The 121896-nt window shown below is 41.7% G+C and overlaps 9 protein-coding genes across 13 annotated transcripts; 5 read left to right on the forward strand and 4 right to left on the reverse strand.

The window, feature by feature from the left end:
- Positions 1-7668: 7668 nt before the first annotated feature.
- On the reverse strand, positions 7669-25259 carry vps39 (VPS39 subunit of HOPS complex). Of its 2 annotated transcripts, none has more exons than XM_075447488.1 (24): positions 24700-25259; positions 24448-24513; positions 24266-24330; positions 24119-24161; positions 23789-23883; positions 23190-23288; positions 22964-23056; positions 22590-22773; positions 19732-19852; positions 19294-19414; positions 18854-18980; positions 18395-18537; positions 18115-18255; positions 16447-16588; positions 14885-14971; positions 14130-14203; positions 13626-13842; positions 13251-13379; positions 12416-12518; positions 12063-12108; positions 11733-11882; positions 9685-9819; positions 9224-9315; positions 7669-9055 (listed from the first exon to the last, which is right to left on the reverse strand). In XM_075447488.1, exons 1-24 carry the CDS (start codon positions 24770-24772, stop codon positions 8974-8976), a joined length of 2628 nt encoding a protein of 875 aa, XP_075303603.1. In that variant the 5' UTR covers positions 24773-25259; the 3' UTR covers positions 7669-8973. The 2 variants fall into 2 exon arrangements, with proteins under 2 accessions (XP_075303603.1, XP_075303602.1); XM_075447487.1 differs by having other exon boundaries at positions 18854-18983.
- A 367-nt stretch (positions 25260-25626) lies between these two features.
- On the reverse strand, positions 25627-38242 carry LOC142365871 (transmembrane protein 87A-like). 2 transcript variants are annotated; one of them, XM_075447617.1, is made up of 20 exons: positions 38095-38242; positions 37341-37398; positions 36165-36262; positions 35091-35207; positions 34885-34932; positions 34723-34764; positions 34303-34429; positions 34123-34184; positions 33801-33984; positions 33611-33710; positions 33402-33495; positions 31652-31725; positions 31451-31557; positions 31240-31298; positions 31025-31128; positions 30013-30089; positions 29506-29570; positions 29355-29407; positions 27692-27722; positions 25627-27540 (listed from the first exon to the last, which is right to left on the reverse strand). In XM_075447617.1, exons 1-20 carry the CDS (start codon positions 38203-38205, stop codon positions 27499-27501), a joined length of 1653 nt encoding a protein of 550 aa, XP_075303732.1. In that variant the 5' UTR covers positions 38206-38242; the 3' UTR covers positions 25627-27498. The 2 variants fall into 2 exon arrangements, with proteins under 2 accessions (XP_075303732.1, XP_075303733.1); XM_075447618.1 differs by lacking the exon at positions 38095-38242 and adding an exon at positions 37571-37925.
- A 597-nt stretch (positions 38243-38839) lies between these two features.
- Positions 38840-49350, forward strand: ganc (glucosidase, alpha; neutral C). The gene is made up of 25 exons (XM_075448153.1): positions 38840-39020; positions 39376-39438; positions 40367-40469; positions 40855-40982; positions 41326-41502; positions 41607-41610; positions 41707-41776; positions 42536-42632; positions 42750-42933; positions 43188-43332; positions 43432-43667; positions 43749-43875; positions 44080-44159; positions 44330-44473; positions 44666-44762; positions 44850-44951; positions 45147-45321; positions 45568-45636; positions 45836-45900; positions 46005-46081; positions 46178-46252; positions 46387-46500; positions 47239-47351; positions 47519-47622; positions 48642-49350. Exons 1-25 carry the CDS (start codon positions 38992-38994, stop codon positions 48749-48751), a joined length of 2688 nt encoding a protein of 895 aa, XP_075304268.1. The 5' UTR covers positions 38840-38991; the 3' UTR covers positions 48752-49350.
- Positions 49351-50121: 771 nt separating this feature from the next.
- capn3a (calpain 3a, (p94)) lies at positions 50122-64212 on the forward strand. 2 transcript variants are annotated; one of them, XM_075448198.1, is made up of 21 exons: positions 50122-50373; positions 50840-50909; positions 51702-51820; positions 53241-53374; positions 53667-53835; positions 54104-54187; positions 54412-54506; positions 54616-54693; positions 55064-55224; positions 55416-55585; positions 55862-55873; positions 56046-56254; positions 57465-57501; positions 57972-58079; positions 58187-58241; positions 58564-58628; positions 60388-60456; positions 60660-60738; positions 61090-61206; positions 62883-62941; positions 63197-64212. In XM_075448198.1, the coding sequence occupies exons 1-21, from the start codon at positions 50122-50124 to the stop codon at positions 63221-63223; spliced, it is 2169 nt and encodes a 722-aa protein (XP_075304313.1). In that variant the 3' UTR covers positions 63224-64212. The 2 variants fall into 2 exon arrangements, with proteins under 2 accessions (XP_075304313.1, XP_075304314.1); XM_075448199.1 differs by having other exon boundaries at positions 57972-58049; positions 58184-58241.
- Positions 64213-64305: 93 nt separating this feature from the next.
- znf106a (zinc finger protein 106a) lies at positions 64306-80715 on the reverse strand. The gene is made up of 21 exons (XM_075448197.1): positions 80555-80715; positions 77552-77634; positions 77168-77229; positions 75453-75647; positions 72069-73931; positions 71535-71979; positions 71361-71430; positions 71117-71271; positions 70766-70826; positions 69669-70644; positions 69424-69464; positions 69193-69338; positions 68973-69107; positions 68148-68264; positions 67708-67899; positions 67500-67562; positions 67273-67392; positions 67060-67131; positions 66820-66891; positions 66501-66645; positions 64306-65846 (listed from the first exon to the last, which is right to left on the reverse strand). Exons 2-21 carry the CDS (start codon positions 77603-77605, stop codon positions 65815-65817), a joined length of 5016 nt encoding a protein of 1671 aa, XP_075304312.1. The 5' UTR covers positions 77606-77634; positions 80555-80715; the 3' UTR covers positions 64306-65814.
- A 530-nt stretch (positions 80716-81245) lies between these two features.
- On the reverse strand, positions 81246-88316 carry pacc1 (proton activated chloride channel 1). 2 transcript variants are annotated; one of them, XM_075448275.1, is made up of 8 exons: positions 88008-88316; positions 87058-87176; positions 86573-86782; positions 84976-85130; positions 84733-84875; positions 83709-83850; positions 83518-83625; positions 81246-83419 (listed from the first exon to the last, which is right to left on the reverse strand). In XM_075448275.1, exons 1-8 carry the CDS (start codon positions 88028-88030, stop codon positions 83258-83260), a joined length of 1062 nt encoding a protein of 353 aa, XP_075304390.1. In that variant the 5' UTR covers positions 88031-88316; the 3' UTR covers positions 81246-83257. The 2 variants fall into 2 exon arrangements, with proteins under 2 accessions (XP_075304390.1, XP_075304389.1); XM_075448274.1 differs by having other exon boundaries at positions 87065-87176; positions 88008-88313.
- A 2472-nt stretch (positions 88317-90788) lies between these two features.
- Positions 90789-94830, forward strand: nenf (neudesin neurotrophic factor). Its single transcript, XM_075447790.1, has 4 exons — positions 90789-90998; positions 91103-91163; positions 92099-92202; positions 94414-94830. The coding sequence occupies exons 1-4, from the start codon at positions 90813-90815 to the stop codon at positions 94588-94590; spliced, it is 528 nt and encodes a 175-aa protein (XP_075303905.1). The 5' UTR covers positions 90789-90812; the 3' UTR covers positions 94591-94830.
- A 4629-nt stretch (positions 94831-99459) lies between these two features.
- On the forward strand, positions 99460-113562 carry ezra (ezrin a). Its single transcript, XM_075447482.1, has 13 exons — positions 99460-99471; positions 101183-101266; positions 102832-102927; positions 103431-103705; positions 105285-105368; positions 105902-106048; positions 106482-106578; positions 108111-108274; positions 108374-108504; positions 110142-110302; positions 110750-110842; positions 111764-112024; positions 112842-113562. Exons 1-13 carry the CDS (start codon positions 99460-99462, stop codon positions 113004-113006), a joined length of 1770 nt encoding a protein of 589 aa, XP_075303597.1. The 3' UTR covers positions 113007-113562.
- A 945-nt stretch (positions 113563-114507) lies between these two features.
- On the forward strand, positions 114508-121547 carry kcnk3b (potassium channel, subfamily K, member 3b). Its single transcript, XM_075448464.1, has 2 exons — positions 114508-115053; positions 117141-121547. Exons 1-2 carry the CDS (start codon positions 114771-114773, stop codon positions 118025-118027), a joined length of 1170 nt encoding a protein of 389 aa, XP_075304579.1. The 5' UTR covers positions 114508-114770; the 3' UTR covers positions 118028-121547.
- Positions 121548-121896: the final 349 nt, after the last annotated feature.

Here is a 121896-nt window from a genome sequence, read left to right on the forward strand (position 1 = left end):
ATGGATGGGGTGGTCTGTGGCGTAGTGGGTACAGCAGACGCCCCATTTACAGAGGCTATAGTCCTCGCTGCAGCTGGCCCCGGTGCAAATCCCCCATCGGACGGCCCATTGCTGCATGTTATTCCCCCTCTCTCTGCCCCCTGCTTCCTGTCTCTCTCCACTGTCCTATACAATACAGACATAAAAAGCCCCCCCAAAAAAATGGATGATAAAGTTGCGATATATTTTGTACTTTAGAGACATATGACAATAGGTGTTCCCCTTAACACTCAACAGTCTGCCAAATAGCCAGAGTTCATCCACACAGTTAGACCACAGGGTGGTTACAAGAGAAAAAGTCTGATAAAAGTTACCAGGATATAAGCCAGGGTCCCCCCACCCCCGCCAGCTGTGCAGACCAGAGCAGAAAGCAGAGGTGGGCAGGCTTAAAGCGGGCAGACTCCTGCTTGCCAGCCAGCTTCCAACTGGAACATCTTTTCCATTTCCACATTGGTGCAGCACTCCGAGACATTACAGCACTCCAGTACAGTGAAAACACAGACAGCCAGAGAGAAAGACACAATAACTTGCAACATTATGAATAATTCAGTGTTTCTCCGCTGTTTCAAGGTCGTTTGGGACGTTCTTACAGCCATGTTGGAGCTCACCATGTGCTGCAGTGATATGTTTAACAGCTAAACAGGCTCTGTTCTGAGGCTCGATTCTGTGCTCCTGCCCAGAAAGGGCAATCATTAGAATCCATCGGAGAGCCTGTTGTAGAAAGCAGTTGGCGTGCTTCACTGTGAGGGCGTGAGATTGGCTGCGTTGCTGAGCAGTCAGGCTGTTGTGATTCTGTTACTCCAGCTGGCTCGGCTAAGAGTAGAAAGTCCATTTGTAGGACCAGTCACAGTTTAGATATTCTCTGGTGACTCAGCAAGATTATGGGCTGATGTGGGAAAGGAAAGATGAGATTGGAATGATGGACTATTCAGTTAATAAAGGAGCTGCTTTTCTCTAATATGTGGAAACAGAAGGGAGTGCAAAAAGTTGCATAATAAGTGTACAACCTTTAAAATGACCAGCATTTCAGATGACTTTTTATTTAACTGGCATGTGACCCGATTACAGAAGGCCTATGATGCAATTAAGGTAAAAAAAAAACAAAAGCAAATAAAAAAAAATGAATAAATACATCTGAAAAATCTTTTGCATAAAATGTGTGCAAACCTTTGGGAGCTGAGAAAAACAGAAGAGAGGAAGACGAGGGGGCATTCAGAGAAGCATGAGCACTGAGTGTCGTAGAACTTCCTTCACGGTAAAACAGAAGTCATGTGTTGCAAAAAAGATTTCAACCTCATTACAATCGTGTGGAGGTCAGTGGAGAGAAAGACGGAAAAAGTGGGGATCACCGTCCGTTCTGCCGTAGCACAGTGTGGCCTCTCCATGTTCCTCAGCAACAAATACAAAACGCTGAGTGCTGAGGTACCAGCACCCACAGGGGCCTGAACAGCCGGACCCCTGTTGTTGATATAGTCACTTTCACGTTGAAACAGATGATCATAGTGAGATGATAATCAAATGCTAAAAAAACACTTTATTTATCCCAATGAAAATGTTGCTTTTCTTCCTCATAAGCTCTCATTGTATGTGGTTATTCTTGCTGGCGGGAATGACCTCCTGTACTGTTCAGTGTTGTGTGGAGCCAGAGAGGCCTCTGGCTGATAATTCATCCTCATCTGATTGAGTCATGCAGTGCTGTCCCCACAATCACGCATTTGTGTCCAAGAGGCCTTTATCAACTGTCATTTTTACTATTTTTGGTAACAGATACATTCAAACGATTGTAAAATAATCACACACTTCTACAGGGATACGATGAAATTCTGTTGCTATGATACCTTCTCACAGAATAGATTTTAAAAGCCTGCTGATGCTTTACAAATCCCAGAACGGTTTAGGCCCAAAATACATCTGTGATATGTTCAGAGAATATAAACCCAGCAGAGCTCTTAGATCCAAGGACTCAGGTCAGCTGGTCCAGTCCAGAGTCCAGACTAAACATGGAGAAGCAGCATTTAGCTGTTATGCTGCAAACAAGTGGAACAAACTGCCAGTGGAGATTAAACTTTCACCAAATGTAAACATTTTTAAATCCAGGTTAAAAACATTTCTGTTCTCATGTGTCTATGCATGAAATCTGCACGGTATCTTTTAATTTATCTGGACTGTTGCTTGTTTTTAAATTCATTTAAATTATTTTATTTGTTTCTCTTCATATTATTTTATGTATTTTAATGCTTCTTCCACTCCCTGCTGCAATGCTTTTATTTTATGTAAAGCACTTTGAATTGTTTTGTACATGAAATGTGCTATACAAATAAATTTGATTTGATTTGATTATTTTCAGTTAAACTTTAGTAGGCTAAAATCTTGCAAATTTACAAGTGAAAGCACATTAATCATCAAACCTGGTGGTACAAAACAATGTACGATTTTGGTTAAGACAGAGCTGCCAACATACAGTGATGTTTCTCCAATCAATCTTTCAAACTGTACACAGGTAGGAAGCAGCAAATTCAGTCTTTAATCACCACAACAGAATAGGTTCCCAGGCGTCATTAAAATTCATGCTGAAACATTAATAACACCTCAGTGGTTCACAGTGAACACAGCTCTGATCACACACACACAGTTTAGTTCACGATTCTCAAGAGAAGCACAGCAGGGCTGCAGATTCCTCCTGTACGAGCTGCGGAAGGGAAATGCAGGTACGAACATGAGAAAAACGAAAATAGTTGAGGGGTTAGGTCTGTTCTTGTGCCCAGTTTAAAGTACGCTCTCTCTCTTTACCTGTAGCATTTCAATATACGTTGCACCCGCACTGCTTGGGGCAAACTAAAAGTGTTGCTTTCAACTGGCGTCATAACATACACCACCATCAGCGTTATTTCTTTCCCTACATTCATGAAAACAGCTCTGCACAGCAGCAGCAGAGAGTAAAGAGGGACAGGGACCAGAGAGATGCAGTGCAGTGCAATGTGTCATGAGAAGGCTGTTCTGTGTTAGTACAAGCATTTTTTATGATGTTCCACTCAATTCTTTTCATTCTCTGTGGAAGTAGTTGTGCAGGGGAATAATCCACCCCGCCCCCCCCCCATGGGTTGACGGGTCTGCGAAATGTGTTGGAAGTGTGAAAGGATCATCCATGCCAGTGCCAGGATACAGGTATTTCCTAACAGAACATTGTACTGTCACAAAATGAGCACTTTACCTGTTGGTGGTGGAATACTAAGCATGTAATGTTCTGTGGATGGGAGGAACGCATCAGCGGGACGAAAGGGGCCTCGTATTGACTATTAGTGAATGCAACAAAGGGCTTAGGAACAGGATGTGAGGCATGCAGACAGAGAGAAACTGTGCCCTGGTAAGAACAAGTTCATAGTCAGTTTTTAATGTTTTCTTAAACACTTTGATTGTGGTTGAGATGAGGTGGTCATGGCTAGGGAAACATCATGGCCTGCATTAAAACTGACAAAGCAATCACTCTGGATAAGTAGATGCTGAGTCCTGCACTCTGAGGTTAACACAAAAAGTGCTGGAAACCTGGGCCAGACGTCCTGCCCAAAAGACTACTTGGAAGTCGTGCTTGATGGCTAGAAGAAAAAAAAAAAAAAAAGATTTTGTCTTTCTCTACCAGCACAAATGCACCGTTTTCTGTTTCCGTTTTCCGTTTTATTTTTCTTCCATGAGACTGGTATCAGCACTGCGTCGACACCAGAGCTGTCTCATTAGCCAGGCTGCTTCCTATTACATTTTATATCCAACTGAACAGCATTTAATTGGTCTTACTAGAAATGGAAGCGTATCAAACCCATAACGGCATCCTGTGCAGTACCACTCCCATTAGCGTACAAATAGAAATACAAGTCATATTGACATATCAGAGAACACGGAATTCCCAAAAATTTAGTGTAGAAATGACCAAAATCCTCATAAAAAGGAAGGAGGTGGGGTGGATGTTTTTTAAAGCTCAAGACCGCCGTATGGAAAGACCTTTTTTCACCTCTGAGTTGCGTTCAGTTACCGAACAGTTACACAGTTCCCTTCCTGGTCAGATTTAGACAATAACACTATGTGGTTAGGGTTAGGAAAACAATCACGGTTGGGGCTAAAATACTCTCTTTTTTACAATACAACTGTCACGTTCATGGATGCCATTTTTACACTTCACATGCAGTTGATCTCACAACCACAAGAGAGCCCATATTCCTCTGGTAAAATGGCAATAAACGACAATAAATAAATGGACATTCAACCCACGGGCACCTTATCAAACTGCAACCATGGTAAAGCCATATACTTTAAGCCTTCACATGAACAGCCTCCAAATTTCCACACTTTGCTCCACTTTGCAAGGGAACGTGTGGCATATTGTTTTACTTATTTGTGATGAAAAAGGTTCCACTACTTTCAAACTATATTATTTGCCCGGAGATAGTTTGCATGCTGATGTGTTTAATCTGAGGTTTCAGATTTAAAAAGATCTTTTAAAATACTATTTTAGCGTGTCAAATAAGTTAGAATGCAGTGTTTGTTGTAGTCTGGAAGTGTAATCATTTGAAATTTTGTTACCATGGAAACTTCTGTGGCTCTGTAATTTGTGGGGACACCATTAACCTACAGAACATAATTTACACATAAAAGGTAAGAAAATGTCTTAAAATGTATTTTCTACTTTTACAAAACATAATATTGATTCGGATATTTGGGTGGTGTCTGTTGTTCCAGGTTTTTGAGGTTTTTCTCCATTTTATTGTCTTTATTCATGTCAGAACCAATCCGGGGACCGAGGAATTTCTAATTCAGGATAAAGAAGAAGACCAGCAGCAAAATGGCGTCCTTGGCAGAGGTAAGTCATCATGTAGCTACTGTGAAAATCCCACAGCAAAAATGATGGAATTTTCCACTCTTGGAGAATGTTCCCTTCAGCTGTTTTATTTGGTAGAAAGAAAGAAAAAAATCCCAGATACGACACAAGGCTATTTGATCTAGTTTTAGACATTGACTGGTGGCTGCCTGCTGCAGTAGCTCTGGACACATTGTGTCTTTCTTTACATCTTCTTCAGGATTTCTAAAGAGATTTTTTTCTGTGAACAGACTTTGAAACATTTTTCTATTTTGGTTTTAAGGCTGTGCAGCTGGAATGGTTTCTGGTTACTCTGACCCCTGTTTTTTTTTTTTTTTTGAACACCTGTTAAAATGCATAACCATGGCAACAGGAAAGTGGCTGGCATGTTGGAGGAGTTGATTTAGCTTTCCAATGCCCAAACAATGCCAGGAATAAGATCCCAATTACAGATAAGCTGAAAAAGAGATGTCAAGGATTTGGAGCAGATACAAAATAGAAACAAAGGAGGAAGAAGTTTGAACCATTTCTTCCCCTGATCATCACAATGGAAGGGGGGGATCATTAGAAGATAAAATGAACGAGCTTGGAGGGTAGCAGGAATATCAGGAAAGCAATATTATTTTTTCACCAACACCTGGCTGCAGAAACAAATGTAACACCTCTTCCTTCAGCATTCAAACTGTGTGGTCAGACAGACACTGCAGAGAGAGGGAAACAGTGAAGGAGGTGGAATTATTAACAACAGCTGGTGTAATCCTGGGCTTGTCACTGTAAAAGGAGGGTCTGAAGATTTCTACCACACCTTCCTTTCTGCTACACTTCAACTTTCTAAACGTTTGTCAGCTGATTCTTTATTTTATCCATCTATAGAAATAGCATTTCTTTAACAATTTATACGGCAGCAATATAATTTCCTTTTGAGGATTAATAAAGTATTATTGAATCTAATTGAATTAATAGCTTACTTTGTAAAATTGAATTCAATTAAATAATACTTTAACAATCCCGAAGGGAAATCATATCGCTTCAGTATTCATGATTATTAAAGAAATGCTTTTGTTATAGATAGGCAACAAAATAAGATGCAAATCAACTGACAGACACGTGATCTGGCAGGGAATGGTTTAACCCTCTTTTACCTTTTACTCCCTTTTGTGCCTGCTCTGCATCCTCCTCAACTCATCTTGATCTGGGGTCTTATCCCAGGCATTACTTGGGCTTTGGAAAGCTCAGTTAGCTGCTCCAACACGTTCACAACTTTCATGTCGCTATGGTTACGCATCATAACAGATGTGAAAGATAGCAGCAGAAGTCATTCGAGTTATTTTTGTCTTCATTAGCATGTTTGTGGGCATGAATCAATAGAAAAAAAAACTCATGCAAGTATTTCATATTCTTATTTATTTCTCTTGTTGTAGATTAAGAAGTTTTAGAACTTCTTGAGCTTCAAGATGTTGGTTAAAAACAAAAAGCAAGTTCAGTTCTATAACAGTTTAAGCAAGCTCATACCTTTAATTGCATAAGAAATTCTAAACTTGACCAAATCTCACTCCGTTTTTTAAATGAGTAGTGATGAAGCAGTTTTCCATTTGAAAAAATCCTCTCCCACTGTTGTCTTTCTTTTCTTTTTGCTTCTTAGAGCCGGACCAGCGAACCGCCACACAGACCTCATCACGAGGGAGAAGTTTGCCTCGGAGAGAAACTTCTGGATCAGCTGACCAACGCCGTCAAAAAGCCTCCCCACTGCTGCCCCCAGTGTGGGAAGAGTTTCACTCATTCGGGGAATTTTCAATATCATCTACGTATCCACAGCGGAGAAAAGCCTCACACCTGTAACCAGTGTCAGAGGCGTTTCAGGAACGTGGGGAATCTGAGACGTCATCAGAGCATCCACACTGGGGAAAGGCCTTACACCTGCGACGTGTGCAAGAACAGTTTCAGGCTGTCGGAACACCTGAAACGTCATCAGCATATTCACACCAGAGGAGCACTTTACCACAAAGTGAAGAAGGACCCGGGGATTATGACTCGTTTTAAGGAGCCGTTGGCCCACTGGAGAAAAGCCACAAATCTGTGACCAGGGTGGGAAGCGTTTGATTCAGTGTAGAAGACGAGCAACTGCTTTTCTAATTAAACAATATCATCATTATGCATTCAACTTCAAGCGTGACTTGCCTTTCCGTCCACAAACACAAACGCTTGCAAATGTCTCTAAAAGAGTGAGGAGCCAAACAGCAGCTTTGCACAGCGGTGTGTTGCCGTGCCAATCTTAAAGCGACGTGCACGGTTCAGTGAGTGGCTGTGGGCTGATCTGCTGCTCTGCTCTGAGCTGCAATGCTAATATGCAGATGCTCTGCAAACATGGCATTCGCCATTTCATGCTGACGGTTTAACATTAGAAAATGAAAAAATTAACATGTTTGTCAGACTATTCAGGTATGTGCTTACTGGTTAAAGGAGAGATGGAAGGAAAGCAGCCATCCATTGTCCCTCTAAAAACATACATTCATTTTTTAAATAAAGTGCAGAGATCCGCCTCCTGAATAACCCTCTGGAGTGTCAGCAAACAGACACACCTCTTGGCATCATTTCCGTTCAAAATGTCCAGAAATCAGGGTTTTATGTGATGCAGTTGTGGGATTTGTACAGCCAACCTCTTCTTAAGTGCTGCACTCCTGTGATCCACCTCAGAAAGGTTGCTTTTGCAAAGAAAGAAACAGAAAGTTCTTGTTTTCAATATGTTCAACTGACTTGTGCTACCATAAAAAGGTCAGGGTCAGTTGCATGTTGCTGCATTTTATTTTCACAGATTAATCATTTAAAAAAAGAAAATTTATTTTCAGCCACAGCGACCTCTATATTACTTATTATGTGCAATCATGAGCCAAAATCTAAAGATATTCGGTTTAATGTCATGTATAGCAAACAAAGCGAAACCCTTCAACTTTTGAGCAACTGTTGAATTTCAGCTTTCTTGAAAAAAACAAAACAAAAACAAACCCAGACAGAGGTGATTATCACTTGTCAAAACAGCTGCTGAATAACTTTGTGCCCATCAGCCAAATAATTCAACAGCAAGCAGCTCCAGAAAGACAGGAAAAAGAGCCGGAAACTGGATTATTATGCTTTTTTAAGTTCCACTGAAAAGATCACGGCGGCTCCCTGTAAAAATGCACTCTGCCTCATGAAGAAGACGCTTCAAGATGCGTTTAAATAGCGGATTAACTCTGGTAACAGTAAAATGGCCGTGGTTGTCCTCGTGTTCAATCTCCAGCCCTTCCGTGTGTCGAAGTATCCTCGGGCAACACCGAGCCTCCACGCTGCCCCAATATGTACATCAGTACACGTAAAAAAACACAAGCTGCACATACGGAGTGCAAATACACAGTATGACAAACATTAAGTGTTGGTGTGAATCGGTGAAGGGCAAAGACACTGTACAGCGAGTTGTAGAAGCTACAGAAGCGTGGAGCGTTTTCCATTTGAAGGACAAGAACACAGCCGTGAATGATGTTAGCTGCAGGAGTTGCATCAGCTGCTCACATAAAACATGCTTTAGGACCAAACAGCGCTGTGCCCTCCCATCACGTTTGGAGGAAAAGTCATGAGACACATCTGACTTCACAGTAAGTACAATCTTCAGAGTCACAGAAGGCATTTAATAAGCCTCCTGCACAGGGAGGGTGGCATATGAAGCAGTGTTTAAAGGCCTACACAGTGTTTAAGGACGAGGGGGAGACGAAAACTGCTTCTAATCACATCCTGGTGAGACTGAGCGTTAAATACTGCTGTTACGATGCTCCTTTTCTTCTGATGTGTCCTGCAAGGCAGCGGGTCCTCTCCAGTGTTACATGCTTCTCTCGCCTTTCCTCCAGAGAGAGAAATCATCAGTCCGGTTCTTCTCCGTGCGCCACCAAAACAATGTCAGTCTCAGATTTAGAAATGTCAGCTGCAAGGCGCTTTGGATATAAACGCTCGATTCCTGGCCAACCTTTTACCGCGCGTTCCTACTAGAAACAAGTCCAGTTCGCCGAAGTCCACGGGGGAGGGGAAGCAACTTATTAGTTGACGTGACGAGAAGATTTTTACTGCTCAGTGGGACAGACGCTGCGATCTTTGCAGCAGAAATAATGCACCACCACGCCGTTGGGATACCTGGCAAACGCACTGCAAGAGAAAACAATGGAATGTTTACTGGTACAAAAAAACAAAAAAAAAATAAAATAAGAAATAAGAAATTAACAGCAGCTCAAACACAAAAACAACCTAAAAGTTTCATACTTACAAAAATCTTAAAAAAAAAAAAAAAAAAGAGAGAGAGAGAGATGGCGTTACCTGTTTCCGATCTTCTTCTTACACACTCTGCAGGTCTTCTCCTCTGTAATGACGCATTTAACCTGCTGGTGGAAGATCCGTTCCTCCTGCACCTGAAAAGGGAAAAAAAATCCGCTTTAACATCATTTCTGTGTGTGCCAGATTATTAGGAAGAAAAAGTTGAAAAATCTTTCAAACTTTGGTTTAAGATGTAAAAACAGTAATTGATTTTAATTCAGTTACATCGATTTCTACCAAATGCTTCATTCATGAAAAGAATATACTGGATTTTTTTACTCTTTGTTCTGCAGCTGCCCTGCTCAAGAGTCCTTGAACATTTACTGAAACTGTCGGTAAAGAAAAAAAAAAAATCTTCCACGGTAGAGAATTGAATTTGTAGTTTTCTACATTTTAAGGCACTGAGGTGCTTCACCTGCACTTTGCACTTGAAATTTAGTGTGAACAAATTCCAAAGAACTCACTCTGAGGAACTCGGCCTGCAGCAGACTCTTCAGCACCTGGTTGCAGCGTTTCATCTGAGCCTTCTCCTCCAGAACGCTCTCCAGGAACACCCGGATCTCTCGGATTTGAGTGTTTGCTGGGAGCAGATTGATAGCCTGGAAAAACAGTGGCTTTTTAAAACGCTGCTGACTTGACAACAGTTGACTTATCTAAAGTACGTTTTGCTGCTGCAGTGCAACGGTGTTGTTTGTTCCACATCCAGGACTCTTATTTTTACTCAGTCATAATATTAAAGAAAACTATCCTCTCATGATAAATCAAATGGAACGTCCTGCTTGTTAAACTGCTGCTACATGAAACTCATGACCACATCTATATGGAAACAAGTTGCTAAGTTACATGCATGATCGGACACTTTTTGGTGGCTCCGGATAAAAATTCAAATTTTTTCTCTTAAGAATTTGAAAACTGAACAAAACAAAAGCAGATACTTGCTTGGAAAAATGTTGCATATTTAGACAAAAGAAGTTCTGAGACCTTCGTCGTACTGAATTGGGGAGTTTGGAATGTTGAAGATTCTCATTGGGACAGGCCTGGAATCAGGGATCCATGACATAAAGCATCCTTGATTTAAGGTGGACACATATCGAACCTGGTCCTAACAGCATAGTGTTAGAAATAAGCCTACTACAATGTGCTAGCCTCAAACTAGCAAACCAGGCCAATCGGCCGTGGACTTGACAACTAGCTCGCTTGGTCTTGCGTTCTCGTCATGGAAATGCATCTGCCTTGAATGCCAGAGTTTTCAGAACTTTGGCTGCTTACTTAAAGTTAAAGTGAAGAGGAATAATGAGATGAAGAAGAACTGGATTCATTTTGTGAAGAGCGAAGCAGAGTGTGCCACTGCAGACGTTGGACTAGCTCCAGGAGAATCAGATTCAAGCTACAAATGAACATTCTCATAGAGTGGCTGTTAGGGGATTACATGTGCACGCACTAACTGGAGTTACACCCTGTGGATTCATTTTGCGAAGGGCCAGCTGAACCATGGTGATGGAGTTGTGGATCACCGCCGACACATTTCGCCTGGCAGCTTTTACAATCTTTATATAAAGGAGAACTATAAGGAGAGTTTATTTTTTCCTTAGATACAAAAAAACAGTCTGATATGATGCCTTTTACAACAACTCTATAACACAAACTGAGACATTTGCTTGTTTTAAGAATGAAACTATTCACAGTGAGAGTGGTGTTGTTGCAAGGCAGCTTCTGTGCTTTGCAAACAGCACGGAAAAGGACACGTTACGATCCATTTATGAGTCGAGTTCATTTTCCTTCACTTATTACATGGGTTTTTCTGGAAAATAGATTGATGAAGCATTCCTCAAGAAACAGCTGTGACTTGAGCGCCTCGACTAGTTGTGATCGTTTTTAGGTGGCAGGTGCGGGTAGCTGAATCAGATGTGGAAGGAATGTCATCGGAGATATTCACCCTGCCATGTGAGAGTGTCTCTAGGGAGCTCAGCATCCTAATGATAATTCCTTCTCCCAGAGTGGCAGCTTGATAAGCCCACACAGTGAAATCTTTCCTCATCTCGCTTGAAAACAAACAAATCCTTAAACAAGCTTTGCTCCGTTCACTTGCACTACTATTCTCTAGGATGTCGAGTCTGTGTGTCTGTGTCTTTTATCGTGTTATTTAATCTGGCATCAATCCAGCCTAAAGAAACTGGGACTGCCCTGAGTTGTGTTCATTTTTGTTAATTTATCCATCTATATAGTGATAAGTAGGAAGGTTTAAGAGAATCTGTAAACGGCTGATTGACCTAAAGCTACAGTGCACAACTGTTGTCTTATTGTGGTAGAATAAAGTTAGTAGCAACATAACCAACTCCACATATTCTATAAGGTCTATAAGGTGTATAAGGTCTTAATTGTTTATATGTACTCTTCCGACAAGGGCTGAAATCTATGGAAAAGTTCTGCAGTCAACACTTTCCACCAGAAAAGGATTTCTCTGTGAGTCACTTTGGTGAAAGAGAGCCGGCCGCCAATAATCAACGTTCACCTTGGTGGTGTTGAGCTTGCTGTGGTGCAGCTCAAGGACATGCAGGGCAGCCTGGAGGTTGGCCTGAGGCTCAGAAAGCTCCATCTTGATGGGCCCCAGGCAGTGGGCGTCAGGAGGTGACAGGTACATTCGCAGCAGAGACAGATAAACCTAACAGGGCACAAGTACACCTGTTAATTCAGCCCCAGGTTCAAATCTGCATCTCAGAAACTTTTTAAATCGACTGACAGGACCGGAGACACTGAGAGTGAAAAAAACGGAACTATGATGAACTACAATTTAACCAAAAAGTAAGTGAAAAGTTAAAAAAAATGAATAGAAGATGCTCACATCTTTGTTTCCTTCAACTGCGCTGCTGTAATGTCCGTGACAGTATCTGCAGACAGAGGACACAGAAAACCATCAGCTTCATTTACCGATGACTAATATGAGCAACATGCTCACGACACTGTGGACAATCACCTCGGGTAAATCAAGTCCTCCATTTCTATTACGAGGCAGAAAAAGTATGCAATTCAATATGATTTCAGGTGACAAAGAAAAAAAGAAACACTCATTTACCATTTTAGACACTTTGAGGATCATAAAACATTTCTTTGAATCTCAAGTCAAGTAAGTTTGCTGGTGACTGGTGTTAAATACGGTTCGGCGGGGGGTTTGGAGCCGTTGGCAGGGGTACTCACTCTTCAGCCATGCGGGTGTCTTTCAGAATGTGCACATAGATGAAGAGCGCCTGCTCGTGTTTACCCATCCGACCCAAAAGCAGAGCCCGTTCCTCCAGCAAACCTTGAAAATGGACACCAGAGTCAGAGATCCTGTAGGCTGAAGGTGTGTGTAGAACGTGTGTGTATTATTCCAATTTATATACAAGTTGTTTCAAAAAGAAACACCATCATAATAACAGTTGTTTATCTGCAACTTGAATTATTTCTGTCAGATGAGCATTTAATCTTTGACAAAGTTGAAATTTACCTTGAATTCAATATAAAGTGCAGGATTAATGCACCATGCCCCTTACAATTGTCAACGGTGCCAGAAAACCCTTCCACAAAGATTACACGAATGTGTCACCACTTATAGCTCCGCTGTGGAGCATCCTTTCTCCTCGATCCTCCCTCTATTCCTGATGCATTTTAGGATGTGAGAAATCCTTCTAAATATTTAGCGGTGAAGGATTTCTGGGTCACAAGCAGGACGACAGAGGAGATGAGGAGGCGGAAATGAAGAGAAGTGAGATGAGGCTTTAAAGTGAGTGAATGTGCTGGTAAAAGTTGCTGTTATTGCAGCAACGTTTTCACACACAGGAGCTTCCTCTTCTATTCTTGACGACTTTTTGATTTGCGTTCTGCTACCTCTGCACACTACGCAGACACCCCTTCCTGCTGTGAATCTCCTGCTATGAGGTGCGCGTGTGAACAGCAGCTGAGGAGAAAATCTCGACCGAACTGTGAGCACCAACTCTGGAAAATCTCCAAAATCCGTGTGTGGAAATGGCTGAAGAGAAGAGTTATTTCCTACCATCGAAAGGAAAGTCACTGATGAGTCTTGAAGGTTCGTAGCAGCTCGAAATATCCAGAAAAGACAGCAGCTTGTTCCTGAACTCTCCGAGTTCACCTTTCTCCTGCCCTGCGGGAACAGCTGGAACCCCTGCAGCAACAAGGAGTTTTAGATCATCCACGAGCAGAATTAGAAGCAAAACTGAAAACATGATAGTCTCTTTTCTTGAAAGTGAATATTAGCAGTTCTTATTCTCCTTTAATGGAAGTAAATTGAAACTTTAGAGGTTGTAGATAAAAAAGGTCAGGCATTCCAACACAAACTGTTTTTATATATTTTCTTAATAAATAAATTCAGAAAATAACTTTTAATAATCATTTTTTCTCTTGCTCATACCTGCTGGCAATGAGTTGAGGTACTGTTTCATGAGGCCTTGGACCCTGCTCAGGTAGAGCTGGATTAAGACGTTGTGAAACTCGGGTCCATTCTCGTCCCACACATGAATGATGTGCTCCAAATACGGGATGGCGAGCTCCTCAAAGCCCTCCTTCAGGAACTGCAGCACTTTGTCTCTGGGCAAAGTCTCCACCTCAGTCAGGTCTTCGGTAAATATCTGGAAAGGACGGGGAGTATTTACACCTACAAGGAGGATTTTCTCCTGGCCTGTGGACTCAGAACGCTTTATTCTGATCTTAGTGCTTGTTGTCATCGTGGTATTTGGGTTCTTATGAGATTTAAGCAAAAATCAGTATGGGCATCTATTTATAAAATATAATAGATAAGACATGCATGGGAAAAAATATTTTAAGTAATTTTCTACAGTCAAAGGCATAGTACAGGCATGGGGAATAAGTGGAGTAAACCTCTTGAATAATAATTTGTCTAAATATGTGTGCCCACCTTCAGGCCATCCTCAGGACAGATCTTCAGCACCCAGGGAGAAAACTCGAAGATTATGCCCAGGTTCTCCATTCCTGTGTGTATTAGGAAGTAGGATAGGTAAGAAAGTTGAACTTTTCACAGAAAGAACTAAGGAGAACTCGTCCAATTGAAAAAGTACAAATCCAAGATAGTCCATGTTTCTTCTTGATTACTTCATTCTGTTTAATACACATTGTCTCTTGCATAGGAGGCCTGGAAAACATTCCAAAAAAAGCTTTGATGGAGGCAATTTAGAGCTAGTAATGAGCATGTTTTTTATGAGAGTAAAGATCTAATGTTTGTCAACTGATGTGAGAAAAAAAAAAAAATCCCTCAACTGCTAAACAAAAAAGGCGCTTCAATGAAAAATGGAGGGGTTTCTCATATAGCTCCCATAAGTCATCAACAGCTAGTATAACAACATGGGCACGGGATTATTCTTGGACCAATGCTAAGCACTGCAATACATTGAGTTCTCTGGGCTCTGAGGCATGGGGAAACATTTCTAACTGCTGCGCTCCCAGTGAGTCCAGGATATGTTGGCACCAGCGATGTAAAGGCAGAAGATTCACAGAGATACACGGAAACATGCTGAAGATAATAGAATGATAACTCAATGAGTGCAAAGGTTTCCTCGGAGCCCTTCCCTCAATTATCCCGACAAACTGAACATGTGCGAAGATACCTTTAACACGCCTGGGTAAAACAGGTCATTGTTGACCGGTGACCCTTACCCAGTCTCTGGAGGTACTGCACTGTTCGCTCATGGCCCTTCAGTGGAGAGTTGGCTTTGGTGGATTGGTCCAACAGCACTTGCAGAGCTGCAAGAGCAAAAACATGGCAAGAAGAAGGTGAGGGAGATGAACAAATGATGAGATCGGTCTGACAACGGAAAGCAGCAGAATGTCCCGTTCTCCGGTGGGCACTGCACTGCATAATTTCTCCATCAACAGAAACAGAATGAACCAAACATACGCACTGTGTCAATTGGTGGCCGGGAACAGCTGGTTTGAGTTGGCAGATGGAGGCAGACATCAACAGCGTGACATCACGAGCACAAATCGCAGCAGGTCAATTAAACACAGCTGCGCTCACAGCGAGCGCGGCCCAAAATGTGCCGAAACCACAAACATCATGACAGCTCTAATTTACAAGGCTGACAAATTGACTCGTGCAGGAAACCTCCTAAGACAAACTGTGGTGCCTCATAAGGCTGAGGCACGAGTCCAAGAATATGGCTTTGATACGAGCACATAATTACTGCCCACTGAAGTTACAACAAACCTGAAAAATTTAGCATAGAATGGCTGTTGTATTTGATTTTAGAGGTAACGGGGAGACGGCTAACAACGGCACAGCAAATCTGACATCAAGTGATCTGGAATCTAAATACTAAACCCCACACTTAGCATCCAAGAGAAACTGGAACCAGATGTTTTTACTGATGTTTTTACAGCAGTGTTCGACTGTCATGCTGCATCAGACACACCACTCTCTGACAAATGACTTGATCTGTGACATCAGTCATAATTCAGCTGACTGACATATCTGATGATTAAAAAATTCTTCTTCCAAACGAGATATTGATTCTTTTTATGCAGCATTGATTGCACTGGCCAAACAAGTACTCAAACATAGTCCTTTGAGCATTGAAGCTTTTAATCAGAAATGAAAAAAACTAAACAAAAACACTCACTCCTTCCAAGTCAAGCAACACAAAATGGGGATCAATAAACCCCTGTGGATTCTTCTCTCCTTATCTTGAGGCCAAGGTTAAGCCATTGAGGATTCATTAGGTTGGAAAGGTCGCTTCTGTGGTCAACTGAGTGCACATGTCTTGAGAATAATCAGTTAAGTCATCCACAAGAAACAGAGGGAGATAAATAAAAACTCCCCATCTCACAGTGCACGTACGTCTCTGTCCGAATGTGTCCTGTTAACTCATATTAGAAAATAGAAATACCCCGTGAACATGCGCTATGCATGACGGTATATTTTCCATTTGATTATGTTTCGTAATTAATTAATTAATTGTGTATCGCATGTTTAAACAAGCAACTGAACTCAAGAGAAGGAGAGCTCCTGCAAATGATCAGGAAGCAGCAACAACCAATCCCCACAGTTTCAAACTAAACCATTCGACCCCAACTAACAGACTGTAACTTTAAGCTTTAATGATGCTCATAGAACAGGTGCAACTATCAAAAATCTCTATTACACTTGCATTCAATTTAAGGCGAAAAATCCAGCTACAGTGATCGGGCTCAAGCACACTCACCAGTAATCTGACTCTTACCTTTCTGGTGCAGGCCCTTCTTTTCATAAAGAATGATGAGCTCGCTGTACTTGTGGGCTTTCTTTAGGACATACTCGCTTTCCTCGATGTGGCAGTGGTTGTTCTCCAGACGAAGCAGAGGGGAGACCAGGGCCACATTGGTCTGAAGGAGGGGAAAACCAAAGTGGGTTATACAAAAGGAACGTTTAAAAAACATTCATCTATCCAGTTCATTAGTCCCTCCTCTCAGCTTCACGATGCGTTTGTGGTGCAGTCTTGACAATCGAACCACACGCACCACCTTTCTAACAGTCTCTTAATTAGACAGCATCCACCATGTTACCTTTCTAAGAGAGCGGTGGCATTTTCCTGGATGTGCACGCCGGCAGGAAACAATTTGTCTTAAAGGGGGAGGAGTGGCAGAAAACATTAAAGGTGCACCAAGAGTCCAAGCAGTCTGCAGAGACACTAACACTGGCAGCCTAAATGTGTGGTCTCACCCCTCAGTCCTAAACGGTTACCATTTGTCCATAGACAGATGTTTTAAGGTAAACACAAGAAACTTGTGCTAAAGAAAAATTTAAAAAAAAAATGGACCAGACTCAGTGAATACTATACTATACTCCCTATATAGATCAGTGAGCAGTCCTGACCAACATGTCATTGGGGTCATCATGTAGGAACCTCCTTTCATCAGTGTTTCGTCTAGTTGGGCCCACGACACCTCCAGGAAGCTAGACAATGATCATTGGCGCCCCAGAGTCACCCCCTAATGCCAGCCAACACTGCTCCTCACACCACAACAACCATCTTTTTTTTTTTTTTTTCCCCAGCCACAAGCAACCTCGGCCTCTCACCAACTGCACACCAGTCTCAGTGGGGTGGGTATGCAAACCCTGGTTCGGGTAGGGGGTAGAAATAGAAGAGGTAAAGATAAGTAGGAATGGAATGCAAACCCTGGTTCGGGTAGGGGGTAATGAAAATATAGTGATATAGGGAGGGCAAGATCATTCCATGTTGTTTACTTGTAGGTCTAAACTCAGCATTGCCTCACCTAATGCTACCACATTTGTCGCTGTGTAAATGCACACACTAGCTGTTGTGTCTGGCTTTCAGATAAAATGGCATTGAATTATTACTTGACAAAAATAAATGAATGAACTTGTAGCCATAGGCTGCTCTTTGATTTATCAAAATGAATTGATAAATGGGACAAAAAATGATTTTTTTTTTTTTTTTTTTTAACAAGTGACTCAAGTGGTCAGTATAACTCGAATCCCCTCCTCAAAATGATCCAATCAGCCTGGATTGCCCAAAAGATTCGAGTTAAGCATCTCTACTTCTCCAACTCTCTGCCAGTGTCTTGAAAAATAAACCGTAAATTGCCTCTGGTGGGTTTACGACAGTCTGGCTAGACTGTCGTAAATAGGTAAGTTGCTATAGACAGTTGTAATAGAAAATAGAAACTTGCTTCGTCTGTCAGGTATCTAAAAAGTCTGGAATGAGACACGAGTGGCCCAGCCTGATGCCACACCTGTTGCTTGATCTTAACTTCATGAGCATCCGCCTCAATATATATAGAGCTATCTGTGAATATCTATGAACTTCATTTAAAAAACGCTTCTGGTGTCATTCTTGTGTACATTTAAATTAGCTGAAGTATGGTAAAGGAGATGACTGTTGCCTTACGTGCAGGTAACATTTCAGCAGGGTGGTATCGATGATCTGCAGGAGTTTTTTGCGGCTTTTGATAGTGGGTGTGCCCTCCATTAGTGGAGATGTTGTAGAGGGGTCAGAGTCATTCAGCTGCTTAACAAGGTGGCTTCGTTTCTGTGAAGATGTGAGAGAAAAGATGGAATCAATCGTATCTTTCTTTTGATTTCCATCAATTTTCTAATTCCTTAGAGAGTTTTTAAGCTTTCAATTTTCCCGCTCGACTGCGTTGCAAAGATACTATAAACAAACACACATGGGTGAGGTAATCGATGAGAGCCAGATGAGCCCTCTCCAGTTCAGCTCCAGACAGAGTAGGCAGAGGATTGGGGTAATGCAGCTGTTTGCGGTAGTCTGCTGGGAGTAGGTCTGGGTAGAGTCCAATCACATGTGTGGGATCTGCCAAGCAAAGAGGAGCTCATTTGTAAAAAATGCAAACATTTCCAAAAGTAAACTGGAGCTAAAAGAGTTTAAAGGAAGCCAATATCACAGATGAATCAACTTTCATATCAAAACAAGATTTGACATCATTACACGTGCAACTCGTATGTGAATTAGATGTTCCCATTGAATGTTTCCATGTCCCAAAAATAAATAAAGAAGGGAAAATAGTGATGAATTATAATAATTAACCTTATAGAAATAGTTTATCACAGTGGGATAGAAGAGGTACAGATTATGAAACATTCTTAAACCACAGGAACTTATTTCCTACCCGTGCCAAGTTTGGCAAACACCTGCATGGAGTCATCAAATCTCTTCTGGCAAAACAGATTGAAGGCGTAGAGATTCTGGATGTGATGTATCTGCTGCTTCTTATCGCCATCTGAATCATCCTTCATCTTCTGACGGGAAAAAAAGACCCCCGTAAATAAACGAATGGATGAACAGATCAAACAAAAATCAAACCGCAGCAAAACATCTGTGGTTTGCTCATCAGAAAGCCGAAAGAGACCCAGTGAATGTCTCAAATCATTCTTCAAAATCCCCACGGAGAGCTAGAAGGAGTAAAATACGAAGCTAAAAGCATTTTATTGTTTCCTGATCAAGATAAGTGATGTTTCTGTAATGGTCCGTGCTCTCTGCTAAAACGTTGAATCCTCAGGGATTCAAGGACAAGCTTTATTAGTAACAGGAGGTGTTTCTGCTGCTCACCGCCAGCTGAAGAGCCAGCTCAAACTGCTTATCTTGAAGAAGTTGCCGGATCTGGCTGGCTATTGAAACAGGTACCAGGCGCCACACAAAGTGGTTGCTGGCGACGTACACAATATTTGGCCTGCGAAGGTTGAAAGGAAAGAAACAGGATCAGAAAACAGAAGTATTTTTCTGTCTCAGGATGGGCCGATATGATCAGCAGTCTTATCATCAGAAATAGAAAACAGATACATGTTTTTAAAGATATTAAAGTGGCCCAGAATTCAACACGAGAGATTTATCTTTTAAGAATGATCCTTTTCGCATTAAAAAAAAGACATGTTTGATGTTTAAATGACATACTTTGTTCTTATTACGGGATTACAGTACAAAAATATTTGTTGTTCGAAACATTCGTTAAGTTGACAACCAAAGATGGCAGAGGACTGCCTGCCTCACCCTGCTGAGGTGATGAAGCGTGGTCTCTGCAGCTCCACACTCTGCACCAGCAGCCTCGGCTCAAAGGTCCGTATCTCCACGTACCGAGGGAGAACCGCGATGATGTAGGGAGGCTGGTGCTCTGAGAACAAGTGCAACGAGTGTTAGAGAGAAGTGTTGATATGTGCATCACATGACATGGATACCAAATAAAACATTCAAAAATCATTCCTGAGGAACACGTACAGCATTTTAGACAGAAATGTCCCCCAATCCCAGCTCCCCTGTTCTGATTAACATTTACAATGCTACAGGCTAATGGAGCAGAAAATCCAGCCATCCCTTCATGTTTATTTAGATATGGGACAGATAATGCCCGCTGGAATAAGCCCCAACCATCTCATTCGGCTGAGCAGTAGAAAAGTCACATATATTATAAACAGTCCAGGAGCACGAACCTCGAAGTAGGATAAGTGGTTAAGCGAGGTAACTTCAGCTCCAGGTTATGTCTGTCAGATCCAACAGCTGGTGTTGCATCGGACAGAATAAGACGGAAACTTTCACACATGCTGAGAATACACCACGCACGTTCATGAAATAAAATACACAATTGTACATGTTCAGATCTGCTAGTGCTTTAATGATGTGGCAGTGATACCCATCAGCTTATCCATCAGCACATTCTTACAGTCGGTACTCTTTTTTTTAGCTTTCCTCCCCGTTTTGACTTACAAAGATTATAACCAGCATTGTAGTTCCGCTTAGCCAGATCTCTGATGTTAGGGAAAGTCAAGCCAGATCATCAGTAGATACCCTGGGTATGTTGAACCTTTTTTACAGTACAGGCCTCAGCTGCCATCCTCTGCAGCTGCAAAGCGTCTCGATTGGCTATATCAAGATGAGGAAATTGCACATTGTTTGAAACCATTGCTTTAAGGCTTCATTTCCTCCTCGTATCGTCCCCTTCTGCATTTCAATGAACACGGAGACAGAGAGCATCTAAAACAACAGGAATAAGCGGCACCACTTTCGCCACAAAGTTTCTAAGTAAAGCAGACCTACAAGAACCTTAGTCACAAGTTTAAAAAAAAAAAAAAAGATCTAAACTAAGACTCATCCTCTGAGATTTGGGAAACAGCTCAGCATCTGGACATCAGAGCTCAGAGAAAAGACAGGGGGAAAAAAGGGCTAGGAAAGGAAAGGCAGACAGCAGCTGAATGGAAACTGACAGAACAAGGACAGTATTTAGGCCAAATGTTTCATCAAGTGTTTGGCTTATGCGTAGTTTCTGTAGTGTGAACATATGTGCCCAGCCGGTGTAACACTGACAGAGCAGACTGTACTGTTACTGACAAAAGCATCGTCCACATATACAAGCTGTCTCCAACAGTCTTATCTCATTTGAGGAAAGCCACAGACAATCTAAAGCCGCATTCGGACAGAGCAGTTCTAAGAACGCAGTTCTAAGAACGCAGTTCTAAGAACGGTTCTCCTCGAATTCCGTTCTATGAACTGTTACTTTAGCGCCACACTCAACAACAAAACAGAACAAAACAAAACCCGCGAAAAGTAAGGTCCATTTATCAGTGTCTATGTTGTTGTCTTCGTAGCTGCAACAGTAGTTTTAAAAAATGGCGGGGCCACAAGAAGCGGAAATCTGACAAGGGGCGTAGCTACCAACCACCAAACACCTACGTCAGATGTGTTCCTATAAAAACCCAGAAAAGACCCAGCCTCAGAGAGAAGGAGCTAAAATGGTTACAGGAACTGAGGGCCATGGTCCCTAGTTCCTGTATGTCCGAAAGCGGGAAAAAACGGCCCTATTCCTGAAAAGGTTATAGGAACTGCAAAAGGTTCCTACAGTGGGAATGTGCCTAATGGTGAACACTTGGACAGCAAACAGTGTATTCACATCAAGCTCAGAGCTGAAAGCGTTCTCGAACAGTGTTCCCAGTGAGGAAAGAGATTTTTCTTCGATTGTGTGGCCACGGGGCCAAGAAAAGCTTCCGGTTTAGGTTAACTGTCACAACTGTGGTCTTCACAGCTGCTTTTGTAGCTGATATGTCAAAGGGCTGAAAACCTATAGACTCGTTCTGTGTTTGTGTGTAGGTGCAGCGGTTTACTGAAAGGAGCAAATATTCTTTAAGTATTCGTCATGAATTGTGCTCCAGGCTTCTCAGAGGACATTCCAAAGCTCGTCTTTAGATGTTGGCTGCCTTTTGTTCCGTTCTCTCTCAAGAGGCAGGAGCTTTGGGGAGGATTCATCAATCCGTGAGACCTTTTGCCACTGATTTTCTGTCCAGCTCTTGTGTCATTTGGCATACCTCAGCCTTTTATCCATATTTATTTTTTTGTCTTTATCCCCTAAGAATTATTCTGTACTCCACTTGTCCAGATTCCTCACAATAATAAGGACACACAGCAGACCATGGTGAGATGTGCCAAGTTTTCAGCCAGGAAAACTTTAGGAATCACTTTGTTCATGGAAAAAAATCTATTTTACATATGTCAAAACGTGTTATCTTTGGCGTTTTCGCAGATGCATTTATGCTTCAACTTGAAAGACAATTATAACAAAGAAAAGATTTAAATTTCAATGCTTATCAAGCGTGATAAACAAAGCCCGACAAGATGAGACACATTTAGTTTTATCCAAACTGAAACAAATTGCCTCAGCGTGAAACAATTTAGCAAAAAAAAAAAAAAAAAATTCTGTTATCATTAAGACTGATAAAGCAGAGGGAGGAATTTTGGCTCTTGGCATCTGTGCAAAGTCATCAATAAATATAACGTTTTCCTGTTTCGGTTTGTTTTCTGTTCGCAAACTGCGAACCAGAGACAGGTCTTTGTGGCATTAGTTGGTGGGCATTCCTTCTTACCCATGGCGATAGGGATATCGGTCCAGTTCAGGGCACACTTCTGAGTGCAAACTCCCTCCTCATTAAGTACCACAGTTAGATCATCCTGTCCAACAGCCACCTTCCCATCAGCCAATGGGGCAACCAGAGGTTCTAACTGTTTCCCAGTGGGGAAGAGCTCCTTAATGGAGCCACGGCCATCCATCTAGTTGATAGGAGACAAAGACAGCCAGGTAAGACGGCTTATAAAGACAATAAAAAACTAAGGAAACAAACAAACAAAGGAAAAGCAAGTATTTGCTGATAATGCAGTACAAATACGAATGCTTCAAATGATTTTCAAGTCTTTGAAAATGTAAAGAAAGACATGTGAAGTCCTCTCATGAAACACACACCCGGATGAGGTAATAGTCTCGTTTGAAACCAACACATATGGAATTTTCACACCAAGCCATGGACTTTGGAATATCTGGCGCACCAAAGTCCCCCTGTCAGACAAACAGAGAGAAAAAAAAAAGGATGAGCTGGCTAAATTCATCATTGGGATTGGAAAAACAAAAAACACTTTTAAACTTGAATCATACAGCAATGAGTCATATTTCCATCATAATTCAGCTTTACCTGCAGCTCGTGGAACTCTCGATCCTTCCAGTAATACAGCTGGAGCTTCTTTTTCACCGCCACACACATTCTGAGCCTTTCCTCCCCCGAGCTGGTTTGCTGAGGACAAAGGAGATCCGATATGCAATTTATGACATTAGAATGAGGGAAAATATGAATGCAGCACAGCACGGTGAAAAAACAAGGAAAATCGTTACTGTTATGACCTCTTGCATTGGACACAGTCATCGAATCGTAGAAGAGTTCTACATGTTTAGTCCACTTTATTCATACATATTTACAGGACTCAAAGACGGTGCCAGCGGTTCATTTGACAGAAAATCTCTCGCTTTACACATGAGCAGCCGCTAAATTTCCAGCTTCTAGGGTTGCTTCCAGAATTTTTGGTTCTGATTAAACCCAAAGACTTCACATTACAAAGACCATGTGAAAGTAAAGCTCTCATTTTTAAATGTGCTGGAAAAATATGAAACCGCAATACTGCAAGGGAACACTAGGAAAAATTGTAGAGTGGATGAGCCAAAACTAGCCATTCTCAACATTCCCAGGTGGGCATGGTGGGCATGGTGGGCTGCAGCCACAGGAAGACTGCAACTGACCTGCAGGTCGCATGCAAACAGCGTGGCTCCTTTGGCTTTGGAGACCACGGTGATCTGCTGGAAAGTCAGAAGGTCGTGGACGTGGATGTTGTTCTCTACAGGAAAGAAACAAGGATTTCTGAATAACCGTCTTTAACAACGAAGATAAATACTATAGAACGATTATTGTTCCAAGCCGAGAGAGGTGTTTAGAATGTGAGCCAGTCACTTCACAAGATCCCCAAAGGGACGTGGACAAATACGCCCACAGTTAAGAACTGGCTTTTTACACTCGTATCACATTTCACATGCATAAAAATTTGTTTATGCCAAAAAAAAAAAAAAACTTACCAAGAAGGCTGACGAGAATTTTGTACTGCGAGACAACATAAAGCTGGAGAAAGAGTAATAAACACATGAAACAGGTTGAGTCCAATGCTTCTGCCCAAAGAGGACGAAATGTAGCTGGTTATTACATCATTCTACAAAGCTGACTACCTGCTGTATCTTCTTTGAAAAGTTCTTATTGGATTTTTCCAAAGTCACTTCAAACCGATTGGTGCCTAAGGACAAAAAAAACACCAAAAATTAAAGAAAATATTCAAGACCTTCATCTGCATCTTGCAACAGTAAGTCGAGAAGGTGTGACACACAACACACAATCCAGGAGCGTTTCCTACCTGCATCCTTCTTTATTCGGTAGAGCAGGAGATGCCCTGGCTTTGTTCCAACAAGCAGCCAGTCCTCTGTGAGAACATAGGTCAAACAATGTCGTGAGACACCTTAAGGTACCAAACACACACTTTCTTTCACCATCTAGGTCTGCAGTGGCAACACTCATTACACCTGGACAAGCATGACAAGCTAATAGCCCAGAGAAACCACTTTTGTGACTAAATATAAACACCAAGCTGTACGTGTTCACGACTCACCCCAGGCCGCAAGGCAGTCAATCTGAAGAGGAAGCTTCTCTAAGATAGGCACCGACTCATACGCGTCATGCATCTTGAAGAAATCTGCTGAATCAAATCCCACACGGAGCTGACGCCTGTCGGACAGCTGACTGACCGCTGAGGAGTCTGTCAGAGCGGGACACCTTTAAATGTTGCCATTCACCCACATAAGAGTGTGTCGACAGGGAATGTTAAAAAAAAAAAAAAAAGTGTTCTGGTAAACCCTGGTGTTACCGAATGCCTTAATGTCATGCAGTCGGGCTTGTTTGGCAGCTACGTTTCCAACCAAAACAACAGCTGGTCGTTAGCGTGCTAGCTGAAAAGTTAGCAACCAACAGCAACTGCTCTGAAATATTGTTCCCTCTCACCCGACGTCTGCTGAAAACCGAGCAAATGCAGGCAGTTATGTTGACGCCAAAGTCTAAAGAAACTGTAGTTAAGTCTACATGGCTGACAGCAAACACCACATCAACATTAGCGCTAGGTTTCTTTCAGACAAGATAGCTTCTCCTTACTTCCTCAGTTCTGTTGACGAGGGCTGTGCGACGGCAGTAGGCTTCGACAGGCACGTGACTGAAGCCTGGACACTCACGAGGAACGCATTAAAGGTGTAGTGACTCCTGTTGTCACCATGGTTAAACAGTGCTGTGTCGTTATAGCGAGACTTTATGCACGAGGTTATGTTTAATAAAAACTCTTTTACCATCGTTTTATTATCTGATCTATTACTGTGTTGTAATGGATAAGCTATTGTATTGTTCTGCAGAGCTGTAGCTACGTACTGTGAAGGGTTTTTATCACAGCTAAGCATCCAACAGAAACAACTCGTCACAATTCACTTGAAGGTATTTTACAAAGTGGAAATGTACACCAAAACACAAATCCATGCAAAAACTTGAATCTTAATAATTGTTCAATAAAAACTTTATTTGCAGAACATATGCAAAAAGCCATACATTATCATTAGCTTCACAACACAGTGCAGAATAAAATTCAGGAGTGGAGCCATAAGTGTTGCTCTGAAATCAAATACCCTTAAACAAGATTCTGACATCTATAAAAACAGAAATTAAGGATTTTTAGAATATCCATACATACTGCAGTAGATTTCACAAGGATGGAGATCATTTTGCCAGACAATGCAAAACAAGGAGTGTGACAGAGAAGTTATGGTAATTATTAACTTATTATTTACAGCACTTTGTAATGCTAAATTTGTGTTAGGATCTTTATAAAACTTTGGCCCAACTGGTGGAGGGAAAGTGAGAAAATGTTACACACATGCAGTAAATCTGAGGTACATTTAAATTTAGGCCCACCCCACATTCATGAGGAATGCATTCTGTTATTTAGTGACTATGAAGTTTTCTCTATGGTGACTACAACATTGAGCACACCTGAATCATTGCCATCACGTGAATAATGAAAAATTCCATCAAATTGCTTGTAAAGGGGTCTGAATATTTTCTAAGTGGGTCAGTATTTTCTCTGCTTGCGCAGGACTGTAAAAGCGTCAATATTTCTGTAACAGCTTGTAAAACAACAATTTAGGAGAAAACATTTTCATCTGCTTGAACTGCGCTGTGTAAAGATGATATTCAAGAAAACCGGTTAAAAAAGCTCAGTCTTGGCTTTTAGGGAGCTCCATGTGGTAGATGTCGTTACATGCTGCCAGTGCAGACAACAGTTTCCCAGAATCTAAGCTGCTTCTTTTTCAAGTATCAATATTCACAGATGACACGAAGTAACTCATTTATTTCTATAGTTGGGATTAGTCAGTTAGCCAGACAACACACGGGTAGTTGAGTAGGATGTACATCTTTTGCTGGTTCACCAACCGGGAACAAGTTCAGACAATGTATAGAGAAAAAGAATGACAACACAATGTCTTTTAGTCATCTGGCTAAACGGTTAATCGTACGGCGCGGTTTCCTTCTCATTTAAATCAGAAATCATCATGTGACAACACAAAAAAAACACATACTGAAAACTACTGAGAACATCTTTCTCGTAGTATGGCACGGCATTGTTCCAAGTTTTAAGACACTGAGTTGCTTCCGTTCTTATCAGTGATACCTTAGTGTTTTCAGTATGTGTTTTTATGCCCTTTATTTCCAACATCTGATGTCTTTGCCGAGACAACTGCCAAGAGTTGTAAGTCGAACCTCGACGAGCTGCAAATCAGACCCACCGGGTTTCACTTCTGCAGCTTGAAGTGGGTGGAGAGAATGATCTGAAACGTTTTCATTGTTTACTCTGTGCTCAAGGAAACACACACACGCACACACACACACGCACACACACCTTCACATTCTGTATGAATCTAAAAACCATCAGGCAGCGTTTTGAGATGTATATATATATTCCATTTTCCACAAGGGTGTTGTGCAACATGTCCAGTGTCTGCTTGGTTTTGGATTACTCAGAAGAAACAGTTGTGAAATAAATGAAATATTCAGATAAATGCTCTGCTGTATAACTGCTTGAGTTTCACAACAGTCCCAGAATGCTGAGCAACAATCAACAACCAGTGAATCCCACTCAGGGCACCACAATAGTGCCCTTTTTAATCATACGCAGCTCATGCTTCTGAGCTTATTACGAAGTTACATGACTTCTGTAAAACAAATAAAATAAAATAAAATAAAATAAAGTGTCTGGAAAGAAGAGTTGGCTTTTCCCACATATTTTTTGGTAATTCAAAATCACTCAGAATCCATTCGTTGCTGCGTCAGTGACGTTACTTTTCATTTTTAAATCACCTTCTTGCATTTTTTTTCACTCCATTTTGGACCTCTCCATCTTGGTTTTCAAGATTTCCTAGAAGACAGACACAGCAGAGATGAATACACATGCAGCAGTGTGACTGTGGAATGATGGCAGATTGAAGGTCATTACTGGAACCTCTTTAAATAGACTAAAATGTGACCAGAATCATGGGATTAGCACGGGAAGAGTGAAAAGACTTTACCTCCTCCTCGTCTAGCATTACAGGAAGAGCTCTGTACAGAAGAAAAAAAATAATAAATTAGAGAAGGAAGCATTTTACAGTCCAGACCTGAGTGAAATAACATTCCCAGATACTCGCTTTCAATTCTAAGGTTTTATGAATAAGGACGTAATAAAAACATCATCTGGTCCTAACCAGGTCTTGATATTGAGGTCATTACAACTTAAAATGAAGAGCAGCACATGACATATTAAATCGTGTCATTTATTTATTTAACAGAAACTAACTGCCGAAACAGTGTGTGAAAAACAAAGCCCATCCTTACTGATTTTGTTGGAATTAACAGGGTAAGTAGCAGCCAGATGCTGCTGATCAAACTGTGAACTCCTTTGCTGGTCTGGAGCATTCATGTGTGTGTTAACACAATGCTAATGTGGAAAGACATCAGCAACGATCTCAGAGAAGCAATAGATACTGCACATCAATTCGGGAAGGGTTATAAAGATGATTTACAAGTAGAAAACATTCAAGACTGCTGTCAATCTTCCCAGGAGCAGATGTCCCAGTAAGTTCTCCCCAAGGTCAAAAACCCAAGAGCTACATCTCAGGCTCTACGGGCCTCAGTTAGCATGTTAAATGTTCTGTCTTTCTCTAATTCTACCGTCAATAACTTTAACAAGTATTCAGTATGTTTGGAAGGGTTGCAGGAGAAAGCCTCTTCTCTCTAAAAAGAACATGGCAGCACAGCTTAGGTTTGTAAAGTTACATCTGAACAAACCACAAGACTTCTGTAACAATGGATAGAACAGACCAAAGTGGAGATGTTTGCTCATAATGCACAGCAGCAGCACGTTTGGAGGAAACCAAACACAGCATATCAGCACAAACACCTCATATCAGCTGTCAAGCACGGTGGTGGAGGGCTGATGATCTGGGCTCGTTCTGCAGCCACAGGACCTGGACACCTTGCAGTCATTGAGTCCACCATCAACTCCTCTGGATACCAAAGTATTCTGGAGTCAGATGTGAGGCCATCTGTGTGACAGCTAAAGCTTGGCTGAAACTGGCTCATCAACAGGACAATGTTCCCAAACACAGCAGTGTGTAACTTGTACAAAGTTACCCAGACCTTAACCCAATTAAAACTATGTGGCTTTACCTGAGAGAACTGTGTATAAAATAATGCTCACAAACCTCAATGAGCTGAAGCAAGATTGCAAATAAGAGTGGGTCAAAATTCCTCCAAAACTACACGAGAGACTCTAAACATCATACAGAAAATGTATAGTTCAAATTACTGATACTAAAGGTGGTTCTACAAGCTACTGAACCACAGGGGATGGATTGATTTCCACACACTGCTTCTGTATTTTGTCTTAATAATAATAATGACCTGGTGTAATATATCATGTGTATGTCAAAAGATTCCTTTTATGTTCTGATATATAAACCCTTGATGCTAAGGAATGCTTTCTTTGTTGCATTACCATACCTCTGAAGTCTGAGTTGTCCTTTATCAGGTACTTTAAGCGACAAGTCCATATTGGATTCTCATTTATTCATGGTAGTGTAATACTGTCCGGTTTCACCCAACAATTACAATGCAAGACTTTATTAGGACCCATTTTCAAGGCAACCCTGTGAGAATAAAGGGTGTGCCTGTAAGATCATCTACTTTACTTACACATCAGCGACAGATGTAGGAATGTTCTCCTCAACCCATTTTAGGTCCTCGTCCTGAAAAAAGCACAGTTTTGAAACACAAACTTGAGTATGAAAAAACAATGGTTAAAAAGTGGACAAAAGTAGAACATGGCAGAGGATGATCAACCTACCTCTTTACTCAACAGTTTCTGGGAACCGTTGGTGTCAGGCTTTGAGCCTCTCATCTTCATTCCCTCTGGAAATAAAAGATAACATCATACCTTTGTTACTGAATTTATACTGTAATATGATTACAAGGAAAGCATTTTGGATTAACCAGGTCATAGGCCCAGTGGCACTGGGCTATACAACATGACACCTTAGATGAAAAGTTAGTGATGAATGGAAGCTTTGGAGTCGCAACACAAATCTACAGGATGATCACAGAGAATCACAGACATTCGCAGTTATTGCTGAATAATGAAAAGGCTGGTGGAGCGTTTACTAACGGGCCCACTTTACCACCAAAGCACGATGACTGATAGTGATGGAACTGTATATGAAAGTCATTTCAAACAAAAGCTGTACCTCTTTAAGAGTACTATTACAAGCCTCTCAGTTTGCCTTTTTTGTTTGTTTGATTTCAAGGACAGGTTAACAAGGCGTTTCCAAAGAAAAACAACACCGGTGATTTTTACCAAAAGCCTCGTTCAGCATGGGTTCTTTGGCCTCATCTTCTTCATCATCCTCATCAATCAGAGGGGAATGCGAGAACCTGAGCGGAAGCAAAACACAACGGAAGTAGACTATAAACCAGGTATTCAAACAGTGGAATTTAATACAAACTTAAACCTTTGGAAGGCTCCAACATTCCTGTGGGGGGATGTTTCTGTGTAGGGACCAGAAGGGGATTTCTACACCAAGGAAGAGACCGAGATCGTCTCATTTACAACAACCATTGCCCTATGAAAGTATTTTGGGGAGGTTTCTCTTTCCACAGACCTGCCCCATAAACTTATGGGGATGCATTAACGACTTAGTGCTAACAAACAAACGACCCTCTTTGGAGAACATTGGATAATAACCGGACTAAACCACTCCCTACCTTATCTGGACAAAATTAAACCAAAGGTGACATCTGCTCTGACCCAGCCAGACGGGAGACGGACGTAGATTCACTTTCAGTCGAATGTTAAAACTGTATTAAATGTATATCTTATATCTTTGTACAGGTTCTTTCGGGTTGTCAGAAATCACGAGCTGCATTTTAAGACCTTTTTCCTGATCGTACTTGGAAGAATAACGAAGGAATCTTTCTTTTGGAAAATAACTAACCTGCCTATGGAGCCATATTGCCCCCTAGTAGTATAGTTCATGTATATATATATATATATATATATATATATATATATATATATATATATAAATAATTAACAGGCTGTGTTGTATGTTTTCTTTACGCAATGTCGGTCAAACCAAACGAGAATTCACAAATGTAGCCATTTGAGACTGGTTAATCATTTTTAACATTCATTTTAACGTACCAGAATCTTAAGATTCTGTATTTTTCCTTCTTTGAAGGTGGTGCCCATATATACGAGGTTAAATAAGGTTTTTAGATTGTAAGAACGTCTTGTAAATCCTTTTATTTGATCAAGTTACGCTACAACAGCCACTGTTTCAGCTCCCAAGTTCCCCACCGACTCTGACCTCTGGCTGTTAGCAGAGGGCCGCAGCAGCACCATGATGACCAGCAGAATAGTGGAAAACAGGAGACGCCAGAAGGCGTCGTCTACCCACAAGTCCCGCCAACCCTGGAGCACACGCACAAAGGATAAACATAATCAGAAACAAATTTTACTTTTCATATGTGCGCAACAGGAAACTTCAATAAAAGAAAATGAAACGCAATGCAGCCCACTAACCCTCTGACAGTCGACCAGCTTGAACACTTTGGTAGTCCAGATGATGAATATGATGGAAGCTGTGGATACAAAAAAAGAAATATACACTATTCTCATTTTTATGTATGTAACAACATAAAAAGGCCTCCCATCAGGGTGGAGTGGCATGCCTCATCAGCACCAAGGTAATATTTTCTCTCATTTTGGTCACATGAGAGCAGCTGAAACTCACCCACAACAGAGAAGATGAGTGTGTTGGTGAAGTGCTGATACAAAGAGAGCTTCACCACATTTCTGCGCAGCTTCAGGAGACGTGTGGTTTGAGACAGGCTGATGAAAATGTAAAAATTAAGGAAAACTTTCGTAACATTTCAACAAATAGTCAAAACTTCTGAGAATTCCAGATTAGATCGTTTCGACTTGTTCAAAGGATATCCACCACATGACACAAGAGTCAATGAGGGAGAGGCTGAGATTAGCCACAAGGGCGACCGTCCCATAGAAACCCTGCAGAAAGAAGACAAGAGTCTGACTTTATAAACAATAAACAAGAACAATTTTAAACATCAGATAAAATCGTCAATCTTCCAACTTTCTCTAATCTTCTGTATGTACAGCCTTTGTTGAACTCGCTGCAGTGTCTTTGGATGCTTTGGAGAATCAACCATCACTTTTCTGTCAACAGATTCTGCACTGGCCGGAGTGCAGGGGGTTTATTGTGTTTGCAGGGGGAAATTCATCTGTGGCCCCAGCAACTTGTATATCAGGCTTAGAAGTGAAGCTTAAAGAGAGTGCACCCTCAGGCGATCCCAAAGATGAGAATGTATTTGCTTTTTAAAATCGCTGTCTTGGATATTCTGTGCCTTTTTGGAGCATCGGTTAGAGATTAACGCTGAGTGTGCACAGGATGGTTGTCCAGGTGATGCAGCAGAGACGCAAGTGTTGAAAGTGTTTTGGAGGGAAAAGCAACGGAAAAGTTTCCAAATAACTTACAAACACAAGCCGCCACCGTCACCGCAAACAACCATGAATATGGCCATGAAACAAGGACACTTACATCAGCAAGTAACGTTTGTAGTTTTAAAGACAAATGGCAGAACAAACTGTAATAAACAGAATTCTGCAAACAGTATGAACCCAAAAATAGCCCGTAATGCCACACCAATTTACAGCAAAATGGAACTAATTAACATATCATAATGCACACGGATGCAATGCATCGACAACACGAGACAGTGGGTGGGCCTGGTGTTTGGAACTGCAGCAACAGTCAGTCATGAGATACCAGCAGACCCAAGATTCAAAGAGAATGTAAAGCGAGCCTGTTAATGACAGGTGAATGCTGTCTAGCTGACTGAATAAAGCATGCTTGACTGGATGTTATGATAGCCTCTGCCTCTCGCAGTGCTTGATGTTTTGGCTTCTTCTCTGCCACTTTCTTGTTGCCTTTCAGGAGGTGTTTGGCAGAGTTAATTAGTGCCACAGGGAGCATCAGGCCAGTTCCCTCACAAGCCTTTAACTCAGCTCTTGCGGTCTGCCTGGCCCCCTCGGTGTCATGTTTTGTTTAGCTGATATAAGGCGGTGGCTTTTACGCTGTACCTGTAACTAACCCCATTTAACACTCATCCATCAGCTGAAACCCTGATAATAGTGACTGACATGCCCCTTTACTCTTTATATGTTGTTTTGCACTGTTTTCTCTTTTTTTTGGTGAGTAAATCTGTAATTAGTTTTTTGTCAAAACCTGACTATTTCCTGATTTTGTCATGGCTTAAGAGCCAAGCCATGCTAATATCTAAAGGCTTGATAATTAGGTGGGGTCTCTTTTGCTCAAGCTCATGAGTTGTATGGCCCGTTCCAATTTAGGGTCCCAAAGCATTATTCATCATTCATAAACTCCTTCTCTTTCTGTCAGGATTTCAACAATCAAATAATGACTTCGTTAATCGTCTCCATGTTCCTTGTTTTCATCAACAAATCGGTCTAAGTTTGCTGTTGCAGGTGGAATCCTCCTCTAACAGGCATTGTACAAAGACAAAATGTGAACAACTTCCCCTTAAATGGAGTTGGTGTGAACGCAAGGTTGAAAACCAAGTCTATTGTCAGCGAAGTGATCTAAATTTAGATTTTCCAAGGCTTTTTTTTTCACGGTTTCTGCCCAAATGAGATAAATGTTCACTTACACCCGTCACTCTCAGCACACCTTCCACTGAGCAGAAGAGAAGGTAGAGAAGTCCAACAGCTACCAAGCGATGCACTGTGGTACCCAGCCTGGGTCTGCAGGAGGGAGGAGGGTCGAGGAGTATTAACAGCAAGCCCCTACCCACTGATTTTTACTTTGGGAACAACAAAGACTCCCCAATTCAACAGAAAATAAAAGGAGTCAACATACTTGACAATGCCATAGCCAAGACTGACAATGAGCACCAGGATTCGAGCCAGAGATCTTTTCAGTGCAGAGAGCAGCTCAGCAAAAATCACAGCACCTAGAACTGCACAGAGAGATGAACACAAACCATGTGATCGTTACAAATGGCTACCTAAAAAAAAAAAAACAAAGAAGAAAGAAAGAAAACACCGACCATAATCCCCTTTGTAACGGATGCTTTGGTATTCAGAGTAGAACACTGCTTTCTCCAGCATGCCCAGGATGATGACGGCGCCGATCCAAAACTGGATCCGCAGCAGATCCCTCCAATAACAAGCACACCAGAAGAGCCAGAGCGCCCCGAACAGCACATACACAATGCACATGACCATGAAGAACTGCGATGGGTAGAAGAGCAAGAGAGAGGGAGAGGGAGAGAAACAGGCTCGGCTTCACCTTGGTACAAATAATCCGATCCAAATAATCTACAGAGAACCAGCAAGAATCCCCCACAGGTCATTTATCCTCACACATACCATCATCAGGGGCCAGTCTGCTGGGGATGAGTAGTCATGTGGTCCTTTCATCTCCACTTTCACTGAGAAATAAAGAAGAGAGGAAATCTGTCCTTTGTGCTGAGATCTTGGAAGCCGGTTTCTGTTCGGAGCAAATATGCAAGCTTTTAAAACTCTTTCAGCAAAACGGTTGTTTCTCACTTGTAAAGGCAAAGCTGAGCTGCTCTGCTCCGATGCCTTTATCCTCAACTCCACGAGGCACAGGCTGCACCTTCACGATGAACAAATACGGACTGTCCTCCCAAGCTTTGGCCACTGCACTGATGTCCTGAAAGAGATGAGCAAGAGCCTTGAATCTGACGGACTGAGCGACTTGAATGAGACAACTGGCAACTCCAGACATACAGATTAACAATCTTTCCAGCGAACTCTACATTTATATATATATATATATATATATATATATATATATATATATATATATATATATATATATATATATATATATATATATATATATATATATATATATATATATATATATATATATGGAAAAACACATTTCAAATAAAAATAAAAATAAACTTTATTCTGATCAAATACACTTCAAACACGTCTCACCGGCTTGTCGGGCCAAAAATAACTCTGATTTGATGGGTCACTCTGAAAAGAAAAACAAAAAATGCCAGAAATGTTTGGTGATTACAGTGAAAAAATTACAGTTAGACAGTCAAAATGAATGTTTAAGCTACAGCAACATGGTCAATATGATCAATCACCGACCTTTGGGCTTGATAGTGGCTGATAAGGGTTAAAGTCTGGAAAATAAACCTAAGAAAAAGCAAAAAAAGTCTCAGACTCCCAAGCTTAGAACATGGCCTGAAATGCTAACACATTACTTCAATTCACTTTCATATGACATGTATGAAGCAAGTGCTCCAATGCTATTTGTTGTACTGTAACTAAATGTATTAGTCTCAGTCACAGACCTTTGGCGAGAAGAGGGAGGAGCACTTTTCAAAGTACATGTAGCCCTGACTGTAGAAGCCGTTCCAGCCGTCTTTCAACATGTGGTCCATTCCGAACATTTTCATCGTTTTGTTGTCCTTCAGACAAACACGGGGAAAGGCATCACTTTAGAACATCTCCAGTTATGAATACACTATATCTGACCGGGGGGGGGTTTTAACTTAAACTATCCACTCCGATCACTGTACAATGTGGGGAAACGGACACAGCTTTAAATTAAAAGGGAAAACCAGAGGAAGTTGATTCTTTTAAATACAAAACCTCATTTCCAGAAATGTTGGGAAATATTCCGACGCGCAATAAAAAATTTCAATCTGATGTCAAACATGTTAGTTTAATCAAACCGTATATACATTTATTCATATGCCAGCAATACCCAAAAAAAAAGTTTGGATAGAAGCATGTCAGCCTTCCTTTTAATTTCACTTGTTACTATTTGGGAGCTAAGGAGGCTAATTGTTGCAGAGGAACCTGGGTCCATTCTTGATGAATTCAGCTGCTCAACAGCCTGGGGTTCCTGTTGACTGGTTCTTCTCTTGATCCCGCTTGATGAATTTTCCATAAAGGACGGATCTGAACTGCGGGCAGGTCGAACTCACACTCACTAAAATGAAACGACGCGGTTGGAATTTGTGCAGAATGTTTGACATCGTTCTGCTGTGCGTTAACATGGGAGCCGTAATGACGTTGACTCAGAGCTTTCAGTAACACATCTGAGCAGAAACATCCTCACTGAGTCGCAGCCTGTCCAAACACACACTTGATTTCTGAGCCCAGGCCTCACTTTAAGATTCAGGCTGAGTTTGAGAAGCTTCTGGACAAAGAGCCAGTGCTGGCATGAAGATGAAAGCGGAGCCTGAGGCCAAGAAAACTCCTCATGATGGAATCACCAGTTGCTGAATGAGAAACGAAAACTGCCCAAAACTAGTGAACAAAGACATAAGTGCCGGTAGATAATCGGTCTGTAACAACTAAATAATGAGGAAAACAACTGCTCCAAGAGTGAAACATAAGCACACAGAAGATATCCTTACCGGTGTGTTAAAGACTTCGTTGTAGCAAACAGACGAGCGCAGGTACCAGCTGATGTTGAAGGCCAGATTTCTGTCACATGATCCTGTATCATTCTGGACTGTGGAGAGGAGATGGGCAGATTGGATGATCAGTAAAAACTCTTACAGAGTATCACATGTCCACCTGAAGTGTTCAGAACCTTCCAGTTGTTCCTCTCAGAGCAAGTGTGTCCAGCTTAGCTTAAAAAAGCCCACTCCCAGCATTTCTCACCATCATTCTAGATTATATCCCGTTTCTCGAGTTGTGAGTGTTAAATGCACACTGAAGTTAAAAAAAAAAAAAAAAAGAAAAGAAAAAAAAGAGGTAGTTCTTGATTTGGTTCGGACAATATTCTGCACTCTGTGCTGAGGAACCAAATCTGTGTGTCAGCTAAAATGAATATTGCCATTATACCGAAACCCCCCCCCCCCCTCCCAAAAACAACATATTGCTCAAAGGAAGTGTGTCTGTAGAGTTCAAACTAACTAGAATATTCACTATGAATTACTTCTTCAGTACCCCGATTAACTGCTTAGTCTGTAAACTGTCAAAAAGGAGTCTAAAAAGCACCACTACTTCTCAGCGAAGGAAGTGACATCTCTTAATTCGTGTTTCGTCTGATCAAGGGTCCCAAACCAAAGCAAAGAAATAAAAGCTACAGCAAAATGGCTGGAAAAAAAAAAAAAAAAAAAAAAGTCCAGACCTCAACCTGACTGAAACGCCGTGGTGGGACCTAAAGAGACACGTGCACAAACAAATGGAAGAGCGGACCGAAACTTTAAGACACGTTAACTACAAGATTTTTGTCTCAGTGCTTCGACAGCGATTCTAGAGAAAAAGAAAGTAGATTTGGGTCTTTGTGGCAGAATGGCGCCTGTCGTCGTTGTCATTGATATTCTTTGAAAGCTACGTCACCCGTAGCTACGTCGCCTTTCTGCACCTTTGTGCCTCGACTTGACCTTCCAACAAAAAATTTGACAATTTTGCCTTAGCTTTTTAATTTGGGTGCCTGGTAAATAGAGTTAAACAGAAAGAACAAAACAGAGCCAGTTGAGTTGTGTTCTTATGCTTTACGGCTCTTCTCACAGTTCCCGTCTACATGTCCATTCAGTCTCTGCATGCCCTCACATGTGCACTGCGTGAGTTGGACTACTTACACCTCATGAAGATGGTGGTGTTGGCATACAGCGTCTTTCGGAACACCACATCTTGTGTCTGCAAACACAACAGAGATTAAATCAGCCAGCTGCAGTTTGACCTCACAGCTCTTGTTGGTTCTACTTCAAAGCCCAGCAAGTTTTTCCTGAGTGATCAGGACATATTTCCTGTCTCAGAGATCAAAGAAAAGCAAAGAATGCACCCTTATGTTGGACACAACATAACATACCTCTGTCTAAATGATGCATTTACATATAAAATTGCCTATTCTGGAAGACGTTTCCCATTATGGAGCAGTAACCACTCTTTGGACAGTTGCAAGGTAATAACCGGTAGAACAGCTCTTACCTGAAGCACAGCACACACCTCTCTGACAGCTTTCTCTTTACTTACAGAATAGCTTGTCCTCCTTTGAATTACAAATGTGAATTTTCCGGTGAAACATATCAAAATATGCTCAAACCCTGACAAATATTCTCACATTTTTACTCTTTTGACTATTTACAGTGATATAATACCACAATGAAAAGGCAGACTTATTAGTCTACATTAGGGTAATAGAGGAAAAAGTGACACATTTCGTCAGACAGCCGAAACCAGAGCTGTCATCGGCTGCCTCTGACAGGTGGAACGTACAGTGGAGAGGACTGCTAATTGCTACGTAGCTACCACAGCTAACAGCTGCTGGAGATTCAGCACAGCAGACTACAAAATAACCGCCGAAACTGCTTATACAGAAGGTGTGACACGGACCGAGTTGATGCTCACGCTCCATACAGAGACCTCCGCCGCCCTCCCGAGATGGAAAAATAATGCTAAAAGCAGCAAACATGACCGATGCACCTGAGCATCTGGCATTTTCATTTGTGCGTCCACCACAGGTCACACTCGTATCCGCCTCCAGTTCCGGCTGCTTTTCTCGGTAGTTTTTACTCTTTCACCACGAGAGGGCGACACAGAACACTGGACGACAGCAGCTCAATGTCTTCCTATGTGTATCTTCATATTTTTTTTAAAGTTTTTTCCCCTCCGTCAAAGTGTGTATACAGTATTAAACTTTCAACAAAATAATTCCTATTTAAAACGACCACCTGTTTTGTGAAAGCAGAATTTTCCTAAATGTGTAATTTAACGCTATTTTTAGCTATCCAATACGAGCATGTTTGATGGGAAGTTTTGATATCACCGCTGGAAAACATCTTCTTTTTAACCTTCAAATGTGTGCTGTTTGTTTTTATGGTTGAAAGCTCACCAAGTGTAGGCGCAGGCTAAACAATGGAGTACCTTTTTTTAGTTTGATAGATTGGCTTTAGTTTGTCGTTTTCTGCTTTTTGGCAAAGCATTTAGAACCTAAAACAATATATTATTATTTTACCAGTACCTAGAGATTAATTTATGAGCACATTTATGAAGCATGACAATTTATGTGCAGGACAGCTAACACAGGAGAATATTGAGTGTGCAATTTAAAGTGAAAATCCTAACCGGAAGTAGGGTTTGTTGTGGGTGATTTGATGCAGTCACTTCCTTTTAGCCACAGTTGCTCAGTCAATGATCGCACTTATGTTATGCCGGAAAAATATAATGTAATTACTGCTCACTGAAGAAGACCAACCGACTGTGAACGGCAGCTGATTTTGTCTGCTTGAAATGGCGGAAAAGAGTCAGCCGGTTGTTAGGTACAAATACGTTTCCTTACGCCGCTGCAGCAGCGACAAGTTGACTTTGTTGACCTTTGACATTTCCCTTTGAGACTGTGCAAAGAAAGCCCGAAGCGATGAGAAAAGCAGGGATCTGACACTGTGCCACCTGGATGAGAAGCTGTTTGGGTAGTACATGTGTGCTGTTGCATGTCTGGCGGCTCACATTAAAGGAGTTTTCTGCCCTTAGATTTTAAATTTATCTGCCAAAGCAGGGACAGATTGGACCACAGTTTGAGGAATTGCATGCTTTTATTCAACCTACTTTCTAAAGAGACTTATTGAGGTGGCTTGGGAATTTTAGGATTGTGGTTTTTTTTCTCTTGGTTTTCAGTGTCATACCTGATGACGAAGGGAAAGAAAAGTTCAAGAAAAGTGACGATGTTGCTTTTTACAGGTATGTTGGATGATCCACAATCATTTAGACCGAGTCCTTTGCAGTTTTAATAATCCACACAGTTAAATGGATCTTTCCATTATTTCTTTAGTGTGTGTTCTGTATGAGGGAGTCGCATATATAAGGCATCATTGCCTCGCTGTACAGAATTCTCCTGATCAGGGCCGTCCCAAGCCTTTATGGGGCCTTAAGCAGAATTTCATTTGGGGCCCCCCTACCATCACCTCAGCTCCAGATGCCTCATTATTCCATAGGCTACACTGTTATGTGTGTAATGGACCCACAATCATTAGCATTATTTGTAATCATCTTACATTATACAGGTGTCATTCTTGTTTTAAACCTTAAAGGGATAGCAAACTCATAAATATGGTTTAATTAACTTCTACATAAAGAGTGATGTATAAGTATGGCTCATTAATTTAACTATTTGAAAGTAACATCAGCAGGCTGGAGACTGCATTTATAGTAAACACGTTAAATAGTTTAATTTCTTTCAGATGTGCAATGGTGTGAAAAATGTTCAAAATACAAATACAAAATAGAATCAAATGACATTCACATTATCTTACAGAAAAATAAAGTTTTAATCAAAATTAAATACTTAAATAATAAATACAATACTTAAATAATTTTGCCCAACGGTGGCAGCAGCCAACAGGAGGCATAAATTAACCTAGTATTAGTATTTTGTCAAAAAAAAAAAAAAAAAAATTCTGGTGTAATACAATTTCGTTTAAATTATTCAATGTTATTTTAATTTCATGTATATATTTACTTTTTTATCACAACGTCTCGGTGCTCTCTGGGGCCCCCTGGTGGCGTGGGGTCCCTAAGCGACCACGTAGTTGGCATATGCCTTGGGCCGGCTCTGCTCCTGAGGCATGTATGTTGAATCCCGGTGTTGATGTTTGTTGTCACTTTTCAGGCGACAGATCCAGGCTCCAAACTTGAAACACAGAGCCCATCTGAACACCCTGGTGCTCACGGAGAAGGGGGCACATTTTGAACTGCTGGAACCCGACACCCAGGTCAGTGGAGCTGAAATTGAAATAAGGGATGATCTGTTTTCTTTGATCACATTTGATATCATTTTGATGGACAGTTATAAAAATGCATCACCTGTTTTTCAATTTTATTTATTTTTTCAATTTGAGATGCAGAAATGTCACAATTCAGTTGGTATTTCATTTGAATGACATCACTTTCATAGTCACAGAATACTGGGAATAAGCCTAAATTTAAACGTCAATCAGTAAAACCTACAAGCAGTCTAAGAAAGTTCTCTCAAGGAAATTTTTTCTCAGTTTCTTTTGAGCGGCAGTAAAAATGCACATTGGATCTTCGGGCAGGAATATGAGAGATGAATACATCATATGTCTTCTGTCTCTCTTGGACATTAACCTGTTCTTACAGGCCAGACTCCTTCTTTCATTGTCACCCTGCAAAAACGACACAGTGCGGATATTGATAGACGAAGCCCAGCCAATTAAAGCACGTTATCGAGTGCAGGATGTGCTGACTGGAGAAGCTCGCTGTGAACGGTAGGAGCTGCATCAGCATCGTCTCGCCGTTATGATGTATAGTTAAACAGACAGTGCACCTCTTTCTAATGCCTTCCTGCCTGCCGAGATATTCCCATGCCTCCGTTGTGATGCGAAAGAAATGAATTAATGTCCTGGAGCAACTCAAGGAGGGGGGCTTCTTCCTCATCTGTTGTGTTGTGTTTATGTGATAAACTACCATGTACAGGGCATTCATTTTAAACATATACTAAGGTTTAAGGGGGCAGCTCTTAACCCTGAATACTGTATTTTAGTGGTATAGTTTTCCAATGCATTTTCATGCGTTTGACAGCGGTTGATCTTTTGCCCAATCATCTCCCAGGCTGAGGGTGGAGAGACAAACGAAGGACTTTGTCACCCTTTCTTGGTCTTCGGGACGTCACAGCGCCCGCGTCTGGCATTTCCCTTTCCGACTGGAGATCCTGTGTGAACAAGAAGTGGTGGTTACATTCAACTCCAAAGGCAAACTGAGCTTTGACAGGTTGCAGGATCCACCGAGGTGAGGACCCAAAAATCCGATAATCATCACCTTGAATAATCATTTTTTAAATTGCTATGCTTTTTGTTTTGTTTTTTTTTCCTCTGGGGCACATCACATGCTAGTGAGGTAAGGAAATAAAAGGGTTCAAAAGTAGATATTTTCCTGAATTGAGCTTTAATCTGGTCTGTTAATACCTTTGTTCCTTCCATGCTTGTGTGTCAGCTTCAAGAGGACCAGACGAGTTCATTGTGGAAGGAGACGTTCAGGAAGTTTGTGGATATCAAGGCTAATGGTTTGTTCCTGCTCTTGAATGTTTTAACAGACAGACATATCAGTAGTTCTTTCACGATCTTGGATAGTTTAGGACTCGTCTCCTGAGATTGTTCAAACACAAATACCCTCAACAACAATTCCATTTTCACATGAATCTCTTTGAATGTGCTGGATATTAGGTCACATTTCCTGACTGGTAGACACATGCTGGTCAAAGCCTACGTGAAGCTACTTTAAGTAAATTAATGTAATCAATGACAATATATAAGTTATCTTTCAGTTAAAGATGTAATAATATGAGCATGCAACAAAGAGAATGTTTAAAAAGATTATAGAACATTCTATACCAATAACTATATGTTAATAACAGTGATTAAATCAAATGGTCTTCATTAAACTTGCTCATCTTACTTGTAACATAAAACAGTGAAGTATAATAAACATATTTGAGGGTGTCATGTTATTTTTTTTAGATTGAAATCTTTGATGATATTTCAGTTTGTAAGTGGCTCCATCTACTTGTCATCCTCCAACCGGATTGTTGGCAGTACGATCACATGCGTGCGTCCTCAGCCAGGACACTTTTCCCCCGATACATTCACCAGTGAGCGACTGTTTGAGACAAAAGTGCCCCCAGTTTATTTACTTGCCTCTCGTGCCTTCTCTTTTCACTTTCATTGTGGTTCCAAAGTACTGACAAGTACAAACCTTAATGTTGCAGTGATGAAAGAACCTCGGTACAAAACAATATGAAATGCACAAACTTTTGCCTCCCCAGGTCCCAGCAGCGTGGGTGCAGACCTCTGTCTTCATGGGTTCAGCCATGTGTTCGGCCTACCGGAACACTCAGAAAGCCTGCAGCTCAGAGACACAAGGTACATACTCATGTCTTCACTTCCAACCAAATCATCTGACCACACATCCTGATGGCTGCAAGCTTTCTGTTTTCAGCTTTGGACAAAAATTCTTTCAAGATGTGTTTGGCTCCGCAGAGATGGCGAACCCTATAGGCTGTATAACTTGGATGTCTTCGCCTACGACTTGTACAGTCGCCTCGGCCTGTACGGATCTGTGCCGCTGATGCTGGCCCACAAATCGGACAGGACTCTTGGTGTGTTTTGGCTGAATGCGTCAGAGACTTTTGTCAACATAAATTACTCCCCCTCTGACCATCAGGTAAGCTTTGATTCATGTCAAACCTGCTTCTCTCTCAGCGTAGATCTTTCAAGAAGTATTTGTTCATTTCCAAAGCGGAAGAAGCAATTTAGGGATTAGAGTTCATAGATCACTATCCTCAGGCTCTCAATTCATTGCTCTTAGTAGTTTCTAACCCTGGCTTCTTACCGGTGACCATAAAATTGCTGTGTATGTAAGTCTGCACAGCCAGAGAAACCATTTCCAACCACAGAAAATGCTCTGATATCGCCCAGGATGACCAAACCCCCCCGCTGAAAAGGAGGCGGGTGCAGCCTCGGACGGATGTTCACTGGCTGTCAGAGAGCGGTGTAATCGACTGCACGGTCCTGCTCGGGCCCAGTCCGCATCAGCTCTTCGCCCAGTACGCTCAGCTTACAGGTAGCACTGAATTGATTGAAAGCTTTTATTTGAAAAATGAAGCCCGGAGAAAGACAAGTTAAGACTGTAAAAAGGCAGCTAAACTTCTCCCTGCTTCAGGGTACCAAGCCCTGCCCCCACTGTTTGCCCTCGGGTACCACCAGTGCCGCTGGAACTACAGCGATGAAGCTGACGTGAAGGCGGTGGATGCAGGGTTTGATCGCCACAGCATCCCATATGACGTCATCTGGCTGGACATTGAGCACACCGATGGGAAGCGTTACTTCACCTGGGACCCGTGTTTGTTTCCTGAGCCGGCCAACCTGCAGCACCACCTAGAGAAAAAGAGGAGGAAGGTACGTTTCGGTGGGGTGAGATATGCAGCAATTAAAGCAGTCTCTCCTCTCATTCGCTCATTTTTGTGTCCCATCTTTTAGATGGTCGTCATCAGTGACCCCCACATAAAGGTTGATCCTGCTTGGTCTCTTTACCGCGAGGCCAGGGACGGAGGACATTTTGTTCAGGACAGAGAGGGACAGATCTATCGGGGCTCATGCTGGCCTGGTAATGTTTGATTTACAACAAATACACTTTAGTTCAACCATTTCTACTTTCTGATCTGAAAACTAAGAAGAGCTTCAGTTGATATTAGAATAATCTCATTAATTATTCAGTGCAGTTTTTTCTCCATCCATCCTCTGCGAACATCAGGTGACATTGTCATATATTTTCATCCCAAACTGAAGTTTGTGTTAACTTTTCTCTCAGGTGAGTCCTCGTACCTTGATTTCAGCAGTCCGGCAACCCGAGCCTGGTACTCCAGATGCTTCAGCTTGGATAAATACAAGGTGAAGATCAATAATGTTCATGTTTTCCCAAGAACCTTCAGCCGATAATAAATGACTAACCTCTCACGGGCTACGTTTGTCCACGTTTTTTTCTCCTGCGCGCCAAGATGTTCTGCACAGGGTAGCCTACACTCACTGAGCTCACATTGAAATACTTCCATCTGATGCAGGGATCGACACCGTCGTTGTTTGTGTGGAACGACATGAACGAGCCATCTGTTTTTGATGGGCCAGAGCAGACGATGCCAAAGGACGCAGTTCATGACGGCGGCTGGGAGCATCGGGATTTACACAATCTGTATGGCTTTTACCAGGTGAGCCGGCTTGTTCATGTCATGTTAAAATACTGTAGATGGGCTTTTTTCTTCAACCAAACATGACAACTTCCATGCGACACTCAGAGTGAAGAAATTCTGTAGCTCGTGGGAATGTCTCTGCTGTGACCTAAGTTTCACATGTGGCACTGACAGAGTTGCTGCTACAAAGTTGCTTTTGTTTGGTCGCAGCACATGGCCACAGTGGAGGGTCTGACAACCCGCTCAGGTGGCTTAGAGAGGCCGTTTGTCCTTTCACGCTCTTTCTTTGCCGGATCGCAGAGACTTGGTGAGCTGCTCGAATAGAAACATGTTGAAACTGTCTCCATATTTCACCTGTGGATCTTTAACTGTGCTTTTTGGATTTGGAAATCAGGAGCCATATGGACAGGCGATAACGTAGCCAGTTGGGAATATCTGAAGATCTCGATTCCAATGATTTTGTCTCTAAGCTTGGCAGGCATCGCGTTTTGTGGAGGTAAGCATAATACTGGGGATTTCGGTCATTTCGGAATGTCTTCACCAGTTTAAGAGACACTTTTTCTGCTGTGAATTCTCAGGTTTAGTTTTAGTTTGTATCAAAGTGTTCAAATGGCGCAGCCTCTGCTGCGTTTTCTTATTTCTGTTGAGTCACACTCAGCACCTCCTGTAATCTGTGCTCTCTGTGTTTCAGCTGATGTCGGTGGCTTTGTTCAGGATCCTGAGCCAGAACTGCTGGTGCGCTGGTACCAGGCGGCTGCCCTGCAGCCATTTTTCCGAGGCCACTCCGCGAAGGAGACGAAGCGACGGGAACCCTGGCTTTTTGGGGCCGAAGTCACCGCAGCTATCCGCTCTGTTATCCAACAAAGGTGGCTGTCATAGAGATATCTGTGGAGATTATTAGCTTTTTATCATAGTTCTGGGTAGTACAGTACAAGAATAAGAAAAGACACAACTTCCGTATTTAAAGCTCTTCAATGCCAGGGTGATATGAGTGTGATAGAACCAGGACTTTTCAGTACAGGGAACCTCTCAAAGGCAACTTGCCTGATTATCTGACATATCTGAAAACAACACAGTTTTAGGGGAAACACCGATCCCTCTTCTGCTCTCAGGTACTGTTTGCTGCCGTATTGGTACACGCTGTTTCACCGCGCTCACACCTCTGGCCTTCCTCCAGTCAGGTCAGTGTTGCTGCTATCTGCTGTTCGCTTTTAGGTGTGCAGCTACTAAGGTATCCTGCTCCAGCATATTATTACTGTGGAGATGGAAGTTTTTCAAGCACCAGAGTTCAGTGTGCATTGCGCTTTGATGTGATATGGATGGAGTGTGGGAACAGCAACCTGTACAAGCAGTTACAGAAACCCTCATTTTATCATACAGACCTCTTTGGGTGGAGTTTCCAAGAGAACAGAGCACCTTCACAGTGGACAACCAGTACATGATTGGTGACAAATACTTTCTATTCTTGTGTTAACTCGCAGTATATCCTTGAGTTATTGCACTTTCTTTATTATTTAATCTGAGGCCAACTATATTTAATTTTCTGTAGGGGGAGCATTGCTAGCCTGTCCTGTAACAGAGGCAGGTGTTCAACAGGTCGCAGTACTACTTCCTGGATCCACAGAGGTAAATGAACCACCAGGTAACATGTTTATTTATGTAATAACAAATTCATCTTACTCCTCATTGTGGATGTTATTAAAATATTTCTTTCTGTTTTAGATTTGGTATGATATCCATTCTGCCGAGGCGTACAAAGGAGGCAGGACTCTGACCGTTCCAGTCACGCTGGACACAGTTAGTGTTTTTCTATGATTTCAATACAGTCTACCACACACTGGGATGTCAGTAGCTTTTACATGAAAGAAAGAAAAAGCCTTTCAAATAGATCCTGTATTTCAGTTTGATGCACTTGTGTTTGCTCTGGACAGGTTCCCGTGTTCCAGCGTGGCGGCTCGGTGGTCTGCAGATCAGCTGGGAGGGGCACCTGCACAGCTGAATACCAGCAGCTGCCGCTTGCTGTCACTGTGGCTCTGAGCTGTGAGGTAACAACTGGAGAATACTGTCATATCCATCTATCATATCCAATAGATCATACGAATGTACAACAAAAATAGAAAGAATTTGAAATTCCTTTTCCTTCACATGTTTATTCCTCTGACTTCATGTATTAAGGCCAGAACACAGCGGTGGCGCTAAGTGCCACCATTAGCACCAATTTAATGTCAGCTCAGGTTGTTTCAGTGATACATTTCACTTCATCCATTTGGCAGATATGTTTGATATGTGACAGGGTTGCTATAAAATTGGGCATGAGCTCACATGGGACGGGAGCCAGGATGTACTTGCATGGAACGCTGCTGATGTTGGCGCCTTATAGAAAACAGCAGGAGCATTCAGATTTATATATTTACATGTTTAGTGATGGTGCACAGGGTCCATTATTCTTACTCATTTATGTTAGGTGGTAGAACAGAACATCAGTAAAAAGCTCACTATTTAATGCAGGGTGGTGCCTTTAATGACCAGAATTCATTCAGTTTGTCTCAGTCAGTGCTGGAAGATATTAATCAAACTGACACTTCATTGTATGATGGAAGTGTAACTCATGAAGGTGCCATTTTCAAAGTTTATTGCTTTACTAATTACAGAAGTATGCAGTTCAATTAGGGACATATTAGTTTGTATGGCACCAAATCTAACTAGCTGTGGAGTTATTTTCATATTGCTCAGACTTGTGACGTGTATCTGGCTTAGTGTAGTCCTGACTTTTCCTTGAGCAGGGCAGTGCTGATGGCGAGGTGTACCTGGATGACGGCCACTCCTTCAGATACCGCGACACAAAGGCCTTCTGTCTGCGCGGGTTCAACATGCTGTCAGGCCGTCTGCTCTGCCGGTGAGTCACACTCACACCTTCTTTAAGAGGGCTCCAGTTTTAGACCACGTGTGGAAAAACAAACAAGGGGCACGTCGCCTCCCAAGTTCAGGCAACGCTGAATAGTTTGATTGCATCTAACTCACACATGATGATTTTCTAACTGTTGTTGGCGCTGCTTCTCTCAGTCCCGCCAGCGAGGAAGGAACGTTGGACTGTGAGACGCTCGTACAGTCAGTTACCGTCCTGGGGGTGAAGAGCAGGCCGTCCGCTGTGACTGTGCACGTGTCAGGTGAGGAGCTCGGGCAATGTTGATTATTTCTCACTCATTTCTCCCATTTCCACCTCACTGACTTGAAACAGAAAACAATCAAGATTTTGGCCTGAGATGAGCGATGGTCGCTTCTTAAGTGAGCGGAAGAGTCCCCTGAGCTCTTCTGAACATGTCAGCCAGGTGTGACCGCTGTCATTTCAGATCAACAATTTCTACTCAGCTCACATCACAAGTTGCTGATATGTTCACAGGAAGCCAGAACTCAGAGTTCTCAGATGAAAATGTGTTAAATGGTGGATTTCAATGCTTTATGTGAACATTTTCTTAACTGTTAGCAAAGGTGTGTTTTTTGTTATTTTTATTCAATGAGTCTTGTTGAATTTGAAAGGGGATGAAAAGGACTGCCTGCAGAGACCAAAGACATCACTATATCTGGTTATTTTGCTGTTCTGTGACTTTTAATCAAGCATGAAAACATTAGCGTACCATTTCTTTAGCCTGTTTTAATTTCTATGGTTTTTTTGTACGGTTAATTGTGCGTACTAAATGACATTCAGTACGCAGGGCTAACTTGAGCTCATGATGAACACCGCCTCTCTGTCATATATTTTAATGAATAAAAATGTCCCCAGTAGTTGACAGTGTTGCTCAAAGGGACCCTATGAGCACGTAAATGTCCACACGTACACATTGTGGACCTTCCGTTGGTTCATGACAGACGCACAGCAGCCCTACTTCCAGAGGCTTCCTTCCTTTTAAAATAATCCAACAGACACACTGACTTACCACTTACATGTGTCCTTATAATGTATGTTGTTATATTGTATATTAATTTATATTTTCAAGCTTTTAACGAAAGAGATGTTTTCGTTCCTTTCACAGTGTTGTGCTGCATTCACTGTTCAGCTACCCCTCTGGAAATACTGCACCAAAATAATCAAAGAAAAATCTTGGAGATGTATCTCTTTATTTTCTGTTTTTTCAGTAACGACTCGTAGACCAAGGCTAAGCACAGCGTGTTTTCTTTTCATCACCAGGAGCTAAAGACGTCTCGGCTTCGTTTCAGTACACGGAGGGCTGCTGCCAGCTGACAGTGGACGGTCTGAACCTCAGGGTGGCGATGGATTGGGACATACGGATAGATTGAGCCCGGACACGTCAGTGACTGAAATAGTTTTATCCGCACTTCTTATTCCTCTGAAGAGAATATTCAGTAAATAAGCTGTGGCTAGTTTGACTAAAAGCATTTGACTTGATGGAAGAAAGAAAAAATTGACTGAAAAAGGTGCTAATGAAGTCTTTTGCACATGTAGTAATGAGGGTTATAAACCTGAAAATTCTGTAATTATTTAACTGTCTTGAACCTTAGATTTTGACTCGTGAGTTACGGGTCGATGAATCCCTCCAAAGACTTCTGTTTATGAGCGGATTGTATACTTTTTTTTAAACGCACGATTGTTACTTTCAATGAGTGATATGTGTTATGATATTGATCTAAAAAAGATGTGTGATTCTGGAGTGACTGAGTTAAACCTTCCTGGAGTAAATAAATGGCTTGATGGTGTGGAGCCTCCGATGTCACAGGCTTTTTTTTTTTTTTTCTGTATGCGTCATTGTAAACGAAAACAAAACACTCAAACTGTTTTGTGTCGGCGTGACCTGACCTCTCCTTCACCCACGTTATTTGCTTACTTAAGAGTAAGAGTCACACAATAACAGAAGAATAAAATATGCTGATTTTAAAAAGCCGAACTCTTTGTTGACACATAACGGGGACCGAGTGGGCCTAAAGATAATGAGATCTAACTCAAGAATCAAGAAGAATGAACCCATCATTTGATTAAAAAAAAATAAAAAATTAAAGTAAAAGAAGTCAAATTGGCTTCTGATAAAGTGCACAGTGTTCACTGCATTTAACTTCTTCAGCTATGTGAGGGTTTATAGGGGATGATCTGCTGTAACAAATTCCAAAACACTTGACTTAGTTTGTATTTTTTCCCACCCGTGCTAAAAATGGATGATACTCTTCATAGCATTAGCCTGCTTTAGTTATGCTGAGACTGCTCAACGCTGAGCTCCATTGAGAATAGGTTTAAGGGCTTGAATGCCTTCTGCTGAGGCAGGGCATCCACCAACCAATCTTTACATGCCCTCTGGCGCAGCCCGCTGGCCTTTGTGTCACCCAACAATGATGGCACCAGAGCACAGGCTGGGAAAGATCATTGTTCGCGTCAGCCAATGGGAGGCCAACAAATCGATGTTTAGGTGATGTGTGAGCGTCTGTCCGTGTGTGTGTGTGTGTGTACGTGAATGGCAGCGCAAAAGGTGAATCCATGTGAGGTGAATGTCTCTTTCTGCTCTGTGACGAAGGGGAGGGGGACGTCACACAAAGAGAGAGCCAATCAGACATTAGCTGTTTGGATTTATGCCAGGGTCTTTTGGCTTGTAAGACTTTAGTACAAGTGGAAAAGGCCAGTTTTTTTTTTTCCCCAAGAAAAAAACATCAGCTGGGAAGAGATGCCATATACACCATCTGGTTTTTTCTGCGACCGGTTGATCCGGGAACGAGAGAGGAGAGACGGGGAAGGGTCTCTGAACAAGCCCCTCCGCTTCAACGGCCAGGATTTCAACGCGCTGAGACAGGAGTGCCTTCAGAAAAAGAGCCTGTTTGAGGATGACTCTTTCCCGGCCACCGTGGAGTCCCTGGGCTTCAAGGAGCTCGGACACAAGTCCAACAAGGTCAAGAACATCGTCTGGAAAAGGCCCAAGGTAGGAGGGGGAGGCTTGGTGCACGAAGAGGCACGTTGGGTGCAAAGTTAAATAAAGAGGGGATGGATCACACATGTGGGAGGTGGAACTTTTTACACACAGAGACATCACACCTGCAAGGAAAAGCTGCGTTTTATCCAAACTGATGAGGGCTATCAGGTGAGAAACAGAGGCTGCTGTGGGATTGTACCTGGAGATGCAGATGGGACCGAAATACTTCCCAGCAGATCTACATGGATGGATCTGGGCTGAATTACTGTATTACCATGCATGCTGAAAGACTGATTGTTCCTTTGTTTTCCAGTTTTGGGTTTAGTAGCTCCAATGAAATGAATATTTTATTAGTTATCTTGAGAAGCTTACAGTCCGAATACTCCATCAGCAGGCAGGTCAACAGTAAAAATCAACTAATTCCTAGTTCTTTCTCTGACTGAAGTTAACTCCTCTTTGTGTTTACTGTCTGCAGGAAATCTGTGAGAACCCTCAGTTCATTGTTGGAGGAGCCAGTAGGACAGACATCTGTCAGGGGGATCTAGGTAAACTGCATCATAAACCGTTTTCTCCTCGTTTAGTGAAGGGAATGGTTATAATTTAGATTTTATTAGATTTTATTTTGCCACTGATTTCAATAAAACGGAGGAAAATATAACAAAAAGAATAATTATCTCATCACGTTCAGTGTTTGGTTTATTAACTGATCAAAATTGCTGAAAACCGTCTGGGAACAGAATAGTTGGGACAACGTTCTACAATGACCGTTTGTATAGGTTTGCACACATCCCATCGATCCCCTGCACGCGGCCTCTCGGCCTGCAGCGGCCTCCCCATATTGTGCTTACTCTTTTGGAAGGGATTCCAACCAGCAGCACTTCCCATTGTTGTTTCGTTCGGACAGCAAATAAAGGGGACCAAAGGGACAAAAGTCCTGGCAGACACTGTTAGCCGTTCCTGTTGAAAAACTTACATTGTTCTAAGCACAGCAGATAACACCCTGCCAAACACCTGGACAACCAGAAAATACAAACATCAGCACTCAGCGGCCATCTTTTTTCTTCCCTGGGCAACAAAATATATCCAGGAGAGGAATTCCTGTGGCATGAGGACATATTATTTACTTATGCTGGTTCTGGTGAGCAGAGAAAAGGAAACACATTTAAGACCACATAACAGGATTAGAGACGCGGTGAGACTTTCAGCTGTAAAAAAGTACTGAATTATTTCTTTCTCCTAACATGGGCAGCAAAAGTACACATTTGAGAATTATTATTAGCCCAGGATTGGAAAAAAAAAAAAAAAAACTTACAAAAGACCTTATTTGGTGTGTTTAGGTGATTGCTGGTTGCTGGCTGCTATTGCTTGCCTCACCTTGAATGAGAAGCTCCTGTATCGAGTGGTTCCCCAAGAGCAAAGCCTCTCAGAGAGCTATGCTGGCATCTTTCACTTCCAGGTATGAAACAACAATCTAAGTTTGCTATGAATCCTGACATCGACATCTTCTTATTCTCTCAAAACTAGAGTGTTCTGAAACCAACAAGGAACAAATATAGTCAGCAGTGGATGTAAGATCTGCAACGATCAGTTTGTTAGTTCAAAAAGTTGGTGAGTTGTTTGCTATTCTGATAAGCAAATATGTCAAATATCAATTGGCCCCAAACACATTTGATGATGTTACTTTGGACTGAAGGACTAATTTTCACTTTTACAATATTTTGAGTTACAGCTTTAAAGGCTAATTGAATTATCAAGTAAAAAAATTTAACCAAAAAGGTTAACCAGGAATGAAAGCAACTGTTGTTTGCAGCTCTATTTGACATATGACACATGAGCAACATTTCAGTACTCCCTACAAACACCGGAGGGTTGATGCCAGAGCAGCATCAACAATGATGGAGATGACGTTTATAGAGGTATTATTTAGTTCCTTTTCAGGAATTGTAAGCAGACTTAAGGCTAAATCCAGCATGTTGGGACAATTCATTTTAACAATGCAAGTACTTCAGGCTTGTATTTCTGATAAGAAATGTCAAATTGTTAGAGAGCATTAATTAAAAAAACAACAACGAATTATTGATAACATCATGCCTGAAAAACTAAATGGAGTGCTTGATGTCAGTGGATATTGATTTAATTCATCATGCATCAAAGAATGTTGAGCTGAGGCAAGAAAAATACTGAACAAAACAAGAATAGAATAGAATAGAAAAACACTTTATTCATCCCACAGTGGCGGGATTTAAAACAATTACTATGACAAGAAGAAATGAATGAAAATAATACTTCATAGAATATTCATTTGCAGGACATTTTGGCTGATGAATGGTTAAGGCAGTTGTGAACGTAAACGGGGTCATTCTGGGATCAATGCAGCTCTGACGGAGGCCCATCCTCTGATCTCACCTATGCCTCTATGAAACTGATGAAATCCATCTATAGATGGATCTATTGCTCAATTAAATACACCATATCAACCTAGCTCTCATGTCTCTCGCTGTCGGTCGATCAAGCCACAGCTCGACTGCAGGGCAAAAGTTGTGGTGTGAGGACTGCTTGCAGCATTGTGGCAGAGTTTCCTGTGGGGTTGATATTACCCTGTTGGTGGTTCTAGATACAAATAACCATAATTATTGCATTTTGTATCACAGACATTACATTATTCACAAAATGTCAAAGAGGATAATTTTGGGAAAAAGTGTTATATACAGGGGGTTGCTTTTCAGTTTCAACCAGCCCTTGGCGGTTCTAGTGATAACTCGCAGTTTAAATTGCTACTGGCAAACAGAAACAAGTGTGTAGAAGTTATCTTCTCATGCTTTAAGAAACTGATTCTCTATATATTGTTTCCTGCTTGGCTTCCTTCCAACCTTCAGTTCTGGCGCTATGGTGACTGGGTGGATGTTGTCATTGACGACCGCATCCCGACATTCAACAACCAGCTTGTCTTCACTAAGTCAGCTGAGAGGAACGAGTTCTGGAGCGCCCTGGTGGAGAAGGCCTATGCCAAGTGAGTCGTTTTCCTTTGCAGTGGAGGGTAGCAGGGCTTCCAGGGGCTGCATTTATTCACAATCCTCAACCAGCATGATTCATTATTTTATATATTCCTATTTCATGGTAATGGCTACAGATGTTTTTTTTTTTTTGTTTCACATCTGTAAAATGAGTTAGATATTTTGTTGACTGCTTATCAGATGTTATATGTCCATTTTGACATGCTGACCTATTAGATTTAAAGTAGAGGCACGAGTGGCAGGTAAATGGCAGTTTAAACTTCCGCCTTCACTTCTTTCTATTTCCAGGCTGCACGGCTCCTACGAGGCCCTTAAGGGTGGAAACACCACAGAGGCCATGGAGGATTTCACTGGTGGCGTCACTGAGTTTTACGAGATGAAGGAGGCTCCCAAAGAGCTCTACAAGATCATGAAGAAAGCCCTGGCGAGAGGCTCGCTCATGGGTTGCTCCATTGATGTGAGATATTTTTTTTTTATCTCAGATTGATACGGAGGATGTCCGGCGCAGGGATTCTGTTGGTCATTTGTTGGAGAATCATCTATTGCCATCAGAATTAAGCATGTGGAGCAGCTGTTTATCAGTAGAACCCAGATGCTGTGTCGTTGTGCTGGTCTGCACCTTGCTGTGTGAACTTTGTCATGGTGCAAAAAAACCTTGATATTGCCCAAATTAAAGGTGTAGCATGTCTTTTTAAGATTTTAAACGTTTCCTGTTTCCTCTGCAGTCCCTGGTTCCTGCTCGCTTCGAGACTCGTACCGTGACCGGACTCGTGAAGGGTCACGCCTACTCTGTGACGGCAGTGGAGGAGGTAAAGCAGGCTGCTTTGCTGTGGAGGCATTAAAGTGTGTTGTGCAGTCAGTGTGGCTTTGCAGAGCTTTGCAGCAAATCCGTGACTTGGTGAATCATTTGCGCAGCTCGCTGTAGCAAGGCCAGCATTTGGAGGGCAAATCCCTTTGGGCCATTAATGTATACACACTGGTAAAATGAATAAAGATCATTTCTGAATTTATTTATCATTGTTTTTTACTGCAGTGTAAACCGTCTCAGCACAAGGAATCCAAAACCCGTCTGGTGCGTCTCAGGAACCCATGGGGTCAAGTAGAATGGAACGGCTCCTGGAGTGACAAGTGAGGAATTTATTGGTCGTCTTTAACCATAATTAGATATTTTCTTTTCTACCCTGCATTTCCTGTCATCTGAGTGCTCTGAATTTGATCTTTTACTGTCATCCGACAGCTCTAAAGAATGGGCCACACTCTCTAAAACTGAGAAAGAGAAATTGCAACACCAAAGCGCAGAGGATGGAGAGTTCTGGTAAGTGGCCCCTTTTGACCATAAATCTTATGGTTACAGCTGTAAAATTTGGATTACATCAACTGGCTCTCATTTGACTTCAGACCCTGTAATGTACCAAGCATATAAGTAGAGTATCCATCATGTCCTGGGCTCTCATTTAACAGTAAGATCCAGGCTGAGCTTAAAAAATGATGCAGACCAAACAATCGATATCAAAGATGATAAAAAATATTTTTCTTTCTGAACTGCCAGTCTGATCCCATGTTAAGGAGGATTTCTACCCTTAGTACAGGGAAAACTGCCCCTTTGGGACTCCTCTGAATTCTTCCACCTGTCACACATGAAAGTGTTATAAATAAAGCCCTTTGTATCTTCTGGTCCCATCCAGGATGTCATTCGAGGACTTCAGGAAGAACTACACTAAGATCGAGATCTGTAACCTCACACCTGATGCCTTGGAGGACGATAAGATCCACAAGTGGACAGTTTCTGTGAATGAGGGTCGCTGGGTGAGAGGCTGCTCCGCCGGAGGCTGCAGGAACTACCCAGGTGCACTACTCTGCAAAATGAAGCAGAAAGCTGCATTTATCTAACACGATATAAGCGTTTTATTAGTTTAAGAACTCCTGTCCGTCCATTCAAAATGACTGCAAGTTTATTGGAAGAGCCTGATTGATTGATTGATTGATTGATTGATTGATTGATTGATTGATTGATTGATTGATTGAAATGCCCTGCAGACACATTCTGGACAAACCCTCAGTACCGCCTTCGCCTGCTGGAGGAGGACGATGATCCTGAGGATAACGAGGTGGGCTGCACCTTTGTGGTGTCACTGATGCAGAAGAACAGACGGAAAGAGCGTAAGATGGGAGCCAACCTCTACACCATCGGATTCGCCATTTATGAGGTGTCCAGTTAGGTTCTTACTGACCATTCCCAGACTATGAAAATACAAGTGTTTGCATGGAATCTTGAACATTTGTTAAAACATGCTAAAGGTCTTTTTATGACCTGTGGCGTGCTGTGTAACTCTGCAGTGCCACCATGGGATGAAGCATGAGTTTTGGTGCACACATGTTATCAGATTTTTGGAATGTTTTCAATTCTTTTTTGGGTATTTGCCTTTGGTTTCCATTTTCATTTTCAAGACACAAAAACAGAGGCTGCTTCTGTCTTTCCGCAGGTGCCAAAAGAGGTGAGGCAAAAAACTGCCATACTGGAGCGGTCCTTAGCAAGTTCATCACACCCGACACCCTGACACTGTTTTTTTTTTTTTTTTGTGAACATCTTCACCTATTTTCAAACACCATCATTTTCATTCTTTCTCGCCATTTCCCGCCTTCACCATTGTGACCGTCCCCCTCCAGATGCATGGAAACAAGCAGCACATGCAGAAGGACTTCTTCCTCTTCAACTCCTCCAAGGCCCGTTGTAAGGCCTACATCAACCTGCGTGAGGTGACACAGCGTTTCCGCCTGAGCCCTGGCGAGTACGTCATCGTTCCCTCCACCTACGAGCCACACCAGGAGGGAGAGTTCATCTTGCGGGTCTTCTCTGAAAAGAGGAACACCTCAGAGTGAGTGGGTGAGGGGGATCAGGGTGGACTGCATGCAGAGGGACTGGGCACATAGTTTCCCACCAAAGCATTATAGTCATACTTGAATATTTCTGACAGTAAATGCTTAGCTGATGCGTATTCTTTGTTTCTTAGTAGGGCTAGATATTGAAATCCAACATATGTCAGAACCATATTGGTTAATATACTTTATAATATACAAAATGGGGAAATAGTCCTGCACAACTTTTTTGTTAACTCTCTTTCTATTGCATTTTTCTGGATTTAATTCCCATTTTACACACGTGATAGATAAATGTTGTACATTATATCAAATTCTCTATTAAGTATCCCACAGGCAGCATTACAGAAACCTTAAAGAAACCAATGCAGATATTTCCAGCAATACCCAGCCTTAGCATATGTATGTTACATAATAAGCCTCAAAGATTTCCCCAGCCCTCTATGTGCATGTTGCAGAACTGGTTTGTGTGTCTGATAAAGAGGGAGGGCTTGTCAGGGTGTCTGGTGGGTGGGACAGAAACCACCAAGAACAAACAATTTTAACGGCGATTTGATTTATAGAGCTGGAAGAAACCGGCCCCAGTTCGAAGCTGTTATGGAATCTTTTTTAGGACAAGCGACTTCAGATTTGGGCATGATCCGGTAAACTTTCCTAGATATTGAGCGCTGCACACTCAAGCCTCAGCAAACCACCAACCTCTCCCCCTGGTGCCCCGGAGGACGAGATGACACGCAGAGCCGGCCTGCGCTCCGACACACCGGGACCCCGGTTGCAAATCTGGCTATGTGATGGATGAGCACAGCCAACTCTTAGGACTTTAGACTTTGAATTCAAAAACATGGGTTTAGATCACAGGTCATAACTTGATTCTGGTAGTTGTAAAGAAGGGTTTGGGCTGTCAGATTTAACATTTTAAAATTCAAAATGTTAACTCTGATCAGGAAGATCAGGCCTTCGACAAGAGAAATAAGAGAAAATACTTGACTGGAGGAAGTAACAGGTTGTATTAAACTAACCAAACTGTTTCTGTATTTTTACTGCAATATGAGTGTGAGACCATAAGCCTGAAGGGACCGTAAAATAGATACCATGTTAGCTTTCTTAACCTAAATGCCTAAAATCTGCTGAGTAACAGAATACAGGCTTATGGTCAAGATGAGATAATAATGTCACCATGGTGACTGCTGTTTATTCGTCTTTACCCAGGGAGATAGAGAACAGGATCGAGGCCGATCATCCAGTGGTAAGTGTGTGCTTACTTTACAGTAGCTCTGCAAACACTGGAAGTGTTCTGAGCTGGGTTATGCTTTCCTTCACCTTTTTGATGATATTTCCCTGTCAGTTACAGAAAGAAGCTGCACCGAGCGAAGCCTCGCTGCTTCAACAGCTTTAGGTTTTCTTGTTTCATTCATGGCATTGAGCACGCTGATCAGTGCTTGGCAAAAACCAAAGGAAAAAACAGCTTGCAATGGCTTTTCCACAGATAGAATTGTCATGTTAAAAGCTATAAAGGCCACTTGTAAGGGCACATGCTGTTTTTGAAAAAACAGACCACACCAAGATTGAATCTTTTCCACCCAGTTACATGGAAGTGTCACTGGTCATATATGCTTGATCGTAATGACAGCAGCACACCAAACAAGTGGATTCACATTTTTTTTTCCTTTTATCTTTTATCCCGTCCCTGTGCTTTGCGGCTCCCTGACGCCTCAGCCAGCGCCAGCCTCGGTAGGGGAAGAGAGCGAAGAGGACCAGCAGTTCCGGACTATTTTTCAGGAGATAGCCGGCGATGTGAGTACAGGAGGACGGGGGAAGGAGGAGGTTGACTATGACCAGGCCAGTTTTGATAACCACCAACAACTGAAAACTATTAACTAAATTATTGGGGAACTCTTCTTCTCCTTTCATTTTGCTCTATTGTGCAGGAGATGGAAATCACAGCCAACGAACTGAAAAACGTTCTCAATAGAGTGATCAGCAAACGTGAGTCGAGTCTAATTCGCTGAACTAAACGTTTTACTGAGTTTCTGTGCCCGCCCCAGTCTGGCAGCGGATATCACAGGTTCACCAATCGACTACCTAATTTACTTCACATTATCACGGGACACATACCACTATAAGTATTAGAAGTGATATAAGATACTGAGATGCGTAACTGATGGAGATAAAAAGTGCTGGAAGGTAAGTGCCAAAACATTTTATTGATGGAAATATGATTAAAGTACTGACAACCTGTCATCAAGCGGTCCTTATTTATAGTTTTCGAACTCTTCTTCAGCTCTTGCTCTTTCTGTGTTCCTTTCAGATAAGGACCTGAACACAGAGGGCTTCAGTCTGGAGAGCTGCAGGAGCATGATTGCTCTGATGGACGTATCCTTTGTATCGAGTGCAGCGGGCTGGCTGTGTTGTTTCTAAGAAGCACAACCTGCCGAGACCCATGGTAGGGTCTGTGATGGACGCTCACACGGTCTACACATCACAGCGCTCAATTAATGCCACTGCATTTACTTATTACCGCTGACTTCACCTAGTTTTGCCCCCACACTGTCTTAACTGGTCATGTAACAGCTGAGGATTTGATGAAACACAGGTTGGTTTTTTATGCAGTATTAGTTTATTGGACGCACAAGTCAGGTTTTCCTTCTCTGATGTGACACGGAAATGTTGCTTCTACAAACTTCATTTCCAGAAAAAGTTCCAGGAAAAATTCTCTTAAAATTCATTCAAACCCTTATTTGACGGGATAAAAATGATGTTTTGGTGTCTTCACTAATCAACTTCCATGTCTTCGGAAAACGAAAACAAATTCAAATTTGATACGAGCAGAATTCATTTTAGAAAAAAGCTACAGGGACATTTATCATTGTGTTGCATCTCTTTTAATTACACCTTTCAGTTATTTTGACACTGCGGATACTAATTGTTGCAGTTTTTCAGAACAATCTGTGTCCATTCTTGCCGAATACAAGATTTCAGCTGCTCAACGGTCTGTGGTCATGGTTGTCTGATGCCCTCTTTGTGATGCTTCGTGAACTTTCTATAGGAGACAGATCCGGACTGCTGGCAGACCAGTCGAACACACACACACTCTGTGTCTATGAAACCACACTTTTTGGAGGTTATGGTCACTTATCTCCTGGATGGTAGCATATGTCTCTCCAAAATTCCAGTATACACTTCTGCATCAATGGTATCTTAACACCATACCATCACAGACATTAGCATTTGCAACTTTTGTTGATAACGGCGGGATGTTTTTTCTCAGCTTTGGCACGTAAAACCCAACATCTATATTTCCTAAAAGCAGCTGAAACATGAACTCATCTAAGCACAGAACAAATTTTCATTGTCTTTCTGTCCATGTGAGATGAGCCGATGTCCAGAGAACTCAGCAGTGTTTCAGTGTAAAGTTGATAAATGGCATCCTCCTTTAATACTCTGCGACGGGTTACACCTCTGGATGCAGCGGTGGGCTGTGCTGATGGAAAGCTCTTGTGGCGACACCGACCACGGTTCCAACTGATTGTTCAAGGTCATGCACATCTACCAGTGGTTTTCTATCCTCTGAAATTTCCCCAGACTTCTTGAATTGATTCACAATAGAGAAAAAAAAAATTCAGTTTTGGAACTTACTGGTCAATTCTCTGAGCCATTTTGGCTCAGAGTGCTGAGCTGCGACCCATCTTTGCCTGGAAAGACGAAGCCTTTGGTGGATGATCCTTTTACACCCAATCCTGACACCCTCACTTGTCACCAATTCATCTACTGATTGTCGAATCCTCCAGAATGCTGTTACCAATAGATTCTATAAACCTTTCTGTCTTTCCTTGCCTCTGTCCAAACTTTTAGTTTTTTTGGAATCAATTGTTTAATCCACTACCACATTGGTCAGTGAAGACACTAAAAATCAACTATTAGAGCTTGTGTTGGTTAAATAAAGGTTCAAACGAAATGAACAAATTACAGATGGGGTTTGTGGGTCAAATTCCCTTTATGATCAAGGACTAACCCTAACCCTGAGTCATGTAGGGTCTGTCGTATAGGCTTAAGGTTAACCAGAAACCTATATAGCAGAACTGAAACACGGAATAATATGTTGCACAGTTTTGGTCTTGACTCTGTCGGTTAGATGGATGGGACAGGAAGACTCAATCTGCAGGAGTTCAGACATCTCTGGAATAAGATCAAACAGTGGCAGGTGGGAAAGGTTTTTGTATTGTTTGTATTCACAACATCAGAAATAATAGAATCCCTCTTTTCACTTTCATCCTGCGTTGTTGTGATACAAATAACTTTTCTCCTTCTTGCGAAATGCTTTTCCAGTTTTAATTTATGAGCAGCCCAGGTAAGCTCTTACTTAATGTGGTGACGTATGTGAAATTGACAGTGTTTTTCTTCCAGGGAATATTTAAACACTATGATGCTGACCAGTCTGGTAGCATCAACAGTTATGAGATGAGGAATGCTGTCAATGATGCAGGTAATAACACATACACTAAAAAATGAGATGGCTCGTTACCCTTTTTTTAATCCAACCCATGTGTTTTAGGGTTTTATTGTTGCATTTTCAGTTTTTGTTGACATAAACAGTCAAATTAATGTCGATTGCTGAAGTCGTAGCTGAAGATGGGGGCATTGTGGACTGTACCATGCTGGAAGCTTTTTGGAATTTCACTTGACTGTGTTCGCCGGGTGTATTTCGTTGTCGTGAAACAACATGTTCTGATCTGTAATGCAACGTGTGGGATTTATCCCATCTTCACTCACAGCTTCAACTCATCCTCTAAATCTTCTTGTCACTGTACAGTCATGTGTCTTGTGTCCCGCTCAGGCTTCCGTCTCAACAACCAGCTATACGACATCATCAGCATGCGTTATGCAAACGAGAGCATGAACATCGACTTCGACAGCTTCATCAGCTGTCTGGTCCGGCTCGAAGCCATGTTCAGTAAGTCAGAACCACGTCAGCACTCTGAAAGACAGTCAGTGTGAGATCACTCTGCGTTTGTGAGATTGCAGAATGGATTTGAAAACCAATCAATAACGTGATCAATTTACTAGCCTTGCAATGACATTTCAACTGTGTTTCTGACATTTGAGAGACTGAGGGACCTCTTCAGCTCTGTAAATATCCATAAAGACTAAGAAAGATTATTAAAACTTGTCATCTTTCTATATCGCTTTAGAATTATGACAGAGAAGCTCATTAGATTTTCAAAGAACCCCTAAAATTGAAGAAAAAGTACCGAAACAAATTTGACAAAACTATTATTCTCAATAAAATATTTATTTCGTAAACTCATCCAACATTCCATTTTCACTGTTACACCATATGAGAAAGGCCTCTGGTAGTTTAGAAGTTACCCTGAGTTCTTTTGGGATCTCATTGACCCTAAACACTTCTTGCTCTTAGAAAGATCTTTGTTGCTCATCCACAGTATTGAGGTAATAGTCGTTTTCAGTTTCCTCCATTTATGCCAAATCTGTCTAACAGTGTGAGGGTCCAAATTCTTTAGAGACTGCTTTCTAACATTTTCCAGGCTGATAAACATCAGCAGCGCTCTTATGAGGTCTTCACAGATGTCATGACACACGATACAGACTTGAAACTTCACGCCGTCATTGCATTGCTTGAAAACACCTAATTTCTTTAAATCAACTGTTAATCCTAGAGGTTTGCACTAGTTTTATTTACAACGGAACATAGAAAACATACCAAATGTTGAAAGGGAAAATTTGACTATTTCACGAATAATATTGGTAAACATTGATATGCATTTTGAATTTGATGGCAGCAACACGTCTCAAATGTTGGGACAGGGTCGTGTTTACTGCTGTGTAGCGCCTGCTCTTCATTTAACAACAGCCTGTAAACATCTGGGAACAGAGGGGACCAGATGATGAACCTCTGAGAGAGGAATGTTGTCCCGTCCTTGTCTGATCTGGGATTCCAGCAGATTTAGTGCCGAACAGGTACAGTGAACTGTGTTCACAAACAGCCCACGCAGTAATTTCCATGACAGAATTGTGCCTGTTTTTATTTCTGAGGACCCAAAAATCACAGGCATCCAATACTGACTTTGTACTGTAGGTGATGGAATATTCAGTGTTCCATATTTCACATTGAGGATCATTATTCTGACATGGCTCCAAAATTTGTAGATGCAGGGTTTTTTTTTTTTTTTGGATCGTTGAACTTCTGCCCATCCGTACTTCTGGGAGACTCTGCCTCTCTAAGGTGCTCTTATTTATACCAAGTCATGTTATTGACTGTTGCCTGTTGTTAGATTTTGTTGCCCCGTGCCAATTTTTTTTAAGATGTGTTGCTGCCATCAAATTCAAGATGAGCTGATGGTTTTCATGAAAGTCAAATGTCTCACGTTGAACAATTTGAAAGTTTTCTACGTTCTGTTGTCAATGAAATGCTATTTTTATTTTTGAAAAAAAAATTATTTTTTTTTTTTTACATTTTTACACAGCATCCAAACTCTTTTAAGTTTGCATATTTTCAGCCTGTACTTTTTTTAAATTTTCCGTGTTTTAAACAAATAGCTTCATGGCTTTTTTTTTTTTAGCTTCTAAGAAGAATTAAAGCACTAATTTGTGTGATGTTTCTCTTCACAGGGGCGTTCCAGGCCTTTGATCAGGATGGAGATGGCACCATCAGACTCAGCGTCCTGGAGGTATGTAGCCATGACATGAACGAACCAGATACTCTTGTATAAGCTAATTAACATCAAACAAAAAAAACATATTTGTATCAAACTGGGCAGTTTTTTACTCAGCACTCACTTTTCAGTCCAGAAATGTCTCAGAAATCATAAACCGTCTCCACAGAGGGTCTCCACCATTCTAAATGCCTAAAGCATAAAATATAAAGCAAAAGAATTTCCACTATCTGATGAAGTATTGTTTTTTTTTTTTATTACCACCCGCAGTGGCTCCAGTTGACCATGTATGCCTAGAGAGGCCCATCGTCTCCCAGGTGAGCTCCACTCCACATGAGGACCAGACCTACCAGCCTTTACCTCAATATTCAGTGTGCCCGACCGCCGTTAGCTTTCATCCACCTCACCTCCAGCCTTCCCTCCCTCAGTCCTTGCAGCTCTGCACCGAAATGTTCCTCCATTTTATCCTCTCCATTTCTACTTGCAGAGGATCTCAGAGCTTCTGCCTTTCCTTCTCTGCCTTTGTCCTCTCCTTTCAGTCAGTAGCTTTGTTATCATTCTTATTTTTGAAGACACCACCACCGTTACACAATACTTTTCTCAGGCAGCAAACACACACAACCTCTTTTTCTGTCACAGTACCTCACAGAGCCTCTCCAATACAGCAACCCACTCCTGCACTAGTTCAGTTTTGAAATGTTACAGCCTCTCCTTCAACCGCTAGCTTTCTTCTTCTGCTATCAAACTGAGAAACAAGGGCTTTCTTCCTCTATTCATCCCAGTGACCTGGACTCTCTGGTGGACAGTGAATAAAACTGTTAAACACTCCCTCCTCCTTGTTAACATTTCTATTGAAACATTTTCTTCAAACAGGTCTTAGCAAGGATAGAAAATTCTTTTAGAAGTCTTTTATTCACTTTTGTCAATAATCATCTTGGATTTCGTGGGGGACTAGAACCTAGCACTCCCTGGTGGACAAACTCAGGCTTCTTCTGTTCATCTCAGAGCCAGCCAGCAGCAACTCACCCTTTGACATCTGTCCAGTCTACCAGTCTTTAAGCTCTGCATGTGGATGGATGGAATTCATGATGAAAACTGTGGAGCCGACGAGTTCTCTCCCAACATCGACACTCGAGGTTCAAATATGGATTTGAAAGAATATGGCTAAAGGGTTGGACTGCGGCTTTATTGTGATTTTCCTATGAAGGCTTTGGTCAAATGAGTGTACTGCATTTTTAACTATTTTAACCAAATAAATAAATGTGTAGCTGCTGGTTTGACTGCGTTACCAGTAGTTCTGATGTGAGATGCGTGTCGTTTTCTTTTGTTATACCTTGAAATATACTCCAAGTCAAAGACAAAATAGGACCCATGCGACGTTTTCTGATGTTGCAAACAAGTTTTATTATTAACTTCTTGGAATACCCTTTTTTTTTTTGAAAAATATCTCTTCGCAACTTTGATAATAAATGAAAAACTTGAAGAAACTCAGGAATGCCAGGCAAGAGGTGAACTGCACGCTTTCTTCTGTCATAAATGAGTGAGTGAAGTGAGTCTGGAATACAGTGAGAACGTCAGGTTAATTCAGATAAGAACTTATCTCCAACAGAGGACGTGACCAGTAGAGCTGTAACCTTCCAAATGAGTCAGCTAAAGAGAACATCTGGGCTTTCACGCTGGTTAAAACTGGTGGAATAAGCCTTTAAAAGGGGAATTTGTTGCCCGCTGTTTAGTAAAATGAAGGTGAGGTATGGCATGGGAGATGAAATGTAATTTTTCCCTTCAAAATCCTCCATCTGACACCACCTTTAAATATCCTTCACCTACTTACGAAATAAGGAAAAAAAACGATCATCACTGGAAAATACAGCTCTGGTGCCTTCTGCTCGAAGCTCCGAATCAAAAATAAACTCAAATGTGTGATAAAAACACTATCTCACACTCACTCTGAGAACACAAGGTTCACTTCACAGTGTTGAAACGTTCTGTCAACAATCACCAGGAAGAAACCCAAGCCGATTAAAACATACAGGAAACACGTCTCGGATCACCGCAAATGTAAATTCTAAAAATGGCAACCTCAGACCAAGTCACACCTCAAAACCCTCCACTTCTGAATGAGCAACAAATAAATAAACGGAATCCCGGCAAACAAAACAAAAAGACGACTCGAAGCCGAGTGTTTCTGAAGACTAAATAAAAACCAAAGAGAAAACTGAAATCTTTACTTAAAAAACGAGCTGGGGGATTACGCCACCAACTCAGCCAAAAGTTCCGATCGCTCATCATCACAATAAACGGGAGAATATTTCTAAATGAATAACAGTGATTAAATGGGAGGGGAGGAAAAAAAAACAAAGAAAAATAACTGCAGGTTGCTCAACATGTCACGTCACAACAATAAAAACATCTCAACCCATGCCATATTGCAGTCTGGAAGACGATTATCGGTTTTTGTTGCGGCTACAAACCAAAAGAGCCAACAGATCCCTCGGATACCGGCAACAACTGAAGTTTCTTCAATGAACAAAAGTCATTTCTGTGTTTCTGTGTCTTACTTTGGTCAGTGAAAACAGGAACTGCAGTGGTCAGACAACAGGAGAGGAAGGAGTGTTTTATAGGACGTGTTAAAAAAAGATAAACATCACAATCAACCCTCCTTTTGTGACCGTATTAAAGGTTGGATTCCAACACCGAACTTAAAGGATGGAGTCGTTATCAGGCTCAACGGGAGCACTGTTGAGTTAAGTGGGTCCCGAGAATTTGCCCCCCCCAATATGGGAGGTTAACAGGGTGGCGAGGGGGGGGGTTACACAAAAATAAGGAAGGGCTCAGGGTGAAACTACGTTCCCACCGCCAGCCCCTAAGGCTCCCCTTTAGTGTCCTCCTCAGCACGTTTCTGCATGTGCCGCGGCAGCGTCTGCAACAGAGAAAAACAGAAATCCCATTTAACATAGCTGTCATTACACCATATTTTTGCAAAGCATAATGAAGCTTATTTATTACAAAAACCAACAACAGAGCACTGCTGTCGTGCTCCTGGCAAAGCAGCAAACATTCCAGCACGAGGAAGGAAAGTAACTTTTCTCCAAAAGTCGGCTAAAACCCCCAAATCACGGCAGGAGATTTGCAGAAACAAAGTATCGCACAGTCGCACAGTGTAACCCTCAATACGATCTATTTTTTTTTTTATATCTAGATTCCACAAGATTTAAGGGTTTTAAGGACAGACTAACCTGAAATGACTGGACTCAGATCACTGTTAGGAAAGCACAAAGCTCGTAAACAACCAGTCAAACATGGAGGTGACCCCATCCTGCAGCTGTAGAAACTGACCATGTGCTGAGGAGCAACGATATATACTCTTAAATCGCTGTGAAGCACGGCGACATAATAACCCTCCAAATATGCACCAATAGGCTTTGTTTTCCGGGGACGCAGTCAGTTGTTTTCGTTACGTTTTTTTACTCACTTCCAGGTTAAAGGTGCTTCGGTAGCAGCTCTGCAAACTATAAAGACAATGTTCTGTTGTGTTGTGAAGTCTGCTGAATGCTTTTTTTTTTTTTTTTTTTACCTGCTTGGAGCCGTTGCGTGCACAGAAGATCTCCTGGCAGTTTTTTCAGCGACACTTTAGCCTGGAAGCTGGCACCGGCGTGGTCCTTGATCAGGTGCTGCTGCAGATGCTCCTTCATCCCGAAAACCAGCGAGCAGCCGGGCCACTGTGGACACAACACACTGTTCACCAAAGACCACTACACACAAAAAAAACTGTACACAAGATCAGGGCTCAAAGATAAAGCAGTGGGCTTGTGGTCATCCTGCAACTGGTAGGTCACAGGTTAGATCCCCAACGGTCTCATCCATTCAGCCCTCAGCATTGGTCGACATCTTACCCAGCAGCGGTAGTTCTGCATCAGGTTGAGTTTGACAGCCTCCACGCTGCCATCGTAACAGCCCGTGTAGATCTGAAACAATTAATGGTTAGGTTTACTTCTCAGTTTTTAAGCTCATGTTTTCCAGAAATCTGCAACAAACATTAACAGAAAGCCGGTGTGCTTCGTGCAGTTACGGGGCAACAAAGTAAAACAAGGAGTAGACAGACAGATGTGTTAATTGCAGTCACAGTCTCTCACCATGTTCTTGTGGATAGCCATGCACACCAGCATGTCCTTGTGTCCGCCGTAGACCTGCATCTGGTTCTGAGTCTGTGGACAGAATTTGCTTTCAAGGTTTCTTGTGTGATGACACAAAACTCATTTATAGCAGCCCGAACTGGGTTTCGCGCCCAAAACTGAAAAGTGAGATATGAAATATCATTTTATGGCAGATTGTTTGACGGCGCAGACCTGCAGGTCGTAGACGCGGACCAGCTTGTCCAGGCAGGCGGTGACCATCACGTTCCCCATGACGTCCACCACAGTAACGGCATGGCTGTGGCCCTTAAAGACCTGCAGCAGCTCTCCTGTCTGTGAGTCAGTGGGGGGAAAGCAGCTCTCAGCCATTGCTCTTTGGAACAGAACCAAACTATTTATTTTCAGGAAATTACACATGTGGAACCATGACGTTAACTCACATGGATGTTGTGAGCGTAGAGAGAATGATCGCTGGATCCACTAAACACCAGATCATTCACCACCTGAGAGGAAGCAGAAACAGCGTTCATTGATCCTCACCAATCACTTCACATTCTCTCAAGCTTCATCCTTTCTTGGATGGGATGAAATCTACTCCAACACAGATGAAGCTTCCCTTCCGAAGCCAGGACTTCCGACCCGACCCACCTTCATGCAGAGAACGCTCTTGGTGTGGCCCTGCAGCGTGCGCAGCAGCAGTCCGTTCTTGGCCGCTCTCACGCTGATGGTGCTGTCGTAGGAGCCGACCAGCAGAATCCTCCGGGCTCCCTCCTGCGATGAGGCCAGACAGCTCACGGCACGGGGCCCGTGGCACTCAAACACATCCATCTGCTTGTTTGTCTAAACAATGAATTGCAGAGAGGAGCATCAACTCCAGCTGGAAGGGTTTAGCATACTTTTCAATTGATTTCAAAACAAGATTTCTGTTGGTTTTACCCCTAAAAGGCAGCAACCGCTAACTTCAAACTCTTAAACTGCTGAGTGCTGCTTCAGTTATTTGTATACTTGATTTTCAAGTATGGAATAAACAGTTACAATCACTTTAAAAGAACGCCATTCCATGGCCTCGTGAAGAATAGATTTCACACCTTGAGGTTAAAAGTCACCACTGTGCCGTTTGCTAGACCAGCATACAAAGTCCTCCATCGGGTGTGGAGGCAGAGGACTCGGTCCGACAGGGAGAACTGCTGCTCTAACTCACGTGTCTGTGGACAAAAGGAACAACAGAAAATGTCAGCGTGTAATGCCACTCACTCAGTGAGTCTACAAGGTGAGATTCATTCGATTATAGCTATAGTTGGGTTATGCTCCTTATTTTAGCAAGGGTAATTATCCTTGGATATATGGCGGTGAATGAATCGAATCATTGGCACAAAGCATGTCATACCCCGGTACGATAGGTGGTGTCGTACCCATTCCAACTATTGCTAATAGAGCCACTTCCTGTTGACCTCTTAACCACCACCAACAACAACAATAACAACAACAAACTCAGGTATTGGAGAAAGATGCAGAACGAAGAGCAAGATGAAGCTACGTCCCTCTACATTTGGTCTGTGATGAGCTGCTTGTTGCACAAACGCGATGCACAACGGAGCATTCTCCATCGCGTTGTTTGTTTCTTTCCGACGGCGACAACAACAGTAATATCGTCTCCTTTGACTTCCGGGTCACGACCCCGGGAAAAAATGTCCAGCATGCGCAGAACGCAGCGTCTACAAGCAGGTTTAATTTGACTTTCAACCCAGTTATCTCAAGGTCTTAATCCGATCCAATTTCTTGACAGATTAAGGTTTCTACATGAACTTAATAACTCAGTCTGATTGTAATTTCGCCCTTAATCCGTGGCATTTTTACAGTGCCATGTAACCCCACTGAACAAGGCAGTTTCAATCAGAAGATGTGCGTTTCACCTTGAGGCTGTAGCAGCGGATGGTCTGATCACTGGAGCCAGAATAAAGGCGATGGTGCAGGCTTGGAGCAGCGGACACCAGCAAGCAGGTCACTTTGGAGCTGTGACCCTCGAACGCACCCACACATTTATGACTCTGCGACAGAGAAAAGAAGAGCAGCTGCAGTGTTGTGTTGCTGTGAGTGACCAAACATTTGACAGGAAGCAGCGGCAGCACCCACCACCAGGTTAAAGGCTTTGATGGTTCGATCTCCTGAGCATGTGTACAGCAGCCCGTCGTGGATCTGTATGGCGTTCACCGCCTCCTGGTGGCCACTGAACACTCCCTCAGTCGGCATCTCATCCTCACTGTGGTCATAGGATGCGTCTAAGAAAGAAAATACACGGCTGTTCAAGTGCAACCTGAACCAAAGAAGAAGAACACGAACAGTTCTCCAGACAGATGGACGTACCTGATGTGGTCTTAGGCAATGTGACGGCAAACGGCAAATCACTGCGGGGAGAACAAGTTCAAGTGAGATGTTCTGCCATTAAACTCCATATAAAAGCTATCTCACATCAATGCATTTAACTTCTTCTGGTTCTTTTGAATTGTATATGTCCAGACTATCAAAGACTATGAGGAACTCCGGCGTGAGGTGGTTAACAGCTCCAGAAAAGGTGAAGTAGAGTGAAGATTCTTTAGCTGATGACTCACCTTTCAGAGGATTTACACAGATCCAGGTCGCTCGTGGAGGAGACCTCGTTGCAGGCCAGGCTTTGTGGCCCAGGTGTGAAAGAGTCTGGGACCAGGGCCGGAGGAGGAGCTGGAACCGGAGCATCCGTGTGGTGCTGCTGACCAGCTGCGCTGACCTCCATGCTTTCTTCTGAATCCAAGTTTTCTTTAAGGCCAGCGGGGGCTGCTTGTGGAGGCTCCAACATGTGTTTGGGGGATTTCTGGTCTACTTTCGCAGGAATGGTGGTTGGACACAACATCATGAGCGTCTTCTTGCTGCCCTCCATGTCCACGTCTCCCTCTCTTTCATCTGCATGCAGGCTGGAGGTGCTGACCTGAGAGCCCCCACTGGGTCTCCTGCGCTGTCGCAGCCACCTGGGCCTCGAGGCCTCTTCGTCCACCTCAGTGTCACTGCTCTCAGGCTGCTCCATCCCTGGAGCCTTTTTAAACGCCTTCCTCTTCTTCAGCTTCCTCACACGCTTTCCATTCGTCATTTCAGATGGAGACGCAGGCATATTGAGGCCTGCAGGGGGCTGTGCTGACTGGGTGTCTGTGCAGTCAGCAATGCTCCCGACCTCAGAGCTTCTCCTACTTGGTAAGAGGAGTTTTATGTGGCTTTTGTCAGGAGAAAGGTTGTTCGAGTTAAATGATGCCTGTATGGCCTTTTCAGTGGTCTCAACCAGTCCTGGCAACCTCTGGTTGCAGTCTGCAGGCTCTTCACAGTAATTCTGATCGGAGCTGACATGGACTGGAGACTGGGGCTCCTCCTTAATAACCACAGGCACGAATGGGAGGCTGGAGGACGGGGGAGAGGCACACTCTGCAGCATGGTTTGGACTGGGAACGGCAGTGTCCATAACAGAGGGACACGTAACAGAGGAGGGCACGCGTGGTTCCGTTTCAAATGAATCTGTCTTCTCTTCTTTCAGTTTGAGCTGTGGTGCTTCCTCCACCACACCTGCAAAAAAATCCAACAAAAAGCACATTCCAGTGTCAGAGCACTCGTCATAGGTCAGGTTGTTCGTGTCAAATGACTGCTGCCGTATCCAGGGGTTACGTATATGCCAACAAGTTTTTACCTTGCATTCCTTTTAATAAGTCAATCCGCTTGTTTCTTAGCGAGCTCATCTCCACAGTCATCTGAAGAGAGACACATACAACCAAGACCCCAAGAGATGTTCATTTAATATTTGCAATCATAAATATATAACACTCACAATAAGACAATCAAACATCAATTAAACAATTATAGTGAGAAAGCACAAGTCCACACAAACACTTACACACCCAGCTTCTGTCGAGCATCAAGCATGAAAAGTCACAGTTCGACATTTAGCTTCCCTATCACATCACGTTGGACATACATACAGAACAGAACCGTGCAGAGAAAGGCCCATCATGCAGTGGGGTTCTGCAGTTTGAAAACACACCTGCTGTTTGACCACCATGAGACGCTGCACCTCCAAGTAGGCGGCCTCCAGCGCAGCCCGGGCTTGGATCAGGCTGGTGTCCACGTTCTGCAAGGACCGACTCAGCTCTTCCTCCCGCAGAGACACTGCCAGCAGCTGGTCGATCTGCAGACGTTCTGCACCAGGCAAGGAAAAACAAACACTTAAAACATCAGTGACAGTACAACAGCACACAGTGTACAGAAATCTTTAATGGGACACACACCTCTTTTGGATTTGACCTTCCTTCTTTTGTTATTGTGTTCCAAACAAGATGGCTCTGTACTCGGAGCATCCTACGAAGAAGATATACGAGGAAAAGAAAAAAAAGAGTAATCGCTGTGAATTCTGTTTGTTAGCATAAAAACACAGACGTGAGCTCACTGTTAGCCATACACACCCCGGTTGCTCTTCGCCTCTTGCCTGTTCCCATAGCGTCGTACTGCTCCGTCCCTGAGCTGCTGTCCCCGAGCAGCGAATCCGATCGCTGGAGAACTCTCACTGTGGCTGATGTTAGTTTCTCTGGCTGCCTCCGTGCGTTGGCCTCTGGGTGATTCTGGCTGTCTTGATTTCCTTGAGCAGAAATGCAATTAGGAGAACCTGCAGACGCCTGCTCCTCTGAGCTGAGAACTTTGCTCTGCGCAGCCTCTACTGATGGAAAAGATGAAAACGGGGACAGAGTGGGTGCCGGCACGAGGCTGCTCTCTGATAAGGAGCGTTTTCGGGAGTTGCCCTGGATGGAGCTGTCCATCAACGACTCCCACTGAAAACCCTCCAGGAGGGCTAAGTCCTCCTCCTCCTGGCTCTGGTACTCCTGCTCACATGGAACCATCTCTATCCCAAACCTGGAGGACAACAGACCAAACGTGCGCTTTGATATCAAAAATACCTTTGAAATGATGTTTCATTTCTAAATGGAAGATCAAAGTTTTACCTCGGCATGCCTTTTCCCTTGTCTTGCTTCTTTCTGACCTCCTGATACACCTGGTCCCAGTTCACGTTGCGGCGTGACCCGGAGGAGCTGATGAGTTGGCGTACAGTTGGTTTGAGTCCAGAATCCTTTTCCGTGTCGCTTCTCCGCGACTCGCTCACGTTACGCACCCGTCTGGCAATGTTCAGGTTGGGCTCGTGGCCACCGGTTTTGCTCTTGGAGCTGATGTGTTTGGTGAGGTCACGTTTTAGGACAGGGGGCAGGTCGAGTTTGGACAGAGTTGATGTGTTAGACCCTGAGCCCGTCTGTGCTTCACCGCTTCTGGAGGTGTCGCTCTCTGAGCTCTGCCCCGCCTCAGCAACCTGCATGGCCTCGTCCGGCACCGCTGAGCAAGTCTGCTTCTCTGCGTTCTTGTTGTTCTCTTCACTATCTCCCACTGAAGCTGCAGGTTCTGAGCTCTCCATCATCGAGGTGCTAACCTGCAACGACTGGAGAAACTGGCTGCTGTCTGACAGTGGCGGCGCAAACTTTTCTGGCCTGACTGCATCAGTTGGCAGCTTAGCTGCATTCTGACTGGGACTTTTTTCTTTGTTCACTCCAACATGTCCCTGATCTGTTTGCTGCACCTTTACATTGTGTCGTGTCTTTTCCCCCCTATTGTTAATACAGCTATCCAAAGAGCCCCTCTTTTCAAGTCTGCCTGTCTTGAGTGAGTCGGGAAGGTGCCTTTCCTGCTTTGACTGAAGGAGCCCAACAGGTGGAGCCTTGAGTCCACTCTGATTTCCGGCTGGTTTTGAATGGGACAGAGCTTGACTGGAGGCCTTGCTGAGCTGAACCCCGCCGCTGAGAGCAGGAGCTGTGGAACTCTTACGATCCAACTGTAACATTGGTTTACTTGCCTTCTGACTGGTGGAACCACATGTAGAGTTTTTGTGGTCATCTCTCTGAGAACTGCAACCTGTAATGCTGCTCCTACTCTTATCTGTGGGTTTGGATTTGGGTTTGGTTTGATGCCTTTCATTCTCTTCTTCACTTCGTCTGCTCGACATCATCTGCCCTGGTCTCTGCTCAGGTAGAGACTGCCTGCTGAAGCTACTGACGTCAGGCGCCCTGTCTTGCTTCTGTGGTTTGGGGACTTTGAGGCACTTCTCTGATGCACTTGTGACAACATCACTGTGGGGTCCAGATGTGGCTGGATAGGGTGACCAGCGACAGCCTTTGTCCAGCTTTGGATTGCTACCGAAGGTCTTAGAGTTCTTACCACTGTTATGGTCAGATTCTGACGGTACCTCGCCATGTTGAAGTCTAGCATCCTGCTGGTCTCGCTTGTCGTTGGCTGCACTTTGAAACTGATTCCGGGCAAAAAAACTGGGTGGAGTTGGAAATCCCACAAAGCTCCGGGGCCGCCCCTGTGGCGCATACTTGATAATATTATTCTGGCCATAGAGCCCATTACTACTGCCTCCATTGCTGAGCCAAGGCAGTCGATTTTGTTGATTGCAAGAATATGAACCATGGCCCCATGTTCTGTTGTTCTGCTCCAATTGTCTAACGACTCTTCCATCAAAAAAGTCTGCAGATGCCCAATTCTGAAAGTTTGGAGGCTCCTGTGCATGCCAGGTGGCGCTCTTCCCCTGTTTGTTGTACTGCCAGGGTCTTGCGTCCCCTGTGCTGGTATTATATCGGTTGTCCTTGTAAAAAGAACTATGGTGACCGGATCCACTGAACCCATGCGACGGCGGATGCCACACACGCTCGAGGCGGTAACGCTCCTTAACTTCCTTAAGTCTCTGCTGAAACTCCTCCTTTTTCCTTTGTTCCTCTTCTTCTTTTGCAAGCTTCGCTGCAGCAGCCTCCTTCTCTTTCCTAAACACCAAGAAAATAAATCATACACGTTATACAGTTTCCCGCACATTAATATCCATCGATCCATCCATCCATTATCTTCCGCTGGTCCGGGGATCGGGTCGCGGGGGGAGCAGCTTGAGCAAAGAGACCCAGACGTCCCTGCCCCCGGCCACTTCCTCCAGCTCTTCTGGGGGGACCCCGAGGCGTTCCCAGGCCAGCCGAGAAACATAGTCTCTCCAACGTGTCCTGGGTCCTCCCCGGGGCCTCCTCCCAGTGGGACGGGCCCGGAACACCTCACCAGGGAGGCGTCCAGGAGGCATCCTAACCAGATGCCCGAGCCACCTCATCTGACTCCTCTCAATGCGGAGGAGCAGCGGTTCTACTCCGAGCCCCTCCCGGATGACCGAGCTTCTCACCCTATCTCTAAGGGAGAGCCCAGACACCCTGCGGAGGAAACTCATTTCGGCCGCTTGTATTCGCGATCTCGTTCTTTCGGTCACTATCCACAGCTCGTGACCATAGGTGAGGGTAGGAACATAGATTGACCGGTAAATCGAGAGCTTCGCCTTCTGGCTCAGCTCCTTCACCACGACAGGCCGGTGCAGAGCCCGCATCACTGCAGACGCCGCACCGATCCGCCTGTCAATCTCCTGTTCCATTCGTCCCTTATATACACGGTATCGAGAACAGTAGCTCCATAAAATGAAACAAGCGAGCTATAACCATAGCTTGGACTAAATGTGGATGAAAACATACCGGTACTCAGTTTGTGTATATAGCATCAAAGTAGCCGAAAATCCTTCATGCAGTTTTATGCCTACATTGCTGCATCAGCAAACTGCCTTAAAAGAAACCATTGTTTCTTATACACCTGATCACCTAACAAGACTCTAAACAAAAAAAAATCCCCCTGGCAATAATATGTCTCGGCAGGTCTACAGAGGGAAAGGAATGAGTGACAAGCTCTGAGCTTTTGCATTCGATGGCTTCTACGAAATCATTTTTTTTAAAAAACATTTCCCTTACAACAGTGAGGTAAACATAGTGCTGCAAGCCAAACACGCATACAAGATGCCTCTGCAAAGGTCTGAGGCAGTCTGAAGACAATTAATTACAGTTAGTGTTCTGGAAACATCCTTTTTTAAAATCTTTTTCCTTTTCTTTCTAGTTTTTAAACAAACACGGAGGTCTAAAGAGGTCTTTTTTCTGTGCTTTACAAGAAGGCATTCGAGTGAAGCTAGCAAGTGTTTGAACTTTGTTTGTGCAGTCATGTGTTTTTTTTTAGCCTATAGACCTGACATACGACTCCAGTCACAGCTCAACGTGTTGCTGTGACTAAAAGAGGCCCGTGAGCTCTGCTGAGCAAAATGTGACTATACAAGGCATTATATGTTCACACAAGTGAGATTCCATTCATTAAAAATTCCTTTTTGCAAACCACACATTAATAGCATATTGATGATAATATCCGTTTTAAAGTAACTCATCCAAAACAACTGCACCGGGTGTTACTCTGATATGTTAGAAAAAAGGTCTTACCGGATGTGTTCCTTTCTCTTCTCGATCAGGTCCACAAAAGCCTGGTCAAAGTATTCCTCGTCCTGGTCGTCCCGAGTATGCGTTTTGTCAGCAGCCTCCACATTCTGTTTGTGCGTGGGGCTGGAAATGTGGCTGGCGTAATCGGTCAGGCTCACCACCTTCACCTTACACACTCTGCACGCGTGTCCGCAGTCCCTGGGAAGGGAAGGCGAGAGAGGGCGTTCAATCCTTCCTTCGGGCATGGTGCCGATCTACTCTGGTTGGGTGTTCCTGCCTGCAGAGCTCGCAACGACGCACTCTGGCTCCGCTTTCTGCTATCTTATAGTCAAAATAAGTTCAGGAGAGGAGAATACTCAACAATCCTTCTGAAAGAAAAAAAATGTGTCTCGTCCGAATTCTCTATTTGTCACAGATCAGGAGGTAGCTAACTTAGATTTATCTCTTGATTTAAAAAAAAGAAAGGTTCAATTCTCATCTTTATCATCCTGATCTTGTTTGTCCTCGTTTTCAGCAGGCCATAGGTGGCAGGGTGAGGGCAGGAGGAGCGGCTGGGCTGGACCCAAGCAGCATGCTAATGGAGCTGTTTAAGTCCAGCCATGCAGCACAGCGCTGGGACGCGTGGAGGGAAGAGAAGCCAGCGTCCTCAGCTCAGTGCGCCTTCATGATGGTGTCCGCTGCGCTCTGACACTCTACACAAGGCAATGTCTCTATATGTGACCTCTCACTATGCTCCGGTAGCCGGAAGCCAGCCCCTCCCTCAGGACAGCACGTGTTATCAGAATCCTGGCAACCAATCCCGTGCAAAGCCTGTGAAACCGGAGCTGTGTGCAGCTGCTCAGAGCCACCGTCTCCACACCTCTCCCAAGTAAGCTATCCTGTGATTCTGATATGAGCAGTGACTTTGTTGGCTCCTTCTCAGTTTCTTTTCAAATCTGTGTCATGGTATGCTGCCATTCTCTGACCTCTTGTGCGGTTGGCAAGCACCAATAAGACAGAATTCCTTTAATTCTCAGCTGCACTTGTCAGGAAAATGAAATCCTTTTGAGCAATAGCAACATGTGTGTAAGCACCAAATCTCCCAAAAATCTGTTAACAGATGAGTTTAAGTCTGGACGAGCTGATTTACTGTCCCACTCTCAAGTACAACTACGACATGTCAACATGAACTGTAGAGCGCTTATACACAGATTACCAGAAATATTCCTGACCACATTGCTCAAAAAGATGCCATTTTTGCACACAGATGTTTCCAATATAATCCCAATAACTTGGCAACAACTCAAGCCTGGAATGCTCCACTTCAGATTCTTACTTCTCAGCGAGAGGCCGCATACTTTTACTAATCTACATGGGAGTCACAAGCTCGCCAGTTGTCTTGTAACGGTCATGCCTGTTGTTCCGGAGAGATTGTGTCTAAATATATATGGCTGAGACAGCTGACCATATATCCACTTGCTGAATAACTGTAGACACGTGCCCGTGTGCACATGTGCCGTGACCCAAATAGATTTAGACTAAACTCTGGAAAGAAAGTCACACCTTTCGTGTCAATTTACAGCAAATCTTTAAAGAATGTGCCGAATATTGTCGATGTTGAAGGTTATTTCTCAACAACTGAACAAGTTTGATCATTGTTTTCAAAAGAAAAACATCAGCCATTCATTCATATTCAGTTGAGAGTGTGTAGTTTATCAAAAAAAAAAAAAACAACTCACCGGCCTTTGAGTTTCTCCAGCTCACGGTGGTGGAGCATGCTTCTCATGTGCTCATCCATCTCCTGCAGATTAATATACACAATAAAATGTTTCATTCAAGCACCTACAGATACAAAAAAGTTTCAAGTTTGGTTCCGAGATAGGAAACACTTAAATGTTCCTAAAGAGGGGCTACTAAGACTCTATGCCAATGCAAACTGAGAGTAATACAAAGGAAAACTGATATGCTTTAAAAAAGGTAGAAAAATCTATTTATGGGTTTTATAAACTCAGAACTAGCTGATACCTGCAACAGCATCAATGCTGCCGTAATGATTTCTCATCACATGAAATGATACAGTAGTTACATATCTACAGTGTAAATCACATGTCAGGGTTGATTACCTGCTTGGAAACATGGACAGTTTCACAGAGGATGCACTTTCGGTTTTTCATCATTTTGAATGTAAGTGGATCTCAGCTCGTCACTGTGCAAAGAGAAAGTCTATTTAAGTTAAAAAAATATTTTCAAAAAAAGCTTACAAAGTGCAAAACAACAATATGTCACAGTTCACTGGATTACAAACTGTGCTGTTTCACTGTGCTTTCGTGGTTTACGAACAACAAACAGTTGTAGGCACAAAGGGCGCAGACACTGCATGTTGCAATATAAGCTCTCAGCAACAACTCGCATTCTTCAAACCAGTACAAGGGAGGGTGCCCGTGGCTTCTTTCCCCTCAACCACACATAGCTATTTGACAAATGCCTCGGTACCACAGCCCAGATAGCAGCAGAGTTCAACCTAGACACTGGTCTAATTCCAGCCTGCTGATAGAGCAACTCTGTGGCCAGAGGGCACGGCCATGACAGCATCAGGGCTATGTCTGGACTTGTTTAACGCTCTTAAACAGGGTGAGAACTAAACACCAGCCATGAGTCAAGGCCTACCTTCACGTTACCTTCACAAGATACAGAAAACAACTGAAACTGTAAAGGACTGCTTGTCATGCACATCAGTTTGCATTAAACACTTCAATTGAATGTATTTACATCGTTGTCGTGTATTACCCAAAAACTAAGCCAACGTGCAGAAGCAGTATGTGAAAAACGGAGCACAACATTACTGATTCCAGAGGAAATAAGAGGCCAAGTAGCTGCCAAGCACTGCTGATCAAATGCAGTGGATCATCAGCAGATGTGAGCACCCCTATAAAGGCAGACGTTTGGGCAGTTTGATGGTCTAAAGCATTCAGGTGTGTGTTATCACTATGCCAAGGAGGAAACACATCAGCAATGATCTCAGAAAAGTAATATTTGCTGCCCATCACTCTGAGAAGGGTTATAAGGCTGTTTCAAAACTAGTTGGATTACATCATTTTACAGGGAGAAAGATTCATTACAAGTGGAAAACATTCAAGACAGCTGTTAATCTTCTCAGGAGTGGACGTCCCAGCAAGGTCACCCCAAGGTCACAAACCCAAGAGCTACTATCAGACTCTACAGGCCTCAGTTAGCATGTTAAATTTCTCCACAGTGATGTGACAGGCTGATAACATTCAGAAAACAATTAGGAGTTATTGATGCTCAGAATGGTTCAACCAACTACTGAATGGCCTTAGTTTATCAGAGAATGCTTCTGCATTTTTGTTAAAGGATAACTGCGGTATTTTCAACATTAAGCCTCTTTTCTGAGTCGTCTGCAATGTTTTAGAACCCCCCTCACCGCTTTTTTGATGTTTACTGCTGTCTCCGGTATTTGCCTAATTTTGATTCTTCTCAACCTGCTTCAGAATGGCAAGTCATGTGCATGTCCAAAAAGGTCCTTAAAAGCACCATAAACGTCCGTTTTCAAAATCATCAACTCACCGGAGTGGTTACTGGTGTGCACTGGTAATCCATATCAAATTTCGTTGCGAAAAGTTGCTTCTGTCGTGTTTTATTTGACATTTTGTAAATCCCATTGAGTTCTATTGAACACTGGATGTTCGTTGATATTACTCCGCCATCAAGTGGTGTGGAGTATAGCAAGTCTGATTCAACTGCTGAGTGGAAGTTTATCCACGGCTGCGAGGTGGCTAAGAAAATAGTGCGAGCATGAACGAGCTGCCAAATAAAACACGACAGAAGCAACTTTTCGCAAAGAAATTTGATATGGATTACCAGTGCACACCAGTAACCACCTGTAACCAGTAACCTGGTAAGGACCAGATCATTTTTTATTTTTGTCTTGATACTATTCGCAAAATCTTAAGTGTTAAAAGAGGGTGAACCTCTGTAGACAAAACATTACAAAATCAGGACCAAAAACGGGACCTGTAATCCAATTTTCTGCCATGGCCATGAAAGTTTAATACAGACTCGGGTCTAATAATGAATAGAGCAACAGTCTGGAGATCACACTGTGTTAGACCTTTGTCTCTGCTCGGGACATTCTGAAATACCTCATATCACCTCAATCACCTTATATCACCTCAATCACCTTTTCCCTGAGAGAGCAGCTGCTTATACTGTTATATTAATAAGATCAATGAGTCATAGTCCATTTAGGACACCAAATCTGTAGGATGCAGTAGACATGACAGTCATACAGACAACAAGGCTCCAAAAAAATTAATCCATGTTGGTTTCTCGCGTACCCCTAGTGAAATACTTAAGAAGTTTCGGCTGATTAGGACTCATTTAAAAACTGAAACTGAGCTTTCTCCTGCTTGCCTCGTGCAGAAACGGAAAAGCGCAACTGTCTCAAAAAATAGTGCTGTAGGTAAAAATGTATTGTAACTTTGGTGTCCAAAGCTATTTAGAAATGAGCGATTCAGAAGTTACGAGTTACTTTTGTGCTCAGAAACACCGAGGGACAATGAAGACTGAAGCTTGCTAACAGCCATCTGATACCTGATGCTGCTGTTCGGCACGAATCGCATCAATATTTCACCACCTAATGTTATTTAGCAACCAAAGCTAGTCAAGATTTAAAGCAACTTTTACCCTTCAGCTGTAACACTTATCACAAAGAGAGAATGGTTAATGTGGGCATTTCGCAGTGGTTTAGACTCCTGCTTGTTGTTAGCATAGCTGCTGATTAGCTGCTCAGGTAGCTGCTGAGAACTCAGAAAGAATCCGCAATAACAGCAAACAGTTTGACCAGCATGCCATTACACTGCCTAAATCACAAACCGTTGATATAAACTATTATTTCTAGCATAATTGTCGTTTACCTGAACTGTTTGGTAATCGCTAAATAAGAGCTGCCGTTTGAAACTTACCAAGCTAGCATTAGCGAGCATACAGCGACATAAAAATGACACAAGTAATGGACTAAATTTGTTGACTGTACAGTCATGACAAATGTGCAGCTAGAACAGAATGTTTTTAACCATTGTAAGTACTGACACGTGACTTTGAGCTACCTTTAAAACCTCCTCATATGTGCAGAACTGTAATTACTCATCCACTGTTGAAGCTAACAACAACAACATCCTCCTTTCTTCTTCTTTTCTTCTTCTTTGGTTTTAATGGCATCTGGCATCCTTGTAGTTGCATTTGCCACCATCTACTGGACTCTACCTCTTACTCCTATCTAAATTCTTTTGGCTAAACCAGTCTTCACCAGGTACCTCATTATGACCCTCCTCCCTTCCCTATTCCTTCCCTCAACCCTCTCCTCTCCCTCTTATACCTAGGACATTCTAATAGTACATGTTCTACTGTTTCTCTTCCCCTACAACTACACTGACCTGTTGCATGCCCATTATACTAAGAGTGCTATTACCCACTATGACCTATCCTAATTCTAACATCCTCCTTTGAGTTCTCGCCCCCAAAACGAACTACCCAGGTTGCGTTCAATAACATAATCGGTGCACGAAAACCGGACACTAAGGGCGCTTAATTTGGTTTCAAGATAATCCTCATTTTTATTGATCTGGAAAAAAGACGTCTAAATTAGTACACTTAATACATTAAAGGTTTGAGTATTTTTTTCCTCAGTATATTCAGTGTATATTAAGCTTGCTCGTTTTATACTGTTTAGGGTCAGTGTAAAAATAACGTTAAATACAAATCAAATTCCTGTAGTCTATTTCCACAGATAACAAGACATTTTTAACCATAAAAGTATCTTTATTTTTCAAAATCTCTAAAAACATAGTGACATGTAATAGTGACAAACACCAAATTCAAGTTAATTTCAACAGCAACATCGTGTTTGAATGAAAGGAAAACAGCAGTATTGACACTATAGGATTTACAACAGACACAGCAGAAATAAACATTCGATTAAAACTGTGTAGAATCTCTTACAAGAAAGGTGAGATGCTTTGTTACATTTTAAAAAAGTAGATACACACAAGACTCCCTTTAAAAATAGTATTATCTCCATGAGAACTGATCCAAATCCAGCAACAGTTTTTTTAAGGTTCACATTTTCCAAGTTTGACACCTGAAATATCTTTTAAAAATAACCTTTTAAAGTGTCTCAGATTTCAGCAACATTTTCGTGCACGTGCAACGTAGTAGGTTTCATTGTTGTTGTTTTTTTTTAAAGTCTCATGATTTTAAAATTGCTTTGGGGTGACAACACCTTTGTCCTCTACAAAAGAATGGGGATCTATCAATAAGCTACTCGTTCTAACCCACATCTCTGCCGCACCAGCAGATGAAACTGTAGCCAGATTTCCTTTCCCGTTTTAAATTCACATTTAGAACTTGGTTTTTGCCTGTTTTCGAAGAAGTTATTATATGCATTAGCTGGAATGGAAATAAATTGTGTGCATTGCATCTAAACTGGCAAAGATTAACACTACGTGACTCAGCAGCTATTTCTGGTCCGATCTGGCAAACAATAATCTCTCATGGCTGAGCAGCATATTTTCAGAAAAAATATAACATCGTAGGTATTCCTAGAAATGAAAATGTGTCCTGAAGTAGAGTTTTCTTCATTTTCCTCGTGTGGATATCCACCATAGGTCTTCTAGTTTTTTTTATTCCTCAAAGTTTTTTTCCAGGTTTAGACGACTACTTCTTCTACTGAATTACAGCCCATGCAAATGTATTGCTGTCCGATTCACATTTCTTTTTTGTGGCTATTCAAAAGGTCACCTCTTAATCTGCTTCCCTGGCTACTGCCTTTGACCTGCTATGCTATGTCCAGCTCTTTGAACCAAAAGAGGAAGCAAAATTAAACAAAGTGAAAGTAAGAGAATAGTAATATATTCACTATCAATCGCTTCCAACTATATTAGAAATGCTCCAGGATGGCTGGAATGGCTGCTAACAGGGAAGGGTTGATGGCTTAGCAGCTAGGCCGGCTGCGAGGAACCGTGACGGCTGCTGGCAAGCTCAATGGCTGCTTGCTCAAACTAGTCCAGTCAGCTGCGCCTGGAAGGCTGGAGCAGCTGCTGCTAATGACTACTTGCTCGCCTGATGGGCTGGCAAGCGTTTGCATCTGACATGTTGTTGAAAACAGAGATAGTGAATACATAACATTCTGATACTTCTACAGCAGTAGAAGTATCAGAATGTTAGCGGTCGCTGCTTAGAGCAGCCAGCTAACTTCTTCTTGTATCCTGCCCTAGCTTCTCATTTAATAGTTTCTACACAAAGTGGTCAAATAATCTGTAACGTCCCACCATAAAAGAAGTAAGGACTGGTTCCTCCAGTATTCCACATGAAACCGTCCATCTGACCCTACATTCCTGACACAGCAGGTGGTGCTCTGCACGTTCAAAGCAGAGATAACCAGCCATAACGTTGATGGCTTGGTTTGCTCATGATATGTCTCGTCACGCATAAATAACATGTTATTAACAAATTGATAAGGTTTAAAACCTGTTTTCTATCGAAGGGAGACTTTAAAATGTAATTTTATTTTGAGGAAATTATTAAATGAGTAGCCTAATTCATCAGTTGTTAGGGTCTGTTACAATGTGAGGACAGAGGCAAGACCATCTATAAGAATTTACATTCTACTATTCATCATTCTCATCAGTACTAGAAATAGGGCCCATGTAGTGACATCAGAATACATATTCATGTGAAAACAAACCCATGTTTGGTCACTTGGACCATTAGGATACTGTTAGGTTGTGTAACTAACACTTTTGTATAGTGTTTCAGTTTATTTGGTTCAGTTCCCTTGCTTTATGCTTCAGATGCCTCTTGCGCATCTTTATAGTCCATTTTACAGTGAGTTTGGCAAAATTAGCAGCTTTGAAGAGAGCCATGAAGACACCACAGAGGATAGCTACGGAGCTCCAGGGATTTGCAGTCACTATCTGTTTGGAAATAATCAGAATTGTGTTAATCAGTGATAACCTAAGAATGTACAGACTAATTCTAACGAGTGTCAAAGGGTTCGAGTCGGGGAACTGACCAGTCTGATTTCCTGCATGTAAGGATCCCGCCATTCAAACACAGCAAAGAAGAGCTGATTGGTTTGTTCTGGTTCAGGCCTCTTATCATTGAATTTCACCACAGCAGACTAAAAGATCAAACATAAATGATGAGAGTAAGGACTTTAATATCAAAGTCCTTCATGTAAGCGTTTGGAAAATGTGCAAATACCTCTTGCCGAAACTCAACAGATTCCTTGCTTTTCCCAGAGGTCTTCACTAAAGACATCTTGACCCAGGTTCTGAATCCACCGGAAAAGGTCCATATGGAGTAATTTCTCTCACAGTCCCTCATAAACTCCGATTTGTTTGTACTAAAGGGTCAGAAAACACGTGTCAAACACATGCTGCCGTCAGACTGGATCGAGCAACTTTTCGATCCCTCTTTGTTTCATAAGACACAAAATGGTGATGACAAAGAATAGTTAAGATAAGGTGGCAGGCACAGGAGGGTTTATTTAGCTGACTTTTAAATCAATTCACAGACGTGAATACTTCCTTCTGGTATCAAACTGTGATTACGTTATCCACCTGTCTTCCTGACAAGAGTGCAAAGAAATCACTGCCTTGAGTGTGTGCGTGAGTCATTTCTCTCAAAAGTTCCCTGGGATAATCATATTAAAGCTGCAGTCGGCAGGTTTTCAAAATTGCGAGTCTAAAGTCGGAAAATTCGAACTGATACAACTTTCGGGTCCCTCCCCCAATCTCTAACAAGCGCCGAATCGCCCCCCAAACCCCTCCCCCTCTGTGGACGAGGTTGTGCACGTGAGTTCACACCAGTGTGAGCGCACACAAGCTGGGGCAGACTCACACTCAGCAGCGTGTGCACAAGCTGTGATTGACAGGTAGGATTCCTCCACCCTAACTTGATTGGTTAAAAACAGCCGGGAGCGCTCGGTTTTTGCAAGCATGATTACAGGCTTCAGAGGGAGCTACAGAATTCGTTATTTTTTCTAAACAGCCTATTTAATATTCTACTTCCAGAATCCCATGACAGTTCAAGCTAATATGACTAAAAAAAAGTTGCCGACTGCAGCTTTAACCGAGAATACAAGAATGTCACAGATGGACCAACAACATGAAAATGCTTCATCAGCCCGGATGCATGACAAAAATGCACTAGAAATGGTATCAGCGAACACTTTGAGCCACACCAGGCAAACGAGACTGGATCCATACGCAATGTTTGCACTCACCTTTCAATCAAGTCACTAAACTTAGCAAACAGCATGTAAGTGATGGCACTGAAGTCCTCCTCTGTTTCATTCTGACTGAACTGCATGAAAACGAGCTCCTTGTTTCTGACATCAGATGGGCCCCGAACCACCACGGCTCGTTTCTACCACACAGAAGCAGAGAGCATGTCCAGGCTTCATGTCGCATCTTACACCCGTGTGTCACGCAAGTGAAACCACCAGATCAAAATGCTTATATCTTACCGCTGTCTGATTGGTAAATGGCCCGATGTAGGTCACTTGTGTAATCTCACAGTCCCCTTCTTGAGGCTTGCCGGGGTCCACCAAAGGCGGGATGTAGTCATGGTAGTGATGTTTGCAGCCCAGCAGCTGAGCATTGCCAGGGTACAGAGCGATACCTGCTCAAAGACGGAAACTGCACAGTTAATTCAGTCTGGTACGGCCAACTGATAAAAAAAGGGAACTTGTTCACATCAAGCTACACAGAACACATTCACAGCAAGTCACAGCTTGGTTAAAGCGTGTTGAAACTTCATGGTTCTATCTGCAGATATTAGTCATCCTTTGTGAAGCATTCAGTAGCAGCTATTAACCATTTGGAGGCTCCCGTTCCGGGACAAGGCTTTAAGATTTAAATTACACGTTGTTTTTTAAAAACTCTCACAGCTATGTGCTATCCACAGAGCCAAATATTTGATTCCGTTACTGACAGAATTCTGGGATTTTCCTCATAGATTACCAACGAGGTCATCTAAAGCTAGAGCAGGTGGACTGGATAAGCAAATCCACAATAAACCATAAATAATGTACAGATATTATCTATAAAATGAAAGATGGTATTATTTAAAACACAAATTTGCTCCACAGTCTGTGATATTAACTCACACTTTACTGATCCAACATCTGGTGTCATATATGAAGCAGTACAACTTTTTCCAAGCTGCATTTAAGCCTGAGCTCTGCGACAGGGTTGATTTTGACCTGATATATTCATAGGCTGTGTGCAGTGTGTCCACTGCTGCGTTGCTCAAAGTTCTGCTACAGCATAACGCGTTTAAACACCTGAGAGGTGGTTCTGATCTCTCTTTGTTAACCAGGCTCTTCTCTTCCAAATATGTGCACGTTCACATGGAACGAATCATTTTAGGATGCTTTCTACACCAAAAAACACCAATCACCTAACACTTAAGTACAGCATCCGTGAGATTAAATGAACAAAAACCATTACAGTAAATGGCAACGATGCGGCTGAAATAAAGACAAAACAGGAATGCGATTACAAAAGTGTGAATCATGCAAATTAACTCAATGAGATTATACCAAATCAACATTTGGCAAAAATAAAAAATGGCAACATTTTAATTCTGTCTAAATGCAGAACAATGGCCGACTGTTGCGATGTTGGTTAAATTATTTGATTAGTTGATTGCCTGTCATTTATTTGACAATCCAACATTCATTCTAAATCATTTAAGTGCTCTCTATTTGGTTACAACGTCAGGCGTCACCAGATGTCATCCCTCTACTTGACAACATTTAAACGTTTCAGCCTGATTTACAGTTTGGGAGACCATCAGGGAATAAAAGTGAGGCTGCGTTCCTCGGTTTTGATGACGGCTCGGCTCTAAACACTCAGGACCAAAAGATCTGGAGCTTTTTGCACCACAGGCTACTTTGTTCACTATCGCTGCAGAAATAATTAAAGACGATACATTCTGTTACTTTGGACGCTGTTTTTACAGAATGCGTTTTCTCCCGGAAAACGTCCTAGTGAAAACTCCACTGCTTGTGGTCTTTGAATGTGGCCTCGGAGTTTGAACAGCCCCTTATTTATACCCACCAGGGGGAGAAAACGAGTCCACCTCTTTGTAGCTGACAGACATGACGGGCTGACTTAGTTTCTCCAAAAAGTCAGAGATGGTCTGGTAGGCCAGGAAGACTGCCACAGCAGTCAGCAGCAGGTAGATGAAGATGAGCACCACCGTGAAGACATTTTTCACACAGGTTTTACTGAATCTCATCGTCGGACTGCTCCCCGTGATGTCATCCTCTGCAGAAGAGAAAATCGGGAAGGGCAGAATTACGAGTGGAAACATTCAGTTACCTTTTCAGACCACCTTAAATGAGCAGAAACAACATTAATAACCATGTACTGCATTGACAGCGGTGCATAGGATCTTCCAGTTAATGTTCCTGCCAGCCGTTCAATTCTCTCCTTGTTAGACACTAAGTCAGCAGCTCAATGAAGCAGAGACCAATCAAATATACATGAACTCCGAATACTGTTACACGTTTTATAGCGTCCACCATATCACAGAAGCACACCTGCTACCTTGTGTGATGATTCCGTTGGGGTCCTCGTGCCCCAGCTCCTCAATGGTATCGTCAAAAGAGTCTTGAGACTGTGTGTTGCCTTCATCGTCCTCATCATCGTCATCATTGAACTGTGTGATTAAGAAAAGAGTTGAGCCTATCATGTATGTTTGTAAAAAAAAATTTTTAAATTCTTCATTTTTTTCCCCCCTGACAGGTTTCAACTGTAAAAGGCCTCCACAAATCTGATGCCAGAGTCCAATTTGAGAAGCGAAAAAACCAAGTGTCAGTTATTCCTCCGGTCAGCATCATTTCAGTGCTGTGTATTTTGTATTCTTAAGTTAAATACACAAAACCTAATCAGGAAACAGTGTTCTTACACCAAATATTCAAAACCCCATGTTCACATTTTGCTCTAATGCAGAACTGAACATTTTCAATCCGGCTCCTGTTTGAGCCTCTGAGCTCTGACGTGATCAAATCTTAAATGAACATTTTGATGTGCATAAGAACTAAAAAACATATATATTTATATAACGTGATGAAATCCTTTATTGTTTAGATTATTGGGGTTTGTAAAGGAAGGTTTGTGAATAAGGGTGTTTTAACACACACTCAGTAAACAGTTCATCCATTTAGCAGCACTAAAAACTTACTATTACAAAGTGAAATCAGATCCACACGTATCTTTTTTGTATCATTTGCGTTATTATGTCCTCGCTGAAATAAAACTGCATCCAAAACGAACACAAAGTTATTATTTACATTCCAGTTTGATATAAAAGCAGCTTTATCAGAAAAGTGCGGCTGGAAGTAAACATGAAAGTTATGGATTCCTGCGGCCCGGTCACATGATGTTAAGTGAACCGTGGACGGTTTCCAGAGGACAGTGACACTTCGCTGTTGTTCCCGGTTACTGGGATAAAAGGAAAAGAAAAAGAACACATACGGAAAAACCATACCTTCTGGTATAACCGGGTCTCATCTTTTCCGGGCATTCCTCTGCACTTCTTTACCCTGAAGAAAACTTTCACAGCTCCTGAGACTATTCGGCCAAATTAAGGAAACTGCTTTTAATTGCGACGCGCATTTTTAAAGGAAATGTCCCCCCCCCAGGTCCGCTCTTCGGTCCCAGGTTTCCGCTCTCACCCAGTCCGTCACCCCGGGAGGTATGGCCACAAAGCCAGAGGCCAATCCCGTGATAATGAGGTACCTACGGGCCGCGGTACAATAGAAAACAGTGTTTCCTCCTTCCTTCCCTATCCTTGTACCCTAGTGCTGCGTTCAGGTGCTCGTGCGACGCGTTTACCTCATTAGGCTTAACTTTTTTTTTTTTTTTTTTTTTATCATTAGGCTTAATATTGCTGAGAAGTCTCCGAGAATTTTTGTGCATTTTGTGTCACTTATGTGACTCAAGCACAGGAAGCATATCAAAGGAAGCGTGTCAAATCAAAGGCCTTACTTATACCATCTGTCCTTCTGAATAACATTGCTATTTTTAGGATTTTGCATTTTAATAATTTAATTTAGATTGAATCTATGTTTGACATTTATTTTATTTTTAATAGTTCTATATTTTAAAAGAAAAAAACTCAAAGAAATAGATTTACTAGAAACAAAACGTAAAAATTTTACACAGAAACCATCTGTGCACCTTTGTTTCATGGACTGCTGTTTGATTTTTGTGACATTGGTGATCAAACTGTTTTATTAGATCACTCTAAAGCTGAGGCCTTCACAAATGTTTGGATCATATAAATGCAGGTTCAATTTGAGGTGACCTTTGTTTTTTTTATTGAAATAGAAAGTATGTGCACACCCACAGGGACGGTAGGACAGTTTTCTGCTGGTCGACTGGCAACTGCTCCTAGCCTAAATGGCACATTTCAGGATTTTAAACAACGTAGAAGTTAAAAATCGCTGGAAGTTGTTAAAAATCCAGAATGAGAATGAGATTCTCAAACCAAAAGCAAAGAGAAAAAAAACAAAGCAAATCAGATGTGTAGACAAAAAGCAACACAATAAGATCTCAAAAAGAAAAAAGCCACAAGAGTGACAGAAAATATCAACGCAAATCTGAGATTCAAAAAGAGATTTTCAGAAAATACAAGCTGAGAACAGTATCAGACAACGACAGAGAGGCACAACATCATAAGAAAAGAGATGAGAAAGCTTATTATTACGCTAAGTGTAAAAAAAGATCTAAAAACAGGAGAAAGTGACCTGCAAAATGTGGATCTTACCACATGGCCAGGAGGACAGATAGTCACCTGATTTGTTCTGCATTAACTGATGACTTCTATGCCGAATAAGTTTTGTTACTTTTTGACTGACCCACACAAGCTACATGTAGCTACATGCTTGAGGTGAAAAGTCTGTAGGTAGCAGCTACTCAGTGGCAACACTCTGTGAGAAAGTTCAACCCATTAGCAGCAGAGCGTCTTGGGGATGTTGGCAACTTTTACACCTGAAGTCGGATAAGAGGCCAATTCAGAATCATGTGTTCCTTTGGGAGGAAGGAAAAAGTGATGACAGACAGAAATAACCCACGCAAGCAGCGGGGGAACCGGCAGACTGAGGCCTGCTCGCTGCTTCAGGTCCAGAACTTTCTTGCTGTGTGAGCCACTGCAACCCTGTGTCACAAATGAACACATTTACTATACTGTCCAATTATTCCTTTAAGTTTTAATTTGACCCAGAAATTGTGATCAGACAAAACAAGTTAAGCTTTTCCAGTTGCGACTTTTTTGTGTTATAACCCGAATATATATATATATATAAAACCCAATATAACCCAAAATGACCACAACATAAAGGGAGCTGTACTAAAAGTAAAAGTTAATAGATTAGACTAAATTACGCTTGGGTGAAGAAATCCGGCTTTTCTCCCTGTTTCAATTCCCTTCGAATGGCTTCTGGACAGCCACCCTTCCACGGAGACCATTTCTGATCAACTGAAGGTCTAGATCCATCTCTCAGGTGCTGTGTCAGGTCTCTTTTCTTATTTCTCTGGGACATTCACGTTCTGTATATCTGCTGTAGGTAGTTGTACTGCTGTAGTTGTAGCTGCACTTGTCCAGTTCTCTAAGATTTATTTAAGGACACATTGCACACCATGTTGAGATACGACACCTTTTCTGCTACTATCTCTTTGGGAATCACCACGTTGGCACAAAAATACTAGTTTATGCATGCCAAACTATGCTGTGTTTTTTTTTTATAGGCGCGACTAATGAAATGAGAACAAATGAAGCGTCTTTGTCCCAAGCTGCTAGTAACGAGTCTAACAGCAACACTTAAACTTTGTTCTTTCCCACATTGTCTGTTATGTGTGGACACAACACCGGTTCATTTCTTGAGTTATGTGTCTTTGTTAGGCTTAAATTATTTATAGGTCAGTGTGCTTGGATCTAGCAAACAAACAGATTTCTCTGAAAATGGTCAGGTAAAAAGCAGCCAATGTCCAAACCAAAAAATTCAGAAGACCTTCAGAAAGCCTGGAGAACTATTACTCAAGACCACTTATAAAATTACTAGAAAGTCTGGCTCCTTAGGAAGCATAAAGAAATAAGAAATAAGATGTGGCCTTTGCACAATCCTGTGTAAAAACAAAATGGACACTCTTCACAAACACAAAACTTAGCATTAAAAAAAAAAAAACTTTAGTATTTAGTTGATACCGTGTGATACTTCATAAACATTGTTATGACAGTTATCCTAAAACTGTCCGAGTGTTTATAAACGCAGCACCAGCAGTGCACGGGGGAATGAAAGAGTTTCCGCGTGAAACTCGTCCGAACGACGATCCCACCATGGCAACAGCGCAGATGTGCGTCCTGCTCATAGTCCTTTGTGCGACTTTAGCAGAAGATAGTAAATTGAGATTCAAACCGGCAACGGAACCTGTGCGGCTGTTCACTGAGGAGGAGCTGAAGAGATACGGCGGCAGGGAGGTAAAGTTGGGATCCCTCATTCACGTGCGTTCTGGAGTCTGAATTTGTTTGTGCAGTGATAATGGTTTATCTCTACTTTCCGTGGTCTCCCCTCCCTGTTTTAGGAGGGACTGCCTATTTACATGGCAGTAAAAGGAGTGGTGTTTGATGTCACCAGGGGGAGAGGTACGTGCCTTCAAATCTGTGTGCGCGTGAAGGATGACATTTTCAACTGCGGTCAAGTGAGCAGACGTTCGTCTTTTCCTGATTTAAAGTGCGCCCATATTGCAGAATTTATGGCAAATGCAGGAAGTCCATGATACGGAGCGTGCAAATATTTTACTCAACTGTAAAATCATTTTGATCCATAATTTCTGAAAAAGGTTCATACACTTGAACTCAGGACCATCCTGAATGTTCACTCACTCAGTATCAAGCATATTCACTGTATCATTTTGGAGAAATTCAGCCTCAAAGTTCATTATTTTGAAGTGAAAAAGGCATTATGCATAAATGTTGCAAATAATGCCTATTTCACTTCAAATGAATGACCTTTGAGGCTGAATTTCTCCAAAAGGATACAGTGAATGAGCCTGATACTGAGTGAGTGAACAGTCAAAATGTTCCTGAGTTCAAGTGTATCAACCTTTGTCAGAAATGATGGATGAAAGGGATTTTACAGTAGCATAAATATCGCGCATAATGCCTTTTTCACTTAAAATGAATGACCTTTGAGGCTGAATTTCTCCAAAAGGATACAGTGAATGAGCTTGATACTGAGTGAGTGAACAGTCAGGATGGTTCTGAGTTCAAGTGTACACGCCTTTGTCAGAGATTATGGATCAAAAGGATTTTACAGTTGAGTAAAATATTTGCACGCTCCGTATCATGGACTTCCTGCATTTGCCAAAAATTCTGTAATACGGGCGCACTTTAAATCAGGAAAAAACGAACGTCTGCAAGCTTGACCGCATTCATTTTCAATGGAGACTGTTCCTCAAAAGTAAATGTGCACAGTTATGACGGAGCCCAAAAGAGAAACCAGACCAAGCCTCTTTCCACTCTGTTATGTCTTACATTTAATGCACCGCTTGTTTTTGGTTTTATTTCAACCTTTGCAGAGTTTTATGGAAAGGATGCTCCATATAACGCCCTGGTTGGTAAGGACTCCACTCGTGCAGTGGCCAAGATGTCTCTCGACCCAGCGGACCTGACATCAGATACAGTGAGTTTGGTTAGGCCCCGAAACCACCTTACCACACCCCACTTAGCTGTGTGAAAAGAAGTGCCTTGTTTTGCTCCTGTGGGTGGAGAGCACTGCTATCTGACACCCTGTGGAGCTGGATAAATATGGTGAAACTGTACAATTTCACGTGGATGCACCATTCTTGAGGGCACTTCCACCACACATGCACATATATATTTGTATATAACTGAGGGCAGACTGTTTCCAGAATTTTTCATGATTTCAGAGTTTCAGATGAGTTTTAAGCCAGAACTTGAGAAAACGACTCGTGTTGATCATGTTCCAGTTTGAAGTAAAAAAAACAAAAAAAACAGAGGGGGTTGCTCTTGTTGCTCTAACTGACCAACCTTGCTATCATTAGGAATTTAAAGTGATACTCCGGAGTAGATTCAACCTGGGGTCATTTGAACCGTGATATCCAGCCAAGTAGCCCACCCGAAGTTTTTTCGATATTGGCTGAACATCAGCTGAGTTACTGAGTTATCCCGAATAGCTTCGTACAAGGGTTAATGGATCCTGGTCCGTATCTCCAAAATTACCACACTAAAATCACATGCCATGACACCAAACTTCTACAGTAGTACAAATATGGTCTGTACTCACCAAACGATGCATTTGGAAGTTTGAAAATAGTCCAGGAGTTTATTATTGTCAACACAAGCCTAATAGCTTCTCTGCAGCTAAAGCTGCGTCGTCACTTCAGGGAGCTGGGAGCTTCAAAATAAGATGAGGGTTGATCTACTACTGTAGACAACAAAGCAAGGCTGCTCAATTTCTCCATTGATAAAATAACTTCACAACTCTACAACATAAAAATTCATAAAAAAAAAAACCATGTAGAATATAGCATATACTTTGTTGTCTACAGTAGTAGATCAACCCTCATCTTACTTTGAAGCTCCCAGATCAAGGAAGTGACGTCGACGCAGCTTTAGCTGCAGAGAAGCTATCAGGCTTGTGTTGATAATAATAAACTCCTGGACTATTTTCAAACTTCCAAATGCATCGTTTGGTGAGTACAGACCATATTTGTACTACTGTAGAAGTTTGGTGTCATGGCATGTGATTTTAGTGTGGTAATTTTGGAGATACGGACCAGGATCCATTAACCCTTGTACGAAGCTATTCGGGATAACTCAGTAACTCAGCTGATGTTCAGCCAAGATCGAAAAAACTTCGGGTGGGCTACTTGGCTGGATATCACAGTTCAAATGACCCCAGGTTGAATCTACTCCGGACTATCACTTTAAGCTGAAAATAAAACATTATGATGCTGTAGTGATGTGTTCACTGATAGAGTGTTGACAGTACTGTGTGAATGACTGATTTAATGAGGCAGTTTATTACTGTAGCTAACACTAGTTTTTAGTGCAGGGCAGCCATGATAGATTTTTAGGTCAGCACTGGTGAAGTTCCTCCTAATCTCCAAGTCAGAAACCCAACTTAGAGCGGCGTTACATTTGATTTGGCCTAGTCGGTGCTTGAAAAGTCCAACATATCTGATCAAATAGAACGCTCCAGGAGGTCTGTGCCTTTTATGCTGTTGCCATGGTTGCTCCTACTAAAAAAAAAGGTTGTAAAACCTGGATTGTAACGTAGCTTGCAAATGTCTGCCTGTGAACTTTAATATTGTGCCATTTTCTTACAGCAGAAACAGAAAAAATGTGTAAAAGAAAATTGGCCACGTTGGCCTCGCTACCACGTAACACTAAACATGCCTTTCTTTGGTTGAAGGGAACCTGCCACAATAATAAAAAAAATATTCTCTGGGGCTTCAGTTCCTCAGATGCAGAAAGAAGATGTAGACATTTTTTCGCTGTTGCCTAAATGTTTCTGGCATTCTCTCTTTTTCTGTGGATTAAAAAGAAATGTTATAAATAGAATAAAGCGTTAGCTGATAAAGTTTGTGTGCTTTTGCTCTTGGCATGTGGAATGTTGTCTCCAAGAAGTGCTAATAGTGATAACTTTCCCCACTGCTAGTGTGAAAATGTGCTTTAATTAGCTCAATTTAAAAAAGCCTGAATAAATACAGCTGGTTTGTGTCTGTCCTGCATATGACAGCCTTCATCCTTAGACTAATGTGTCAGCAAAGGACAATATGACAGCCCAAAGCCCTTTTAACACTGATTAAAAAAAAGGACCATCCAAAGTAATAATAAAAGTCCCTGTTTTTGATCTTTCCTTCCACAGGCGGGTCTCACTGAGGAGCAACTGAACTCTCTGGAGAGTATATTTGAAGGGACATACAAAGCCAAGTATCCCATTGTTGGCTACACTGCATCACGAATCCTCAAGAAGGATGGAAGTCCCAACGAAGACTTCAAACCAGAGGACCAGCCTCATTTCCAAATCAAAGATGAGTTTTAATCTCATCCCACCTCTTTATTTTCCCCGAAAGACGGCGGAGTCTCCTGTTTCCTCTGTTGTTGGCTGGAATCATTATCAAAGGTGTAAAACAGAAGAGGAAACTCTATTCTCTTTTTCACTTGAACTGAAGATTTACACAGAAGATTTTACCATTTCAATCTCATCTCTTTTTAAATTTCAGATGACGCGAGTTTGTAAAGATTCCTTTCAGGCACATTAAAAAGAAGTTGAATAGCCGGACTTATGAAGTCAGTGTTTTTGATTCTGAGTTTCCATGTTGCACTTCTGTAAGCTTGGTGTTAATGCACTTGTGCTGATGCAGGGCTTTCACCCTCCACCAAATGAATGTGTCCTCCACTTTGATGTAGTATTTTAAGCTCACCCACATGCAACAGCAACCAGCTGAAGACATTTTGGAGTTTGCATATTCAGAAGCTGCTATGTGTTCAAAGCGATTGCTGAGATCATTTCCTTCATTTATCAGGAAAGCTCGCACTAATGATGCTGCATTTATTTTGCCAAAAGATATGATTTTCAGAAGTGCTCCAACTACTGATTTTACAGGTTTTACAGGTTAATGTTTACAGGAGCAGAGTGAGTTCCATTTGGTCTCAATTGGATTTTTCTGTTTGTGGAGTTATCAATGAAATCTGTAAATGAACCTCTCGGAGAAGTCTCGTTTTAGTTTTACCACAAAAATTTTAAAAAAACAACATACTTTCTCCTGTTACATTGACACAAACCCTTGATGACGGCCAGTGCTCACTCATGTAATCTCCAAGCATACAACATAAATGGCACATCCAGGCTTATATAACCATATTTCCTCCGAACAAAGGTCAAAGTGGTTCAGGTGCTAAAACAGGTGATTGCCTTTGGGTGGAGCTGTGCGGCTTGCCCTGCCGGTGGCCACACTGGAGAGAAACCTGGCAGTTGTGTGTGATCGGGACCGAGTTGATCCTCCTATGCTGCAGTGAGCGGCCCGCTGCCATGTTTAAAGGACACAAGCCCTGGTTTTCATTTTAGGATAGGTTGTGATCTTTATCTGGTGGAAGTCAGCCACCAGAAACAATAGATGCCTTAAAAAGTAGGATTCCTGGTGATTCAGATGAATAAATGATTACGTCAAAAATGCATTATCCTGATTCAAGACGGATTGGAAAGTGTTTAAAAATCTGTAAAGCTAATTGAGTTATTGCTGCTGATATATGAGACGACTTGGCAAGCGTCCAGCATTTTGATATCTAAATCTGCATTTGTGCAATTGTGTGTCAAATCAAAACGGTTGTCCGAAATCTAATGAGATAGTAATTACAGTTTATGAACAATTCACTTCACAGCTCCACCTTAAATTCAGTGACCCAATTATTTTGGTTTCCCTACACTAGGATTCGTTTAGGACAAAATTAGAATATTTCTGATAAACTGAGAAAACAAATCCAAACATAATCACTAGAAATAAAAAAGTTTGACCAAACTTTTTGGCCTCTTTTTTTGGCTGCAGATCAGCGTTCGCATCACCTCAATGGACGCAAAGCTGGAGTTTTCCATCAAAGCCAACACAACAGGGAACCAGCTCTTTCAACAGTTCTGTATGCTACAGGCCACAAAACACATTGTTGTTTCATATGAATCCCAGGGGGGCTGGATGTGGGCTTCAGTTTTCATGTGTCCGCTCATTTTAACATGTTAGGCTCTGTTCTGTTCATGTATGAAAAAAGGACGTTGCTTAAGGTACAATCAAGTCAAACAGTAGTAATACAACAGTGTAAAAATCCTCCATTACAAGTAACCATGTCCTATGCTGTGCTAAAGAAATATCAGCAAAAAAAAAAACATAAAAGTATTTGTTATGCAGGCAGGTTGTGAGTGAACTGTTTTGTAATATTGTTTTTTAATTGAATTTTCTCAGGCTGACCGAGGCTGCTGTGGCTGACTTCCACTTGATAAATATCACAGCTCTGCTCTTGCTGGAAAATTGAGAATTTTGAATTTATGTCGCTATCATGAGTCTTTAAGAGCTGACATTCAAATGTCAAAAAGGGACAAAGTATTTTAAACAAGATTAAATAAATGGATGAAAATCCTCTACGGCTGAATGTCGTTTGCGGTAAAAGTCATGTTTCAGGTCAGCAACAAATAGTTTGAATCTACAACCCCCACTTCCAAAAAAGCAATAATTTACAGGAGATTTAAAGCAACATTTTATTCACAAAAGAAGAGAGAAAACACGTCAAATGCTGAAAGTGAGACATTTTACTTTTTCATGAACACGTCTCAAAAAAGTTGGGACAATTATGTCTGAGATCTGAGGAGACGAGTTTTGGACCTTTGGAGGAGAAATGTTATCCCATTCTTTTCTCATGTAGGATTCTATCTCAACAGCTCTGGATTTCTTTGTCGTGCCTTTCATGATGCACCAAACGTTTCTAATTCTTCTAAGGTTTGTGCTGCGGGCAGGCCAGTCTCGCACCCAAACCCATGTTATTGTAATCGATGCACTATGTGGTTTAGCGTTGTTTTGCTGAAATATGGATGGGAGCATGTGTTGCTCTAAAACCTGTATATGCCTTTCAGCACTGATGGTGCCCTTCATAATGTGTAAGTTGCCAGTTCTATAGGAACTAGTGCACCACCATACCATCAGAGATGCAGACAACGTCTATGCAAAGTTTGCCAAAATCAAATCAAATAAAAAAGGCATTGCCTTATTCTCTTCATGTTTTCTCTATTTTCTGTCGTCTAAAAGATATTTATTATCAATATCACTCACTGTAACGGTACATTTGCACTTTGTTCAGACCTGATAGCATACGGTTGTAGGTTGCTCTTTTGAAGGCTGAATTGTGCTTAATATCTGTTCGCAGATAGAAGTTTAAACCAAACATTTTTAATTAGTCTGGCACATTAGGCATAAAGCTTGTTAAAGTGGATTAACCCATTAAATTAAACCTTAAACTCAGGTATGTTTTGTTTAGAAAAAACCCCACAGGATTTCCTGTTGCAATCATGGATGAAAGAGCCAAACGTAAACCGAGAGAAGATGTTTGTATAAATAGCTGTGGGGAATATTCAATCATCAGTCAATAACTCTATATCAATGTTTGATGTAAATCCTAATGTCTCAGACACTGTGGCAGTTTGTGCTCCAATTATATAGTCTAAGCAGCCTCATGCTTTTTGGAATATGTTACATTTCCCTTTTTGTGCCTTTCAGAAGGACATTAGATTATACGTCCCACAAGAACGTGTCAACAAGTTCATCCTACAGCTGTGCATGGGCAGCCACAATCTATACGTATGGCTGACAGCATCGAAACGCAGCAATAAAAGGCTCGGGCCAGTGAGGAGCTGCTGTGGAAGAAGATGGAGACAGGCTACGTTTAATGATAAATAAAACATAGAGCTGGTATATGAATATGGCCAGATATAGATAAGTCTCGCATTTTCTCTTTACTTAACCAGAATCTTGATCAGAAAGGTGTAATACATGAAGGGAAGACAATCTATCATCCCTTTTAGCAGAACAGAAGGTTTAAATGGTTCAGTATCAGCTGTGAGAGTTTTACTCTTACATTTAGATAACACAGACTTTACTTAAGATTCCTTTCAGACATACTCAGAAAGTTGGATTGCTGTAGTCGCAATGCCTCTCACTTTACTGAGACGTCCATAGTTAGTGTTTTTGTGTTCCAGTTTTCAAGACTCCACATCACAGTTCTGCAAGCTTCCTGTTGGACTGCTCATGATGACACATCAAATGAATGTGCTCTTTGTTCTGATGCGTTGTTCAGCATAATGAGGCTGGAACGCCCATGTGAAACAAACAAAACACATTTGAATTCTGCATCATATAGCTGCATCTTCGAATGTGACTGCAGGCATACCTTTCTACATTTATCAGAGCGCACATGAAAGAGTAAACACCCCCAGATGGTACTGAATGTATTTTGCCAAAAGACACATACGTTTTAAGTGCTTATTATGAGCATTGTACTGGATGTCTCGTTTCGTCTGAAATATTCAATTCAAGGTGGTGTGAAGCACGGAAATATTGTAATAAAGGATAGAAAAGGTGCAGATTAATTCTTTTTTGGGATCTACTCTCCGTTTGTTTCAATTTCCCTATGTCTAACAGCGAATAGAATAAGGATGCAACTGAAAAACGTGAATGTTTAGACCTACCCAGAGTGTACCTCGCCTCCCGCCTGGTGGCAGCGAGGAAAGCTTTCAGCACCTCTGTGATCCTGAACTGCATAAAGCATGAATAGAAAATGAACAAATGATCAGGCTTCGAAGATCAGAGTCGGTCCATTTGTTCTCAACTTGATCTTTCCTTTTGTAGAATTACAAATGAAATCTGTAAATTTACCTCTCAGAGTTAGCCTTATTTAGGTTTTACCACAAAACAACAGCAGCAAAACAAAATAGAAACAAGCTTCTGCTGTTGCATTGATACAATGTGTTTATGACAGCTTATGAGTTCTCTATGTCACCTCCAAACAAGCAACATAGATAGCACATCCGGGCCTATATAGCCTCATGTTCTCCGGTCAAAGGTCTCAGCGGTTCAGGTGTTGGGACAGGTGATTGTCTTTGGGTGGAGCTGTGCTCCTCGCCCTGCTGGTGACCACACTGGGGGTAAACCAGACAGTTGTGTGTGATAGTCACCAAGTCAATCCTCCTACGTCACCGTGAGCGATCTGCTGCCGAGTTCAAGGGACACAAGCCCTGCCCTTGAGCCTGCCAGCGACAGCGCAGCTGAAATCTTTATCAGGTGAAGGTTTGGCTGGGAGTCGGACACTGCAGCCTCGGTCAGCCTGGGAAACACTTTCTTCTGTTGGTGCTCGTCCAAAGACCACAGCCAAGATGCCGAAGACGGTAAGATTCCCACTTTTTTAAATCCCTTATGAAATGTGTCACTGAAACGCTTCTTCCTGGTTAGAGAAGAGTGAGGTGGGCTCATAAATCCATCTGTGAGGTGTTGTGAATTATCTATGTTGATGTAACTATGAATAAAGACCACAGAGCATAAGAGAATTTTAAAGGTAACTTATTTACATCCTGATCGTTTTAATCCCTTATCAAACATCTTTTCCAAGAGACAGCACTCCTTCTTGGCATTTACTCATTAACTAAAAGTAGAGTTTGACCCACGCTGCACATTCCTGACAGAAAATGCTGCTAAAGTGCTGTTTCAGGCTACAAACAGGCTGTGTGTTGTGTCTTTGTTCATGCAGATAACGACATTTATCACGGTAATTCCCTTCGGTAACTCTGGAGTGATTTCTAAAATTAAAAAATGAACATCCTTAGTAACTCGTGAATATGTAGCTTAACTGCTTTGCCCATCCGATTCTTTTTTAAAACCATCAGAAGTTACTAGTCTTCCCTCTAACATAAAGGAAACTCTTATGCAGTTCATGGTAAATCCTATATTTTCTCTGGTTAAGTTACTCAAGTGTTCAGCATCCGTCTGGAGAACTGATAAGAGAGCTTTTCCTGTGTATTACAACAGCAGCTCTGTGCTTGTATTGTAACTCCAAGGAATAAACCTCCATTTAGAGGTTATGCTGACATTTGCCTCAATTTCACTGACATTATACTAACTCCAGACAAATCTCGTGAATTGCTTGTGATGATCTGGAAAATCCTTAGAACCTAACGCAATAGTCGCTTTCTGGCATTTTTTTTCTAAAGCCATGATTGTATGAAAAGTTCCACTACAACAAATCAAAGAACCCAGCAGAGTTAAGTTTAGCAACATACTGATTGATTGTAATGGATTACTGCTTCCGTAATGATGACATCTCCAGTGAATGATTTGAGAAGAGGTCAGGCTGTGGCAGCCAGAAGTGAGGAATGTATCAAGTAGTGAAGAAGTTACCTTACACACGTTGCCATGGAAGGAGTAATCGATTAAGAAACCTAGTGGTGGGTCAGTATATGGGTGTTCCATTTGCTGCTGCCAAAGTTATAGTAGGTTTATCTTTATGACACCCGGGGTGTGCTCTGGTATAACTTCATAAAACAATTGTGTAACTGCAGCAAGGCCCAATCTCGCCTGCAGGCAGGGGTCATGTAGTATGAGATATACTAAGAGTAACTGTGCCCCCCTCTTTTTTTGTGGAGTTCTTTTCCATAAATACTTGAAGGTGACATTTCTGTTTCAGTAATAATTATTTTTGTCATAAAGCAGGCTGATCCTAATAGCAACCTAAAGCGAACCTGGCGAAAAGCGAGTATTTTGATCAATTACTCTGCTAATGTGCAATCTGTTGGCACCTTGGCAAGGCTAGTCCAAAGTCTGCTGAGATAGAGAGCAATTACGGTTTATGAATAATCCACTTCACACTCACAGCCCCACGTTAAAAGGCCTCCTTCACTCAAATCGCTCCGTTATGTTGGTCCTCTGAGCTAGGATTTGTTTAGTATTATGGAATCAAAAGCCAATTAGGATGGAACTGAAATACCTTTGATTAATGGAGAGAAAAAAATGAAAGCAGAAACATTGTAAATAAGATGGTTCATGTGTATCCAAACAGAATAATCTTTTTCGTCATGTGGCTTTTCTTTTTGTCTTTGGCTGCAGATCAGCGTTCGCGTCACCTCGATGGACGCAGAGTTGGAGTTTTCCATCAAATCCAACACAACAGGGATCCAGCTCTTTGAACAGGTCTGTATAGTTCAGTTCACAAAGCACATCGTTGTTTCATATGAAACACAGGGGGGGCTGGATGTGGACTGAAAGCTTCAGCTTTCGGGTTTCCACTCCCTTTAACTCTATTCTGTTCATGTGTAAAAAAAAAAATGTAGTTCTCAGGAAAAGTATCTAATCTAACACAGGCCAGAGGCAGGTGAAAAAACATACTGATTTGAAATGACTTTGAACTGAAGAATCCTTTTAGATGAGGAGTGAAACGTCCTCAAGAACCAAGAAAAAGAAGTCCAGTTGCAGTTTATTCAAGCTGTTAGGAAAACAAGTGACTTAACTGCTGAAACTAACTACAGGCACAGCCGAAGCAGGAAAAGTACGATTGGAATTATCAAGAATTACAAAGAAAACAAACCTCCAAGTAGTGGGGAAAAATCCAACAAGCAGTATTTATACTGAGGGAGAAAAGGGAGGGAGACTAACAAAAGTCAGGGGATGGTGATTAGCTAAACATATCCAGGTGTGAAACAAGAACAGGAAGTAAGCTTTACAGAAAACACAAGCTGCCAGGCTCTACAAAATCCAACAGGAGGCAAGGCGAGCTACAACATGAACTAAAACAGAGCACAGAGATAGAAATCAGAACCAAGATCATACCTATCAAATAATCGTCATTCAAGAATGAAGAATGGATAATCTTCCAGAAACAGGCAACTGTTGCTTTAAAGGTGACATATTATGGAAAAATAACTTTGCATATATTAGGGTGTCTGGAGTCATCAGCACATCTAAAACTTCCCAAAACACAACCCTGGCCTTTTTTTGGGACCCTTTGTTTGAAAGTTAACAAGCCATTCTTATTTTCAGTTCAAACCTACATCACTCTTCAAGTTTACTCCACCTCCTCTGCTAAGCCTCCACCTCTCAGCCTGTCCCACTAACATCCACCCTGCTAGGCCAAAGAAGCCATTTATACATTTATTTTTCTTAATTAGCAGTTGCTAATGCGAACGGTTTAGGGAATGAAGATGGCATCCAACTTCTTGGAAGTAGTGTTAAAGATGTCTTTAAATCTTCACATTCTTATGCATGTGTTTTGTAGTGTTTTATTTCAGATAGTAACAAGAAAGACAGAAGAAATTTAATCAATATGTAATAAAGTCATTTCTTGAAATCCTGCCTGAGATTTTTTCTATTGATTTGTACTATAGTTCATAGCAGAAGAGTAGGATAGAACAAAATATGTATGCCAGTGAGTGGAAATGAAGCTCATTTCATTCTTTGTTAATCACACTGTAAACTCTACTTTAACTGAATGCATAAATGGCAATCGGGCAACTTGTGGAACTTTGCCAAACCTATATAATAAAAACTCAGAGCCATATACTGGAAAAAGAAGCTGAATTATCAGTAAGAAGACAGGTGAAGAGCGTGATGTCCTGTGTCACGAGGTTTACTATATGAGCCTTGCTCCCAGGAGAGGCACCGCTTTGTTATGAAGGGGTTCTGAAGCTTTACCGCTCTGCTGCTGTTCCAGCTGTTTGGGATGTTGGTCTCAACTCTTCTCTTTTTCTTTTCATCCTCAGGTAGCCAAGACCATTGGACTACGTGAGGTTTGGTACTTTGGGCTGCAGTTTGTCGACATTTCTGGAACTATCACGTGGCTGAACCCTGATAAAAAGGTAAGTTTAACTGAGTTCATTGAGGAACTGTAATGGAAACGTTTCCAGTTGTTTTGACGTCTGCTACAACATTCTACTCTTAGATTTGGGTGTTTTAATGAATATTTTTCTCTATAAAGTAGCCTTTTCCTCTTTTTTACTACTCTGTCATATCTTTTCTGTCATATCTTTTTTTCTATTTCTAATAAAACCTATATGTTCGTGCAGGTTTAGTGGTGACTTTTATGTGATACATTTTAAACGTTGTTTTTGATTTCTTACAGCAAAGCTCTTACATACATTGTTACACTTGGAGTATACAAATTCCTTGTTTTTTACACGTAGTATCAGCTACCTTGTTGGAGTCAGTCCTCATATATAGAATGTGTAGGTTGCAGACATCGTCTCTCTACTCAGCTGCCTGTGTTACAATGTAAAAAACCGTAATTACACCACATTCTCAAAGGCCATATCATCTGTCTGTTCTTTTCAATTATATTCTCTTTTTTTAATCATATGTGTAGGTTATGTCTCAGGGTGTGAAAAGAGAGGTTCCTCTGCAGTTCAAGCTCAGGGTTAAGTTTTACCCCGAGGAAGTGGCTGATGAGCTGATCCAGGACGTCACCAGGAGGCTTTTCTTCCTCCAGATCAAGGAGGACATTCTGTTAGAGGAAATCTACTGTCCTCCAGAGACTGCCGTGCTGCTGGCCTCCTACGCCGTCCAAGCAAAGTATGGAGAGTTCGACAAGTCGGTGCACCACCCGGGCTACCTGTCCTCTGAGCGTCTGCTCCCCAAAAGGTGAGCTGATCTGTAGTACCTGGTGCACAGCACTCTTCAAAGTCCACCCGTCATATCGACATTTTCAAGTCAATGAAATTTTCATTTTCTGTAATTTGTCTTTCCTGGGATAATTTCATGCATCATTAAATGGAGGAAATATCATCAATGAAATCAGAAGGTTAACTATGTCAATGTGAGACTACTAAGAAACAGAACTCGTTATGAACAACATGTTGTTATGTTTCTTTAGATGTTCAGATAATGAAGTGCATTACCTTACGTGACCACATCACTCTTTATCTTTTTTTATCCCACCTTTCTTTTGTCAGGTTTGTGTCCATAACAGTTCCACTTAGTCACAGAACGTTGAATGGTTGGTCGATATCTATTCACAGGATGGTTTCACGGCAGTTTCCGGAGACACTGTTGGGGACTTCTTCTCACCATTTTTTTCCACCATCTAAACTGTAGTTACAACATAAATGTGTCACAAAACTGTTTGATTCTATCATTTGTTTAGTTTTGAGCTGAAAAAGTTTTTTTTCTCCATTAATTTTAAAATGTCATCTTCAGACATTAATGTTGAATGTCATGTCAAATGTCATAAATATGATGCTGTTTTAACTTAGGTGAAGAAGTGGTTCATCACAGTCAATTCTTTTCATAGATTTTTTTTCTTTGCGCTTTTGGACATTATTCGACAGTATCTAGACAGAATGGGGATGAGGTGCAGCAAAGGCTGAGTCCTGAACCTGGGCCTACTCACCTTGTCGACTGGTTTCCAACTGACCATATTCATTTTTTAACAGAAAAATGATCATTTGGTTCTCTCAGGTCTACTGACAAATTAAACGTTTGCATCAGTCCTTTTTGATTTGTTTTTTCATGTTTCTCAAATTCAGTGGATCAGTAATAACAGTCGAGGATGTCTGAAGTATGTCTGGCTGCGACTTGTAGTTAGACCATCCAATTCCACCCACATCCAACTCCAACTCAGACCAATGTAGCGAAGAAAATTTTTTTTCATCGAAACCAGAGATCAGCTGCTTCGACTGTGAATCGAAATACCAAAATAGAGACCTGTTCGTATGAATGAGTAAATATAAATGTCACAGTTTGGTAAACAGAGAATTTATTACAGTGAAAGCTGCAATAAAACTGTAACTGAAATTCACCTCAAATATTGAATTGATTAGTGTCTCAGAAAGACAGAGGTGTTCCTTGATAAAAGTCTAACGCTAGACAGGAATCTACAATGAAGAAGTTCCTTCTCACCGGGGAAAGCACGCTTTGATGAGTTCCGCACTCTTTAACGATCAATCACTTTGCCATGGGTGTTACTCTGTTTAAATAAAACACAGACATCCTCACTGAATTAAAACCTTCAATCCGGAGAACTGGTCCATTTTTAGTTTCAAATCTGGAATCCTTCCAGCAAGTTATCCATGTAGAATTGCACCATCCCAGTATAGCGGACTAAAAAAATAACTAAGGAAATGCAGCAATGCAGCATGTGTTTGATGTAGCTCTGCATATATACACAGACTGTTGACATTTTGTGCAGTGTGGGTTCCTGACAGCTTGTCCCTCCTCTTAGAGTGCTGGAACAACACAGGCTGTCAAAGGAGCAGTGGGAGGAGAGAATCCAGGCTTGGCACAAGGAGCACAAATTTATGACAAAGTAAGTAAAGGCTCAAACTTTTATGTCAATCCACATGACGTAATTGTTTTCCTCAGAGGGAGAGTCACCAGTTAATGAGATACAAAATCCAAGTCAATATTTCTCATCAAGAACAACACACAATACATTTATTGCTCCACATCTGGCTAAATGTAAGTCCCTCCCTTGATGGAGGTGTTTAATGATAATGGATAATCAGCATCTTGAAATTCCAAATTCTGTCTCAGAAATTATAATAAGGCCAATATTTAACATTTAGACTTAGGAAGGATTGAAACTATTGGAATTGATATAGCAAAGGAAATATTTGATAATACATTAATCAGACTTTTAGCTGAACAACTTTTTCTAAATTGGGGACCAACACAGAAGTGAATGTGGGGGCAAATGCCCCCCATTTGTTATATTTGTCTGAATATTTCCAATTCTTTTTTCTGACATCAACCACAAATAGTTGGAATCTACTTTGTTGTTTTTTTCACATGATAGAGTGAAGGATGAATTAGGATAGTGAACTGTGTGCATTTTAACAGGGACGAAGCAATGATGGAATATCTAAAGATCACCCAGGACCTGGAGATGTACGGCGCCAACTTCTTTGAGATCAAGAACATGAAGGGCACAGAGCTGTGGCTGGGGGTCGATGCCCTGGGGCTCAACATCTATGCAAAGGAAGACAAGTAAGACACACAGTCACTGTTTCATTCAGCGTTTGTAGCATAGCTCTCTCTACATAGTTTTGTTTTGATGAATGTCAATCAGGTGGTCTATCACATATCTATCACATATTTCTTTCTTGGTAGTCTCTATTATCTGCTGTCTAAAAAGCTGGGTTTCATTATTATCGTCACCCACAGTGTTCAGACCTCGTTGCCTACAGATGTAGACACAAGGGCAACACACGAGCAGTCAAACCTCAGTCATTCACCTCATCCGCCTTTCATCACTCCTGGCTATGTTTTGAGTCACACGTCTGACCACATGGATGTTGTTTTTAAAAAAAGGCCATTGACCCAATTATCTCGTTTCTCTTACAACATACACTCAAAAGCCCTCACTGTCCTGATGCCCTGTATATTGATCCCCTCTTTCCTTCTCTTTAAACCCTTCCAGGCTGACACCAAAGATTGGATTTCCTTGGAGTGAAATCAGGAACATTTCTTACAATGACAAGAAATTCATCATCAAGCCATTAGAGAAGAAAGCCCCTGTAAGTATTTTATGAGTGGAATAATACTCAGTAGTGAGGGTGTGTAAATGTGAGCTAAGATACAACCCCGCATCTGAATAAGTTGGGACAGTTATAGAGAATGCAAGTAAACAAAATAGAAGAAGACAAAGAACGAAAAGAATATATATTTCTCTGGAACCTTTCTGACCTTGTCAAAATAAACCATTATATGAATAGTGAATTATTTGCATACTTAACACTGTCAGGATTGATGTTGAGCTTGAGGCAAAGGACCCAAACACAGGTCCAACTGAGCGCATTGCTGGAGAAGGATTAGCAAGTATGAACAGAAAGCATAAGAACTTACAAACAGAACTCAGAGGACTGGCTGGCTGGAAAAAAACCCAACAGGATATGACAGCTACAATAATCTAGCAAATGACTCAGGTGACTGGAGAACTATAAATACTGAGGACATCCAAGGTAAATAACAACAAACAGAATATATCACAGAGAACTGAAAACAGAACGCAAGGAATAAAGCTCAAAATGTCAAAACCAAACATTAACACAGAGCACTGACTAAACCAAGGCACTAAGAAACCAAAGAGTAACAAATAAACCAAAAGACAAAAAACATGGATCATTACATACACAGTGTCCTGTCAGAATGGTGAAAAAAGAGCTTTAATGCATTTTGGCATTGTCTTGCTGAAATTTTCAAGGTTGAAAACAGCTGTCATCTGGATGAGTTGCTCTCTAACCTATATTTACCTTTCAGCACCGATGGTGCCTTTCCAGATGTGCAAGTTGCCAGTTTCATAGGCATTAATGCCCCCCATATCATCAGAGATGCAGGCTTTGGAATTTAGCACTTCTCTGCATGATAGATTTGTGGATGGCACCCTGAACTGTGTTCACAGACAACGATTTGTGGAAGTGTTCTTGAGCCCATGAATTTTTTCATTCTGCCTGATGACCCAAAGATCATAAGCATCATTTAGTGATTTTTGATCAGTTTTTTCAGAATATATTGATATAATTTACTATAGATGGTGGAATATTCAAAGTCCTCAAAAGTTTACATTATGGAACATTATTCTGAAATTGCTTTGCAATTTGTAGATGTAGTTGTAGTAACTTTTTTGAGACGTGTTGCTGCCGTCAAATTCAAGCTGAGCTAATATTATTCATGAAATAGTAAAATGTCACACTTTTAGAATTTGATATATATTCCATGTCATACTGTGATTTGGCAATAATTGTATTCTGTTTTGAATCTAAATTTTACATGACATTCAAACTTTTTTGGAGTTTGGGTTACAAAGACACAGAAGTGTGACAAAAATGTCATAAAAAAAGGTAGAAAAAAAGTTTATATAGTTGAAACATCCTGTGTTTTTAATCCATTATGTTTTGAAACTAAATTTTACATGACATTTAAACTTTTGGGGAATTTGGGTTGCAAAGACACAGAAGTATGACAAAAAATGTCTTTAAAAAAAGTAGAAAACAAGTTTATATAGTTGAAGCAGCCTGTGTTTTTAAGAAATGTATTATCTCTTTCCAAGGACTTTTTATTCAACGCTTCACGACTTCGTGTCAACAAGCGCATTCTGCAGCTGTGCAAGGGAAACCATGACTTGTACATGCGCCGCCGCAGGCCTGACAGCATAGAGATTCAGCAGATGAAGGCTCAGGCCAAAGAGGAGAGGCTGCAGAAGAAGATGGAAAGGTAGGCAAAGAAGGGAGCTCATTCACAAAGGCTGGGGATGAGGACATGAACATGGCCTGCGATTTAAGTATTTGAGCTGGATTGTTTTGTGTCTTGCAGGGATCAGTTGGAAAGAGAGAAGAAAAAGAGGGAGGCCATCGAGATGGAGAAGCAGCAGATGGAGAAAGAAAAGAAAGATCTGATGATAAAGCTCTACGAGTTTGAAGAGACAACCAAGAGAGCAGAGAGAGGTGAGGAAGACTGTCATATGTAAGCTAATTAGTTACAGTAACTTGAAAAAAGTAAGTACAGCTTTTCTTAATTCTAAAGTTTTACGTGTCGAGACTAAAACCAGGTGTTCAACAGGTGCCTACCTGGATGGGTCAAATGCGGAGAGTAATTTTGTGTGGGTTCAATCTTAAATCTATGAAAAAGATGAACTAAAATAAAGAATCATCTGGTCCTACTAGATCAGGTCTTAAAATGAGATAAATACAACTTCAATTGAACAACAACACATGACATATTACACTCTGTGTCATGTGTTGAACAAAAACCAAAGTCAAAAGCAGTCCGTGAACAACTAAGTTCATCCTCACTGCTTCCTTAGGAATTAAGAGAATAAGTACAAGCCAGGGTTTGATCGCTGTATTATATAGAGGGAGTACAGTGTTGTCCATTATGTAGCTTTTGCAACAGGGGCTTCAAAGCAGTTCCCAGCACAGTGCCAATCCACGTCATCAGTTTGCTCATTTTCTATGAGTCACTGGCACTGATGCTGCTGCCTCTACTGATGGCTGCAAAGAGATTGCACTCTCCACCGCAGACCTACAGAAGACGTGTACCATCTTGCCGCAAAATGTAATGTCTGCTCTGTCCTTCCTTGGAGACAGCCTCAGTGTTCCAGTTCAGTCTATTGTTCAGGCAAACACCCAGATATTTGTCATCCTCCGCCACCTCTTGCTCATCTCTCTCTTATTCCTGGTCCTCTTAAAATCCACAGTCATCTTCTTTGTGTCATTTACATTCAAGATGAGGTTATTTTTCCCAAGCAATGCCACAAAGCGGTCAACCAGTTCCCTGTACTTAGCCTCTTGTCAATTACTGCCACAACAAACAGCAGCAGAGTCATCCGAGTATTTCTGGTGATGACAGGGGTCTGAATTATACTGAAACTCTGAGATGAAGAAAAACAGTGAGAGTACAGTTCTAACTGGTGCTCCTGTACCGCTGACCACCTTCTCAGACACACAACCCTTCAGTCTTACAAACTGTAGGTATTTTGTTGTGTAGTTAATAATTCAGGCAGTTGTGAATAACTCCACTGTTAAAGGCCCTGTTTCTTAATATTGTTTAGGAACCGTGACATCTCTATCTATATCTTATTTTACTGCCCTCTGCTGTTTATTTGGTTGACATATTGTTGGGAGAGCAGATGTGAATTTTCTTTTGCTGCTCCTTCAGTTTTTACATTTACAGCTTTATCTAAGTTAATATTCTGTAATGGAATGTGTTCTCACTTGCATGCACAAGGCAGTTCAATTCGCATCACGTCTTTTTTTCTATGTGGCTGTGATGTAAATAAATTAAAAAGTGAGAATACAGCTTTCTGCTCAAGACAGTTATGACAACATACATTCAACAAACAACAATTCACCAAAAAAAAAATCTTCTTTATGTCACTTTTCCAAATTTATTACTCGTGAAAGTTCCTGCCGTTTATTAAACTTTTTTACTGTTGCTACATCTTTTGGCTTTTTTTCTTTATAAATCTACATATAATACCTTTTTAGGCCTCTAAAATGTATCCAGTTGTTGACAATGGCCCAATAAAAGCACAACAAACGCCTTGTATTAGAGTTTCCTCTGTGCTGACTCGGTCCCACAGAGCTTCAGGAGCAGCTGGAACGGGCCATGAGGCTGGAGGAGGAGAGGAGGAGGGTGGAGCAGGAGGCTGCCCGGCTGGAGGCTGAGAGGATGGAGGCCATAATTGCCAAAGAGGAGCTGGCCAGGCAAGCCGAGGACCAGTTGAAGAGCCAGGAGCAGCTGGTGAGTGTACGGTGCACATTAGTAAAAGTCATGATTAATTGTAAACATACATTAGTTGTATTAGCTGCAGTTTGAATTTGTAAATTTTCCAGCCTCTGTGAGTCAAGTAAAAAAAAAATAATTAGAAAATGTCAAAGAATCCATTATATCAACACTTTCACGACTGTGTGGTATTCTATTAGGCCATTGTACCTTTAATGTAGAATCAGATTTTATAAATAAAGATATCTTTCAAGTAATGTGGGATATACTGTAAGACGAAGAACTTGATTTATCTATTCTAAAGGGAGAATGCTAGCAAAGGGTTTTGTGATGTCCTTTTCTTTTCTGTTTATCGTCATAAGATATTAACAATATGTCCAGATAATCTAGGCTCAAGAGGTAAGGGGATACATGCGCACTGTTTTTTGTGTCTATCTAAACATTTTTCTTGTTGCTCTCGTTCAGGCTGCAGAGCTGGCCGGGTACACTGCCATAATCGCTCAGCTGGAGGAGTCCAAGAGAGAAAAGGAGGAAGAGGCTGAATCATGGCACATCAAGGTGAGTTTCCAACACGGGATCAAAGGATACTTGAGTTCCATGAAGTCCCAGGGATTACATGAAAAATGTCCCAACACAAAAGAACAAAACAAAACGTTTGCTCTCTACATATGCCTACTTCAGATCAGATGAAATACTGTGTTCAGATACTGTGAACATTTTATAAATTGCCATTTTAACATACAAAGTATATTGTGAGAACGATGAGATATTCTGTTCCATTTTTATTATTTCTAAGTTGTTGTTTTTTTTGGATTGAGTTTGTGTAAAATAGAAATATAAATATATTCTGAGTAGTCAGAATTTTACCTGCAGTAAGAGCACTCTCAGATTGCAGAATTAGGGAGAAATTCGGATGAACAGCTTCTCAAAACAAACTAGTGTGCTGTGGCATGTGAAACTACTCAGATCTCAAATGAAAAAAAAGAAAAAATTGATCTGTAAATCTATACCTGTGCTTAATGAATACATCTGTGTACATAAATAAGATATCCACGGTTTAAGTTGTATATCATGTGCACATTCAAACGCTATCATGAAACAAGGAAGTTGTTAGAGTTGTTAAAAAAAAAAGAGTCACCTGCTTTAAATGGATTGTAACTGTTTCTATATTTCACTTTTCTTTCTCCATGTTTTTCTTTTGAGGTGCACTACAATGAAATTCACAATACACATTACACTTGAATTCTCAAATTAATGATTCATTTTGTTTTAAAGCCCCTGTGTATTAGTGGAGAAAGGATTTTACAAGAGCTTGATTTATCCATAAAGTGGTCACAGTCATATGATACAGATATAATAATAGAAATATATACTGTATGTTTAGAGCTGACGCCACAGGATGTAAACTTTAATCTATTCTGAATACTGCACACTGATTAACGCTGACATCCATCCCAATGTCTCTGTCTTTTCCGTCAGGCTGTACAAGTGGAAGAAAATCTGTTGAAGACAAAGGAGGAGCTGCACACTGTGAAGAGTTCCTCCAACTCAGCTCCCGCTGCTGCTTCCTCCTCCTCCTCCTCCTCCTCCTCCTCAGACAGTGAGAGTGATCATGAGCAAAGTGAAGAAAACAGCACCCACAGCGCTGAGCTGCATTCGCAGGGCATCAACGACCATCGCAAGGAGGAGGAGCGACTCACCGAGGCTGAGAAGAACATGCGCATTCAGAAACAGCTAATGGTGAGCGCAGGGTTCCAGGAGATATAGCTCAGAACCAAAAAGTTTACCACAGCTTAAATCTGTGTAAAATCCTCTTCATTTATCTCAGTTTTGCAACATCAAGAAAAAAAAAGTTGAATGTGTATTTATGTGTAATGGGAAGGGTCGTGCATTTGTTTATGGTCATAAAAATCTGATTTGAATCACTACACTTTCATGCAGGGATTGGAAATTCGAAAGAACACATGTTGACAAAGATATCGTTGCAGCCTCCTGGAAAATAAATTTGGGCTTTCATATATCTTCTCTCCTCAGATAAAAGATCAAATTTGTGATAAAATGTGATTTGTGATACAGTGTAACCAAATGACCTTGAAATCACAATCTGCTCCAGTTGAAGATGGTTAGAGACTTATCACTTGATGCCCAAAGTTTGAAAAGACATGCTTTGGGCCATGAAAAAGTTATTATTTTGAAAGAGCCACAAGTTAATGATTTTATCATGAAGGCTTACTAGGATAGATTTAGATATTTTGACTGTAATTGACTGTATTTGACTCTAAATCTGTACACTGTTGCACACGTTCTTATTACTGTCTTATCACTGTAATTTAGTAAGCATTTAGACACTAGTAGAAACAAAGTTTAGATAGTATAACTTTTTTTCCCCCATATCTTTAAAAACATAATTACACTCTAAGGGTCCCTCCTGCAAATGGCCAAGTCCGCCCTGATTGGTTAGGATCACAATCATATCACATGTATGAAGAGTCCACTGTAAGGTGGACACAAGAAGTGCACTCTTTTGATTTAATCACTGGTCGTTACTCCTCCACAGGACCTGAGCTCAGATCTGGCAAACGCCCGAGATGATGACAAGAAGACCCATAATGATCTGCTCCACGCCGAGAACATCCGAGCTGGTCGCGACAAGTACAAGACCCTTCGTCAGATCCGTATGGGTAACACCAAGCAGAGGATTGACGAGTTTGAAGCCTTGTAGAAACCCAAAAGACCTGAGGACCTCTCCCAAATACCTTATGAAGCCTAGACATATTTTAATTTAAGAAAAATGTAATGATGACAGCCACGTGTGATGTTAAAGACCCATTAAAAGCATGGAGCTCATCTGTGCAATATTTCATTTTGTGGGTTGAAACACTCTGCTCTTTTGTCTTTTTTCTATTTCTTTTTTCTCTTTTTGTTTGTTCTCAAACATTTTTAATAATTTGTTTAGTTCCATTTAAATATAAAGCTGGATAATCATGTATCACTTTGGACACAAGCTGTACTATATGAATGAAGCTGGTATGAGGCGCACTGCTGGAAATATATAGGTTATTATAGAAATCAAAAGTTAACTTAATGTGCCTCTATTATTATTGGACCAAAAAGAGGTGGTTGAATTAAAATGTATTCAATTAGGTCCCTATGCTACAAACAACTATTGATTAGTTTTTGGTTTTGTCAATAAAACGTTAGAAATGTACAAAGAAAAAGGCCTAACAAGTGTTTTTAAAAGCCCTTTGTCATGGCTTCGTGCATAATGAATGCAAATTTGAGACGGAATAAAACCGATTAACAAAAGACTTTTTGTTTTTCTTTGTCAATCATCTGATTATTTCACTGAACACCACACCACTGAAATTGCATTTGAGTTTGTGCTCGGTGTCCTTTGTTGTCCTGATTAGAGTTGTTTTGGTCGAAGCCCTGCACCTCCTTATTGTACCTTATGTTAATTTGTCCTCAAGTGTGTCTCTTGATAATCTCCCTTACATTAAAAGAGCAGCAGAAATTTCATGCTGAATTTCCTAAAGTCGGATTGTATCAGTTGAATCAGTTTGTAACACAAGTTCTTTGATGGAAATCTTTTCATTCTTTGGAAACGTCCTCCAGATGGAATAGACATTTGAGATGTCTATTAGTAAAAGCAGATGTACAATAGCAATGGTGGCTCTATTCATCCTTGGTGTCCTGCTTTTGCACATCCTTGTTGAGTGCTTACTGGTACACCTAATGGACCTGAGCCAACATTAGAGATGGGAGGATGTACCATTGATGAAATGTTTTGAAAGGTTGGTAGTCATATTTATTGTGAAGGATCTTTTTCGGTGTACAGCATGTTGTAAGGTTGTTGAGCCTTCAGCTTATTGACAGACAAGAAGTTGTGTTTGGACTGATAAGCCCCGCGGGTCACTGTGAGAAGGATGTGCCTCTCCTAAATGTTTACACACGATCACGGGGTTGCTAGACAACTTGTGAAGCCAGAGGTAGTCTGTTTAAATAGTCACTGGGTAAATATTTTACTTAAACGAACACATGGATCATATACCCATATTCGTCAGTGTGACGGATTTCTTGTGAATCCCTTCTCCAATCAGACCAACTTTTCATTTTGGCTTCAGACACTTAGCCCGTGTGTGTGTGTGTGTGTGTGTGTGTGTGTGTGTGTGTGTGTGTGTGTGTGTGTGTGTGTCAAGGCAAAAATTCCAGAGAGGTGAGCGCTTGATCTGAGCAGCTACTCCGAGAAGCCGCCTCTTGAAAGTCTGTGGGGTTGCCCTGTGTGTCTTTTCTGCGGAATCTAAATATAAATCGGTGACAAATAGTCCAAATAGCCTACATTAGCAACCCAACTGTGATGTGGGGGTGGTGCTGAAAGAACAGCTCCGTCTCCAAAAGTCCCCTCTGTTGGATCCGAAGTCCGTCAGAAGAAGGTCGCAGAGAGCCTCAGCTCCCACATGCGCTCCATTTTCTCCTCACTGCTACCATGAAGCGACAAAACGCCAGGACGCTCGCCCTCATCATCAGCATCCTCACCTACCTGGTGGTGGGAGCGGCCGTCTTCGAGACCCTGGAGTCGAAACAGGAGAAAAGTCACAAGAGGAAGCTCGACGCCAGAAAGTACGAACTCATGCGCAAATATAACTTGACCAAAGCCAACTTCGAGGAGCTGGAGCTCGTCGTTTTGCAGCTCAAACCTCACAAAGCTGGAGTCCAGTGGAAATTCTCTGGGTCCTTCTACTTCGCCATCACTGTGATCACGACAATAGGTGAGCAGCAATTGTTTCTTTAACACGGGAAGCGATGCTTTGCATTTCATTAAAAGGTGGTCGCCCGCAGTCAGGATGTTTGGGAATATGTGTTCCCGTTGTCTCAGGTAAGTGTTTTTTGTTTTTTTTTTGGTGGGGTTCTGTTCATCAAACATATGTGAAGTCTTTGAGAAACAAAGTGAATCAAGTTTACAAAGATCAAAGACAATTAATCAATTGGAAAATAGACAAATTGAACTAATAAGGAATGCCATTTTAGACAATATCAAACAAATGAATGAATCCCTGAAATGAACTGATATGTAACTACCATTTTTTCTACTTTAATGCAATACTAGGGGACTTTTCTTTATAATTGCAGTATACTTTTTGGTTAATTTTTATTTACATCTATTGCATTATAATGTATGGGAGAGGTGGAAATGAACCATTAATGGAAGAGGGAAAAAACAGCAAACACGGCACAATATTAAAGGGGCACAAAAACGTAGTCTGTTCATGTCCAGAGACAGGTGTAAAGTTGGGAAAGACATATGACCGTCGAGCTAAAAAGCCATACAGCAGACACATCTAGATCTGATCTGGACAACTTTTTTGCACTTTTGGTTGAGTTACGGCACTGGGAAGTGTTGCTGTATGTGACCCATACGTGGCCGAAAGGTCATGAGATGGGCCAAAACACCACAAGCAAGCTTTGACATGTTCTTTTATGACACGAATTATGAGGACCAGACGTGGCTCATAGACCTGAAGAATATGCAGATTTACATCGTGTCTGGTGGCTGAGTTTAGGCAAGCAGAATTAACACCCTCATTTAAAGACATGTGTGGGCTACAAGAAAACTACATATGTGCACCATGTTTAAGCCAAACTTTGACATCTGGGGAGCTGAGTTCAAGTCCCATCACATCTATTATTGTCTCAAATAAACGTTCCTTTGAAATGACATTTTTTGCTTTCAGTTAGTTTTTTGTTTAGTTGACTTATTTTTTAAAAACAACAACTATATGTTTAATAATACGAAGATATTTTGGGATACGGATATTTGGACAGTGTACCACATCCAAATATCCTCTTTCTTGATTACTGGATGAACTCACAACACACGTTAGACACACAAGCCATGTGTGCTACATGATATGTTAGTTTTAAAGTTGTGCAGGTTGGCACAGAAATTATTCAGAATTCATGTCCATAAGCGGCAAATCGAAGTTTTTAATTTCATGACAAATTCACATTTTGCTTTGAGATCAGGTTGGAAATAAGAAGTCCCCTTACACTCCTTGTGGAGTGAAGGCCTTGCACACCACCTTGGATTTTTGCTGACTTCCCTGTGGTTGTGGTGGTGTGTGTGTTGTTATTTAATTCAGCAATCATTTCAGAAGCATATACACTTAATGTATTTAATTAAAATTGACTGAAATGGCATTCCCTGTCTAATTATTTGAATCAGAAATTGAAGTCTCTGTCTTGTAAAAATCCTTATTTTGTAGCACATTGTATGTAATTTGTCTCATGTGTTGGTCTGTAATAACCTGTTCTTGCTGTTTGTTTGTTTTTTGCCAAAAACATTATTATAATTCAGTAAGGCTTTCTTGAATGACTAGAGGTAAAATAAATATATAAAAAAATATTGATTCTATTTGCAAAGGATTTGTAAAGCAAATAGAAAAAATAGCAGGTGTCAATTGTGGGCAGTTATAAACTGTAATGAAAAATGTAGAACCCCTGACAGGGCATGGATCTGGTTCTGTATCTGTCATCACATGTTGCCACCTCAGGGTAATTCAGGCATAGGATGTGGTGCTTTTCTGGTTCGAGTTAGCAACATCTCAGCTGACAACAGTGAGGAAATTAAAAATAAAAAGCTGTTCGTTCACAACATTTAAGTCTACATGAATAGTGTGACTGGAATTTTCTTGGTTGGAATCGTTGAGTGTGTCTGTGTGTGTGTGTGTTGTTTTGCTTTTAAATTAAGTTTCATGACACTACACAGGACTTAGCGCAGGTGGGAAAAGAAACACAGACAAACACTTTATGACATCATGTGCACAGAGGTGTAAATGTGTGACGTGCTCTCGCTCAGGTTATGGCCATGCAGCGCCCAGCACCGACTCAGGGAAAGTGTTCTGCATGTTCTACGCCCTGCTGGGGATCCCGCTGACCCTGGTCATGTTCCAGAGTCTGGGTGAGCGGATCAACACCTTCGTCAGATACCTGCTGCACCAAGCTAAGAAGTGCCTGGGAATGCGTCAGACTGAGGTCTCGATGGCAAACATGGTGACAGTGGGCTTCTTCTCTTGCATGAGCACCCTGTGTGTGGGGGCCGGGGCATTCTCCCACTGCGAAGGATGGAGCTTCCTCCATGCCTTCTACTACTGCTTTATTACGCTCACCACTATCGGTTTTGGAGATTACGTGGCCCTGCAGAAGGATGATGCCCTGCAGAACGACCCCCGGTATGTGGCCTTCTGCTTTGTTTACATCCTCATGGGCCTGACGGTGATTGGAGCGTTCCTAAACCTGGTTGTGCTTCGCTTCCTGACTATGAACACTGAGGATGAGCGACGAGACGCCAAGCAAAAGGCCTTGTTGTCTGTCAATAAGCCCAGAGGAGAGGTGGCTCGACTGTTGCCGCTCTCAACCTCAACTTCCTCTACACCTGTAGCAGATGACGCCACAAAGACTAAAGATTTCAAAGGTGCCTACACCGAGGTGCTGCATTTCCAAACTATATGTTCCTGCTTGTGGTACAGGAGCAAGGAGAAGCTCCAGGGTTCCACCATGATCCCTCAGGAGCTGACATTCTCTGATGCCTACTTGCAGCAGAACAGTGACTGTCCTCACTACGTGGAGCCTGGATCAACAGGCTGCGTTTGCAGTCCACGTCAGTGCACGAGCATAAGCTCCATAACAACAGGCCTACACATTCTTTCTCCGTTCAGGGTTTTTAAGAGACGCAGCTCCGTTTAGCTTTTCAGCACAATAGCTCTCGATACAGCACATGTAATACTGCCGAGAGGACAACAAATACTCGGTAGCCCTCATAGCAAAAACATAGCGGAAGTAAATATTTGTGGTGCTATAATCCCAGCATTTCAACAGTATAATGCACTAAAGGAAAGTGCACACAGAGCACTGTAAACAGCAAAGTCTGCAGTGTTTTCATTTGAGGCTTCCTGTGTGCTCAGAGGAGTCAGGTTGGCGTGTTGGATGTCACGTGGGTCACTACACATGAACATGCTGCAGTGCATGTGGTGTACAGTGCGCACAATTTGGAGGAAAAGCCGAGCAGATGCAGAACAGAGGGAGTCAACTGAGCAATGACGGTAAAACTGAAACTTCTTATCCCTGCGTTCCGCAGATGTCTTTATGTTTTTTTCATTTTTTATCCTGTTTACATTTCTGATCTGAGTATTTGTGATTGGCTTGCCTTATGTGAACTCTAAAAACTCATTTAAATGAGTCACGATTGTGGGATGTGTGATCAAGCTGATGCACAACAATAACTTCATGTGAGTCACATGAGTAGCTGCCCCAGTTACTGTGACTTCCAGTCCTCTCTGCTCAAATTACCAGTGCCTCAGCAACACATCATGTCATGTGACAAGTGGATGAGAACAAATCACAATGGCATATCCTGAAAACTATATTAGCAAATAGTCACAAGTAGCAACACACCAGTAATGACCGTAACACACTTAGCTTAATTTATTAAGCAAACACAAAAAGCACTGCTTTAAAAAAATGACCTTTCGCACTGTTGGGTCCAGAAATCAGAGAAAGTATTATTACGCTTTACAAGGTTTTCTAACTGAGCTTGTGTACACACAACCTTTCCATGTCCTTATGTGACACAGTTATTGCACTAATGGAGGAGCAGTCCAACATTTAGGAAATTCAGCTGCCAATATTTAGATGAAATAAAATCATTGCGCCTGGTGTTGTCCAGAGATCCAAAATACCTCTCCAAGCACCTCTAAAAATGACTGATAAACCTGCATGTGTGATATTTCATATTTATTAGCTTTCTTGCCGAGAGATAAAATTAGATTAAAGGACCAGGAAGCCTGGTCATAGCTTCTGGTCATAGCTTCATAGCTTCATAGTTTCTATAGCCAAAGGCCGTAGAAACAACCAAGCTGCCTGTGTTCAAAGTTAAAATAACCCCCTCACAAGCATCTCTAAGGCTCACTAATTAACACATTATGCCTCCTTTGTGTAATCAGCTCAAAAAGTGTGAAAGCATCCAGTTGTGAAAGATTATTTCTTCAAGCTGTTTATGCACCAGGCCAAAAAAATATTCTGGTATACAAACGCTGGTTCTGCCACTATTTGTATATTTTTGCACAAATTGAATAAAAATATATATGATATGAACTGCTGAACTTCAGAAGTGCTGGTAGGCTGATTTTTTTGCCTTTGAATAGAGCCAGGCGAGCTATTAATTTCCCTCAACTTCGAGTCCTGCTAAGCTAACCTCTTCCTGACTTTTGAGTACATTTTTTTTTGTTTACAGAGGTCTAACCAACTCGATCTAAACCTGTAATAGGTCTGCGACATCTTTTACAATAAAGGTGCAATGACATTTTCCTTACTCGTTTCCCTACTAAGAATTCTATTGATCAGACTTCCTCTCATATCACACGAATGCTTCCCTACACAAAATAATAGGTTTGGAACTGCCATTCCACAGCATCTAACAACGGACTGCAACCCTGCTAGGTTTTGGAGATGTGGACAGACACTATGACACGTTTTCTGGTGACACTGGGTGCTTAACTCTCAGCCTGGAGTATAAAAATAACTCCTTACAGATTAGATCCTTATGCATGGCGAAAGATTGGTGTCTGTCGAAAAAGATACTTTCCGGTTATGAATCTTCTTTTTGTTTTTCTCCATTCTATATATTTTTTCTTTTCATGACACATAGTCTGAGGCCTCAAAGAACTGACTGGCGAAACCAACAAAACGCATCAGCTATTCAGATTGAAGTGCACAAAACTGTGCAAATCACATATGTATCCAACAGGAAATGTAAACTATTTTAGTAGCAGTCTGGAGTGGCAGATGGGAGGGGGGGGGGGGGTTACCATGTTGTTATGATGGATAATAAGTTGGTTGTCAATCACAGCCAATCATGCCACAATAGACTGAGTCAGGATAATTGATGGAAAAGGAAAAGTCCATTTTCTGCTATAACTTCATGCATGTCTGGGCATGTTTAGGTGGATGTTTAAGTCTCGTATTTTTCTGCAGGTGACACGAGGAGAAGTCATGTTTAGTTTACTTCCAGTAGCTTAAACATAGTTTTAATCTCTGCACATTTATTTAGTTTTACAACTCATGCAGTTTCTTGATTTAGTTTTTTTTTAACTATTATTAATGAAAACAGAGAACTGCTCATTGATTCAGTTTGCATTAAAAATATTTGAAAAATCCACCAGAAGTGAGGTGGAATTATCAGCTTACCTGAAAACAATAATGTTTGTTTTTATTAGGAATTAATTAACTAAATATCATGGCGTACAGTTCAGTCAGATTGGAAATGCCTGCTTTTGACAACCCAAGGTATCTTTATGAACTGTTAAAACACATTTTACAACATATTACGCAGGAAAATATCAAATACTTAAAAAAGTAAAATAAAATTTGTTTCTCAAAGTTGTGCCTCGCTCAGCTCAATGAATTGTCCAGTAGTTTTTTTTATCTACACCCATCTCTTACAGGTCTATTCCTTAGACCAGTCCTTATCATCCAGTTTGTACCTGTGCCCTCTCAGAGTGACAAGCCATTCTGGGGAATGCAGGAAATCACAACCTGAAGCACAAATGCATGAGTCATGAGGGGGGTGTAGGCACTAGTAAATAAACAGCAATATTTTTAGTAATTATCCTTAAATAAACTGACCAACATAAACAGATAGTATCATGACACTTTTTTTTTTTTTTGCCAGCATATTTTAGATCCACTTGCCACCTAAAAACAGGCGCAAATCGTTTATGCAAATGTTATACTATCTGGCGTCTCTTCAGATACTGATCTTGTGTAGAGAAACAAAGAAATTAACCTGCTGTGGTGGATATAAATACACATTTACACATGATGGTATGAAAATAATGTTGATTGCAATTCTTTGACTCAGAAAACAACAGCTTGTTATGTGTGTATATTTATGAAAAGAATGCTGTTTGATTTTAGATGACGTCATGTTGCACCAACATAAACATGCTCCTCCTTTTTGCTGCGAAAGGACTATCTGAAGGAAAAAACTGAGGACTGAAAGATAGTGCTTGAACACTCTTGGGTACTTGAAATCGTCTTGCCACGGAAACAGTTAAGACTATGAACTTGTCTGGCAATATAAACCCCACACGTCACATTTGTCAAGAATGTTGTACTGTTTTATCCAGGTATAGAAAAGAATATCCTCAGAAAAATGTCAAAAATACCAATATTTTATCCAATAAAAGACTTTAAGAGTTTGACTGTTGCTTCTTTGAATGCCCTGATTGAAAAGTTACCAGACAGAAATCATTTTGATCTGAAATGACTTTCTGCATAAGATTGAAGTACAAGTATAAGCTGTGAGGATGTCATTTTACCATCTCCTTGTTGTTTGTCGACATGTGAGAAAAGCCTGCTGAATGTATAGAAATGATCGTTTTGTCCAGATGGTTCCCCCCTGGGAATTCTGACTGAGGTCCAGTTCCGGACAACCTACAGCAGGTTAGTCACGAGCGAAAGTATGGCAATGTATCATTATACCTTGTGGCAGTATCTATATGTGTTATATCCAACACCTGATCATGTGGCACAACAAACAGGGACAGACAAAATAA

This window comes from Odontesthes bonariensis, chromosome 17, assembly GCF_027942865.1.
Source record: "Odontesthes bonariensis isolate fOdoBon6 chromosome 17, fOdoBon6.hap1, whole genome shotgun sequence".
NCBI classification, from domain to species: domain Eukaryota; kingdom Metazoa; phylum Chordata; class Actinopteri; order Atheriniformes; family Atherinopsidae; genus Odontesthes; species Odontesthes bonariensis.

Coding starts and splice junctions, on each gene's coding strand:
- vps39 (XM_075447487.1), bottom strand. CDS start 24,772: ATGCATGACGCGTATGAGTCGGTGCCTATCTTAGAGAAGCTTCCTCTT. Junction 24,331..24,447: donor CCGAATAAAGAAGGATGCAG/GTAGGAAACGCT, acceptor TTTTGTCCTTAG/GCACCAATCGGTTTGAAGTG. Junction 12,519..13,250: donor CAGTGACTTTCCTTTCGATG/GTAGGAAATAAC, acceptor TCCATTTTCAAG/GTTTGCTGGAGGAACGGGCT.
- LOC142365871 (XM_075447617.1), bottom strand. CDS start 38,205: ATGAAAATGCCAGATGCTCAGGTGCATCGGTCATGTTTGCTGCTTTTA. Junction 34,430..34,722: donor ATTTTTGGCCCGACAAGCCG/GTGAGACGTGTT, acceptor CATCTCTTTCAG/GACATCAGTGCAGTGGCCAA. Junction 33,711..33,800: donor CCGTTACAAAGGGGATTATG/GTCGGTGTTTTC, acceptor CTCTCTGTGCAG/TTCTAGGTGCTGTGATTTTT.
- ganc (XM_075448153.1), top strand. CDS start 38,992: ATGGCGGAAAAGAGTCAGCCGGTTGTTAG. Junction 40,983..41,325: donor GGAGAAGCTCGCTGTGAACG/GTAGGAGCTGCA, acceptor ATCATCTCCCAG/GCTGAGGGTGGAGAGACAAA. Junction 42,633..42,749: donor CTGCAGCTCAGAGACACAAG/GTACATACTCAT, acceptor TTGGCTCCGCAG/AGATGGCGAACCCTATAGGC.
- capn3a (XM_075448198.1), top strand. CDS start 50,122: ATGCCATATACACCATCTGGTTTTTTCTGCGACCGGTTGATCCGGGAA. Junction 53,836..54,103: donor TCATGGGTTGCTCCATTGAT/GTGAGATATTTT, acceptor TTTCCTCTGCAG/TCCCTGGTTCCTGCTCGCTT. Junction 62,942..63,196: donor TCAGACTCAGCGTCCTGGAG/GTATGTAGCCAT, acceptor TACCACCCGCAG/TGGCTCCAGTTGACCATGTA.
- znf106a (XM_075448197.1), bottom strand. CDS start 77,605: ATGATGAAAAACCGAAAGTGCATCCTCTGTGAAACTGTCCATGTTTCC. Junction 68,265..68,972: donor TCCGCTGCTACAGCCTCAAG/GTGAAACGCACA, acceptor TTTTGTCCACAG/ACACGTGAGTTAGAGCAGCA. Junction 66,892..67,059: donor TGGCTATCCACAAGAACATG/GTGAGAGACTGT, acceptor TAATTGTTTCAG/ATCTACACGGGCTGTTACGA.
- pacc1 (XM_075448274.1), bottom strand. CDS start 88,043: ATGCCCGGAAAAGATGAGACCCGGTTATACCAGAAG. Junction 84,876..84,975: donor CATTTACCAATCAGACAGCG/GTAAGATATAAG, acceptor TCTGTGTGGTAG/AAACGAGCCGTGGTGGTTCG. Junction 83,420..83,517: donor ACATGCAGGAAATCAGACTG/GTCAGTTCCCCG, acceptor ATTTCCAAACAG/ATAGTGACTGCAAATCCCTG.
- nenf (XM_075447790.1), top strand. CDS start 90,813: ATGAAAGAGTTTCCGCGTGAAACTCGTCCGAACGACGATCCCACCATG. Junction 90,999..91,102: donor AGAGATACGGCGGCAGGGAG/GTAAAGTTGGGA, acceptor TCCCTGTTTTAG/GAGGGACTGCCTATTTACAT. Junction 92,203..94,413: donor CGGACCTGACATCAGATACA/GTGAGTTTGGTT, acceptor TTCCTTCCACAG/GCGGGTCTCACTGAGGAGCA.
- ezra (XM_075447482.1), top strand. Junction 102,928..103,430: donor GGCTGAACCCTGATAAAAAG/GTAAGTTTAACT, acceptor TCATATGTGTAG/GTTATGTCTCAGGGTGTGAA. Junction 108,505..110,141: donor AACCAAGAGAGCAGAGAGAG/GTGAGGAAGACT, acceptor TCGGTCCCACAG/AGCTTCAGGAGCAGCTGGAA.
- kcnk3b (XM_075448464.1), top strand. CDS start 114,771: ATGAAGCGACAAAACGCCAGGACGCTCGCCCTCATCATCAGCATCCTC. Junction 115,054..117,140: donor CACTGTGATCACGACAATAG/GTGAGCAGCAAT, acceptor GCTCTCGCTCAG/GTTATGGCCATGCAGCGCCC.